Source organism: Nicotiana tomentosiformis, chromosome 2 (assembly GCF_000390325.3).
Source record: "Nicotiana tomentosiformis chromosome 2, ASM39032v3, whole genome shotgun sequence".
NCBI lineage: Eukaryota > Viridiplantae > Streptophyta > Magnoliopsida > Solanales > Solanaceae > Nicotiana > Nicotiana tomentosiformis.
Window position 1 is genome coordinate 37,643,330 of NC_090813.1, and position 144,179 is coordinate 37,787,508.

The 144,179-nt window shown below is 38.7% G+C and overlaps 8 protein-coding genes across 16 annotated transcripts; 3 read left to right on the plus strand and 5 right to left on the minus strand.

The window, feature by feature from the left end:
* Positions 1–4,856: 4,856 nt before the first annotated feature.
* On the plus strand, positions 4,857–8,064 carry LOC104094653 (delta(7)-sterol-C5(6)-desaturase). The gene is made up of 3 exons (XM_009600620.4): positions 4,857–5,387; positions 5,890–6,195; positions 7,544–8,064. Exons 1-3 carry the CDS (start codon positions 5,171–5,173, stop codon positions 7,834–7,836), a joined length of 816 nt encoding a protein of 271 aa, XP_009598915.1. The 5' UTR covers positions 4,857–5,170; the 3' UTR covers positions 7,837–8,064.
* A 1,052-nt stretch (positions 8,065–9,116) lies between these two features.
* Positions 9,117–18,583, plus strand: LOC104094654 (chloroplastic group IIA intron splicing facilitator CRS1, chloroplastic). 4 transcript variants are annotated; one of them, XM_009600623.4, is made up of 11 exons: positions 9,117–10,140; positions 10,510–10,990; positions 11,966–12,096; positions 13,870–14,208; positions 14,289–14,445; positions 14,967–15,223; positions 15,310–15,369; positions 15,543–15,842; positions 16,961–17,057; positions 17,125–17,494; positions 18,329–18,583. In XM_009600623.4, the coding sequence occupies exons 1-8, from the start codon at positions 9,211–9,213 to the stop codon at positions 15,600–15,602; spliced, it is 2,415 nt and encodes an 804-aa protein (XP_009598918.1). In that variant the 5' UTR covers positions 9,117–9,210; the 3' UTR covers positions 15,603–15,842; positions 16,961–17,057; positions 17,125–17,494; positions 18,329–18,583. The 4 variants fall into 4 exon arrangements, with proteins under 4 accessions (XP_009598918.1, XP_009598920.1, XP_009598917.1 ...); XM_009600625.4 differs by having other exon boundaries at positions 9,119–10,140; positions 14,934–15,223; positions 15,310–15,365; XM_009600622.4 differs by having other exon boundaries at positions 9,120–10,140; positions 14,934–15,223; positions 17,120–17,494.
* A 112-nt stretch (positions 18,584–18,695) lies between these two features.
* On the minus strand, positions 18,696–23,550 carry LOC104094655 (LEAF RUST 10 DISEASE-RESISTANCE LOCUS RECEPTOR-LIKE PROTEIN KINASE-like 2.1). Its single transcript, XM_009600626.4, has 3 exons — positions 21,771–23,550; positions 19,963–20,010; positions 18,696–19,875 (listed from the first exon to the last, which is right to left on the minus strand). The coding sequence occupies exons 1-3, from the start codon at positions 22,546–22,548 to the stop codon at positions 18,710–18,712; spliced, it is 1,992 nt and encodes a 663-aa protein (XP_009598921.3). The 5' UTR covers positions 22,549–23,550; the 3' UTR covers positions 18,696–18,709.
* A 146-nt stretch (positions 23,551–23,696) lies between these two features.
* On the minus strand, positions 23,697–31,233 carry LOC104094656 (uncharacterized). 2 transcript variants are annotated; one of them, XR_685963.4, is made up of 6 exons: positions 30,732–31,211; positions 29,737–29,773; positions 25,499–25,735; positions 25,368–25,415; positions 23,908–24,493; positions 23,697–23,798 (listed from the first exon to the last, which is right to left on the minus strand). XR_685963.4 is itself a non-coding variant. In XM_009600627.4 (5 exons), the coding sequence occupies exons 1-5, from the start codon at positions 31,025–31,027 to the stop codon at positions 24,092–24,094; spliced, it is 1,020 nt and encodes a 339-aa protein (XP_009598922.1). In that variant the 5' UTR covers positions 31,028–31,233; the 3' UTR covers positions 23,831–24,091. The 2 variants fall into 2 exon arrangements, 1 of the variants encoding a protein (XP_009598922.1); XM_009600627.4 differs by lacking the exon at positions 23,697–23,798 and having other exon boundaries at positions 23,831–24,493; positions 30,732–31,233.
* Positions 31,234–40,330: 9,097 nt separating this feature from the next.
* Positions 40,331–42,787, minus strand: LOC138891454 (LEAF RUST 10 DISEASE-RESISTANCE LOCUS RECEPTOR-LIKE PROTEIN KINASE-like 1.4). The gene is made up of 4 exons (XM_070193142.1): positions 42,054–42,787; positions 41,774–41,835; positions 40,784–40,887; positions 40,331–40,453 (listed from the first exon to the last, which is right to left on the minus strand). The coding sequence occupies exons 1-4, from the start codon at positions 42,785–42,787 to the stop codon at positions 40,331–40,333; spliced, it is 1,023 nt and encodes a 340-aa protein (XP_070049243.1).
* LOC104095412 (putative pentatricopeptide repeat-containing protein At4g17915) lies at positions 41,718–50,960 on the minus strand. 5 transcript variants are annotated; one of them, XM_070195168.1, is made up of 4 exons: positions 50,626–50,960; positions 48,561–50,266; positions 48,362–48,409; positions 41,718–42,427 (listed from the first exon to the last, which is right to left on the minus strand). In XM_070195168.1, exon 2 carries the CDS (start codon positions 50,238–50,240, stop codon positions 48,858–48,860), a length of 1,383 nt encoding a protein of 460 aa, XP_070051269.1. In that variant the 5' UTR covers positions 50,241–50,266; positions 50,626–50,960; the 3' UTR covers positions 41,718–42,427; positions 48,362–48,409; positions 48,561–48,857. The 5 variants fall into 5 exon arrangements, with proteins under 5 accessions (XP_070051269.1, XP_070051268.1, XP_070051267.1 ...); XM_070195167.1 differs by having other exon boundaries at positions 41,718–42,802; XM_070195166.1 differs by having other exon boundaries at positions 41,718–42,884.
* A 58,267-nt stretch (positions 50,961–109,227) lies between these two features.
* On the plus strand, positions 109,228–111,587 carry LOC104116783 (large ribosomal subunit protein uL5z-like). The gene is made up of 5 exons (XM_009627719.4): positions 109,228–109,366; positions 109,486–109,593; positions 109,681–109,723; positions 110,639–110,834; positions 111,144–111,587. The coding sequence occupies exons 1-5, from the start codon at positions 109,364–109,366 to the stop codon at positions 111,337–111,339; spliced, it is 546 nt and encodes a 181-aa protein (XP_009626014.1). The 5' UTR covers positions 109,228–109,363; the 3' UTR covers positions 111,340–111,587.
* Positions 111,588–125,889: 14,302 nt separating this feature from the next.
* Positions 125,890–130,727, minus strand: LOC104116784 (uncharacterized). Its single transcript, XM_009627720.4, has 9 exons — positions 130,268–130,727; positions 130,107–130,154; positions 129,919–129,988; positions 129,670–129,760; positions 129,528–129,589; positions 128,884–129,152; positions 128,753–128,786; positions 128,541–128,672; positions 125,890–126,447 (listed from the first exon to the last, which is right to left on the minus strand). Exons 1-9 carry the CDS (start codon positions 130,286–130,288, stop codon positions 126,260–126,262), a joined length of 915 nt encoding a protein of 304 aa, XP_009626015.1. The 5' UTR covers positions 130,289–130,727; the 3' UTR covers positions 125,890–126,259.
* Between the last annotated feature and the right edge of the window lie 13,452 nt (positions 130,728–144,179).

Genomic DNA, 144,179 nt, shown 5'->3' on the forward strand with positions numbered 1-144,179 from the left:
AGGAACTTCAAAACACAAAGAAATAGAAGAACGAGCTCACAATGAAAGACACAACAGGGAATAATGGTTTCAACAAGAATAACTCAACAAGGAAGAGATAATGTGTAGCAATGATTCCACAAAAGTACAATTCAACGATACGAGGGATAACATGAATCAATGATTCCAAATAAAGATAAGTCAATAATGATAAGGGATAACAAAACTTCATTTAGGGTTGAGCAATTACAGAAGAGATACAACAAATTCAATTAAGGATAAACAGATTATGTAAAAGATAATAATAACTTCAATCAAGGATAAACAATTACGGAAAGGATAGCATGGCAATAAAAGAGGCAACAACTTTAATTAAGGCATACAAGAGTTTAATCGACAATAAGGGTAAAACATGAAGCAATTAATTCCAAATAAGATACGCAAGGGTGAGTTTAGTAAATGGAGAATTTAACATGACAAAACAATTTCATATTTAATGAACATAAGAACCTAAGAGCCCTAAATGATCAAATTTCCACAAATAAGCCCGAGCACGTACTCGTCACCTCGCATACACGGCCTTCACATGACGCAATTAGCACAAATGACTCGAAAGGGGTAGTTCCCCCACACAAAACTTACCTCGAAGAAGCTAGACCGTTACTCTAAAATGACCTTCTCGAGTGAAACAATCTCTGGACGGCTTAAATCTAGCCAAAATAACTTCAAATCATAAATAAAACTCTTAGAAGATAATTCCGGTTAATAAAGCTTCGATCTTTAATTAAAACTAAAAAGTCAACCTGAAAGTCAATCCCCGGGCCCGCATCTCGAAACTCGACCAAAATTATAAAATCTGAACACCCATTCGATAACGAGTTCAACCATACTAAAATTATCAATTTGCAACATCAATTCCGTCCTTCAAATCATCATTTCATGTTTTTGAAAGATTTTACAAAATTTCATATTTGTTTCCTTTCAATTCACTGATCTAATGATATAAATAAGTATGAAATCATAAAATGTAATCATTTTCGGATAGAAAACACTTACCAAAATCAAACTCGTGAATAATCCTTCCAGAATCGCTCAAAATCGAGGCTTCAAACTCAAAAATGGACAAAAATGCCAAACCCTTGAATATATGTGATTCTGCCCAGGTTTTTTCGCATTTGCGAATAGAAACGCCGCATCTGCGGCCTCGCATTTACGAGAAAAGGTTTGCATCTACGAACCCAACTAGCCAGCCCAGTGGTCGCACCTGCACAAGAATAAGTCGCATCTTCGACTCCACGGAAGCGCACAAATAGCCGCAGAAGCGGACATCTTTGCATTTGCGATCAATGGGCAACAAAAGCGGCCATCGCATCTGTGACAAAAACTCCGCAAAAGAGAACCTTCCTCCCAGGCCTCAACATCCCAGAAGCGACAGAAGCGGCTCCGCGTCTATGATCAAACCTACGCAGAAGCAGATACACCACAACACTGCCCAACAGCCTTAACCAAAAATTTCCAAAACGATCCAAACCTCGTCCGAAACTCATCCGAGCCTCTCAGGACCCGTCCGAATATACCAACAAGTTCCATAACACAACGCGGACTAACTCGAGGCCTCAAATCACATCAAACAACGTCGAAACTACGAATCGCACCTCGTATCGAACTTATAAACTTTCAAATCTTCCAACTTTCAAAACTCGTACCGAAACATATCAAATCAACTTGGAATGACGTCAAATTTTGCATGCAATAACAGAGCTAATCCAACTCTCAGAATAGTAATCCGAGCCCGATATCAACAAAGTCAACTCCCAGTCAAACCTCTTAAACTTTCCAAAACTTCAACTTTCCAATTTTTGCTAAAATGCATCAAATTACCCTACGGACCTCCAAATCTAAATTCGGATACACACCTAAGTCCAAAATCACCATACAAAATTATTGAAATCATCAAAACGTCATTTCGAAGTCGTCTACACAAAAGTCAAAACTCCGATCAACTCCTACCGCTTAAGCTTTTAAAACAAGAATTCCTCTTCCAAATTGATCCCGAATCATCCGAAACCTGAACTCGACCGCACACACATACCATAATACACAATACAAATCTGCTCGAGACCTTAAGCCACCGAACGAGACACTAATTCTCAAAACGACCGGTCGGGTCGTTACATTTTTGGATGCAAACTCATCTATTTTAACTTAGAATTGTTGATCAAACAATGTATTCATATTTTATTTTTGTATATGGATAATGCTGGTTGGATATTTCAATGTTATTTTATAATTTATATAAGTTATGGTGTATAAATTTTTGTTGCATGGGAAATATTCCTCATTCTGGAACTATAAATATATATGAAATTACTAGGAAAAATCGCTGCAATAGACAATATAACCGTTGCAATAGACCTAGCAAACAATAACAACAACCCCTAATAACTATTGCAATAGACTATAGATAATTGTTGCAATAGATCACGAAACTGTTACAATATATTATAAAAACCGTCGCGATAGCCTTAAAATATCGTTGGCACAAATATATCAGAACTGTTTATAACCATCCCAACAGAACAAAAACTGTTCCACAGATTGATGTAACAGTTTCATAACCGTTACAATATCTATATATGGGGACGGTTTTGTAACCGTTCCAAATAACCGTTCTAATAGACCTATGGTAACACTGAATCCGAGAACGAGTCCTAAACCGTCCCAGTAGCTCTATAGGGTCGGTTAGTGTATTTACTGCAACAGTTTTAAAAGGATCGTCATAGGCCTTATTTCTAGCAGTGAGTAAAAATTAATTTAGGATCCAACAGATGTTGGAATGACTACTCTCCAACCTTAGTGAACCTTCTTTAATTACTCGGAACTGAATTCCAATAGATGCTAGCAATAGCATTACTTGGGTTGATTAGTCAGTGAGAGAACACCATCCTAGGAACGATGAAATTAAGGTTATAAAGCTATATTATTAATTTATACATTAAAAATTTAAAGATCCGTAGGGATTACGTCCTATATCTCGAAGTTTATATCCCACCCCATATTAAGTAAAACGACCCGCCTCACGTATCCGCCTTTTAAAACACTTTCATGATAACAACATGATATTCATTGGTGGTTTTGGGAGCGATTTGAATAAAAATTGGCAAGTTAATCAACAACAATATAATAATAATAATAATAATAATAATAATAATAATAATAATAATAATATCTATATATAGGTGACCGCCATTAATATATTTAATCATGTATTGGAAGTACCTTTTGCTCCTCAAAGTTTCTCAATATCAATTAATGCTTCCGATTAAACTCTTTATGTACATCAACAGGAGCGAAGTAAGTATAGAGTTTACGGGTTCAGCCAAACCCAGTAACTTTGATTGAAACCCTATATTTATCTTAAGATATTCATTGAATATATATAAATTATTAATTTAGAACTCAGTAACTTAAAAGAACTCAGTAACTTAAAAGAACTAAAATATCAAACCCATAAACTTCAAATCCTGATTTCGCTTGTGTAAGTCAACTTGTCCTAATGAGTGTACCTTGCACTTTCATTCTAATTAGTTAACAAGAGAGGAGTACGAAATTTATAAATATAATATATAACAAACTATATTCTACCTCATAACATTACATTACAATTTAAATTGTAACATCTTGATACTATCTACATAGAATGAATGTGCATTAATCACTTCACCAAACATTGCTCTTATATCTCTTTCAAAGTGAAGATTCTTTCAAGCCGTAAATATATGCATGAAAACTGAAAGAGGTAAAGGACCACGTATTCATTACTCAAAATATGGTGCACAAGAACCTATAGTCTATTTATCAAACTAAGTGTTTTATGTATATATTTTCTAAAATTAATGTTATATTATCTGTCATCCCTTATGCTTTAAAAATAAATGTTACACTTAGTTGAATGTTGAATTATTTACTTATATGAACATGGACCAATTCTAATTTAATATTTTTTTTATTGTTTTCTTTAGTGGTGCACCATGAAGCCGGATATGTTAACATTTAGGGGGGGGGGGGAGGTAGGACATTAATTCAAGACAGTGTTTGTCTCAATATTATCTCTTCAGAGATTGAGCTCCACATGTTCCCTAAGTTCAAAGGAAAAAATCTCTCATCTTCATTATTCCAATGGTTTCCCTCAAGTTAGATAGACGTAGCTATTAAATTGTACAAATCTATCGAACAGACAAAGAAGACATTAGTTAGTTATCAAATAATTTCAAGTTAGCTAAAATCAAAGCTAGTTGAGCTGGATGATTGATCAGTTACTACTGCTTTCGGAAAAATAATTTAACAGATTTTTAATATTATAGATTAAATTATGTAATCTTTTAAATACTGGACTGAACATTCATTTGTGGAAAGTACTTTCAGTATTTCTTGCAAAAAATATTTAATTTTGTTATTAAAAAAAAGAGAATATGTAAATGTGAAATATTAGTGGGGTGAGGGCAGAGAAGAGTAGAACCAAATTGACCTTATCCTAGCTTATCGCATTGCCATCTCTACCCATAGTCGTACAATATAGCCAAATCGGTTTACAATTTTATGCTAAAGAAATTAACTATGCAACCTGAAAAAAATTGATATACTACTTTCACTACGTCCTACCTTATTTCTCTTTTGTTTTCGGATTATATAGGAAGAAATACAATATCATAAAAAATTCTCTCTGAAAAAATTATTATTTAAAACTATGATATTTTATTACTCCATAGTAGCAGTGGCGGAGAGCCGGAGCCACATGTACCAAACCAAAGGGTGTCAACCCACCGTATTGCTCGATAATTGTATATACCGACACCCTTTAATTTTTTGGCAGAGTCTGTTTTTTTTTATATTTTGAGTTCATTTAATGAAAATAATTGTTCCGTAGTAGTATCCTTTGTCAAAGCTAGCTCATTATTCCACAGATGGGCAAGTCCAAAAGGGAATCTATTCCGTATTAAATATTGGTTCTGTATTAAATACTGGCACAGAAAAACACAATGTTTTTGTTGTCGCCCTACACAGCCACTTGTTTTCTCCATCTTCCTCCACTTTCTCAATCTCACTCCATACTGCATCTTCATCTCTTCCGGCGGATCATCGCCGTCGGAATCTGGTAAAACCCGACCCGAACCAACACCTTCCGTCGGAGATGGAGGATTACTTGAAACAGTTTGTGGAGGAGACATCGTTTTACAATCGGTTGGTTTTGGGTACATTCATGCCGGAATCATGGTGGGGACCACTTCCTCACATGCTTCAGGGATGGCTCCGTAACTACATTGGTGGTGTTCTGCTTTACTTTATCTCCGGTTTCCTCTGGTGCTTCTACATCTATCACTTGAAGCGCAATGTATATATTCCTAAAGGTAAAATTTTTTCTTTGCCCTGTTTATGTTTTTTGTTTTTGAATTTCTTTTACCTTAATTTGTGATGTGTCGTTTTTGCGTGCTACAGTATTGGAGAGTAGGCTACGCATGCATTCACACTTCATTGTGTATATGTAGATCAATTATTTATAACCTTGAAAAACAATGACGAATTTTCTGTTTTATCAAATTTTAAGGTAGTGATATTGCTTTTGATGACTATGAATCTGAACTAGATCGCATCGATAGCTATTTATGAGTTCCAGAGCAAATTCCTTAATTTTCTCAAGTTAGTATCAGTGGTTATAGAATTTTACAAGCCGATCTTATATTTGTTTTAGTTAATGGTCCTTTCAGTTCTAAATATGGATGTCAATTTTACGATGAATGTAACAACTCCATTTTTCTTATGCTTCGATAAAGATAACGTTGATTCTTACTTCATATTTTCTCCTGTGAGTGAAAAAGGAGAAGTTATGGACTCATTAACATTTTATTGCAGATGCCATCCCTTCTAACAAAGCAATGCTCTTGCAAATATCAGTAGCCATGAAAGCGATGCCATGGTACTGTGCCCTTCCATCACTTTCTGAGTACATGATTGAAAATGGATGGACAAAATGTTTTGCAAGAATAAGTGATGTTGGATGGCTTTCCTATGTTATCTATGCGGCTATTTATCTTGTAATAGTGGAGTTTGGGATCTACTGGATGCATAGGGAGTTGCATGACATAAAACCTCTGTACAAATATCTCCATGCTACACATCATATTTACAACAAGCAAAATACACTTTCCCCATTTGCTGGTAAGCTCTCAAGTCTAGTCATCTCATAATTGTGGCTTATTTGTGATAACAGCTTGTAGCTGGCGCAGCAGTTAGGTTTCTCTGTGATACTTCTTGATAATTTGTCGAACTAATGCTGTATTTCCTGTATGATGGCTATAATATTGGGAAGCTAGTCCCGAGGACAAACTAATGTGTAAATTTTTACATCCTAATCTTGTGTCATCACCTTTTTCTTTCTTGGTCGGAGGATTGACTGCAGTGGTTGGTTAGACTCGTTTTACCAAGACTACTATAAGTCTCTCACGAATAATACTTGAAATGAAATAAAGACGATGGGAACAAAGCAATTCATTGGAATTTCATCTCTTACCTTTTAAATGTTTCTCTGTGCGAAATCCAGATTACTTGAAAGAGCGAAGTAGTGTTTGGTCAAGAAAATGTTCTTATTTTCTCTTATCATTTTGTGGGAAACTAGAAATCATGATAGGATTGAGGAGAGAAAAATATTTAAGCAAATTTCTCAAAAGTTGGACATTTTGAAAAATGGCTAAAAGGTGTTTCCTACGTTTCCACCACAAAGAGAAAAATAATGTATGTTACAAACTATGCCATTGACCATTCGAATCACACCTACAACATGCAAACTGTATGTTCCAATCCACTCTTTTATCTCCTCTCTGCAGGACAGCCACTAATCCCATGCACAGCAGCATAGTTCCTCCCAATCTTCTCTTCCCTACCTTTTCATCAGAAAAAAATACCCTCCCTATCTCTCTCTTCTCACATGCACAGCCACTTGTGTACACCAAACTCGGCTCTTTTTCTTGTATAAATACACATAGTTCCATATACATCCACTTGTTTTTCTTTTTGCAAGTGAAGAAAGCTAGTATGCTTTTTATGCCTTTTGGTAAAAATGATAAAGAGAAATAGTTACTAAAAATGATAACCAAAAATCCAGCATTATGGAGAGCCTCTTTGTTCTTCCAAACAAGTTTTCCACAAGAACCTGAACAAGAACTATAGGATACTAAGAATTTCTGCAAAATGAAAATTGAAACTTTTGCTTTCGGCCATAGATTTTCTTCCTCCCGTCTAAATGAGTTTCAGAGTCTAAATACATAGCCCTGGAAGTAAAACATTACTAAGTTGTCGCTGCTTTGTCTTTTGTAACCATCTATTATCTCTGACATTCTGAACCTTTTATAAGCCTCAGTTCTTTGCAATGCATATCCATTCTAGGAAATTGGTTGCTAAATTGTGACAAATTGATCTCTGAATGTCATAGCTTCTTTTATGGTTTATCTGCCCATAGTCATAGTTCATTTCCGAGAGCTTCATAATAATCAACATGTTCTGCTATCAGGATTGGCATTCCACCCATTGGATGGAATACTGCAGGCAGTGCCACACGTTGTAGCTCTATTATTGGTGCCAATGCATTTCACTACACACATAGCACTCATTTTCCTGGAAGCCTTATGGACGGCTAATATTCATGACTGCATACATGGGAAGGTGTTTCCTGTAATGGGTGCTGGCTATCATACCATTCACCATACGACATACCGCCATAATTATGGTCATTACACAATATGGATGGATTGGATGTTTGGAACTCTTCGTGATCCAGTTGAAGAGGATGCAAAGAAAATGTAATGTACTTGATACCCAAGGATGTTCCTTGCTGTTCATTGTCCAAGTTGTTAGGCCACCAGTGGAATGTTAGAACTTGCCTCGTGTATTTCCATCATTGATGGATGTAAAGTTTTTTTGTAGTAGTTTGAGTTGTAGACTGAAAACAATTCTGTAGGCTGATTATGTGATCTCTATGTCTTTTCTTCCCTTATATTAATAAAATCAGCGGGGCAGAGACTTTCAATCTAATCTATGTCACAGTTTTTGATGGTCCATATGTTGGTTGTGAACTTGTGATAACTCATTGTGATTTCTACAAACACTACGTGGAGCACATAAGCTTATTGGAGAATAATTAATTTTTAGTTAAATGTTTGTGCTGTGAAGTTATATGTTTGTGCTATGATTATACAACGTGCACTGTTGATGTGATAGTTTGTCGCACATTTCGCTTGGTTGTCAAATAAACTGGCCCATTTTTCTCATTCTATTATTGATGTGTAATCAACAAGGATGCAAGACAGCAAGACAGGACTGACAGTTAATTGGAGTTGTTATGACCACGTAATTATTGAATTACAAAATTATAGAAATATACAATGTAGTAATTAACTAACGAAAGCCAAATGTTTCACATGAATATAACGTGTTACCATGCTATGTTGGGCAAATATCCAATTTGTTATATGAGTTAAAACTAAATTATATGTAAATAATATGCTGGTTTCTAGGTTCTGGTTGGTGACTCTGCTTGAATGTAACTTCATTTTTTTGCTTGAGAATTTACTGCAAAGAATATTTAGTATGTGGTTGAGACTTGATGAGAAGAATATATCATTCATTTGAGAAACCTCTTATAATCGTAATTTTGAGAGCATTAACAGCCAACTACGATAAGAAAGACAGAAGGATTCCTACAATTTTAACACAACTCTCTTAAAATTGCTTTAATTTGTGAGAAATGTTAGTAAACAATATATTGCATATATCAAACAAAAGTATAGTAATTCTGATTATTCAAATAAATGAAGCTTTTCGTCCAATTTTATATGACTGATATTTGATTACATTAATTTTAAAATATAAGTTGTATTGTGAATAATAGTGGACGTAGTGAAATATTAGGCCAAAAAGTTAATTATTCAAAGTATCAAAAATAGAAAAGTTAATAATTTAAATTCGCAAATATTGTAAGAACAATACTATAAAATGATATCAGTATTCTTACAAAATGTAAAGAAAGTGTGATACGTGTGGTGAGAAAATTTTACTTATGATTTTATTTGACATCATCTCTGTATAAAGTGAAATTCCTCGGTAAGGATTGCAGAGTACTTTGGAACTGAGAAAAAGGAAACTAACTGCAAGAGCTAGCAACTTCTTATCAACATATCCATGTCTGCTACTTCATTTCTAGTTCCCAATTCTAATACACTGACCCTCTGTCCCCATTCCAATTTTGTCATCAAACCCAAAACAGTTCTTCCTTTCAAATCATTCAATTTTAAAATTACCACCTTTTCCTTCAAACCCAATGATAATAATCATTCCAGCAAAAACTTGGAGCAATGCAATCTTGAATTTGAAAATCAAGATTATGGGTCAACATCAAACCCTATTTCACGTTCAAGTTCAGGAATTAAAGGCCCTACTGCTCCATGGATGAGGGGTCCTCTTCTTGTTGAACCCAATCAAGTTTTGGACTTATCCAAATCAAGAAAGAAGAAAGATGCCAACTTTGCTAAAACCCAAAATCCTAATGATGCACTTTCTGGTAAAGTTAGTGGAGGAAGAGGTAAAAAGGCAATGAAGAAGATTTATCAAAGCATTGATAAGCTCCAAGAAACGCAAAATTTGGAATTTACACATGTGGAAACTGATGCTAAGTTTGAATTTCAGTTCCCACCTGGTTCTTTAACTCATTGGAAAGATGTGAACTTTGATTTTAATGAACAAACTCCATATGTGAAAAAGGACAAAGTGGAAAGAGTGGAATTTGATATTTTATCAAGAGAGAATGAAGGAAGAGGGAATAGACGAAGTGGAGAGAAAATGCCATGGGAGAGTGAGGAAAGATTTGTGTATAGGAGAATGAAGAAGGAGAAAGTTTTAACAGCTGCTGAGTTGAAACTTGATGCAATGTTGCTTGAGAGATTGAGGGGTGAGGCTGTAAAGATTCAGAAGTGGGTGAAGGTTAAGAAAGCAGGAGTGACACGAGCTGTTGTTGACCAAATCCACTTGCTTTGGAAGAATAATGAACTTGCAATGCTCAAATTTGACCTGCCTTTATGTCGTAATATGGACAGAGCTCAAGAAATTATTGAGGTTGGTCTATAAACACTGTCTTATATACTGTTATATGTCCGTAAATAAGCTTTCTATAATTGATGCTTCATAGGGTGAAAAGAACTTGCACAGATACTTGTTATTTGTAATGACTTAATTTCAGCTTCAGCTCAAACTTCAAAAGGATGAGTAGGTATTTGATTGATCGAAATATTTCTTCTTTTGTATTCAACTTCTTATGAGTTGTTCTGTCACTGGGTCATAAGTGTGAATCCTCAAACCATTCCTCATAGTTGCTAATGAATACAAACATGGCTTCTAGAAGTTTTTGCTCAATAATGAAGAGGTTGCTTTGTTAATCTTCTGTCCTTTTTGATAGAATTGTGTGTGATTCTTTTTGTACTGCAGATGAAGACTGGAGGCTTTGTAGTTTGGAGGAAGAAAAATGCTCTGGTTGTTTATAGAGGATGTGATTATACTTTGAGACAGAAGGATGACCCCAAACGGCATCATGATTTTCTCCGTAGTCAACAAAACAATTCATCTACTTACACCTTTAAAAAGACAAGTGCTTTCTCGTCGTCGAACTCAAGTAGGAGCAGTGTAGATGTGATAAGTGGTGAAAGCTCAGAAGAGGATAGCCTAACAATAAATGAGTCACTCTATGAGAGGGAAGCTAATAGATTATTGGATGACTTAGGACCTCGTTATGTTGATTGGTGGTGGCCAAAGCCTTTACCTGTGGATGCAGATTTGCTTCCTGAAGTGGTTCCTGGATTTAAGCCACCATTTAGACTTTGCCCACCACGTTCAAGATCAAAGCTGACTGATGATGAACTTACACACTTAAGGAAGCTTGCTCGTTCTTTGCCAACTCATTTTGTCCTCGGTAAGTTTCTGGTTCTTGATGATGCATATCTTGTGCAGATGAATTGCTCCATGAATTTTATTCTTCATATGTTTGCTGCTTGTGTATGTCGTGGATTGCTATACTGTCTCTCTACTGATTTCTTGGACTCGAGTTATCTTTATCATTGACAATTTTCCTGTTTTATAATTGTAGTTTGCTTGTTGTATGGCGTTTGGTATGTGTGATGTTTATGCCATTATATGATTATATCAAGCGAGAAAAATTGCTAGTGGTGCATTAGCAATGGTATATGCTTCTTCCAGTTTGACTGTCTAGACATTTAAAAGTGGATATGTAATGTCTAAATTAATTTCGAAAGGCTTTCGATAACGAAACATGATATTTGACTCAGAATTTTGACGGTGTTTGTCAGTCACAGGTTTTAAATTTATTTTGTATGTGGTGCCTTTTTTTGTAAGGTACTCCTTTTATCGCTATAGAATAGTCACTTCTGCATGTGAGGGTCAAAAGAATCATTTGCCTAAGATTGTTGAAATATTGATTTTTAAATATTCTCAATGTAAGAGTTTGTGACTTGAGATTGTTTTAACGTAATTCCTAGTTTTATTTCTATTTCCTGAACTTGTGTTTTTTCCCCAAAATCTGGTCAAATTGACCCTAGGAAGCAAAATGATTAAATTTGCATGGAGATAATAGATAAATTTATCAAAAGAGTCTTCATTTTGAACCTCTTAAGGTTAAAGAGAAAGCAAGTCAGAAGTCACCTTTCCCCTCTTGTCTCTAGAACATTATACAAGTGCACTCTCAACTGTTGCTAGGTCTTTGCTACACATGGATAAGAAATCAACTAATTGTACTTATTTGGCATTTTGGATCGTGGATGATTTTTAAGTTTTGAGCACTTTGTTGCAATAGGTTATGCGCCTTGTGCAACACTTGCCTATGTTTGTCCTGTTTGAGATTGTAATTACTTTTCCATGACACGATATGAAGGGAGAAACAGAAAACTGCAAGGCTTGGCTGCAGCCATCATAAAATTGTGGGAGAAATGTCATATTGCAAAGATAGCTTTGAAGTGGGGAATTCCAAATACTAACAATGAGCTAATGGCAAATGAGCTGAAGGTAAGTTGTCGGAACAATTCGTACTTAACATCCTTATAGTTTCTCAGTCAATCGCAGTCAACTTCTGGACCAACAGATGAGTCTGTTCTATTAGTTCTTATATTAGCAAGCTTGTTTTATTGTTACATGACATCAGCTATGTTTCTAGGCATCTTAGTAGAGTAGAAAATGGGAGGAGAGGAGCTGTTAACTGCCCTCTGTTTCATGTAATTATCTTGTCTTGAGGATTAGTATTTTAGTAATAGTAGAACAACTAGTTACTCAAAAAAAAAAAAAAAAAATTGTTACTCATCTTCAGTTTGAACGACTATTTTGGTTCTCTATGAAATTTGGGATGGAAGTAGGGTAGCACAGGGTTTGGCGAGGCTTGAAGTTTTTCAATTTTAAAGTTGCTTACTTTCAATACCCATTTGCATCCTTCTATGTTCTCAATTCTTCTTATTCATACATAATGATCAAGTTTAGCTAGTGTACCAAGGGTGTGACATAGCGGCCAATAAACTGCGTGAAAGCATTGGAGACTAGGGTTCAAATCCCAGCGGAGGCAAAAGATGCTAGATGATTTCTTCCCATCTGCCATCTGCCTAACCCTTGGTGAACAGAGTTATCCGGTACTTGTGCTAGTGGGAGCTAATAGATACTCGAAGGATAGTCGAGGCACGCACAAGCTTGCCCGGACACCACTGTTATCAAAACATAAAAATAAAAATAATCAAATTTAGCTAGTATATATTTAATGGATTAAAATTTAGGTGGCACTTGTCAATGAAATTTTTTATGAACATGCAATTATTTTATTTCAAATTCGTGTTTGTTAAGTTTTACGAAGAAGTTTTTGTAAAATAATTTTTCCAAGAACAAATTTTTGAAATTGTGGTTTGAGAGTATATTTCAAAGAACTTGTTCGAGAAACAATTTTCTACTTACAAAACACTCACTTCAACAAAAGTCTTTTAAAAATACTACAACTATTAAAACACACCTCGAACTTTCTACTAGTATTTTAGAAAACTATTTTCAGATGTTGTCTGAACGATTCTCATTTTTAGGATTGACTTAGCTATCAAAATTGCAAAATACAGAGGAGGACTTAAGCAGCTAGGTAATAGATGATTTTGAAGCTTTGTTGGTGAATATGTCAGGGCACTGGTCCCAGAGTTGAGCTTACGAAGCTTGGTGGTGAATGTTTCAGCAAAAACACTTTCATTGTGATTAAGGGTGTTTGGAGTGTGGCATTGTAAACAATTTTTTGGTCTTGAAAACACTTCAGCAACTGGAAAAAGCGAACGTGGTCTAGGTGGTATTCAGTGGAACTGTGGTTCAGGCGACAGAGGTTGGTGTTGGAAGTTGGTAGTGATGAAAGCAACACTTGAATTTTTGGCTGGCGGTTTCTGGTGTTGGGTTTTGGTTTCTCTGGACTGATATGATGTCATCATTGGTATAACTTAAAACTCTTGGAAAATCTTTGAGGAGCCTGACTATTTTAATCAATTAAAAGAATTGATTCCAATGCAGACCTCTTTCCTGGAAGTCGTTACTTGAAAGTGCTCCATTATTACTGAATTGACTGAAGTTTTTTTTTTTAGTCTATGCATTGTTGACTATCTTTTCCTCTATTCTCGCCTCGTTTTCTAGCTACAAAATCTCCATAGTGCCATGGCGGCCTTCTTCTAAGCAGTGGTAGAAAAAAGAAAGAAAATGTTGGGCACATTGAGTATAGATCACCGGCTTTGTCTTTCAGATTCTGATAAAATGCTCAAATTTTTTATGTAGTATCTTACTGGAGGAGTTCTTTTATTGCGGAATAAGTTCTTTATAATCCTATACAGAGGTAAGGATTTTCTTCCTTCTCAAGTTGCAAGCCTTGTAGCTGAGAGGGAAGTGGAACTCAGAAGATGTCAGCTTGAGGAAGAAGCTGCACGATTCAAAGCAATTGAAACCCTTCCAATCACTACTGGAGAATCAATGAGCATTAGTAATGTTGGGACTTTATCAGAATTCCAGACAATTGCAGAACCTGGAAGGGAGAAATCTGAGACTGAAGTTCAATTAGTAGCAGAAAAAGAAAGATTAGAAAAAGAACTGAGAGATGAACAGCACAGCCTTTACATTGTAAGATATCAGCTATTCTTTTTTCCACTTTCAATGTTTTCAGCAGCAAATGAAAGATGCTTTCTTACTCAATCGTGCAGCTCAAGAAGAAGATTGAAAAATCATCTATAGCATTGGGAAAGTTAGATGCTGCATGGAGACCTGCCAAACCAGATGTCGATAAAGAAATTTTAACACAAGAAGAGAGACGATCTCTTAGGCAGATAGGATTGAAGATGGACAGGAGTTTAGTGCTTGGTGAGCAGACTTTTGCTATATTATCCTCTCTTATCATTTCGTGGTCAAACTATGAAAGCTGTAGCTGAGTTGCTATTGAAAATTCCATAGTCATCTACAGATAAATTGTCCATTATCTACCAGGATTCTGAAATTTCTGCTATGGTTACACATCTTAGATAGTTCCATAAAAAAAGAGTTAGCTATTATTTTTCATATTCCCTAGTTGGGCTTGCATAAAAAAATGCATTATCATTCATGTGCTCGACAAGAATGCCTCAACCCCCAAACTAGTTGGGACTACTATATGGATCCTCCATATCCATTCGTTTTTATTTGGGTCCATTTCATTACAATACTCAACAATAACGCCTTTATCTGATAACTTCTAATCGCTCAAAATTTTAGGATCTTTAATTATTGAGAATTGTTGCAATTCTGGTCCTCCTATGATAAAACTGTCTTGAACACTTGGTCAGCTCAAATCTACTTTTTCAATTTGACTTCAGGGAGACGCGGTGTTTTTGATGGTGTATTAGCAGGTCTCCATCAGCATTGGAAGCACAGAGAAGTTGTTAAGGTGATCACAATGCAGAAAATCTTTTCTCAGGTCATTCATACTGCAAATCTCCTGGAGGCAGAAAGTGGTGGAATTCTGGTTTCTGTAGACAAACTTAAAGAAGGCCATGCTATAATAATTTATCGGGGAAAGAACTACAGGCGCCCGGAATTGGTGCCGCAAAATCTTTTAAACAAAAGACTAGCTTTAAGTCGGTCCCTTGAAATGCAGAGACTTGGAGTGAGTCTTCTGTGTCTTATGGCTAGTTTATTTGGTCCTCAGTTCTTATAATTCCTGGATCTAAGATTTATTTTGTTCTTTGTCAGTCATTGAAGTTTTATGCAAATCAAACGGAGCAGGCAATCTCTGATCTTAAGTGCAAGTTGGTAATTTCTGTCTCACTGTTGAAGTTCCTCTTTGTCTACATACCAACTGATGGGCTTTGCCTTTCATGTCTTAACTTACCTCATGACTATTAGCTTTGGCTTTGAAATGGTATCTCAAGTGAATCCTATTCAGTTCTCTTAGCTGAAATTTGATGGATAATTGTCTTTTACAGGTAGAATATACAGTAAAGATTGGTCAAATGGGGGAAGATCTAAAAGGTAGTGGTGCATAACTACTCTTGATCTTGATCTTTATCTTGACATGGTCTACATGCATCAGCACGAAGAGAGTTCACCCATTGGCTAGCTGAGTATTATGGGGAAATAAGGACTATTGCTTTGAGCCCTTGATTAATGACCTTAAACTTGTTAAATTTTGAGATGCGTCTTGGGATTTCACTTTTGGGATAACTGTGCAACTTGTGGAAGCATTCAACTATGTGATTCTCCTTGATGAGACAGCAGAGTTTCAGGTATTTTATTCTCAGTTACCTATAAAGATATGCTGTCTGTTATCCAGAAATTTTAGCTGTTGTTTTACTTCAATTCTAGACGGTTTGCAGCACTCAAATTTATTGACTTGTTGACATTTCAAATCAATACCAAACTTTCTTGAAAGAAAATGATTTAGTCATGCATCATTGTTCCTTCCACTCATAAGCAAGACATACGGATTTGCCTGTGGCTGTCAATGACCCAATTCATTCTGGCTAAACCTTGCAATATATAGTTTGCATCCGATTGATTTTTTTCTTTCCTTTGTTTGGTTAAAGTAAGAGGTGAAGCTGCCTCATATTGTTTCAGATTAATTTTGGATTGGAAAATCCTGTCTGAAATATAGAGGTTTGAACTTCAAAATTATGTTCCAGTTAGGACAAGTTTACACTAAGCACCACCTGAGTTATTATGTTTTAGTAACTTTTCAGTTCTGTGAACTAGGTTGGAATAGGAGACAGTGAGAATGCAAAATCCAATCTAGACTTGAAGAGGTGTTGGTCTACTAAATTTTATGCCTTTGATGAGGTTAAGGTATCATTTTTGAGTTTTAGCAGTTAAGCGTCCAACATTTTTTACTCGGAGTCTGAGGTCAATACCATAAGTGGCTTTAGAATCCCAAAAATGAGCGGAAGATCCAAGTTTTAAAGCAGATATACTACATATCCTCGCACCATGCGTTAAATAATGCAAGTAAATGATAAGATGCCAAGTACTGCACCTTCTTAGCAAAGGGGAGAGTTGATATATCCTTCCACAGGAATGGCTTAGGAAGTTTTGATGCTCGCAGTGTGAGATTTCTGTAAAATACCACTGTAGGACCATTTTGGCCTGCAATGTTACAGGGTGTCGAAAGAATCTCCAGAGATTCAAGAATTCATTACTTTCTACTCCTTTACCCTTTTCCAGGTTAGGTGTGTCATTTAATAAATATATCCATCATTTCTCTTGCTGTCTTTTCCTGTTACTCTCATCGGTGCTTCAATTTGGATTTTATTGTTCTGAATGGTTTTTCATATTTGCATAACTGGGACGATCAAATTCATTGGAATTCTCAACCAATGTGTAGTTCACTTATCTGTGTCTTGTGTGACAGGATGATGGTGGACTTGCAGAAGAGCATTGGATTGACAGAGTAACATTGCTAACATTACAGCATGGTCAATCTTTTCTGCTACTTGTTGCATGATCTGGTAAGGTTTAAGATTGTTTTGCTTTACTTCCAGAACTCAGACCTCACTCCCATGACCTGTAGTACAGGAAAATATCTATTGAAGCACTAGGTAGGCCGACCTCTATACTCGAAAACAATAAAACAGCATTTGGAGGAGGGAGAAGATGAATGTAAGATAGAGATTTGTTCCATACAGCACGGATTCAGTAAAATTAATTGCTTTGCTGTTTCTTTAAGGACACTCTGCCGCCTCTCGCAGCAACTGCATGATATTGTGCCAATTCCATGTTTCAACTACTGCAGACATGTCTCTTATTTTCCTACTGAATGGCAGATTGAATTGTAAGGTCCTGTTCGTACCACACATTGACTTTTAAAGTTAGTTACTCAGCTTATTCAATAAGTGGCAAGCCCACACTGCAACAAAAGGTGGCTGCGATGCAAGATGAGATAAGTGTTGTTATTATTCTGTATTGCTGTAATAAACAATTAAACTTTCTGAAAAAACAAAACAGAAAGTTAGTAATACTTGTTTAACGAAATAGATTCTGGAAAACAAAAAACAGAATAGGAATAAATCGAGCCCACTGAATACACAGTGTGTCCTTAAGGAAATTATTCCCCTCAATACCCGAGGTGCTGGAATATATCCTCCCAGGATAGAACGATTTAACTCACCAGTGTATTGGTACCAAAACTCTGATGAACTGCGAACCACTCAATGGTCGTAAAACACACTGGAAAATATTGTGCAGAAGAAGAAGAAGAAGAAGCTCAGAAAATTTCGTTAGGAAAGATTCTGGGATTCAAACTATATTTATAGAGTTGCTGGCATTGTTTCTGAAAAGGTTTGCAACCTTTCAGAAACAACCATGGCTGTTGGAAAAGGGGTGTTTGAAATATTGCGGGAAAAAATATATTTAAAATAATCCGGGAAAGAAAACGGGGGGTCGCGGGTCTTATTCCGGATTGAATTTTTCGTTAATTATTTAATTAATTAATTAAATAATTGAAAGGAATTTTGTCCAAAAAGATTAATCAATCAATCGTTGACTGAATAATCCGAATCCGGATCCGAGCCGAGCGAGCGACGACGACGGCGCGAGGCTTGCCTTTTTTCTTAACTCTTTAAGAGTTAGAAGAAGAGCAATTATATATATACCTATCAAAAGCCTTTTCTTTCTTCGATATGGGACAATGTCCCTTTCCCAAGGGAAACTCAAATATTTCATTTTTCCTCCATTTTTCATACTCCTTCTTTAAGCTACACAAGCTTAAAATCCCAACAAGTGTTACGGGGAGGATTCATTGTTATTTGGTGATTATCAATCCAGGCCGTAGTGCACCTATGGATTTACCCTTCATTTTCCACAAGACAACGATATAGGTGTTAGTGTAATTTAGTGGGAAATGTGTGGTCAGGTTGTGGCTGCTCGACGGTACATATAATTTGGATACCAACCTTAGGCATCATTACCTTTTCACATGCATTGTATGACACTAGATTAACTATAGTGAAGTTTATGTCCTCTTTGTTTGGTGAAAGTTGGCAATAACTTTATCAATGCATTGAAGCTAGTTTTCTGATTCAGGGAACCAGATATCCCGCTTCCTTTCTCAATTACTTTAATTTGAGTAGAGTAAAATATAACAAGCTTGCATCAACCTTTTTTACTCGAAAGGGATATTTGGCTCCAGAACTGAAGCCTCCTTTCCATAGGCTGTTGTGGATGTGGATGTGGAGGCAAACGACTCTGGGATGGAATTTGTTGAAGAAAATAAGACAGGTTTTGGTGGAATTTGTAGGGAGTGAAGGCTTCCCTCCAGCATTTCTGCTGCCTTCTCAATTGCTGGTCGATCTGACGGCTTAATCTGAATGCACCACAAGCCAACTAACATCATCTTCCTTGCCATTTCTTCATCTGCTCCGTTCATAATACCTTCTAGACCTAGGTCCTTCCCCAGATCGAGATGTTCGTAGATCCAATCTGGAAAGTATACTTCACTAGTTTGGCTCACTTTAACATTGTTTCTCACTCCAACCATCTCAAGAACCAGCATTCCGTAGCTATAAACATCTGATTTATGAGAGACATTTCCAAACGCTCTAGAGCACACTTCTGGAGCAATATATCCAACCGTTCCCCTGGCACCCAACATTGATAGGATACTCTCCTTTCTCTCACACAATTTAGAAAGGCCAAAATCAGATATTTTAGGGCAGAAATCCTGGTCCAAAAGAATGTTATGAGGTTTTATGTCAAAGTGCACTATTCTTGTGTTACAACCTCGATGTAAATATTCCAAACCTCGAGCAATGCCAACTGCAATCCTGTACAATGTTGTCCATTCCAAGGGACAAGTTGTGCCAGATGGTCCATTGTTGAGGAATTTATCCAATGAACCATTGGACACATATTCATAGATTAAGGCTCTCTTATTCCTTTGGTAACAAAATCCCAAAAGCCCTACTATGTTAACATGGGAAGTTCTACTTATACTGGCAACTTCATTTATGTATTCTTCTCCGTCACCATTAGTTTCTGTCAGCACCTTTACAGCTACCGCTCGACCATCGGGTAGCTCTCCTTTGTATACTTGACCAAAGCCTCCCTGTCCTATTTTGTGGCTGAATGAATTTGTTATGTTCTTTAAATCCAAATAGTTGTACAACTTTGGAGCATGAGATCCGTAGCTTCTCATGAATTCTTCAATTTTATGATCTTCTGATTCGCTCTTCCAGCAAATCAGTGGCTTACAATTCGACCGTCGACTTCTGAGGTAATAGATCGCTGAAACTGATAGTAGGATCATCCCTATGATACTAACTGAGACACCTGCAAATAGTTAACGGTAATATGTCAAGTGTGTCAAGTGCAAATGCGGAAGAGCAAATTTAAGGGAATGACACTGGGATACTTTACCTATTGCAAGTTTGCTGGAAATGCTGAACGTTTTCGGCAGGAATTTCGCTAAAGGGTTCAAAAAAGAAAAAAGTTAAAAAAGATTGTAGTTAACCAATGACCTTACAAAAGTTTTAAACTATCTTGACCACTAAGTCATGCTTTTGGGTTGTGTCAAAGGGAATCAAAACATAATATATAGAGGTAAAAATTAAATTTTGTCTTATATATATAATGTAATTTTTCGGTGAATGGGATTCGGGTGAACCCTTCCGTCCCTAAATTCGCCCCTGGCAAGAGGTGGCAAAACTTGAGGAAGTTATGATTCGTTTCATAGCTGAAAATATCAATTCTTCGGAGAGAGAGATTTCCACTGAGCACAACTACAAAGGACTATCATGAATGAACAACTCAAAGGAACCGTGTCAGGGTTTCAAAATGGAGTAGAAGGTGAAAATTGTTAGATTAGTTAGTGTTTGCCGGGAGTATTTGAGAAGAGGTTGTTTTGTCTTCATTGGAAAACTAAAGAAAGGAAAAGTGTTTAAAAGCACTTTTTGTCTTATATAGTTTGAATATTTTGAAAAATGTTTTAGAGGGAAATTGGAATTTGACTATATTATTAATAGTCTAAGATTGGTGAAAGCCAAAATACAAAGCAATCAGGGGCGGACCCACATGGTGTCAGGGTTCAGTTGAGCCCGCTTCGTCGAAAAATTATACTGCGTATATTGATATATTACGTTTAACGGAGGAAAATTACTACTATAAAAAAAAACGTTTGAACCTGTTTTAACACAAATATGCTCCTAGTGGAGGTGGTTAAGTGGGTTCAAAGTGTGAGAGAGGTGCTAGGATCAAATCCAATTTGGGAATGTTCTTCCTTGAATTTCCAACATTTGGCATCGGCGCCGATTATCCTGAGACGCTTATGGAGAATCCGAAATTCTCGAAGATTAAAAAAATTGAATCTTATGATTGAAATGTATGTGAACTAGATTAGTTACTATAACTATAAGGATGTTAGACTAGAGAAGCACCAAACTCACGAAATTGTTTTGGTTGTCAAGATTTTAAAAGTTAAACAACTTTGGAATATTATTTTGAGGGCCAGGAGCCCAAGGAGGGAGTCAACCATAACGAAGCAGTCGCCGGTCAAAGCTATAGTTCCTAGGCAACATAAGGATAACTTACTTATGTATCAATGCTATTTAACCTTAAGGGATCGTTTGGTAAGTGGACAAGGTTATCCGGGGATTAATAATACCGGGACTATTTAGTGCTATATACTTCGTTTGATACATTCGATAAAAAATGGGATATACAATATATACCAAAATATGTGTTTGTTTTAAAACTGATAAATTTTTGTTTTCAATTTTAACTTTCAATATTTTAGTGGCTTAGAAAATCGTTCACTACACACATGTAAATTAGAATCAAGATGATAGCAGTGCATATTAGAATGACAAAGAGAAGCCTCAACGTACGGAAATCAAGTCCTAAAAAATGCATAATCTGATTAAGCCTCAAAAAGGTTGCAGTGAAAAGCGAAGAAGGATAACCTGGTCATTTCATAACTTTATCCCATAACTAATCCGTATTAGTTATCCCACTTTTGGAGATGGGATAATTTAATCTCAATTTGTGGTATAATTTTATACCGGGTTTAATTAATACTCCTACCTCAAAATAAACATGGGATAAATTTAATCCCAAATTCTATACCACTTTATCCCACCTTATCCCGTGAACCAAACGACCACTAAGCACTCAAAGTAATCCATAGATTCTAGTAAAATCATGAGGGAATAGTGGAGAAAAGAGATTACCGCCATCTTGGTTTCGTGCGTCGGTGCAGTTGAAAGCATGAGTAGCATTGGCACAATGGCAAGCAAAGGCTGCAGAATCTGGGTTGGATCCACATCTTCCACCTGACTTGTCGCACTGCTCGCATAGCGAATCAATATTTGCCGTCCAATTAACTGAAAAACCGCCAGAAATGGCTGTTTTTAGAACTTCAACAGTTGCTGTAGCGCTGGCTAATGCCACAGCACTCGTTTGATTGATCCTAGTTATTATTTCTTTCTCGCATCTCACTATAGAGAAGTCGAAGGATACGCCAATCATAGTGTATATACCAAATATATTGCTAGGGCAACTGAACATATTCGGACGCCGAGTAGGTATTTGCGGACCAGAGAAGGTGCAGCCATAATACAGAGTAATATTCTGGTCACTGGAAACATAGCTGAAAATGTTTAAATCCAAGGAGGCGTTCTCAGGGTTGTTCAAACAAATATTGCTCAGTAAATCATCTCTAGCCAAGGTTAGTATTCGAGTAGGAGTATCGATCCCTACCACTTTATATGACGTTGATTCAATAGCAATATTCGGGATGTTACTCTCGCAGTTGATCTCGAAACTTGGATGACCACAGTAATCTGGTCTACCACCTCCCCAGAAAGGGTAATTTATTTCGATGTCACCACAGAGAATTGGCTCACTACACTTGCTGAATCGCTCGTCATCTTGACAGAGCGATATGGGCATATGAAGAAGGCCTAGAATGATAAACTGGATAATAGTTGAGTGTAGATTTGACCACATCGTTTTAGAGGAGGCTCTGTTCAAATCTTTTTTCTTCTTTTCTGTCTTAAAACTTGCTATTCCACCTCGCCAAATGAAGACAGCGGATGTTCTGCTTCCACCTTGACTACGCTGCTTTCACTCGACTTTTTCCATATTAAGAGAACTGTTAGGAAGATTCCTCCGTAACCCCAAGTCAATGCATGCACCATTAAGTCTTGGCACCCAGAAAAAATGACTTGTTTTACTTTTCTGAACATGAAGTCAAATCGTGTTTTTTATGACGAGAACATTATTTTCCACGGCATAAAAGAAAATTTTCTCACTCATTTTCTGTATTCACTTGGATGTACGTTCTTAATCGTAGTAAACGCTGCGCTCGAGGCTGACAATGGTAATTGGTGATATAGGCAAGAATGGCCGCGAGTAAGTTGTTTTCTCCTATTTGATGAAGATTTAGATAACAACTCTACACTTTAAACAACCAAAACCATAACACGATTTTGCTGAAGGGAACATTTTTCTTGAAAATTAAATTATGCGACAAATTATAAGTACCAAATATATTCTCTCCAGCTTTCTTACTCTACGACTCATTCAAAAATTTAGATGGTCACCAAAAGAGATAAGATTAGCTTGTCCAAACTTCTAACAAATTTTCCACGCGCATTGAACCGTCGCCGGCTCCACCGCTCTCCTCCTATGATTGTGATTCATTAGACTATAGGCAATAATGAAGATAGAGGTGGAACAAAATGAACTACTTTCACACCTGTTCTTTTTCAACTTTTAAGGTAAACTTAGGCAAACATAATTACCAGGGGCAGGAGCTAAAATGCTTATAGTTGGAAACTTAATCAATGACCAATTTTTAAAGGATGTCCAGCAACACACTAAAAATATTCCAAGCTATGTTTCTATAGAATATATTTTCTTATTCTTTTATATCATAAACCTTTTTAATTATAATGTTAATACCATAGGAGAGTCCTCGGATATGACAGAAAAGTGGCATTGGTGGATAGTCAGGACCATGAGCAAATTCCGACCTCAATACAATACAGCTAAAGGAGAAAAGAAAGAAAAATAAGACGCGGCTAATTTTGAGACAATTCCAACGACAGTAGCTAAAAAGCCACAGCTAATATTTGAGAGAGTTCAGAGGAGACTTTGTGATGAAATTATGGAACGAGTATCCATAGCCAACAGTTACACACTGGTGATGATGCATCCAGGAGTTTCTGCCACTACAGTTGCACATCTTGCATAGCCTTTTGCAAATATACAAGTATGGAAGCTCATAAGAGTATAAAACTACAAGCTTTTCATGTCAAAATGTCACATTTGATTATACATGGGAAAAAGGGATGCATTACTTACCTTATTTTTCCGTCACCACTTCATCTCTTGATGACACAGATAACTCAACCATTTACAGCTACAATTACACTCACAGAGACTGCAGTTAGAGGCTCATCCCTTGTTGCATAAACAGGCACATGTTACCTTCTTGGGCGGGTTACTGATGATTAATTAAAGGTATTTTCCCTGTGTATTTAAGGAATTACCACACTAATCCCTTTCTTCTCCTGAACCTGTCAACACGATCTGTGCTCATCCGAGACTTCTCGGGTTTGTTTGACTTCTTAGTCTTTTCAAGTCGACTGTCCAAACTGTTCCTTGAAATTTCGGGAGGATCAGTTTTCAGGTCAAATGTGTCTGTGGCGCAACTTTCGGCAGGTTTACTCTGGTTGTCAGACTCTGTTGATGCTTTTTGGGAGCCAGTAGGGGCAGGCTTTGGTTTGCCAAGACCAATAACAAATTTCTTTAGATGTTTGATGTACTCCGGGTAAAGTTCAAGATTGCAATGCCCACCTCCATTTATCCACAAAGGTTCATATTTTTCCTTGCATAGCTCCCACAGCTGTTTTCCATGGGAGCAATCAACAACTTCATCCGCTGTTCCCTATACATGTAAATGTTAAAATCCCTTGAGTAAAAGGTTCAAAGTGATGGGAAGCTTGGGAAAACTACTAAAAGGTTATGTTCAAATGAAACCTATTGGAAAAGTTGATTTGATTCTATCCTTGATGCAAGTCACTCTAGGATCAGATTCTATCCTTGATGCAGAACGAAACCTTGTGGAAAAGTTGATTTGATATGCTGGGAATGCATTATTACCCTATAAAAGTCTTTCATTAGATTAGGTTTGCCAGAAAAATAGTTCCATCAACTGTAGGCTAGATTCATCAGCTGATCCTTTCGGTCAACAGAAATTAAGAACCTATTGGATTGTGAAAAGTACACCCTGGCAACTTATCGACATGATCAGTGTTAGCTGAAGTTGAAGTACATCCACCCCCCCCCCCCCCAAATATGATAAGTATTTGTTATTAATCCAAAACCAGGTTATTCACATTTCCAATAATCAACAGAAGAATTTATGTCACGCATGTAAAAGTTCTTCGGGACTTCCTATTGCAAACTCAGTTCACAGGGATCCAACAGGCAAGCTCCTACTAGATCAGATCCTGTGGTCCCGCTGCATGCCTTTTGCACTGAACATTTATACAACCTTATGACACTATGACTAATCAATTGAGAGTCTTCTATTCATTTAGAAATTATCTATTAATTCTTGAACGCACAAGACAGGCAGAACCTTTGGGCGCTATAAACGCGGAAAGGTCTACAGTAATTGTGTTAACCAGTAAAAGAATAGCTTCCCCACCACCTTCCCCAGACCAACCTCCACTGCAAGGTCTTTGTAAGTATATTGAATTTGAAAGAGATTCAAAATTAAATAGAGGGATTAAACATTTGAAAGAAGGAAAGCTTACATGAATGACCAGAACAGGACAATTCACGGCACTAATCTTGTCAACATTCTGAAATAAATTGGAATAACAAAATCAGATTTTATATGTGGAGATGGAAAAATAATTACTGATAACCATTGAGAGTATCTCACCTTGTAAATGTCAAACCAATATGTCCGCTTGACAGGGTACAAAACTCTTACACCGGACAATATTGGACTATGTAAGACAACAGCTCGTAAATTGGGTACTCGTGATGCAAGATCAACGGTTGGGCCACTGCCAACAGATTGACCATAGAGTATTAGCTGTTCATCTTTGACCCCATATTGCTCCTTTAGGCATTTATATACTGCATCAATGTCCGCGTACGTATTACATTCAGATGGCTGCTTCAGAGAAAGGATAATTTCATCATATATTTAAACAGTGATCAGCAAACAAGAGAATAGACTCATATGAAACCCACGCGATTTCCCTGTAAAGGCAATGAATTTCAAACTGAAACTTTCTTATATATCTGCGCAAGGTCTCATACAAATTTGTTAATGACATTAAGCCAAAAAATTACATAAAGAAAAAAAAACAAGTTTTAATGCCCAAAACAACATTTTAATGAAAGTTCCACATGCCCAAATCACCTAGATGGTTGACAGCATCTAGAAACAGAAATGGGGTAAAAAGCAAAGAATTTATTCAGGTTTGGAACCCATGAATAAATTTTAAGAATGTACAACCCAAATTGGTGAAACCTCAATGGCCTTAGCTCTTCCAGCATCATCTGAACTTTGGTAAGGCATAAGTCTTTCACCTTATCATTTAATATAGATGGTAAGCAATATTAATATCCTCTCAAAAAAAATACTTAATGGGCAACAAAAAGTTTACTGAAAGGTCTACCGAAATCTGGTAAGAAAATCAAGGCATCTGATACGTTTTGCAACATATCACACACGACAGAGGCACTAGTAAGCACAGAAGAAGATGCAAAAAACAGAAGAATATTTCACTCATATATGGGTAATGGATTTAATGAAGAGAGTTAGGCCTAAAAGATTTTCTAGAATCGGATTGTCATGGAAGTTTCACTAAATGATACATCACTGTCGTTGTACAAATGGGGTAAGAGAACTCTTCCCTGAGAATTTCAAAAAGTACGTTAAAGCGTTTAAGAGTTGATTGGTAGCCAATGTCAAACAGCTTCTGTAATAGAGCAGTTACTGGTCAGAGATTAATCATTAGAGGGAGGGTTAATGACTAAACACAAGTCCATTGCCAATACTACTCCTTACGCATTCCTTTCGAGGAACAAAGGAGGAGACTTTTACCCTTTTAAGACAACAAAACTAGCAGTTAAGCACAAAAAGTGCATTGCTGGGTCCAGATGATTTCACAGGCCCAACTACGTAAACTAGTTTGGTAAGAAGGTGCTTCAACTTGTGGTTGTTATGAAAAAGGAGAAACTGAGCTAAAGGTTAGGTAACATATGAGGTGGTGCTGAAAGAACTTGATGTGTTCTAAAATAACTGCTGAATAATCAGTGCACCTTAAATAATCAATGTTAGTATGTTCTTGCGAAGAAGGTACAGAACAGTCCTTGTATATTTGCAAGCGCAGAAAAGAAAACCATTGTCTTTATGGTTATTCCTACATCACCAAAGCCCCAAGCAATATCCATACTAAATAGACTTTCTGGTGCTGTCAAATAGATGAAAACCTATCTCTAATAATACAGTATAGGAAACCTCCAAACCTTTTTTTTGTGATAACCGTGGTTTCCGGATCAGTTTACCCTCACCTTGACTAGTTCCACAGAATACTTGCTACCTCCCACCAGTAACATAAGTAACCTCCAAACGTATGGTTAGGAAATGATTCTTCTGCATTATTAGCATCAGTTGGAGACTGATTTGCCTCGGAAATATTACCATATATCTTTGTCCAAGCTGCCAGTGTCAAATTACTGGGGCAAGTATAGAAGAGAAGTAATCTGTTCTCTGACGTAAGATTTGGCTTCAGAGAATCTTAGGAGTTCAAAGTTTAAGACCATGTAGCAACATGGGTGATAAATGGTGTCAAATGATTAATATGAGGCCTGGAGGGGAGGTGATATAAAATTGACATCATCCATGGGCTTTAGGCTCCCATGTCCAGAAAATGAAGGTAGCAGAGATGAGGATGTTGAGATGGATGTGCGGGCACACTATGTTAGATAGAATTAGGAATGAAATTATTCGGGACAAGGTGGGTGTGACCCCTATTGAGGACAAGATGCGAGAAGCAAGGCTTAGATGGTTTGGATATGTGATGAGGAGAAGCACAGACGTCCCGGTAAGGAGGTGTGTGGGGTTGACATTGGAGGGCCTTAGGAGAGGTAGAGGTAGGCCGAAAAAAGGTTGGGGTGAGGTGATTAGCCATGACATGGCGCAGCTACAGCTGACCGAGGACATGACCCTTGATAGGAAGGTGTGGAGGTCGATGCAACAACAACAACAACCCAATGGAATCCCACAAGTGGGATATGGGGAGGGTAGTGTGTAGGGAGACTTTACCCCTACCTATGAAGGTAGAGAGGTTGTTTCCAAAAGACCCTCGGCTCAAAAACATAAAAAAAAAATTGTAGCAATAGAGAAACAATAGCAACAACAATGTAACAAGGCAGTGTAAACAAATAATACAATGAATAATGACAGAGATCCAAGGAAATGAAACAACAAGAATAGTGCCAATCTCACTGCTAATACTGACAAGGTGTGGAGGTCGAGGATTAGGATAATATGTTAGGTAGTCTAGATTATTCATACCGGTAGTATTAGTACGTACTCTCGTATTTGGTTAATATTAGGTTTCTTTGACTACCTGTCGTTTTTTGCATTTCGATCATCTTACTATCTTGTTGTTATTTATGCTACTTTTACATGGCTTCTCGGTGTTGTCCGGTCTTGTTTTTCTTTTTTATTATTGTGGTGCTTATGCTTTCCTGAGCCGAGGGTCTATTGGAAACAACATCTCTACCTCCACAAGGTAGGGGTAAGGTCTGCGTACATACTACCCTCCCCAAAACCCACTATGTGGGATTATACTGGGTATGTTATTGTTGTTGTTGCATGGGCTTTAAGGCTACAATTTCATGTAAGGAATCTAGAGAAATTCTTTTGGCGGAATACATTGACAAAACTTGTCAATATATTCCATTTAGACCCTTGAACTAAGACATGTTTCAATTGAGCACTTGAACACATGATAAAGTGTTTGGACACTTTCGGGTCAAACGTAAAAGCTTATGTGCGTGTTCTCAACCGCCCAGTACGTGGAAAAGTTAACCACTTAAAATATGCCATGTCTTTTAATTATACACATCAGATATAAGCCCTAGCTATAATAAACAACAATAAGACAAGCAAGTTAAAAAAACCCAATTAATTAAAAACAAACTCCCACTCCGTTAAATAAAAGATCCGCTCCGTTAAAAACAAAATTTATCATGTGTTCAGGTGCTCAATTGGAACATGTTTTAGCTTGAGTGTCTCAATGAAATATACATGCAAATTTAAGGGGTTATCAACATATTCCACCAATTTTTTTACTTTATCTTTTGATAAATAAGAAATCAACAGAAAGTGTGAAACCGAAAAATTTAAGAAAGAAATCCTTCAATCTTTACATGAGAGTTGCGGAAGAATTTAGTAAATATGAAATGCCTACTTATAAATCAACACTAATATAACAATTACATAGCTTAGGGACGAGATTGAAGGCTGACTTCTACCATATCTTGGCAGCATTTAACTTTTAATCTTATTGAAATTTTAATAACCGAGTGGACCTTAAACCAAAGCTTTGATAGCCTACGCTTCCCCTTATTGTTAGTCTTCTCATCATACACCACTTCAAAATAGTTACTTCCCCCTTACTTAACATAGGCCGATTTACATCGTTTTTATAGCAAACTCAACAGTTGGAAGAACTTATCCCCTTGCTTGGTCTCCCTTGCACTAAGTGGAAGTCGAGGGGCTGCTCAGCAAGCAGAATGCAATTGAATGGGGAAATTTTGACTCAGGAAGACCTGGAAAGACGGAACTATGTTCGGCAGGTCCTTCTATTATCTCCTTCACACTACCCAATCCGAACTAAAAGTCCAAAAAGGTAAAAATTAAAGTTCTACTATCACACTCCCCCAATAACAAGTATCAATGCAAGTTCTAGAGCTGGTCGAAAAAGTGAGTTTTCATAACAGAAGTCAATATTCTTCCTGCTAATCATGTCATTAAACAAACAACAAACTGAAACAGGTGAAGGCAGTAAGTTTTTTCTCTTTGTCCCAGCTTTGTTTATGAACAATGAAAACAAGAAGCTGCCAATTATATGACCAGGGAAGAAGGTATCTAACCTTTCCACTTGACTGTCCGTATCCAGAGTAATCATACCTAAACAAGAAACCATATGAGAAAGTCAGGAGAGTCTGAGACATCAAATGACAATCCTACTATTTAATTTGACATTCAAGAGAAAAGAATTGAAGCACAAGAAATGATTTCTAAAATAAAACTAGAGAGAGAGAGAGAGATTCATCCATAAAATTTTGATGAACATAACATTTTACTGAGTATCTTCCTCAAAAAGATATCAGGAAGACCCGTGCTTATATTCCAGATTCTCTGCAAAGAGCATCAATACTGATTGAGACATTGAATACCCATGAAAATATGTTCCAGAGACGTGTTTGACCGTAGCATGCACGACAGATTAAAACAAACAATTTCCTCAAACTTTCTTCAATGCTGTTACATCTCAACAAAATTCACAATTGATGATGTTGTTTTACTTAGATTCCTTATTAGTACTCAATTAAATGTCTTGGCTCCAAAGGCGGAGGGAAAGTAGAACCTACGGATTTGGCCGAACCCGGTAGTTTCGGTCTGAACCACGTATTTGTCTTAAGAAATTTATTGAATAGGTACAAATTATTAATTTAGAACATAATAACTTAAAGATTTAGAATCCCCAGAAATCCTAGCTCCGCCCCTTGCTCGGCTCCAAAATTTAAGTATTTTTCTTTCATATTCATATAATTTCTAAGTTCATCCTTATTCAAGAAAAAAGTGATCCACAGTTGGAACAAAATCTCAGTTACTGCACAAGCTGTATTTCCAGTAGTAGGATTCCAGAAAATTAGAACTAAAAAAAGTTAAAACAGAAATAGAAATCCGAAAAGAGAGAGAGAGAGAGAGAGAGAGAGAGAGAGAGAGAGAGAGAGAGAGATAAACTTTAGCTTAAGATCAGATAACAAAAATAAAAGAGAAAACAAATTAGATAAAAATTTTGAAAAAAAAAAGGTACTTAATTAGCAGATATTATTCTGCTAAAAATGGAAGCTTTAATTACCCGATGATATTGACACGTAGACGGAGGCTCAATTCAACAAAGAGTTCAAACATCTGACCCAAGTCAGCCGCATTACCATGAGAGTACAACATAGTAGCGGATGCCTTTGGATGCTTCACATGAACGGCTACGATTTCATTTCCACGGCGAGTACGAAGTTTCAATACGTCTACCTCATCCCTCCTCGCTACCTCAGGTATGCTGAGATGGCCGTCGTCGGCGACCACCGTGTAGGACGGCGGATTTGGTGGGAAGAAGGCGAACTTAGCGGCGATAGAAGAAGTCACTCCCCCCATTTTAACTTAATGCTACTACACCAATCATAAAAGCAACTCACGTTTTCTTATCTTCTTCTTCAGGGCGGCGCGTGGAGGATAAGGGAGGCGCGTGGAAAGCTGAAAGTTGTTGGAGAGATGGGGGAGGGATATTATAGAACGTTGGAGTTTTCGGATTTATGTTTTTTTTAGTGTGTGTTTTTTGTGTGAGAAATGTCGACAAAATACTGACGGCTACTTTTTATAGTATGTAAGACCTTAAAGTCATTCATAGCTGTGGGTGCCAGAATATACTGTACTACATTCTGTCCGAAAAATGATAAATTGCATTTTTTTAAAAAGAGTTATTCAAACAAAAGCATAAATAGTTTACGATGACTGCGTGATTATTAACTTTGAATTTTTTTAGAGAGCTTTGAATTAGAATTTGCTTGCCACGAATTACCTACAACAGAAGAAGGTAACGAAGCTTTGATTATTTTGACCGTTGTACAAATACACGAAGCGGAAATAGTCCTATGTAACTTCAACAACTCCAAGATAAACCAATAAGAGGTGTGGTGGGATTTTACTCCTTAATTATAAGTTTTTAGTTTGAGTTTTTGGATTCTTTGAGGTGGAAAACTTTTTGACGTGAAACGATTTATTTCCTTAACAAATTTAAGCAATGCGAATCCAAATCAGTATGGCTACTAAATTTCAAACACCGATTGTTTAAAGAAAAAAAGAAATAGCTCAAGACAACCTAAAACATTGTAATAAGGTATACCAACCACTATGACGAGAATATAGTCATTTCCCAAACATTATATATTCCTCACGTTTTATATATACATACATTATAGTAGTGGTATTCATGAAAATCCGAAAAATCGAAAAAAATTAACTAAAAAAACCGATACTTTTTAAGTTTGGTTTGGTTTTGGTTTTAAATTTTAAAAACCGATCAAATTTGGTTTGGTTTTGGTTTTAATAAAAAAATAACCGAAAAAAATCGAACAAAAATAGCTATTTAAATTTATTATTACACCTATATATATGTATATTTTTATATAAAGTTTCTGAAATTTGGTACATATTAGTCATTTGTATTTTTAGTCCAGTTCTTTATTATTATAATAATTTAATTCTTTTCATTCTAGTTTGATTGATAGTTTTCTTTTGCATAGTACAATAATTAATTTCATGTTAAAGATAATCGATTTTTAATTGAGTACTTAAATTATTCATCACTATTTGAGTCAATTATCATCAATATATCTTGGTAAATGATAGATTTCTCAACGAGCAATTAGTTTGATAGTGTTACGTTGAAAATGTAGTCGTCGCAATATGCATTTGGTAGTTTATGTCTCATATTTAAGAAAAAACCGATAAATAACCAAAAAAACGAAAAACCGACAAAAAACGAATCGATAAAAAACCGATTTAATTGGTTTGGTTTGGTTCCAATATTTAAAAAATTAACTTACTTTGTTTGATTTTTTTTTAGGGAAAAATCGACTCAAACCGAACCATGACACCCTGTATCATAGACATGTTTGCAGCTGGCTAAAACGAGAAAGAAAGAGAAATGTTGATACTTGTTAGGAAAAAGCATTTTTTAAGGGAAAAAAAGGGGCTAAAATCTCGGTAGGAATATTCATTGAAGGTTGTTATTCTTGACAATGTCCGGACCAAAAGCATGAGATAGGTGCGGCAAGTTGGAAGATCCAGCCAAAGAGAAAATGTTGTACGATAAAGTCTTTTCTTCCTTTCTTTTGCTAGCAGAGGGAATGACAAAGGGCCAACGTATCTATGAAAAAGCATTATTATATTGGAGAGCATCAATTATCAAGATTGTCCGATTAGGTCAAACAGAAGAATGAGAGAGAGTTAATGGAACACGTCAATATAATCCCATCTGTACACTTTTTCAGATAATTTGACATTTTCTTTCTCATTTTTTGCGTGTACTTACTCTTCATCAAGTTAAAGTTAAAACAGTCAGTCAAATGAAAAAGCAGTACCTAAAATACCTTTTGTTTTTGTGCTGCTAACGTAATGTTTTGGGAGGGGTTTTAAAAAAAAAAAATTTAAAAAAAAAAAAGGTAAAGTTTTTTTTTTTTTTGAGCACTAACAGGATATATTACTTACTAAAAAGAGTTTAACATATTGCAAGCTGTAGTGTTACTTGTTCACTGGAGTGTCACGTACAATATTTTGATTTCCTAGAGTTCTAAGCATATTACGAACTATAGTAGGTAGTTGTTTTGAAGAGTTGCATTCCCGCTCCTGTCCGTAGTTAATTGTTGCATCACAAAAAATGGCGGTTCAGCAAACAGTTTTGTCCTTCCGAATTTATATTGCTTGTTTTCTTGGTTTTTGGCATCCTTAGCTAGTGCATCAGCTACTGCATTTTCTTGTCTGAAATTATGTCGAAGTAGAAGGTCCTTCTCCTGATTTATTAATGACGCAAGAGTAGATAAGATTAGCAAGAACAACATGCCCATTGTTTAGTACATTTATCACCTCCGTAATGTTTATTAGTATGGAGTTGAAAAGGAATCGGATGGAAGAGGTGGCTAAGTCTTTCCCTTAAAGAGACCCAAGAAACATACTTTTATTACGTAAAGAAGTAGTGCCCGATATGATTGAATCATCGAAATAAGTTAAAAGGTTAGCAAAATGCCAATCTTCTACGCAAAGAAACAACTACACCGCGCAACGTATCTAGCCATAGCAATTAGTCCTCTCGACAGCTCCGAATAATCAAGAGAATAATGTTTAGCTACTCACTATAATGAACGTGATGAAGAGAATGATACATAATTGAATTATAACTATTTCTTTATTTGGTAAGAATATAATCACCTATAATACTTGACCTGCTACTATTTTATAAAACTATAAGCGCTAAAGTAAAACAAACATGAGAATGTTGAATGTATCCAATTTTGATGTTTTAAGTTTAGAAGGGAATAAAAGATATGCACTCGATATTTATGTCAAATCAATTAACTTAACCTTAGTGGTTTATAAATTAACATAAAATAAGTACCACTTAACCATGACTAAATAATGTTATGTATAAAGATTTTGACGAGGGTACGGGAATATAGAAAGATTTGCAAAGAGATAGTTAAAGAGAGAGAGAGAAAGCAAGGGAAAGGGAAAGATTTAAAGAAGAATGATGGGAAAGTAATGGACCACCACAATCACTCCATGTTTCACAATAAATAATGCGCAGAGCAATCAGTCGCCTTCCATGCCTAAAGCCATAGAAACAAGTCACGATGAGCAACTACTATTATAAGAGACTTGTTTCCGTATTCTGCCAAAAATAACTTGGCATTTCCTTGGCGCTGGACCCTGCCTTTTCTATACTTTTTCCTATATTTTCTCAATAGCTGATGTCATTCTTCTATCTGATTCTTTTGCAATTCACCATTCACCACACCACTCATTAACCTTTAACTTTTAAATTCACTTGCAGAAAACAAAATATTGATATCTAAAGTAGATTTTCTATTGATTAGAGTTTCCAAGATAAGTTGGGATAGAACATACATATCATATATAAGAAATCAAATCAAGTTCTGAGCTGGAAACATACTAGGAGGGGTTCAATGTCAGTGTCTAAGCTTCAGCACACATATTTGGGATGAACACCACTCTCTCAAAAATCCCCAGTGACGACATGGTACACCAATTCTGGTTCTTTTGATGCATTCTTTATCCGTGTCAAACTAAAACAAAATCCTGCACAAACCAAAAGAATGACCTTCAGAATTTAAGTTCCATCAGCGGGCAACCGTTACCAATGAAGAAATTACTATATCCAGAATCTGGATTGACTAGGCATGCTGAACAGATGAAAAAAGAAAACACCACAGAGCTCAATTCCGATCGTAAAGGACTTCCTCTATGCATCAAACTAAATATAATGGGGCAAGTTTACATTGTTCTGTAATCCACAACACGAAACATATGATAGTAGTTGCTCATCGTGACTTGTTCATCGGAAACAAGATTAACTTCTTGTATGTCATCTAGGTTTCTGAATTTTAGGGAGCACTTCTTTAAGTTTCAAATGACTAACTTCTATTAATTGAGGTGGTTGTTCACATTATCTCTCAACTCTTGTGGATCAAGACTAATTAAGATCAGTATCCAGAAGTGTATAATAACGACTTATTCCCAACTTTTCAATTTATACAAACTTCAAATTTCAGCCTCCAGTTTATTGAGAGAAGAAAATCATAGCAAAGCAGGAGAAGAAAAAACAAGTAAATGGATATACTACGGAGTAGTTAATTATTAAAGGTCAGATATTTAATTTTTTTAAAAACCTACGTGTTTATGCCAAATAAAACTCAAGTCATCTATAAGGCAAATTTTCTATGACTATTGAAACTTGACCAAGTGCCTCTACAAATATGAAAGATCTCAGCAGGGTTATCACATATCTGCAGCTTAGGTAGAAAATGGAAGTGGTAAGGAAGACAAAGGGGCTTCTAAAGGAATAAAAATAATCAAGATCCGTGACTACAGAATTCATCCAGAAATTACCACTTGACTCATGAAATGCTGATATGCATTATCTTCATTTTCCACAACAGTAGAAAATTTCATACCAACTAGCCATTGAACAAGGTCTTGGAAGATGCACGTGCCTGGACAGATGTCAGTTGCACCATCACTTAAAATATCTCATCCAAATGATAGTTGTGAGAAGGCACGGGAGAAAATATGTTATTGATATATTGAATGAATGAATAATACTACACAAGAGGTCCTTATTTATAGCTATACTATACAAGGACATACTACTCCTCTACCAATGTGGGACAATACTACACTATATACATGCTGTAAATTAACACTCCCCCTCAAGCCGGTGCATACAAATCATATGTACCGAGCTTGTTACATATATAACTAATACGAGGACCAGTGAGAGACTTGGTGAAGATATCTGCAAGTTGATCATTTGACCTCACAAACTTTGTAGCAATCTCTCCTGAAAGTATCTTTTCTCTGACGAAGTGACAATCAATCTCAATGTGTTTAGTTCTCTCATGGAACACCGGATTTGATGCAATATGAAGGGCAGCTTGATTATCGCACACAAGTTCCATCCGACTGATTTCACCAAATTTCAACTCCTTGAGCAATTGTTTGGTCCAGACTAGCTCACATGTTGCCATAGCCATTGCTCGATATTCTGCTTCTGCACTAGACCGAGCAACTACATTCTGTTTCTTGCTCTTCCAGGACACCAAATTTCCTCCTACTAAAACACAATATCCAGACGTAGAACGTCTATCAGAAGGTGATCCTGCCCAATCAGCATCTGAGTATCCAATGATCTGCTCATGACCTCGATCCTCAAAGAGTAACCCTTTGCCTGGAGCCGATTTTATATATCGAATAATGCGGACAACTGCATCCCAATGACTATCACAGGGAGAATTCATAAACTGACTTACCCCACTCACAGGATAGGAAATGTCTGGTCTAGTCACTGTGAGATAATTTAATTTTCCAACCAGCCGCCTATAGTTTGCAGGATCGCTAAGCGGCTCCCCCTGTCCTGGCATAAGTTTAGAATTCGGATCCATCGGAGTGTCAACAGGTCTGCAACCTATCATCCCCGTCTCCTCAAGAATGTCTAAAGCATATTTTCTTTGAGAAATAATAATACCTGAGCTAGACTGGGCAACCTCAATACCCAGAAAGTACTTCAATCTGCCTAGATCCTTAGTTTGGAAGTGCTGGAAGAGATGCTGTTTCAGGTTGGTAATACCATCCTGATCATTGCCAGTAATAACAATATCATCAACATAGACTACCAGATAAATACAGAGACTTGAAGCAGAGTGCCGATAAAACACAGAGTGATCAGCTTCACTACGAATCATGCCAAACTCCTGGATAACCGTGCTGAACTTACCAAACCAGGCTCGAGGAGACTGCTTTAGACCATAAAGTGACCGACGCAAGCGACATACAAGGCCACGAGACTCCCCCTGAGCAACAAAACCAGGTGGTTGCTCCATATAAACCTCATCCTCAAGATCACCATGAAGAAAGGCATTTTTAATGTCCAGCTGATAGAGGGGCCAATGACGAACCGCAACCATGGATAGAAAAAGGCGGACTGAAGCCACTTTAGCCACGGGAGAGAAGGTATCACTGTAATCGAGCCCAAATATCTGAGTATATCCTTTAGCAACAAGACGGGCCTTAAATCGATCAATCTGTCCATCGAGACCAACTTTGACTGCATAAACCCAACGACAACCAACAGTAGATTTACCTGAGGGAAGAGGAACAAGCTCCCAAGTACCACTTGTATGTAAAGCAGACATCTCGTCACTCATAGCCTGGCGCCATCCTGGATGAGACAACGCTTCACCTGTAGACTTAGGGATGGAAACTGAGGACAAAGAAGATATAAAAGCATAATGGGGAGATGACAGACGATGATAGCTCAAACCGACATAATGAGGATTAGGGTTAAGTGTGGTCCTTATACCTTTCCGAAGTGCAATCGGTGTACTAGGAGCAGGGTCCGCAGCAGGAGCAGGGTCAGGTGCAGGACGAGAACCAGTTGGGCCTGATGGAGGACGCAAACGACGATGATAAGTCAAGAGTGGTGTTCCTGTGGCCGGGGAACTAGGGGAACAACACTAGACTCCTCAACGGTTGGTATGGATGAAAACTCTGTGATCGAAGGTGGAGGAGGAGCTATAGTAAACTCCTCAAAGGTCGGTATAGGTAAGACCTCAGATATATCATGGTGGTCAGCAGAGGTAAAGAAAGGTTTAGACTCAAAAAATGTGACGTCAGCTGACATAAGGTACCTACGAAGATCTGGAGAATAACAACGATATCCCTTCTGAACACGAGAATAACCAAGGAAGACACACTTGAGAGTACGGGGAGCTAACTTATCTTTCCCAGGGGCTAAGTTATGAACAAAACACGTGCTCCCAAAAACACGAGGTGGAAGAGAGTATAAGGGTGACTGGGGAAACAATACTGAATGCGGAATCTGATTCTTGATGGGAGATGAAGGCATCCGATTAATCAAATAACAAGCTGTGAGAACTGCATCGCCCCAAAAACGCAACGGAACACGAGATTCAATTAGAAGTGTGCGAGCAGTCTCAATAAGGTGCCTATTCTTTCTCTCAGCAACCCCATTTTGCTGAGGGGTATAAGGACAAGATGTCTGATGAATAATTCCCTGAGAAGTCATAAACTGCTGAAATTGAGAAAATAAATATTCTAAGGCATTATCACTGCGAAAAATGCGAATAGAAACACCAAATTGGTTTTTGATTTCAGCACAGAAACTCTGGAATATAGAAAATAACTCAGAACGATCTTTCATTAAGAAAAGCCAAGTACATCTTGAATAATCATCAATGAAACTGACAAAGTAACGAAATCCCAAGGATGAACTGACTCTACTAGGACCCCATATATCAGAATGAACTAAGGAGAAGACAGACTCTGCATGACTCTCAACACTACGCGAAAAGGAGGCTCGGGTATGTTTCCCAAGTTGACACGACTCACAATCTAATGTAGACAAACTAGATAAACTAGGCACCATCTTCTGAAGTTTGGATAAACTCGGATGTCCTAAACGTCTGTGGATTAGATCTGGAGAATCTGTAACTAGACATGTTGTGGAAGGACTGAGTGAGTTAAGGTAGTAAAGGCCTTCTGATTCACGTCCTGTACCAATTGTCTGTCCCGTACTGCGGTCCTGCATAATAAAAGAATCGTCAATAAAGTATATACCACAATGGAGGGCACGAGTCAAACGACTAACAGATGCAAGACTAAAAGGACAGCCAGGGACATAAAGAACGGAATCTAGGGTGATAGAAGACAAGGGATTAGCTTGTCCAACTCCTTTTGCCTTAGTTTGACATCCATTGGCTAAAGTAACAGTGGGAAGAGACTGTGAATATACAATATTTGACAAAAGTGATATATTACCAGAGATGTGATCAGAAGCGCCGGAGTCCATGACCCATGGGCCAAGAGTGCTAGACTGGGAAACACAAGCAAAAGGATTACCAGAAACAGAAGTATCAGTCTGAGCAACTGAGGCTACTTGTGGAGATATCTGCTTACTTGCTCGATACTGAAGGAGCTCATTATATTCTTCTTTAGATAAAGAAAATCCTTGGTTACCTGGAGTCTCGGTCTGAGCAATGTAAGCATTTTTGGGTGGACGACCGTGTAAGGAATAACACATTTCACGAGTGTGTCCAAGTTTGTGACAATAAGAACACTTGGGTCTAGATCTTCCAAAACGACCTCCTCCTCGTCTATGCTCCATAGTTTGAGATGCCCGAACATACATTGCCTGGGATGCAAGAACAGAGGAATCAAGTATCTGTGATGAACTTACTGGTGGACTTGGTGCTGCAGCAAGGCGGAGTAATCGAGAGAATAATTCATCAACTGTCGGGACAGACGGACTAGCCAAAATCTGGTCGCGTACTGAATCAAGATCATTAGGAAGTCCAGCGAGGGTAAGAACGAGAAACATCTTCTGTCGCTGCTCTTGTTGTTTTTCCACACTAGCCGAAACTGGCATCAACTTCTCAAATTCCTCCATGACTGCCTGTACTTGACCCAAGTAAGTAGACATATCCAATTCCTGCTTCTTTAAGTTTGTCATCCGTGATATCACATCATAGAAGCGAGATATGTCATTAGTGTATAAGGTGCGTGCCTTTGCCCAAACCAAATAACATGTCTGGAATGGACGAAACAAGGGCATCAACTTGGAATCAATAGATCGCCACAAGATGCTACATAACTGAGCATCGATTTTTGCCCAAAGTGCTATTGCCTTTTCATCTCCATCGCTAGACTGTTTGATTAGATGATCTTGAACACCTTGACCTCTACACCATAACTCGACAGATGAAGCCCAAGCTAAGTAGTTTGAACCTCCCATTAAAGATTCCGAGGTAATAATAGCACTAGAATTTCCAGAACTCATGTTTCTAGACCCAAAAGCATCAAATCCCAAAGACATTGTTGCAAATTATTACCAAATAGGAGAAAAAATCAACTGTAATCCACTGAAACAGTGTACGGAAACACAGAAACAGAAAACTGAAATACTGTAGCTGCCGGAATCTACTGTAGCTGTCGAAATAGTACTGTAGCTACCAGAAAAAAACTCAAAGTTGTCGGAATGAAATGAAAACAGTAGGGGTAGGATCGGAATTACCAGGCGACCCAACTGTTCTGAAGGAAGATTTTCAAAAAATGGCCGGAAGTGGTCGTACGCGCCGGCGCGTGAGCTCACGCGCGTGAGCTTCTGGTGGCGCGTGGAGGCGCGTGAGGCTGCTTCTGCCGGAGTTGTTCACTGGGGTTTGGTCGCCGGACAGTGACGACTCTTGTGGTAGTGTTGGATTTTGCACAACGCTGACAGAAATGAAGCAGATAGAAAACAACCTTAAAAAAATACTGATTTCTCTTTCCCGGAATCGCTGGAATTTATGCACAGCGATAAGTCTCTCACAATTGCTCTGATACCATGTGAGAAGGCACGGGAGAAAATATGTTATTGATATATTGAATGAATGAATAATACTACACAAGAGGTCCTTATTTATAGCTATACTATACAAGGACATACTACTCCTCTACCAATGTGGGACAATACTACACTATATACATGCTGTAAATTAACAATAGTTACATAAGAGAAGAGACATTGCAGACTCAAAACAATAACTAACAGTTGGGAAAAACCTGAATTGTCAACATTTCTTCTACAGCAAGCAGGCTGAAGGATATTGTCCAATGGTCAGAAAAGTAAAACCAGAGCTCATTTAATACATAAACTAGAATATGTGCTACACAGTCAGAGAGTAGACAGGTGAAGTACACAGGTGTATCTCTTTTCATTATCTTTATTCAATTGGACAAGCCTTTCTCAAGAGTGCACACCCCATTGATGCCATTTCGCTCCTCAACTAATTGATTTTTCCTTGTTGTCTGCAAATATAATTAAAGATGTGGCAATTATGAGTTCTTCAAATATAGCTTTCATATAGAAATTTTTTGCATACTTGTCAAAAGAACCCTAGATAAGCCAAGGATTTCTAAGAAAATTACACAAGTAACTTTAACTTTAGGAAATCCTCTTCTCGTTTTCATCCGCCAGGACTGCACAAATCAGGACCAAAGAAATTGACATGGCCTCCCAGTAGAATTTACAGAGGAATAACGTTTTAGCCAAGAAAAAAAGAAGATACGTGCTCTGAATTTCTTGAAGTGCGCCCCCAAGGAGTGAGATGGTGCTCAAATTCCACATATAGCTAAGTAGGTCAGAATTCATGAGAACAAGGAAGAGAAAAAGAGACATTGCAAGCTTAATGAGGTTGGTTATGTCCTCAGGAAATCAAATTTTGTTCTTGCAATGTGATATCTCATAGTAACAAACAACAGTTGAATTCAGGGCTCCAACGGTTAAAGATAGTGGTTTACTTCATGCTCAATAACGAACGGACTACTTTCCATGAAAAAAGACAAAATTACCTTCAAGATATAATCTTTGAATTAGTAAAATGTAATAGCTATAACTTAAAAAAGCGAATTACTGGAATGCATAGCAAGGTAAGCAATCAGGTATAGATGTACCAGACTACCAGCCACGTGTTTCATAAACTTCACCCCCTGGCAGCATAAAAGTTACAGCGCATATATACTAGAATGTTGGCAGCTCCATTCAATATTTACATTCCTTATGCGAACAGCAGTAGATAATCTCCCAGAGACCATATCGTAGTATACCAAGATAACTACATCAAAGCAAAAATAAGGAATTAAGTGTCCATCAAAGACGGGAGATTCTAACGGAACCATGACATTAATCACTAGTGTCAAAATAGTAATTGCTTCTTCATCTAGGCAATAAAATCGACCTACCTGAAAATGATAGTTCATCCACTGGAATATGGTGAGGAAGGGGAACCCGAGCCCTTTAGGAGCCCAACATCATCTACCACAATGTCAAGACCTCAGCCTTGTGTGCATTGACTCCCCATTCTGGATGCCTCTCAGAGTCTTCAGCACTTCTTGCATTGAAGGTCTCATATCCCTTTCTTGTTGCAGACATCGGAAAGCTGACTCAGCGACTAATGTAGTCATCCTCCTCACAGAGCTGTTTGTCATGAATCCAAGACTTGGATCAACTAATTCATGTACTGATTGAGTTTGGATTTTGTTGACAGCCATATTAGCCAAATTAATATCATGGTGGTGCCTGTTGGTATCCACAGCTTGTAATGATGAGATCAGCTCTATCAAGACCACCCCAAAACTATAGACATCACTCTTTTTGGTCAGCTGGTAACATTGGTAGTACTCAGAATCAACGTAGCCTGGTGTACCCTGTGGAGCAGTAGAGACATGTGTGACATTATTTGGGAACAATCTTGATAGCCCAAAATCAAAAACTTTCACATGGAAATCATTGTCTAATAGAATGTTGTTGGTTTTGACATCACGGTGTATTATAATTGAGGAGTGGAGATAAGCCTGAGCATCAGCAGTCTCAATGGCTATGTTCATTCGGACAGGCCAAGAGAGTAAACCAGATTTGGCCCGATTTCCATGCAGATGATCTGCCACTGTCACGTTTGATATGTACTCATAAACAAGCAGTAAATCTCGGCTTCGTTTTGATGTGCACCCGTATAATGTCACGAGGTGCTGGTGGCGGAGCTTAGTTAAAATCACAACTTCATTCATGAACTGCTCTACATGCTTGAAATTGTTCTCATACAAGCACAAAACTGTGGTGAGATGAATGGAGGTATGGCAAAATAATAGATCTGAAAAGCACAAACTATAAGGAAGAAGCACACTGTCAGAAGAAGACCTAGGGATACCTGAAAAAACATACCATGGAAATCTACAAACTAATCATAACAATTTTAGTAAATCACATTGCCTTACACTTTGTTCCTAGTTCACTTTTGTGTTAGCAAGTGTGAGAAGGCACGGGAGAAAATATGTTATTGATATTAGATGAACAATACAATACAAGAGGTCCTTATTTATAGCTATACTATACAAGGACATACTACTCTTCTACCAATGTGGGACAATACTACACTATATACATGCTGTAAACTAACACTCCCCCTCAAGCAGGTGCATACAAATCATATGTACCGAGCTTGTTACATATATAACCAATACGAGGACCAGTGAGAGACTTGGTGAAAATATCTGCAAGTTGATCATTCGACCTCACAAACTTTGTAGCAATCTCTCCTGAAAGTATCTTTTCTCTGACGAAGTGACAATCAATCTCAATGTGTTTAGTTCTCTCATGGAACACCGGATTTGATGCAATATGAAGGGCAGCTTGATTATCGCACACAAGTTCCATCCGACTGATTTCACCAAATTTCAACTCCTTGAGCAATTGTTTGGTCCAGACTAGCTCACATGTTGCCATAGCCATTGCTCGATATTCTGCTTCTGCACTAGACCGAGCAACTACATTCTGTTTCTTGCTCTTCCAGGACACCAAATTTCCTCCTACTAAAACACAATATCCAGACGTAGAACGTCTATCAGAAGGTGATCCTGCCCAATCAGCATCTGAGTATCCAATGATCTGCTCATGACCTCGATCCTCAAAGAGTAACCCTTGCCTGGAGCCGATTTTATATATCGAATAATGTGGACAACTGCATCCCAGTGACTATCACAGGGAGAATTCATAAACTGACTTACAACACTTACAGGATAAGAAATGTCGGGTCTAGTCACTGTGAGATAATTTAATTTTCCAACCAGCCGCCTATAGCTTGCAGGATCGCTAAGCGGCTCCCCCTGTCCTGGCATAAGTTTAGAATTCGGATCCATCGGAGTGTCAACAGGTCTGCAACCTATCATCCCCGTCTCCTCAAGAATGTCTAAAGCATATTTTCTTTGAGAAATAACAATACCTGAGCTAGACTGGGCAACCTCAATACCTAGAAAGTACTTCAATCTGCCTAGATCCTTAGTTTGGAAGTGCTGGAAGAGATGCTGCTTCAGATTGGTAATACCATCCTGATCATTGCCAGTAATAACAATATCATCAACATAGACTACCAGATAAATACAGAGACTTGAAGCAGAGTGCCGATAAAACACAGAGTGATCAGCTTCACTACGAATCATGCCAAACTCCTGGATAACCGTGCTGAACTTACCAAACCAGGCTCGAGGAGACTGCTTTAGACCATAAAGTGACCGACGCAAGCGACATACAAGGCCACGAGACTCCCCCTGAGCAACAAAACCAGGTGGTTGCTCCATATAAACCTCATCCTCAAGATCACCGTGAAGAAAGGCATTTTTAATGTCCAGCTGATAGAGGGGCCAATGACGAACCGCAGCCATGGATAGAAAAAGGCGGACTGAAGCCACTTTAGCCACGGGAGAGAAGGTATCACTGTAATCGAGCCCAAATATCTGAGTATATCCTTTGGCAACAAGACGGGCCTTAAGTCGATCAATCTGTCCATCGGGACCAACTTTGACTGCATAAACCCAACGACAACCAACAGTAGATTTACCTGAGGGAAGAGGAACAAGCTCCCAAGTACCACTTGTATGTAAAGCAGACATCTCGTCACTCATAGCCTGGCGCCATCCTGGATGAGACAACGCTTCACCTGTAGACTTAGGGATGGAAACTGAGGACAAAGAAGATATAAAAGCATAATGGGGAGATGACAGACGATGATAGCTCAAACCGACATAATGAGGATTAGGGTTAAGTGTGGTCCTTATACCTTTTCGAAGTGCAATCGGTGTACTAGGAGCAGGGTCCGCAGCAGGAGCAGGGTCAGGTGCAGGACGAGAACCAGTTGGGCCTGATGGAGGACGCAAACGACGATGATAAGTCAAGAGTGGTGTTCCTGTGGCCGGGGAACTAGGGGGAACAACACTAGACTCCTCAACGGTTGGTATGGATGAAAACTCTGTGGTCGAAGGTGGAGGAGGAGCTATAGTAAACTCCTCAAAGGTCGGTATAGGTAAGACCTCAGATATATCATGGTGGTCAGCAGAGGTAAAGAAAGGTTTAGACTCAAAAAATGTGACGTCAGCTGACATAAGGTACCTACGAAGATCTGGAGAATAACAACGATATCCCTTCTGAACACGAGAATAACCAAGGAAGACACACTTGAGAGTACGGGGAGCTAACTTATCTTTCCCAGGGGCTAAGTTATGAACAAAACACGTGCTCCCAAAAACACGAGGTGGAAGAGAGTATAAGGGTGACTGGGGAAACAATACTGAATGCGGAATCTGATTCTTGATGGGAGATGAAGGCATCCGATTAATCAAATAACAAGCTGTGAGAACTGCATCGCCCCAAAAACGCAACGGAACACGAGATTCAATTAGAAGTGTGCGAGCAGTCTCAATAAGGTGCCTATTCTTTCTCTCAGCAACCCCATTTTGCTGAGGGGTATAAGGACAAGATGTCTGATGAATAATTCCCTGAGAAGTCATAAACTGCTGAAATTGAGAAAATAAATATTCTAAGGCATTATCACTGCGAAAAATGCGAATAGAAACACCAAATTGGTTTTTGATTTCAGCACAGAAACTCTGGAATATAGAAAATAACTCAGAACGATCTTTCATTAAGAAAAGCCAAGTACATCTTGAATAATCATCAATGAAACTGACAAAGTAACGAAATCCCAAGGATGAACTGACTCTACTAGGACCCCATATATCAGAATGAACTAAGGAGAAGACAGACTCTGCATGACTCTCAACACTACGCGAAAAGGAGGCTCGGGTATGTTTCCCAAGTTGACACGACTCACAATCTAATGTAGACAAACTAGATAAACTAGGCACCATCTTCTGAAGTTTGGATAAACTCGGATGTCCTAAACGTCTGTGGATTAGATCTGGAGAATCTGTAACTAGACATGTTGTGGAAGGACTGAGTGAGTTAAGGTAGTAAAGGCCTTCTGATTCACGTCCTGTACCAATTGTCTGTCCCGTACTGCGGTCCTGCATAATAAAAGAATCGTCAATAAAGTATATACCACAATGGAGGGCACGAGTCAAACGACTAACAGATGCAAGACTAAAAGGACAGCCAGGGACATAAAGAACGGAATCTAGGGTGATAGAAGACAAGGGATTAGCTTGTCCAACTCCTTTTGCCTTAGTTTGACATCCATTGGCTAAAGTAACAGTGGGAAGAGACTGTGAATATACAATATTTGACAAAAGTGATATATTACCAGAGATGTGATCAGAAGCGCCGGAGTCCATGACCCATGGGCCAAGAGTGCTAGACTGGGAAACACAAGCAAAAGGATTACCAGAAACAGAAGTATCAGTCTGAGCAACTGAGGCTACTTGTGGAGATATCTGCTTACTTGCTCGATACTGAAGGAGCTCATTATATTCTTCTTTAGATAAAGAAAATCCTTGGTTACCTGGAGTCTCGGTCTGAGCAATGTAAGCATTTTTGGGTGGACGACCGTGTAAGGAATAACACATTTCACGAGTGTGTCCAAGTTTGTGACAATAAGAACACTTGGGTCTAGATCTTCCAAAACGACCTCCTCCTCGTCTATGCTCCATAGTTTGAGATGCCCGAACATACATTGCCTGGGATGCAAGAACAGAGGAATCAAGTATCTGTGATGAACTTACTGGTGGACTTGGTGCTGCAGCAAGGCGGAGTAATCGAGAGAATAATTCATCAACTGTCGGGACAGACGGACTAGCCAAAATCTGGTCGCGTACTGAATCAAGATCATTAGGAAGTCCAGCGAGGGTAAGAACGAGAAACATCTTCTGTCGCTGCTCTTGTTGTTTTTCCACACTAGCCGAAACTGGCATCAACTTCTCAAATTCCTCCATGACTGCCTGTACTTGACCCAAGTAAGTAGACATATCCAATTCCTGCTTCTTTAAGTTTGTCATCCGTGATATCACATCATAGAAGCGAGATATGTCATTAGTGTATAAGGTGCGTGCCTTTGCCCAAACCAAATAACATGTCTGGAATGGACGAAACAAGGGCATCAACTTGGAATCAATAGATCGCCACAAGATGCTACATAACTGAGCATCGATTTTTGCCCAAAGTGCTATTGCCTTTTCATCTCCATCGCTAGACTGTTTGATTAGATGATCTTGAACACCTTGACCTCTACACCATAACTCGACAGATGAAGCCCAAGCTAAGTAGTTTGAACCTCCCATTAAAGATTCCGAGGTAATAATAGCACTAGAATTTCCAGAACTCATGTTTCTAGACCCAAAAGCATCAAATCCCAAAGACATTGTTGCAAATTATTACCAAATAGGAGAAAGAATCAATTGTAATCCACTGAAACAGTGTACGGAAACACAGAAACAGAAAACTGAAATACTGTAGCTGCCGGAATCTACTGTAGCTGTCGGAATAGTACTGTAGCTGCCGGAAAAAAACTCAAAGTTGTCGGAATGAAATGAAAACAGTAGGGGTAGGATTGGAATTACCAGGCGACCCAACTGTTCTGAAGGAAGATTTTCAAAAAATGGCCGGAAGTGGTCGTACGCGCCGGCGCGTGAGCTCACGCGCGTGAGCTTCTGGTGGCGCGTGGAGGCGCGTGAGGAGGCTGCTGCCGGAGTTTTTCACTGGGGTTTGGTCGCCGGACAGTGACGACTCTTGTGGTAGTGTTGGATTTTGCACAACACTGACAGAAATGAAGCAGATAGAAAACAGCCTTAAAAAAGTACTGATTTCTCTTTCCCGGAATTGCTGGAATTTATGCACAACGATTTCTCTTTCCCGGAATCGCTGGAATTTATGCACAGCGATAAGTCTCTCACAATTGCTCTGATACCATGTGAGAAGGCACGGGAGAAAATATGTTATTGATATTAGATGAACAATACAATACAAGAGGTCCTTATTTATAGCTATACTATACAAGGACATACTACTCTTCTACCAATGTGGGACAATACTACACTATATACATGCTGTAAACTAACAGCAAGTAATTGCATAATGTGTTTTATTAGGTGTATCCATTGAATCAAATGCCTCTAGCATCTACTCATGCAATAGGATGAGATTAGAAAGAACCCTCTAAACATGGATAGACCACCTATCAACATGGCCATGCAATCTGTAGAACTAGAACAAGCAATGTTTTAGACCATGAACTAAAGATTCATCAACTGAAATTTTAAGGTCTCGCAAATCAATAATAGTAAACAGGAAAGACACTAACTTTTTTCACTCAGCAGCAATAAAAATAAACAGAAATGGTTAAGGAAAAACCCAAAAACCTTGATCTTCGTATATTTGCTGTAGAGCTTCACATAGAGCGTCTCTATCTGAAACCAAATTTCAAAAAATTAGAAAAAAAACAGTAAAACTGAAAAGAAAAAAAGTAGTCTTGATAACCCTAACTTAGTATAAGGGTTTATTAGTGAAATTGGACGGAGAAAATAGAACAACATCTCAAGTTGAATTTAGGAACAAAACCTGCGGTACTAAAGCCAACGTAGAAAAATTTGAGGGAATAGAATGGAGGTGTTTTTCAGTTCAGCTTCCCATACTGACAATTTCGAATCACAAATTCACAAGCTTTGGCGGGAGATATGGGAAATTCCAATTTGGAAGATGAATTCTTGGCTCTTGCCAGCACAAGATGCAGATGTTTAAACTTTAAAGCCACTTTAAATTCTAAGGTTTTTCAGCTTCCACAAATCATTATAATGCAGAACCTTAGCCAATCAAATAAAGTTAAAACTTCAGTGACAGAGTTGATCACATTCCTTATTAATAATGCAGTATCTTAGCCAATCGAATTTTAGACTGGACCTTCCTTGCTTCCTGCGAAAGTCCAGAACTACGAAGACCATCAACAACAAATCGTTTGTCTGATTTAAGAATTCTCATGCCACCTCTAATACACGATAGTAGTAACTTAGATGCAGCACGAAACCTCCCAGCTTTGCAAAGACCGTGCACTATGGTAGAGTAAGTAACAGAATCTTTCACATCCATTGACTCAAACATCTGCAAAGCATGATCAAAGTGACCAGCTTTACACAACCCGTTGATAAAAGAATTCCATGCGACCAAGTTAGAATCAAAACCCATCATACTCATACCGTTCAAATGTTGCAGGGCCTCTTTGAAATTGCCAGTCCTGCACAAGCCATCAATCAAGATAGCGTGGGTGTACTTGTCAGATTCCAAACCTTCTTTTTCTGCCTCGTATAACAACCTATAAGCATTATCCAGCTGACCTTCCTTACAATATAGATTAACAATGGTATTAAAAGACACAGTATCAAGGCTAAAGCCACTTGTAATAATATAGCCCAGGTACTCGCGGGCCTCAGTTATCCTCCCAGTTTTAAGTAACATACTTGCGACTGTACAGTAAGCAAAGGCATCATACGTATATCCTTTCCTTCTCATCTCCACAAAAATTTTAAGGCCTTCTTCAAATTGTTTACATCTGAAGCAACATTTCATTATTGTCGTATAAGTGATGGCATTCGGGATATGACCCCATTCGACCAATTCGGTGAGGAACTCTCTTGCAGCTTTTCCTCGTCTTGACTTGCACAACCCATGAATAAGAATGTTGTAAGTTACTAACTGAGGGATAAATCCATGACGCTTTAAGCTCCTAAATAACATTAGGGCATTCTCCGTATATCCATTCATACAAAGACCGTTAATTAGAATATTGAATGTTGCAGGATGAACAGAAATATCTTTTAAAAGAATATCTTGAAAAACCCTGTACGCTTCATCTGGCTTTCCCACTTTAAAGAAGCAATGCATTAATGTGTTGTAACTCCAAATATCAGGAAGAATACTCATCTCAAGCATTTCATCAAACAGATCGAGACATGGAGATAACAGGCAATATCTTGTAGCTCCAGCAATCAAAGAGTTATATGTAATAACATTAGGGTTAATTCCAGCCTCCTTCATCCTATGAAGAACGGAATAACCAGCATCTATGCCAACAAAGCGGCAATATGCAGCAATCAATGTGTTGTAAGTGACAACATCTGGTTGTACTCCAATTCTTATGCCATCAACTATAACAGCTTCAGCTTTCTCCAATTGTTTGGCTTTACAAAGAGATGCCACGCAAACATTCATTAACCTTGTTGATAATTTATCTTTGATGCTCCACATCTAATCCAACAGTTTAAACCTGATATCTGAAGCATTTTTCGAACAAAAGAAAGCATTTTTCGAGAAAAATTAAGAATTTTTTGAAGAATAGTAAGTATATTTTTGACCTAAAAAGTATCAGACAAATACTTCGCAGATATCGAACGCTTTTATAAAGTACAAAAGAATAGCATCTTCCTTTACAATAAGCATTCTTTCTATTCAAGCTGAAATGACACAGTGCAAATATGAAATCGCTGTTTGAAATCCGTTATTCTAAATTATTTATTCTGATGAGAACATATAAAATGCATAAAATGATCAATGCATATGAAAATACAAAATTCTAAACACAAAATCACCTATTGGCACGCAAGAATAACCCATAACTGGAAAGAATAAATACCTTAAATACAATGAACTCTGTTTCAATGGAGCAGAAAAAATGGGTCAAAAATAATCAATAGCCTTAACCAGGTGGCTATCGAGCAAGAAATGAGAAGAAATTTCAAACAACTCTCTTTGCAGTTTCTGAACATCAATTACTGCCGGTAGCAACACCACCTGAAAATTTCAAAAGACTTTCGACGAGTTTTAACAGAAAACATCCTAAAGTATGCCTAAAGGTCAATTACATCCTTAAAGTATCAAAAAGTGAACAAGTTTGGTCCACAGTTAGTATTTCCAGATTTGGGAATGAGCATGTCATCGACGGGAGGATGGGCGATGGCTATGTTGCTATGCGCATTATTTTTTTGCACCGTTAGTTTTACATGGAAATACTAACTTTGGATCAAATTTGTAAATATATTTTATAATTTAAGGGCTCGTTACTTGTTCATGGAAAGAGAAAATAATTAGGGGATATGTGAAGTTATTTAATTTATGTTTGGTGAGCTTTTATTTATAAGAATTAGTTATACCATAAAAAAACTAAATGATAAAAGTGTTATCCTCCAAAAATTTTGTTTCAAAGTTCCTAAAAGGTGAAGGTTAAAATTAAAAAAATAAAAAGTATTCACGTAATATAATTGAGGCAATCAAATTGTTGTTGTTTTTTGGACTCAAAGTATAAAAATAGGTGAAAAAATATTTGGTGATCATTTTATGTATAACGCATGAATTACATGCGCTAACGTGTCGTTAAGGTATAGCGCATGAAATACATGTGTTATACCTAATTTTCAAAAGGCGGTCAAAGTACAAATGTAGCGCATATATTAGATGTGTTATACTTGAAGTTGAAAAGACAGATAGGTATAGTGCATCAAATATATACGCTAAAACTGTATTAAAAAAGGTCAGTCTTCTTCTTCGGGACAGAAGCCAAAAAAGCCACCCCCCCCCCCCCTTTTTAAAATTAAACCTCCATTAGAGCCCACCCGTCCCCCAAAATCGTGTCCCCTTATTATTTTACGGAGCTAACACCAGATCCAAGGCGTTGTCGTGTAGTGGAGCTCTTTTATTGCTCGTTTCGGTGGTTAAATCTTCATTATTTCTCAATTCAAAAAAACTCTAAAAAAGGTATTCCGAATCACTTTTGTAGTTAACTCATGTATATAATTGACTAAGTAGTTATTTTTACTGTGTTATATGCTTATTGTGATTGTCTTTTGATATATTTATTTTTTTGTTTTTTACCCTAATTAGTTTATTTATGTGCAAAAAATTATGAAAATTGTATATTGTTATTTTGTTGAATAATTAGTGTTATATGTGACTTTAGTATTGTACATATAATAATATGTGACTTTATTGTTGTTTAATGCCCTTTAATGTTATGTTGTGCCTTTTCTTGTTATGCAATGTAGTTTAGCCTAGGAAAACTAATAATAAATTTTAATTTATGTTAGTTGATGTTGTTTATGGCCATTTAGAGTAGTGTAACTTTAGTGCTCTTTAGGATTCTTTAGTGTAAAATAAAAACTATGTACCCTCATTAACTAACCTGGTTAGAGTACTTAATTATGGATCAAATGTTAATCAATTATTAAGTATTTATTAAATGTATTATTAGATACAACAACAACAACAACAATAACAACAACCCAGTATAATCCCACTAGTGGAGTTTGGGGAGGGTAGTGTGTACGCAGACCTTACCCCTAGCATGAGATAGAGAGGCTGTTTCCAATAGACCCCCGGCATCCCTCCCTCCAAGATCTCCCCATCTTGCTCTTGGGGTGACTCGAACTCACAACCTCTTGGTTGGAAGTGGAGGTTGCTTACAATCAGAGCAACCCCTCTTGTCAAAAATGTATTATTAGATATCAATCAAATATTAGATATGAATCATAAAATAATTAGTTGACAGTACAAAAGAGACGTTGCTGGATTTTTGTGTAAAATATAAAAGTTAACAAACAAATAGTTACGAATGAAATAAATTGAATATTATTTAGTACTAAGCTTTTAGTATTTTTTTTTATATGAATAATTATTAAATATATCGTGATTAGTTAATAAAATTAAATATTTAATTTTCTATAACCCAAAAATATCTGGAAAAAAAAATTACAGTTCAAACAAAACTCTGTTGAAGTTTAGTCAAAAAATCTAAGAAACTAACATATAAATAATTATTTTATTTATCAACCTAAGTAATAATATAGAAAATTTATCGATTAAATATTAATATAAAAAATATCAATATATTTAAAGATGTTAAACGATTAACGAGAAAAATACATTAATTCATATTATTCAATTTAAAAACATCATCATGGATCTCTTCCATGTGCATCTTGGACCTGTTGTTCGAGAGCTACTGTTGCTCCAGGGTGTCCATAGGTCTTCACACATTTGGGATGGACACTTGTTGTCCCAGACCTTCCACCCCAGACGTGTAAACGATCTCTGGGAGTTCATTAGGGATCACCCACTTCATCCCCGTACAGTTACACGCCTTGAGCGGATGGAGTTTTACCGGATTATAGAGATCGGCCGGTTAAATTTCGGCTGGCTCTTGATCACGGATATGATAGAGCGGTGGCGACCTAAGACTCATACATTTCATCTACCTATCAGGGAGGCTACCATCTAGCTAGAGGACGTGGAGGTTCTATTCGGGTTGCCCATTCATGGTATGGATGTTAGCTGCCCGCAGGCTCTTAGGGATTATGCTAGAAAGGACTAGCTAGATATGTTGCATAGGCTCACCAGTTTCCAGGCTACGGAGTCGATTGCTATGAGTGGTGCTAGCCGATTACAGTTATCGCCAGTTATGCACCATCTAGTGGCACTACACGTGGAGATTGATTATGACTCCCTGGTAGAGGCTATCGAGCGGCATACGAGGTTGTGACTATTGATGATGTTTGGTGGTATTTTGTTCCCGAACACTTTGGGAAAACCAGTTAACTTGCGATTTCCGTATCAAGTAGAGAGGCTAGATGAGTTACCTACTTACAGGTGGGGTGGAGCTATTCTGGTCTACCTTTATAGAAAGTTGTGCCAATCGTCCATGGGCACCATGAGAGACGTCACCGTTTTATTCCACTGCTGCAAGTGATAACATTATCGATTCTTTTCATGATTATAACATATATAGTACAAAATAACTTAAATTTTACGTCCACATCTATATTAGGTTCGGGCCTGAGAGCGATTCATGCAGATCCAACCACCTCTCCCACCGATAGCTCCAGATGCACCTCCTCCATCGTTTCTACCACTTTCTAGGAGGTGGGAAGGACAACAAAAGACTATTAATTAGTATGTTATAAATAATATATTAACCAACATAACTTTTAATAATAATAACTTACAACTTGTTTACACATCCAACGTCTGCAACCTAGATTTCAATTTGACCAGCATAGATTCAAAATCGCATGTTTGCTACAGTAATACCTTGGTACGTCATTGCGTCCAGACATGTCGTAATGCTCGAACTTGAAAATTTTATGGAAAGTTATTTTATTCGTTTGGTTAAGCTGCAAATAATAATGCAAAATGTGCGGGGGGGGGGGGGGGGTGGTGGTGTTTATAGGCAGCTATGAGTGATTTTAGGTTACACAACGCATATTGTTGATGCGTTATGTTTCACGTGCAAAACGATTCTTTACGGTACAAGTCTGTGCAGTTTTTTCAGGTCGACGTGACAATACACATAACGCATATCATTGATGCGTTATGTTTTCGCGTGCTAATGATTCTTTACGGTACAAGTCGATACAGCTTTTTCAGGTCAACAACTTTTTCAGGTAGACATGACAATACACACAATGCATATTATTGATGCGTAATGGTTCGCGTGCTAATGATTATTTACGGTACAAGTTCGTGCAACTTTTTCAGGTCGATAGCTTTTTCAAGTCAACTTGACAATACACATAACACATATTATTGATGCGATATGTTTAACGTATAAGTTCGTGCAGTTTAGTTCTTTCTAAGTTGAACCAACATTCTAGTTTTCAAAAACACAATCTATCCTGTAACGACCCGACCGGTCATTTTGAGAATTAGAGCCCTGATCCCCTAATATCTGTTTTCCCTATATTTGTTTCTGCTTTTGGGACTTGTCGGAGTGATTGGTTATGGAATTCAGAGAGTTTTGGGACACTTAGTCCCTAGTTATGAGTTTAAGCCTTAGAGTTTGGACCGTAATTGGAACTATGTGAAGACGGATCCGGAATGGAATTCAGTCGACTCCGTTGAGTGATTTTGGGGTTAGGAGCGCGTCCGGAATATGTTTTGGGGGTCTGTAGTAGATTTAAGCTTGAATTGGCGGAAGTTAGTTTTTCGCCGATTTCGGCCGATAGTGAAAATTTTGATATCGAGCTCGGAATGGAATTCCAAAAGTGGTTGTAGATTCATAGTGTCATTTGTGACATGTGTGTAAATTTTGAGGTCATTCGGACTAGATTTAACGTGTTTCGGCATCGTTTGTAGAATTTGGAAAATTTTAAATTCTTAGGCTTGAATCTGTGCTTAATTCATGATTTTGGTGTTGTTCGACGTGGTTTGAAGGTTCGACTAAGTTCGTATGGTGTTTTAGGATTGGTTGGTATGTTTGGTTGAGGTCCCGAGGGCCTCGGTGTATTTCAGATGCTTAACGGGTGAAAGCTTGGACTTAGAGGAATTTTTTATTTTTGCTAGTTCTAGTGTTTTCGCATCTGCGGTGGGGAGTCCGCAGGTGCGTCCTCGCAGAAGCGAGGCTTGGATCGCAGGTGCGCTTTTAGGCCGGGGAGTCAGTGGTCGCAGATGCGACGAGTGAGCCGCAGGAGCGGAGCCACATCTGCGAAAGGGCAGTCGCAGATGCGAAGGTGAGAAGGACCCAAGGTTCCGCAGAAGCGGATGATTGAGCGAAGAAGCGCATCCGCAGGTGCGGACCCAGCCCGGATAAGTGACCTTCACACCTGCGATGATTTTTTCGTAGGTGCGTGACTGCAGATGCGTCCCCATGAGCACAAGTGCGGAAATCGCTGGGTTGAAGAGGCAGCTTCGAGGGTTCATCCCTCATTTTTCACCAATTCGATTTAGAGCTCGGTGGGAGACGATTTCTCGAGGGATTTTGAAGAAGAACTATTGGTTAACTAATTCTAACTCTATTTTGATCATAATACATTAATCTATTATTGTTTTCCTCGTCTAATTAAGGAAACTGAGGGTAGAAGTTTGGAAATGGGAGAAAAGGTTCCCCAATTGAAAATCTGAGATTTGAATGGGAATTTGACGTCGTATTTAGATGATTTTTGTTCGAGTGAACTCGTAAGTGAATGGGTGTTTATAATTTATAATTTTTAGCCGACTCCGAGACGTGGGCCCGGGGAGACTTTTTGGGCATTTTTTCTAATTTCACGCTTTAGCTTCGAATTAATTAGCTAAATTAGTTACTTGTAGCTATATTTACATTATGCAATTAATTTGAATAGATTCAGGCCATTTGGAGTCGGACACTCATGGCAAGAACGTGATATCGAGTTGATTTGAGCGGTTCGAGGTAAGTGGATTGCCTAACCTAATGTTGGGGACTTTCCCCTTAGGATATTTGATATTAATTGATGTGTGGGCGCCGTGTACGTGAGGTGACGAGTACATACACTGGCCATTATTGCAAAAATCCCGTTTTTCCTTTCTAAATCATAAACTGTTTTTCCTTATTAAATTGCACTAATACGTTTAATTGTTAAACTTAGACTAGAGAAGCATGCTTACGTGTTTTAACTGCCTATTTGACATTCTGTGCGCCATGCTTAGTTAAGTCCCTACTTTCTTTATCTGTGTTCAGTATAAATTGTATAACTCGATGCCATACTTGCCATTTCATCTTGCGTTGCGTATTTAAATTGGGACTACGGACGTATTCCGGGAGATCCCCCAGCATTGCATATTTATTTTGGGACTACGGACGTATTCCGGAAGATCCCCCAGCACTGCATATTTATTTTGGGACTACGGACGTATTTCGGGAGATCCCTCAGCACTGCATATTTACTTTGGGACTACGGACGTATTCCGGGAGATCCCCTTGTACTGCATATTCATTTGGAACTACAGGACGGTATCCCGGGACATTTTCCACTGTTTTTACCTTGTTCTGAGCCGAGGGCTCCCTTAACTGTTAAATTTTTCGAGAATTTCTTTAATTGTGTTACCATAAATTTTACTTATATCTTTTGCTATTTAATTTATTATATTTACTCCGGTAGGGCCTTGACTTGACCTCGTCACTACTCGACCGAGGTTAGGCTTGGCACTTACTAGGTACCATTGTGGTGTACTCATGCCCTTTCCTCCACAAGTTTTCGTGTGCAGATCCAGGTGCGAGCTATCACCCTCGGGGTTAGTGCGTGCTGCTGATTCTAGGAGACTTCAAGGTACTTTTGCTTGCGTCTGTAGATCCTCGTAGTTCCCTTCTACTCCCTCGCCTAGAGGCTTTCTTTATTATCTTCAGACTTTTGTATAGAGCTACATAGATTATAGCAGATTGTGACTTAGTGATATTCCGGGTCTTGGGAAATTATTTTGTATATGTCGAGTGGTATTACTCTTGGCTATTCACAATATGTTGTTTATCTTTAAAATGTTGTGTTTTTCTTTATATTTTTCATAATATTAGGCTTACCTAGTCGTAAAGACTAGGTGCCATCACGACACCTTACGGAGGGTTTATTTGGGTCGTGACAAGTTGGTATCAAAGCACTAGGTTCATAGGAGTCGCGAGTCACAAGCCAGTTTATTAGAGTCTCGCGGATCGGTGCAGAGACGTACTTATCTACGGTAGGCTATATAACTGTTAAGAACAATCATATTTCTTTGATTTCCTTATCGTGCAAGTTATTAACATAAAAAAAAACTAAGATTCTATTCTATTCTTTCTCACAGATGGTGTGGACCCGTAATGGGAGGACCGACGATCAGGCACCCGAGCCCCTGCCTGAGCCGCCAGAGGCCGGGGTCGGGGTAGAGGACGACTACGCGGTGCAGCCCGAGCACCTGCGAGAGCTGCGTCAGAGGAGCCCCCAGCAGCTCCAGCTGGAGGGAGAGCACCGGAGATCCCTATTGCTACTCCAGCCCTCCAGGGGACTTTAGCTCAGTTCATGAGCATGTTCAGCACTCTGGCTCAGGCTGGACTATTTCCGATAGCTCCCGCTACATCTCAGGCTGGGGGAGGGGCACAGACTCCCGTAGCCCGCACTCCTGAGCAGAGGGTCCAGGTTGATCAGGCCTCAGAGTATATTCCTATGCCCCTAGTGGCTCCGGTTCAGCATGAGATCAAGGTAGCTGCTTCTGAGGCAGAGTAACTCAGACTTGAGAGGTACAAGAAGTACCACCCACCTACCTTCAGCGGACTAGCTTCAGATGATGCTCTGGGTTTTCTTGAGGAGTGCCATCGTATTCTCCACACCATGGGCATTGTGGAGACGAGTGGGGTTTCTTTCACCACTTTCCAGTTGAGGGGAGCGACATATCAGTGGTGGCGTGCCTATGAGCTGAGTAGTCCGGACGAGGCAGCCTCACTCACTTGGACTCAGTTTTCAAAGATGTTCTTGCGTGAGTATATTCCTCAGAGCCTCAGGGATGCTTGGCGCGCAGAGTTTGAGAAACTACGTCAGGGCGCTATGACTGTGTCGGAGCATGCAGTCTGTTTCAGTAAGTTAGCTCGCCATGCACTAGCTCTGGTTGATACAGTCAGAGAGAGGGTTCGTCGCTTCATTGAGGGACTCCACCCCAGTATTCGGACCAGTATGGCCAGGGAGTTGGAGATGGACATCACTTATCAGCAAGCAATGAGCATTGCTAGGAGAGTAGAGGGAATGATCTCATGGGACAGAGAGGAGAGAGAGGCCAAGAGGTCTCGAGAGACTGGTCATTATTCAGGAGCTCGTGCGCCAGCAACACGCTATGGTAGGGGTTTTTGTGAGTCGCCCTGTTCATTCAGCTCTTCCAGTAGCCAGTGGTGTTCCAGCTCCTCCTAGACCTCGGGAGCCCTATTATACACCGCCAGTATCCAGTATGCCTCCTACTCGAGGTGCTATTACCGGCCAGTCCAGCATGCCAGGTCCGAGTCAGTCTCAGCCGTCGCGTCCTCCGATAGGTTATTTTGAGTGTGGTGACACTCGTTACATGGTTAGAGATTTCCCCAGAGCCAGGAGGGGTACACCTTCACAGTCTTATCAGCTTCCACGTGCTCCACCGGGTCCTCCGGCCATTCTTCCAGCACTAACTGCCACCCCACCTCCTTATCCAGCTTGAGGTGGAGGTCGGAGAGGCTGAGGTCGCCCTAGAGGGGGAGGCCAGTCCAGGTACTATGCCCTTACAGCCCGTTTAGAGGTCGTTTCTTCAGATTCAGTCATCACAGGTATCGTCCATGTCTGTCATAGGGATGCATCAATATTATCTGACCTAGACTCTACGTATTCATATGTGTCTTCTTATTTTGCTCCACGTTTGGGGATATCTTGGGATTCTTTGAGTTCCCCTGTTTATGTATCTACTCCTGTGGGAGATTCTCTTGTTGTGGACCGCGTATATCGGTCGTGTTTGATTGCTCTTAGTGGCTTTGAGACCAGAGCCGATTTGTTATTACTCAGTATGGTAGATTTTGATGTTATCTTGGGCATGGACTAGTTGTCGCCCCATTATGCTATTCTTGATTGTCACGCTAAGACCGTGACTCTGGATATGCCAGGTTTGCCGAGATTGGAGTGGAGAGGTACCTTAGAGTATACTCTCCGCAGGGTCATTTCATTTCTTAGGGCTCAGCGAATGGTTGAGAAGGGGTGTGATGCGTATTTGGCCTATGTGAGAGATGTCAGTATTGATACCCCTACAGTTGAGTCAGTTCCAGTAGTGAGGGACTTTCCAGATGTGTTTCCAGCTGATCTTCCTGGCATGCCGCCCGACAGAGATATTGATTTTGGCATTGATTTATTGCCGGACACTCAGCCCATTTCTATTCCTCCCTACCATATGGATCCTCCTGAGTTGAAGGAGCAGTTGTAGGAGTTGCTTGATAAGGGTTTCATCAGGCCCAGCTTATCACTTGGGGTGCTCCGGTCTTATTTGTGAAGAAGAAGGATGGTTCTATGCGTATGTGTATTGATTATCGGCAATTGAACAAGGTTACAGTGAAGAACATGTATCCTTTGCCTCACATCGATGATATATTTGATCATTTACAGAGTGCTAGAGTGTTTTCCAAGATTGACTTGCGTTCTGGCTATCATCAGTTGAAGATTCGGGAGCCGTACATCCCGAAGACTGCTTTCACGACTAGATATGGTCATTTTGAGTTTCTTGTCATGTCATTTGGGCTGACCAATGCCCCATCAGCCTTTATGCATTTGATGCATAGTGTGTTCTGGCCTTATCTTGATTCTTCTGTCATTGTGTCTATTGACGATATCCTAGGTATATTCCCGGTCTCGAGAAGATCATGAGCAGCACCTGAGGACCGTGCTTCAGACTTTGAGGGAGAAGAAATTGTATGCAAAATTTTTTAAGTGTGAATTCTGGCTTGATTCAGTGGCATTCTTGGGCCACATAGTGTCTTGTTATGGGATCAAGGTAGATCCGAAGAAGGTGGAGGCAGTGCAGAGTTGGCCCAAATCGTCATCAGCTACGGAGATCCGCAGTTTCCTTGGTTTGGCGGGGTATTACCGTCACTTTGTGGGGGGATTTTCATCCATTGCAGCACATATGACCAGGCTGACCCAGAAGGGTGTTCCATTCAGGTGGACCGAGGAGTGTGAGGAGAGCTTTCAGAAGCTCAAGACAGCTTTGACTACAGCCCCAGTATTAGTATTGCCTACGGGTTCGGGGTCCTACACTGTCTATTGTGATGCCTCGAGGATTGGCCTTGGAGCGGTATTGATGCAGGACGATAGGGTGATTGCCTATGCGTCTAGACAATTGATGGTGCATGAGAAGAATTATCCGGTTCCTGATCTCGAGTTAGGAGCTATTGTTCATGCCCTGAAGATCTTGTGTCATTATTTGTACGGTGTTCCCTGTGAGATTTACACTGATCACCAAAGTTTGCATTGCTTGTCCAGGCAGAAGGACCTTAATTTGCGTCAGCGGAGGTGGTTGGAGCTACTTAAAGACTATGATATCACTATATTATACCACCCGGGAAAGGCCAATGTAATGGCCGACGCCTTGAGTCGCCGGGTAGAGAGTTTGGGGAGTTTGGCATATCTTTCGGCAGCTGAGGGGCCCTTAGCCTTGGATGTTTAGGCCTTAGCCAACCAGTTCATGAGATTGGATATTTCAAAGCCTAGCCGGGTATTAGCTTGTGTGGTTGCTCGGTCTTCTCTTTATGACCGTATCAGGGAGCGCCAGTATGATGATTCTCATCTTCTAGTTCTTCAGGACAGGGTTCGGCGAGGTGATGCCAGAGATGTGACTATTGGTGATTATGGTGTGATGAGGATTCAGGGCCTGATCTGTGTGCCCAATGTAGATGGGCTTCGGGAGTTGATTCTCGATGAGGCCCACAGCGCGCGGTAATCCATTCATCCCGGTGCCGCGAAGATGTACCAGGATTTGAGACAACACTACTGGTGGAGGAGGATGAAGAAGGATATAGTTGGGTTTGTGGCCAAGTGTCTCAATTGTCAGCAGGTCAAATATGAGCACCAGAGGCCGGGTGGATTACTTCAGAGGTTAGAGATCCCAGAGTGGAAGTGGGAGCGATCACCATGGACTTTGTAGTTGGACTTCCACGGACTTTGAGAAGGTTCAATGCTATTTAGGTGATCGTGGATCGACTGGCCAAGTCAACTCATTTTATTCCAGTGTTGACCACTTATTCTTCTGAGTGGTTGGCTGAGATTTATATCAGAGAGATTGTCCTCCTTCATGGTATTTCAGTATCCATCATTTCAGACAGAGGTACATAGTTCACATCACGGTTTTGGAGAGCCGTACAACAGGAGTTGGGTACTAGGGTGGAGTTGAGCACAGCCTTTCACCCTCAGACGGACAGGCAATCCGAGCGCACGATTCAGATTCTTGAGGATATGCTCTGTGCCTGTGTGATAGAGTTCGGAGGGTCATGGGACCAATACTTGCCACTTGCAGAGTTCACTTACAACAACAATTACCAGTCCAACATTCAGATGGCACCGTATGAGGCTTTGTATGGTAAGCGGTGCCGGTCTCCAGTGGGATGGTTTGAGCCGGTCGAGGCCCGATTGTTGGGTACAGATTTGGTCCAGGATGCCCTGGATAAGGTAAAGGTGATTCAGGAGAGACTTTGCATAGCCCAGTCCAGGCAGAAGAGTTAAGCGGACCGGAAGGTTCGTGACTTGGCATTTATGGTTGGTGAACGGGTCTTGCTTCGGGTATCACCTATGAAGGGCGTCATGAGGTTAGGGAATAAGGGCAAGCTGAGCCCAAGGTTCATTGGTCCTTTTGAGATATTGTAGCGAGTTGGGGAGGTTGCTTATGAGCTTGCCTTGCCTCCCAGCCTAGCAGGATTTCACTAGGTATTCCAGGTGTCTATGCTCCGGAAGTATCACGGTGATCTGACTCATGTATTGGATTTCAGCTCAGTCCAGTTGGACAAAGATCTATCTTATGTTGAGGAGCCAGTAGCCATTTTGGGCAGGCAGGTTAGGAAGCTCAGGTCAAAGAATATTGCTTCATTAAAGGTCTAGGCGACTTGGGAGACCGAGCAGGATATGCGCAGCCAATACCCTAATCTTTTCACAGTTTCAGGTATGTCTTTATACTCGTTCAAGGACGAACGATTGTTTTAAGAGGGGGAGGATGTAACGACCCGGCCGGTCATTTTGAGAATTAGAGCCCTGATCCCCTAATATCTGCTTTCCCCATATTTATTTCTGCTTTTGGGACTTGCCAGAGTGATTGGTTATGGAATTCAGAGAGTTTTGGGACACTTAGTCCCTAGTTGTGAGTTTAAGCCTTAGAGTTTGGATCGTAGTCGGAACTATGTGAAGACGGATCTGGAATGGAATTACGTCGATTGTGTTAGCTCCATTGAGTGATTTTGGGGTTAGTAGCGCATCCGGAATGTGTTTTGGGGGTCTGTAGGCTTGAATTGGCGGAAGTTAGTTTTTCGACGATTTCGGCCGATAGTGGAAATTTTGATATCGAGCTCGGAATGGAATTTCGAAAGTGGATGTAGGTTCGTAGTTGTGATGACCCAAAATGTCATCTTTAAATTTAATAATTAATTTTGTATTCTAAGACCTCGAAAAGCACTATTTATCATTCCTCGACTTGCGTGCACAGTCCGTAAAATTTTTTGGAAAGTTTTCAGGTGAAAAATGAATTAAAATGTGAATTAGAGCTTTAAAACTCAACTGAGTTGACTTTGGTCAACATTTTGAGCAAATGGACTCGGATCAGTGTTTTGACAATTTTGGTAGGTCTGTATCGTGATTTGGGACTTAGGCGTATGCCCGGAATCAAATTCCGAGGTCCCTAGCCAGAGATATAGAATTTTGATGAAAAATTAAGTTCAAATAGTGACCGGATGTCAAATTATGTGCAAACGACCCCGGAATAGAATTTTGATGATTCCAACAGCTCTGTATAGTGATTTTGGACTTAGGAGCGTGATCGGAATTTTATTTGGATGTCCGTAGTGGAATTAGGCTTGAAATGCCGAAAGTTAAATTTTTGAGAAGTTTGACCGAGGGGTTGACTTTTTGATATCGGGGTCGAAATCCAATTTTGAAAATTTTCATAGCTCCGTTATATCATTTATGACTTGTGTGCAAAATTTGAAGTCATTCCGAATTGATTTGATGTGTTTCGACACAAGATATAGAATTTAAAAGTTCAAAGTTCATAGATTTTGATTTGAGGTGCGATTCGTCGTTTTGATGTTGTTTGATGTAGTTTGAAGCCTCAACTAAGTTCATATTGTATTTTGGGACATGTTGGTATATTTGGTTAAGGTCCCGAGGGCCTCAGGTGGATTTCGGAAGGTTAACAGAATAGATTTCGGACAAAAAGGAACTGCTGGAATATTTCTGCTGCAGAAGCTATTTTTGGACAGCAACCAGTGCAATCGCATAGCTGATTTTGGAAGCTTATAGCTCGAAATCTATAAGGAATCTGAAAATTTTCAAAACATGAAAGTTGTAGCCCTTTAATTCTAGTTTCCAGAATGATAAACCATTTATCATTCAGACATTTATACAAAATGTTATGATCAATTGACTGAACCTGATACTGCAGATTTTTTTGCTACAGCAGTGTGCATCGCCAGAAATTTCTGCTGCACAAGGCTCACTTTGGGAGCTTATATCTCGCAATCTATAAGGAGTTGGGAGATGAGAAAAACATGAAAGTTGTAGTACTTTGTATCTAGTTTGCAGAACTTTAAACCGTTTGGCAGTTGGAGTTGAGTACAAGAAGTTATGATTGATACACTATAGGCTGTCGAGGAAGAGTTTGATGTTTTCAACATAAGCATGTAATGATCCAAAAGTCCATTTTTAGTTCTAGAGATCAAAATTCAATTTCGAGACTTTCGACATTTTGATAATGAATTATAGGAGTGATCTGGAAAGTTTGGTCTAATTTCATCAAGTCGCGATTGAGTTTTAAGCGCGAAATATGTGTTAATTGTTTAACGAGCGAAATTGGTATCACATTGAGCAAATGAGCTCTGAATTGAGTTTCGATTGAACGAATGGGTTTGTAGTTTTATTTGTGACTCATAGGAATAAGAATCATCGAATTCCGAGTTCGTATGATGGAGTTAGAGCCTTTTTAGTAAAATAAAACTGTTGGTGTAAATAGTACTGGTGTGCACCTTTAGCGACCAGATGTGACACTTTTAGCGATGGGATTGGACTTTTAGCAACCGAAATAGTATTTTTGGGGCAGAAACTTAAGGACCAAAAATGGTCATTTCCTTCATTTCGTTTTGGAGTTTTGGAGCACGGTTCTTGGCGATTTTGAGGATTTCTTCAAGACTTCAACTTGGGTAAGTGTCCTATATCCAAATGTGATTATATTTCACAAATCCATGGTCATATTCATCATTTATTTCGGATTTAAATGGAAGAAATCAAGATTTTTGCAAAATCTTCCAAAACAAAAATTTAAGATTTGGAGGTCGAGTTGTTATCGGATTTTGGTAAAATTGGTATGGGTGGACTCGTAATTGAATGGGTTGTCGGATTTTATAAGTTTCGCCGGATTCCGAGATGTGGGCCCCACGGGCAAATTTTGAACTAATTTTGGATTTTAATGAAAATGTAATATTTTCTTATGAAAGTGATTACTATAATTTTTGTTGACTGTATCGAATTAATTATGACTAGATGCGAGTCGATCGGAGTCGGAAATTCGAGGAAAAAGCATAATACTTGGTTAAATTGGAGCAAGTCGAGGTAAGTGACTTGTCTAACCTTGTGTGGGGGAAATTTTCCCTAGGATTGGTATTGATGTGATTATTGAAATGTGTTGAAAGTCGTGTGCACGAGGTGACGAGTGTGTACACGGGCTAAATTGCGAAAGATTATATTTTTAAATTGTGTAGATCACTGTTGCACATTTATTAAATTATTTTATCTTGTTATATTCTTCATCATTGATCTGAGATATATACTTCAAATTTGTTTGATCTTTTCTTACTAATTGTTTTACCTGTTTAGTTGAAACTTGGTTTCTTTTATTCTGTGCATTATTTGAAGGTTGATTTTCTTTAAATTAAATATTATTAATATGAAGTATTTGACATTTTTAAACTTGATATTGAAGCAACGTAGTAAAGATTTTGAAATATTATTTTCCTAAATTATTTACTCCTGAATATTTTTATACTCATTGTGAGGGAGCCGTGAGCTCTTTATTGTGGAAGAATATTATTGTTGAATTATTTTGACATGAGCCGTGAGCTCTTTATTATGGCAAACTATTATTAATGATTTATTTTGGCATGAGCCGTGAGCTCTTTATTGTGGAAAAATATTGTTGTTGAATTATTTTGGCAAGTTAAATTATTTGAGCACTTGAGGTGCAAATTGTGACATATTGTGATATTGATACGCATGCGGTGGTATAAGGTCTGAGTGTTGAAACGCATGCGGTGAGATAAGGGTGGCTTGATACGCGTGGCTAGTAGGGGTGACTACTAGAAGTCATGCGGTGTGATAAGGGTGGCTAAAACGCGGGATGCTATTTCGGGAAAAAAATATTTTCTTTAAATAAATTGTGAAGGCTCCCGCGGTGATATAAGGAAATGAGATATTGTGAATTTATTTATAATTTGGGACTACGAGGTGGTACCTCGGGAATGCCCTTGTTGATATTGATTTATGGCCATAGTTACTTTCGATTAATTGTTGTGATTTTCATAAAGTTGAAGAAAATTCTGTTTTGATTCCACGAGATATTATTTGTAATTATTTGATGTCATTAAATGTGACATACTATTTGATTCATTTCCAATATCATTTTATTTTACTACATTGATAAACATTTTACCATGCGATTATTATATTCCAGTAGGGCCTCACCTGACCTCGTCACTACTCTACCGAGGTTAGGCTTGGCACTTACTGGGTACCACTGTGGTGTACTCATACTATGCTTCTGCACATCTTTTTGTGCAGATCCAGGTACATTTACCAGCCTAGACGTTAGTGAGTTACTTGAACACGGAGACTTCGAGGTATATCTGCCAGCGTCCGCAGACTCCGGAGTCCCCTTCTATCATTTTATGTTGCTTCCTTATATTTTATTTAGACCTTGACATATAGAGACATTGAGAATAAAATTCTTAGAAGCTTGTGACTTATTTCTACCGGGTTTTGGGAGTTAAATTGTTTGAATTGTAGTTTATTTATTTAAGATATTTATTATTATTCCGCATTGATAGGCTTATCTAGTCTTAGAGACTAGGTGCCATCACGACATCCTACGGAGGGAATTTGGGGTCGTGACAAGTTGGTATCAAAGCACAAGGTTCATAGGTGTTATGAGTCACAAGCAGGTTTAGTAGAGTCTTGCGGATCGGTACGGAGACGTCTGTACTTATCTTCGAGAGGCTATGGAACTGTTAGGAAATATTTACTTCTTTGACTCCTTATCGTGCGGCATTAATTTAGCTTGAAACATATATCTTATATTCCTTTGTATCCACTCGTGTATGACATTGCGCACTCGGTATCAGTTGTGCGTCGACGGTTGTAATGCCGTATATGGACTATGAGGGAGTCCACTACCAATGGGTGGATTGTGGGGTCATGTATTATATCAGTTTTGGGCCTAAAATGTATATATGTGGTACTGAAAGGTTCCCTAAAATTTACACATGTTTTAGGCCTGAGATTTCGTAGAGGATAAGGTTGGGACTTGCGGTATGTCCGCCTCCTTAATAATCCTATACTTCAATATCAAAGGAGTTATAGAAACAACTCTAAATTTTTAGAAGGTCTACTCAGCGTGGACGTCATTGTTGTGGATTTTGGGGTGCTTCGGAGTAAATGCACTTGTTGACGAGAGTCTGGACTATGTGGTTCATGACAAGATTTGTCTGTATGGAGCTCTACTTTTATGATCGTTGTGTATAAATAGAGGTAAAGGTTACCCCAAATAAGAATCAAAGAGTTTGTTAAGAAATTGGTCAGCTCAACAGTGTTGAGTCAGCATAACAAAAGAAGAAATTTGCCTTGGGAGAGATAATTCTCCACCAGTGTTCGTGGCAAGCCTATGAAGAGGGCAGACCAGCCAATGCAACACCGCCCACTTGGCTTAGTTCTCAGAAACGCTTTTGAAAGAGTTTGTTTTCTGGACTCTCCGTAATGCGTGGCGCATAGGGTTTGAACGGTTGCGTTATGTCACCATTGACGATGTCAGAATATGCCATCAAGTTTAATAAGTTAGCCCGTCATACTCCTACTTTGCTTCCTACAGCCAGAGGGCGAGTCCACAGACTCATTAAAGGACTTAATTATAATCGTACAATTTTGTACGACTCGGGAGCTACAAGCTGATACTTCATTTCTGCTAGTTGTACAAATTGCCAAGATATTAGAATGTGTTCGGGGTAAGGAAAAAGGAAACTGAGGAGACCAAGATGTCTCGAGGTTCTAGGGGATTCAGTGGATTCTACTCTACAAGTATAAATCATTATGGCGGGGGCTCAGGCAGTCGTCCAGCCCAGTCTGCACATCGGATTACTCGGGGTGCTCCAGTAAGTTCTTTTAATGTACCACCGACATGAGTTCCTACAATGGTTATTCCAGTTATCTGGCACATACTCAATATGAGCAGCCTAACCCGCAAAAGGGTTGTTATGTATATGGTGATACTAGGCACATCATGAGAAAATTATCCCAAACTTGGGAGAGACTTATTTCATCAAAGCACTCAGGCTACGTGCCCCATTGTAGTTACTACACCACCCACATGACCAGTTAGGGGTGGAGAAAATACGGGTAGAAGGCGTCCTAGAGGTGGAGACCCAGCCATTGATATATTTCTTTTATGGTATGGCGGAGGTCGCTACATCAGTTGGTGTCGTTACAGGTACGACCTTGATATTATATAAAGGAATAATTTCCTTAACTTGATTCGGTTTTGAGTATCAAGATGAGTCCTCCTATTGTGCTCCACTTATGAGTGAGCTTCATAATTATATAAACTACTTATGTGTTTACCCCTGTTGGGAGATTTTATGGAGATAACTACGCTTATCATTTCGTGTTGGTCACTAATAAGAGCTGTGAGGCTAAATGTGGCTTTCTGTTACTCATTTCGGTAAATTTTGATGTAAATTCCGAATAATTAATTGCAAATTATGAATTATATGCCCTACCGGTATGGGGTTCATTATGTGTTGTGATTGGGTGTAACCAAAATTATTTAAAAGGAGAAAATAGAAATTTTCAATTGGCACGATGTGCATATTACTTGTGATTCAGAATTGAGGAAGAGATCCTCACATTTTTATATAAATTGATATGTTTAAACCGGGCTACGAGCTGCGGTGGAAGTTATATAAGGACGAGATCCTTATGAGAAAAATTCTTGTGTTTAAGTTCTCCCTTGTGAAATTAAATTTGTACTATAGTACTAATAGAGAGTCATGCCTGTTAGGCTTATTTGAAAATTCTTATATGAAATTCTCTGTGCATAGTTGCCAATTTTGTATTGTAATTATTGAGTTTTAACCTATGAGGTAGGTTCCCGCCTAGGTGGCATTAAATGTGACTCGTTAATTCGGGTAAATAATTATGAGGTCTTCATGCCTCGCATCTAGTTATCAGTATTGTGAAGGTTTGCAACGATATTTTTGTTAACATGAGGTTAAATGATGATTCTGTAATTGATTATGAACAACTATTAAGACCAAATTGATCCAAGAGGGTGCCCCATTTACAGGGTCAGACGAGTGTGAGTTAAGCTTTCAGAAGCTTAAGATCACTTTGACTCCGACACAAGCGTTGGTATTACTTACATATTCAAGGTCTTATACTGTGTATTGTGACGCGTCGCGTATTGGTCTCGGCGCGATGTTGATGCAAGACGGTAGGGTGATTGCCTACGCGTCCAGACAGTTAAAGGTACATGAAAAAAATAAATAAATAAATAAATAAATTTTTGGTCCACGGCCTTGAGTTAGCAGTTATTGTTTGTGTCTTGAAGAATTTGGCGGCATTATTTGTACTGTGTCCATTGTGAGGTCTACACCGATCACCGAAGTCTACAACATCTGTTTAAACAGAAGGATCTTAATTTGCGGCAGCGGAGATGGTTGGAGTTGCTTAAGGATTATGATATCACCATTCTCTATCATCCCGGGAAGGCCAATGTAGTGGCCGATGCCTTGAGTCATAAGGTAGAGAGTTTGGGCAGCTTAACATATTTACCGGTAGCAGAGAGGCCTTTGGCCTTGGATATTCAGGCCTTGGCCAACCAGTTTGTCAGATTGGATGTTTTTGAGCTCAGTCGAGTTTTGGCTTGTGTGGTTTCTCAGTCTTCTCTTTATGATCGTATCAGGGAGCGTCAGTATGATGACCCCCATTTGCTTGTCCTTAAGGATACAGTTCAGCACGGTGATGCCAAAAAAGTCGCAATTGGAGATGACGGTGTATTACGGATGCAGGGCGGGCTATGTGTGCCTAATGTAGATGATTTTTGTGAATTGATTCTCCAAGAGGCTCACAGTTCGCGGTACTCCATACATACGGGTGCTGCGAAGATGTAGCAGGACTTGAGGCAACATTATTGGTGGAGGAAGATGAATAAAGACATAGGGGAGTATGTAGCTCGGTGTCTAAATTGTCAACAAGTGAAATATGAGCATCAACGACTAAGTGGATTGCTTCAGAAGTTAGAGATTCCAGAATAGAAATGGGAGAGGATCACTATGGATTTCGTTGTTGGGCTCCCACGGACTCAGAGGAAGTTCAATGCAGCTTGGGTGATTGTGGATAGATTGACCAAGTCAGCTCATTGCAATCCTATGATGACTGCCTACTCTTCCGAGTAGTTGGCTTGAATCTATATTCGCGAGATTGTCAGATTTCACGGCATACAGATATCTATCATCTCTGATCAGGGTACGCAGTTTACATCACGATTCTGGAGGGCAGTACAACGTGAGTTGGGTACTCGGGTAGTGTTGAGTACAACATTTCACCCTCAGACAGACGGGCAGTTCGAACGAACTATTCAGATACCGGAGGATATGCTTCGTGCGTGTGTGATAGATTTTGGGGGTGTTTGGGATCAATTCTTACCACTTGCTGAGTTTGCTTACAACAACAATTACCAGTCAAGCATTCAGATGGTTCCGTATTAGGCCTTGTATGGTAGGCGGTGCCGGTCCCCAGTGGGTTGGTTCGAACCGGGCGAGGCTAGGCTAGGCTATTGGGTACATACTTGGTTCAGGATACCTTGAAAAAGATTAAGTTGATTCAGGATTGACTTCGTACAGCCCAATCTAGACAAAAGAGTTATGCGAATCGGAAGGTTCGTGATGTTGCATTCATGGTTGGTGAGCAATTTGAGCCCTAGGTATATTGGGCCTTTTGAGATTCTTGAGAGAGTTGGAGAGGTGGCTTACAAACTTGCACTACCACCTACTCTCTTTGCCGGTCATCCGGTATTCCATGTTTCCATGCTTCAAAAATATCACGGCGATCCGTCTCATGTGTTAGACTTCAGTTCGGTTCAGTTGGACAAGAATCTATCTTATGTTGAGGAACCAATGGCTATTTTGGATAGGCATGTTCGAAAGCTGAGGTCAAAGAACATTACTTCCGTGAAGGTTCAGTGGAGGGCTCATCCGATCGAGGAGGCGACTTGGGAGACCGAGCATGATATGCGCAGCTGTTATCCACACTTATTCACCATCTTAAGTACTTTTTCTAACTCCGTTTGAGGATGAACGTTTGTTTTAGAGGTGGAGAATGTGATGACCCAAAATGTCATCTTTAAATTTAATAATTAATTCTGTATTCTAAGACCTCGAAAAGTACTATTTATCATTCCTCGACTTGCGTGCACAGTCCGTAAAATTTTTCGGAAAGTTTTCAGGTGAAAAATGAATTAAAATGTGAATTAGAGCTTTAAAACTCAACTGAGTTGACTTTGGTTAACATTTTGAGCAAACGGACTCGGATCAGTATTTTGACAATTTTGGTAGGTCTGTATCATGATTTGGGACTTAGGTGTATGCCCGGAATCAAATTTCGAGGTCCCTAGCCAGAGATATAGAATTTTGATGAAAAATTAAAAGTTTAAGTTCAAATAGTGACCGAATGTCAAATTATGTGCAAACGACCCCGGAATAGAATTTTGATGATTCCAATAGCTTCGTATAGTGATTTTGGACTTAGGAGCGTGATCAGAATTTTATTTGGATGTCCGTAGTGGAATTAGGCTTGAAATGCCGAAAGTTGAATTTTTGGGAAGTTTGACCGAGGGGTTGACTTTTTGATATCGGGGTCGAAATCCAATTTTGAAAATTTTCATAGCTCCGTTATATCATTTATGACTTGTGTGCAAAATTTGAAGTCATTCCGAATTGATTTGATGTGTTTCGACACAAGATATAGAATTTGAAAGTTCAAAGTTCATAGATTTTGATTTGAGGTGCGATTCGTCGTTTTGATGTTGTTTGATGTAGTTTGAAGCCTCAACTAAGTTCATATTGTATTTTGGGACATGTTGGTATATTTGGTTAAGGTCCCGAGGGCCTCAGGTGGATTTCGGAAGGTTAACGGAATAGATTTCGGACAAAAAGGAACTGCTGGAATATTTCTGCTGCAGAAGCTATTTTTGGACAGCAACCGGTGCAATCGCAGAGCTGATTTTGGAAGCTTATAGCTCGAAATCTATAAGGAATCTGAAAATTTTTAAAACATGAAAGTTGTAGCCCTTTAATTCTAGTTTCTAGAATGATAAACCATTTATCATTCAGACATTTATACAAAATGTTATGATCAATTGACTGAAGCTGGTACTGCAGATTTTTTTGCTACAGCAGTGTGCATCGCCAAAAATTTCTGCTGCACAGGGCTGATTTTGGGAGCTTATATCTCGCAACCTATAAGGAGTTGGGCGATGAGAAAAACATGAAAGTTGTAGTACTTTGTATCTAGTTTGCAGAACTTTAAACCGTTTGGCAGTTGGAGTTGAGTACAAGAAGTTATGATTGATACACTACAAGCTGTCGAGGAAGAGTTTGATGTTTTCAACATAAGCATGTAATGATCCAAAAGTCCATTTTTAGTTCTAAAGATCGAAATTCGATTTAGAGACTTTCGACATTTTGATAATGAATTATAGGAGTGATCTAGAAAGTTTGGTCTAATTTCATCAAGTCGCGATTGAGTTTTAAGCGTGAAATATGAGTTAATTATTTAACGAGCGAAATTGGTATCACATTGAGCAAATGAGCTCTGAATTGAGTTTCGATTGAACGAATGGGTTTGTAGTTTTATTTGTGACTCATAGGAATAAGAATCGTCGAATTCCGAGTTCGTATGATGGAGTTAGAACCTTTTTAGTGAAATAAAACTGTTGGTGTAAATAGTCCTGGTGTGCACCTTTAGCGACCAGATGTGACACTTTTAGCGACGGGATTGGACTTTTAGCGACCGAAATAGTATTTTTGGGGCAGAAACTTAAGGACCAAAAATGGTCATTTCCTTCATTTCGTTTTGGAGTTTTGGAGCACGGTTCTTGGGCGATTTTGAGGATTTCTTCAAGACTTCAACTTGGGTAAGTGTCCTATATCCAAATGTGATTATATTTCACAAATCCATGGTCATATTCATCATTTATTTCGGATTTAAATGGAAGAAATCAAGATTTTTGCAAAATCTTCCAAAACAAAAATTTAAGATTTGGAGGTCGAGTTGTTATCGGATTTTGGTAAAATTGGTATGAGTGGACTCGTAATTGAATGGGTTGTCGGATTTTATAAGTTTCGCCGGATTCCGAGATGTGGGCCCCACGGACAAATTTTGAACTAATTTTGGATTTTAATGAAAATGTAATATTTTCTTATGAAAGTGATTACTATAATTTTTGTTGACTGTATCAAATTAATTATGACTAGATGCGAGTCGATCGGAGTCGGAAATTCGAGGAAAAAGCATAATACTTGGTTAAATTGGAGCAAGTCGAGGTAAGTGACTTGTCTAACCTTGTGTGGGAGAAATTTCCCCTAGGATTGGTATTGATGTGATTATTAAAATATGTTGAAAGTCGTGTGCACGAGGTGACGAGTGTGTACACGGGTTAAATTGCGAAAGATTATATTTTTAAATTGTGTAGATCACTGTTGCGCATTTATTAAATTATTTTATCTTGTTATATTCTTCATCATTGATGTGAGATATATACTTCAAATTTGTTTGATCTTTTCTTACTAATTGTTTTACCTGTTTAGTTGAAACTTGGTTTCTTTTATTCTGTGCATTATTTGAAGGTTGATTTTCTTTAAATTAAATATTATTAATATGAAGTATTTGACATTTTTAAACTTGATATTGAAGCAACGTAGTAAAGATTTTGAAATATTATTTTCCTAAATTATTTACTCCTGAATATTTTTATACTCATTGTGAGGGAGCCGTGAGCTCTTTATTGTGGAAGAATATTATTGTTGAATTATTTTGACATGAGCCGTGAGCTCTTTATTATGGCAAACTATTATTAATGATTTATTTTGGCATGAGCCGTGAGCTCTTTATTGTGGAAAAATATTGTTGTTGAATTATTTTGGCAAGTTAAATTATTTGAGCACTTGAGGTGCAAATTGTGACATATTGTGATATTGATACGCATGCGGTGGTATAAGGTCTGAGTGTTGAAACGCATGCGGTGAGATAAGGGTGGCTTGATACGCGTGGCTAGTAGGGGTGACTACTAGAAGTCATGCGGTGTGATAAGGGTGGCTAAAACGCGGGATGCTATTTCGGAAAAAAATATTTTCTTTAAATAAATTGTGAAGGCTCCCGCGGTGATATAAGGAAATGAGATATTGTGAATTTATTTATAATTTGGGACTACGAGGTGGTACCTCGGGAATGCCCTTGTTGATATTGATTTATGGCCATAGTTACTTTCGATTAATTGTTGTGATTTTCATAAAGTTGAAGAAAATTCTGTTTTGATTCCACGAGATATTATTTGTAATTATTTGATGTCATTAAATGTGACATACTATTTGATTCATTTCCAATATCATTTTATTTTACTACATTGATAAACATTTTACCATGCGATTATTATATTCCAGTAGGGCCTCACCTGACCTCGTCACTACTCTACCGAGGTTAGGCTTGGCACTTACTGGGTACCACTGTGGTGTAATCATACTATGCTTCTGCACATCTTTTTGTGCAGATCCAGGTACATTTACCAGCCTAGACGTGAGTGAGTTACCTGCACACGGAGACTTCGAGGTATATCTGCCAGCGTCCGCAGACTCCGGAGTCCTCTTCTATCATTTTATGTTGCTTCCTTATATTTTATTTAGACCTTGACATATAGAGACATTGAAAATAAAATTCTTAGAAGCTTATGACTTATTTCTACCGAGTTTTGGGAGTTAAATTATTTGAATTGTAGTTTATTTATTTAAGATATTTATTATTATTCCGCATTGATAGGCTTACCTAGTCTTAGAGACTAGGTGCCATCACGACATCCTACGGAGGGAATGTGGGGTCGTGACAGTAGTGTCATTTGTGACTTGTGTGTAAAATTTGAGGTCATTCGGACTAGATTTAACGTGTTTCGTCATCGTTTGTAAAATTTGGAAAATTTTAAATTCTTAGGCTTGAATCTGTGCTTAATTCGTGATTTTGGTATTGTTCGACGTGGTTTGAAGGCTCGACTAAGTTCGTATGGTGTTTTAGGATTGGTTGGTATGTTTGGTTCAGGTCCCCGGGGGCCTCGGGTGTCTTTCGGATGCTTAACGGGTGAAAGTTTGAACTTAGAGGAATTTTTGATTTTTGCTGGTTCTGGTGTTTTCACACCTGCGGTGGGGAGTCCGCAGGTGCGGCCTCGCAGAAACGAGGCTTGGATCGCATGTGCGCTTTTAGGCTGGAGAGTCAGTGGTCGCAGATGCGACGAGTGAGCCGCAGGAGCGGAGCCGCATCTGCGGAAGGGCAGTCGTAGATGCGGAGGTGAGAAGGACCCAAGATTCCGCAGAAGCACATCCGCAGGCGCGGACTCAAGCGCAGGTGCAGACCCAAACCGGATAAGTGACCTTCGCACCTGCGATGATTTTTCCGCAGGTGCGTGACCGCAGATGCGTCCCCATGAGCGCAGGTGCGGAAATCGCTGGGTTGAAGAGGCAGTTTCGAGGGTTCATCCCTCATTTTTCACCAATTCAATTTAGAGCTCGGTGGGAGACGATTTCTCGAGGGATTTTGAAGAAGAACTATTAGGTAACTAATTCTAACTCTATTTTGATCATAATACATTAATATATTATTGTTTTTCTCGTCTAATTAAGGAAATTGTGGGTAGAAGTTTGGAAATGGGGGAAAAGGTTCCCCAATTGAAAATTTGAGATTTGAATGGGAATTTGACGTCGGATTTAGATGATTTTTATTCGAGTGAACTCGTGAGTGAATGGCTGTTTATAATTTGTAATTTTTGCCCGACTATGAGACGTGGACCCGGGGAGAATTTTTGGACGTTTTTTCTAATTTCACGCTTTAGCTTCGAATTAATTAGCTAAATTAGTTACTTGTAGCTATATTTACATTATGAAATTAATTTGAATAGATTTAGGCCATTTGGAGTCGTACACTCGTGGCAAGAACGTGATATCGAGTTGATTTGAGCGGTTCGAGGTAAGTGGATGCCTAACCTTGTGTTGGGGACTTTCCCCTTAGGATGTTTGATATTAATTGATGTGTGGGAGCCGTGTACGTGAGGTGACGAGTACGTACACTGGCCATTATTGCAAAAATCCCGTTTTTCCTTTCTAAATAATAAACTGTTTTTCCTTATTAAATTGCACTAATACATTTAATTATTAAACTTAGACTAGAGAAGCATGCTTACGTGTTTTAACTGCCTATTTGACATTATGTGCGCCATGCTTAGTTAAGTCCCTACTTTCTTTATCTGTGTTCAGTATAAATTGTATAACTCGATGCCATACCTGCCATTTCATCTTGCGTTGCGTATTTAAATTGGGACTACGGACGTATTCCGGGAGATCTCCCAGCACTGCATATTTATTTTGGGACTACAGACGTATTCCGGGAGATCCCCCTGCACTGCATATTTATTTTGGGACTATGGACGTATTTCGGGAGATCCCCCAGCACTGCATATTTACTTTGGGACTACGGACGTATTCCGGGAGATCCCCATGTACTGCATATTCATTTGGAACTACGGACAGTATCTCGGGAGATTTTCCACTATTTTTACCTTGTTCTGAGCTGAGGGCTCCCTTAACTGTTAAATTTTTCGAGAATTTCTTTAACTGTGTTACCGTAAATTTTACTTATATCTTTTGCTGTTTAATTTATTATATTTACTCCGGTAGGGCCTTGACTTGACCTCGTCACTACTCGACCGAGATTAGGCTTGGCACTTACTGGGTACCATTGTGGTGTACTCATGCCCTTTCCTCCACAAGTTTTCGTGTGCAAATCTAGGTGCGAGATATCAGCCTCAAGGTTAGTGCATGCTGCTGATTCTAGGAGACTTCAAGGTACTTCTGCTTGCGTCCGCAAATCCTCGGAGTTCCCTTCTACTCCCTCGCCTAGAGACTTTCTTTATTATCTTCAGACTTTTGTATAGAGCTACATAGATTATAGCAGCTTGTGACTTAGTGATATTCCGGGTCTTGGGAAATTATTTTATATATATCGAGTGGTACTACTCTTGGCTATTCACAACACGCTGTTTAGCTTTAAAATGTTGTGTTTTCTTTATCTTTTTCGTAATATTAGGCTTACCTAGTCATAAAGACTAGGTGCTATCACGACACCTTATGGAGGGTTAATTTGGATCGTGACATATCCCTACCGTGAAAGTAATATACTAGGTTGCTATACTGATTTGGTGTATGACAAGTGGTATGGTTCTCTACGTACCTTGGAAAATAAGCCTATCAATATACATACTGATCTCAAAGTTGCAGGGCACATTATTGAGGGGGAAGCGCATTCTACAAAGCCTGAATGTCACGACCCAATTTCACCTATAGGTCGTGATGGCGCCCAACACTACAGCTAGGCAAGCCAACTAATAAGATAAACATATATCGATAAAATTTAAATCCAAGAAAAATAATAAGACACCAAATTCTTCTAATGTGTGTGCCAAAACTTGATGTCACAAGTGTATGAGCATCTAGTAGATTATACAAAACTCCAAATACTGTCTGAAATAAAAATAGATAGAATAAAAAATACAAGAAAAGGGAGTGGTAGCTGTAGGACGGCTCAGAAAGACAACTCACCACTACGCCCCTGGATAACGAGGATGTGCGATGATAGGTCCTCCACTAGTATCTGTCTCAGATCCTGCACAAAAAGTGCAGCAAGTGTAGCATGAGTACGTAAACAACGTGTACCCAGTAAGTATCAAGCCTAATCTCGAAGTGGTAGAGACGAGATAGCCGACTTCGACCCTCACTAAGGTCAACAATAATAAATGGAATAAATTATAATTATTCAAATCAGTATGATTCACAGAGTTAACAATAATTTTATTCAATTAGCAGAAATAATAAAAATCTTTCAAATGCAACAATTTCCAATCTATTAATTAAATCCTTCAATTTCAATAAAATTTCCAATTTATCAAATAGCTTTACAAGTTGCAATTTAATTTCAATAAATTTCAAATTTATCAAATAGCTTTACAAGCGGCAATAAATTGTCCCAGTATCGTGTAATTATTATTATTATTAAGCATGATTTCTACCGAGTTTGTACGACCCAATCCAGAGTGTCGTGTACACCGCCGAGGGACGTGCGGCACGATCCATAGATGCATCTATCCTGCGGAGGCGTTCGGCCCGCTCCACAAGAAAGGATGACATTTTCTTATGTACCTCCGGAATGAGAGTATATTTATTATAAGATAAATTCAGGAGGAAGAACATTTTGTCTTAACAATTAATTAATTTAAACAGAAAATTTAAGCATATGAGATTTTCATCATTTAACATTTTTTATCCAACAATTCACTATATATATATATATATATTAATTAAACAAAAAATATAATTTACACAAGTAATTCATGCTTTGAGTCCTAACCTACCCGGACTTTAGCATTAATAGTATCTACACACGGGCTCTCGTCACCTCGTGCGTACGTAGCCCCCACAATTAGCAACAATTATTTAATTTAATCACCTATGGGGTAATTTCCCTGTCACAAGATTAGACAAGAGACTTACCTCAATTTGCTCCAATTTAATCCACTAGAAGGCCCTTTCCTCGATTATCCAACTTTGATTGGCTCGAATCTAACCAAAAATAATTCGATACAATCACTAAAATTTATAGGAATCAATTCTATACGAAAATATTACATTTTCATTAAAAATCCTAAAATTAATTAAAAAATCATCTGTAGGGCCCACATCTCGGATTCCAGCCCAATTATTTGATTTAATAACCTATGGGGTAATTTCTCCGTCACAAGATTCGACAAGAGAGTTACCTCAATTTGCTCCAATTTAATCCACTAGAAGGTCTTTTCCTCGATTATCCAACTTTGATTGGCTCGAATCTAACCAAAAATAATTCGATACAATCACTAAAATTTATAGGAATCAATTCTATAAGAAAATACTACATTTTCATTAAAAATCACGAAATTAATTAAAAAATCGTCCGTAGGGCCCACATCTCGGATTCTGGCAAAAGTTATGAAATCCGACAACCCATTCAATTACGAGTCCAACCATACCAGTTTCACTCAAATCCGACTCCGAATCGATACCGAAATCTCAAATTTTCGTTTCTATGAGATTTCAAAAAATTTCCCAAATTTCAATCTCAAAATACTAATTAAATGGTGAAAACAATGATATATTCATGTATATTGACCAAATCCGAGTTAGAATCACTTACCCCAATGTCTTTTCCTTGAAAATCTATCAAAAATCGCCTCTGCTCAAGCTCCAATTTGTTAAAAATGGCGAATGAGACGAATGCTCTCTTTTATAATTCTGCCCATGCAGCCCTCGATCATGACCTCGATCCTCGGCCTCGATCGTGGTTCGATCATGGTCTCGATCATGGCCTTGATCCTCGACCTCGATCATGGACCCCGATCCTCGACCTCGATCGTGGTTCGATCATGGCCTCGATCATGGCCTCAATCACGGGCCTCGATCTTGGGCTCGATCTTGGCCCAGAATTTCCAGCATAAAGGTATGAAATTGTAGCAATTGTTTTAAGTCCAACTTTTGATCCGTTAACCATCCAAAACTCACCTGAGGCCCTCGGGACCTCAACCAAATATACCAGCAAGTCCTAAAATATCATACAAACTTATTTGAAACCTCAAATCACATAAAACGATGCTAAAATCACGAATTATGCTCCAATTCAAGCTTAATTAAACTTAAAATTTCCAACTTCTACATTCGATGTCGAAACCTATCAAATCAACTAATCAAGTGCGATTGACCTCAAATTTTGCACACAAGTCATAAATGACATAACAGAGCTATGAAAATTTTCGGAACTGGATTCTGTCCCCGATATCAAAAGGTCAACTCCCCGGTCAAACTTCCAAACTTAAATTATTGTTTTAGCCATTTTCAAGCCAAATTTCACTACGGACTTCTAAATAAAATTCTGATTATGCACCTAAGTCCAAAATCACTATACAGAGCTGTTAGAATCATCAAAATTCTATTCTGGGGTCTTTGCACATAATTCAATATCCGGTCACTATTTGAACTTAAACTTTTAATTTTTTATCAAAATTCCATATCTCGGGCTAGGGACCTCGGAATTTGATTCCGGGCATACGTCCAAGTCCCAAATCACGATACGGACCCACCAAAACTATCAAAACACTGATCTAGGTCCGTTTGCTAAAAATGTTGACCAAAGTCAACTTAGTTGATTTTTAAAGCTCTAATTCACATTTTAATCCCTTTTTCACATAAAAACTTTTCGAAAAATTTGATAGACTGCGCACCAAGTCGAGGAATGATAAATAGTGCTTTTCTAGGTCTTAGAACACAAAATTAATTATTAAATTTAAAGATGACATTTTGGGTCATCATATTCTCCACCTCTAAAACAAACGTTCGTCCTCGAACGGGTTTAGAATTATCCCCGAAGTGCTGAATAAGCATGGTTGGCCCCTCCACTGGACTTTAACTGCAGAAATCCTCTTGAACCTCAACTGGCGAACCTGTTTATCAACAATGGCAATTGGCTCCTCTTCATAACCCAAGCTATTATCTATCTGAACTGTGCTGAAGTCTAACACATGTGATAGGTCGGCATGATATTTTCGAAGCATAGATACATAAAAAAACGGATGAACTCCCGATAGGCTGGGAGGCAATGCAAGCTCATAAGCAACCTCCCCAACTCGTCTCAACACCTCAAATGGGCCTATAAACCTTGGGCTCAATTTCCCTTTTTTTCCAAATCTCATGATGCCCTTCATCGGCGAAACCTTCAAAAGAACTTTTTCACCTACCATAAATGATAAATCATGCGCTTTCTAATCCGCGTAACTCTTCTGCTGGACTGCGTTGTACGGAGTCGCTCCTGAATCAACTTTACCTTTTTCCAAGGCATCCTTCACCAAATCAGTACCATATAACTTAGCCTCACCATGCTCAAACCACCCGATGGGCGAATGACATCGACGACTATATAAGCCTCAAATGGAGCCATCTCGATGCTAGATTGGTAACTGTTATTATAAACAAACTTGGCTAAAGGCAAGAAACGATCACACTGACCTCCAAAGTCAATCACGCATGCCCTGAGTATATCCTCCAAAATCTGAATTGTTCGCTCTGACTGCCCATCGGTCTGCGAATGAAAGGCTGTGCTGAGCCGTACCCGGGTCCCTAATTCACTCTGTACTGCTCTCCAGAAATGTGAAGTAAACTGAGGGCCTCTATCTGATATTATAGAAATTGGCACACCGTGCAACCGAACTATCTCGTGAATATACATCTGGGCCAACCTCTCTGAAGTATACGTAGTCAGAACAGGAATAAATTGTGCAGACTTGGTCAACCTGTCAACAATGACCCAAACTGCATGAAACTTCCGCAAGGTCCGCAACAACCTAACTACAAAGTCCATAGTGATGCATTCTCATTTTCACTCTGGTATAGTCATCTGCTAAAATAGGCCACCTGGCCTCTGGTGCTCATATTTAACTTGCTGACAATTTAGACACCTAGCCACATACTCAACTATGTCCTTTTTTGTTACAACCCATGTTTTCGTACGTACGAGTACGTCGTAAGTCAATTGATGTAAGCTCAGAAATAAAATCATATTTGAAAAATTTACAAAGTAAGTTAATCATGTTACCTCGGAGGTTACAAATATTAAAGATCATGAACAACAAGTACAAAGATGGTTAGAAGGTTCAAAAGCTAAATGAATTGAAAAACATAATGTTTCATCAAAAATTGACAAATTGGGAATGTTATAGCATGTACTTTTGGAGTGAGACCAGGGTGTTTAACATGATAAGGAGGTTATGTTATGAGTTATGTTAGTCGTATGATAGTCGTGTGTTATGTTTTGAAGTCAAGCGAGTAGTGGAACAAAAGTCGATGAAAGTCATCACAAGTTATGTTCATAAGTTTTACTGAAACTTTGGGTCAAATGTAACTGCCATTTTCTCCCAATATACGTAGAGTTATGGGGTGTTCTACCCATCAAATTAAAGCTCTATGAGTCTATTTTCCAACGCATTTAAACCGTTTGTCAATATGATATTGTAGTAGAGAGATATGGGTGATTTTGCGAGACTGCGCAGACTGTCACCTACTTGCTTAAATGAGAATCCAAAATTGAGCCTGTTCGGGTCATCCAAAAATGGGCTAGTTCGGGTCGTTCAAAGAGGACTTTTTAAAGGCTTATACCCTTCATATATTAGGCTGATAATAGGAAAAAATAACCAGACTTAATCTCTGCAAAAATCCTCCCACAAATTTCCCACAAACCCCAATTGATTTTCTCTCCCTTACAAGTTCTAATTGGAGGTAAAGCCTAGAGTTTGAAGAACCAAGATAGGACTCGAGTTATCCAAAAAATAAGGTAAGTTTACTGCTCTCTTTCATCCATTTTTTATGCTGTAGATGCATAGTAAGTCATTCTATATTTGTAAGAACTCACGGGACGGTGATCGGAAGCCGTGAGTTTGAGTTATTCACTTGTAGCGGACTATTTTGTGGACTGTTTTGTGGTGCTGTTGGGCTGTGTGTTTTACTATTGTTTTGTGGAGTTTTGGAGGAGGAAGGGTGTGGATAAACACCACATAAATGCAGGATGTTGGGCTGGTCATTCGTCGTAACATTTTTGGGTTGTTGACACTACTACGGTAGTCTTTTGTGTATGAAGAGATTGGGGTGTGTTGGGCTGTTTTGTAGTATTGTGTGGTTTACATAAGGTTGGAAAATAATGTATATATGTTGTTATTGTTATTTTTGGTGTTGTTGGTGTTATCTTGAATTTGGAGGAAGTAAGGATTATAGGGGAGATGTTGTCCGTTTTAATACAAAATAAGCTTGTCGTTTGTTGTGCGTTAGTTGTACCTTTCATAACTTAATGATAGTATTATTATTGTTGTTGTAGATTAAGGTGAGAATAGGTGTGTTCAAGTTGGTGATTGGAAAGATTGTGATAAGGTATGTTAAGGCTAAACCTTTCTTCATTTTGGCATGAACTCATAACTACATGAGTTTGATAACGAGGCATAAAGAGAAGTTTGTATTCCTGAATTTATTCACATTATCCTAGTCTCAGAAGTTACAGTATTCCCCCTTATCGGGACTTCATATTCAGTTTAGTATTGTCTTCTTTCAGCCAAGAGAGCAGAGAGTATATATACATATATATACAGTATTACAGTATTTTCACCACCATCGAGCTATAATCGGTGGGCAGGCCCCTATTGGGCAACCTATGATCAGATGGTAAGTTATATACCGAGCCTACTGTGGCCGAGCGCCTATGAGCGAGCCTAGAATGGCCGAGATACAGAGCCTAGTATGGCCGAGCGCCTATGAGTGAGCCCAGAATGGCCGAGATACAGAGCCTAGTATGGCCGAGCGCCTATGAGCGAGCCTACTATGGTAGGGCAGTTACATATACCGAGCCTTATATGGCTGGACAACTATTTTACATACTATATGGAGAGAGTTGAGTCAGTATCAATAGGTAAGCATATCTTCATATTATTTTTGACTCCCAGTTACATTCAGTTATTATATCATCATTTCAGTTTCAGCTTTCAGTTATTCTGTTGCCTTACATACTCAGTACATTATTTGTACTGACGTTCCTTTGTTGGGGATGCTGCATTTCATGCAAGAAGGTCCTGATAGATAGCTGGATAGACCTTCCCAGTAGACAGAGCCAAATATCAGCTTGATTGGTAAGCTCCACTTCCCCGGAGTTACCAGGTCTAGACCTTGGAGTCCGTTTTATATATACAGGTTTGATGGGTAGGTCGAGGCCCTGTCCCAACCATGATACAGTTCAACTATCTCTAGAGGCTTGTAGACAAGTCCTGTATAGTTTGTATATAAGTAGATGTTCATGGCGGCCTCGTTAGCCTGCACATTTATATATAGATATAGATATATTTAAATATATATGAGTTTTTGGGTATGTTTACCCCTCAGATGAGGGAGATGATATTTTCAGATGATTCAGAATATGGCTTCATCGGCCTAGGTTGAGGGTTACCCCTCTAGAGTTCACAGTTAAAGAGTGGTATGCTCGAGTCGAGTATGGTATCGGGTGCCGGCCACGCCTCTTCAGGTTTGGGGCGTGACATTTTTCATTCGTCTCCACCAATAATGCTGCCTCAAATTACGATACATCTTCGTATTACCTGGATGAATAGAATACCGAGAACTGTATACTTCCTTAGGATCTTTTTCCTCAGTCCATCCACATTAAAAACACATAGACGATCCTGGAGTCGCAGAACACCATCCGCTTCAATATTAACTTCCTTGGCACCACTCTGTAGTACTGTTTCTCGAATAACCATTAAGTGTGGATCATCATACTGGTGAGCCTTGATCTGCTCAAATAGTGAAGACTGAGCTACAACACATGCAAGAACTCGGCTGGGCTCTGAAATATCCAGTCGCATAAGTCTGTTGGCCAAGAACTGAATATCTGAAGCCAATGGCCTCTCATCTGCTAAAATGAAAGCTAAACTACCCATACTCTCTACCTTTCTACTCAAGGCGTCTGCAACCACATTTGCTTTGCCCGGATGATACAGGATAGTAATATCATAATCTTTTAGTAACTCAAGCCATCTGCGTTGTCTCACATTTAGGTCCCTTTGCTTGAACAAATACTGCAAACTGCGATGATCAGTGTAAACTTCACAAGACACTCCATAAAGATAATGCCTCCAAATCTTAAGAGCGTGAACAATCACAACTAACTCCAAATCATGTACTAGATAATTCTTCTCGTGGGACTTTAACTGGCGTGAAGCATATGTAATAACTCGCCCTTCCTGCATCAGTACACAACCCAAGGCAACACGTGAAGTGTCACAATACACTGTATAAATTCTCGAACCAGAAGGCAACACTAACACTGGTGTTGTAGTCAATGTTGTCTTGAGCTTCTGAAAGCTCACCTCACAATCATCGGACCATAGGAATGGAGCACCCTTATGGGTTAATTTGGTCAAAGGTGCTGCAATAAATGAAAAATCCTCCACGAACCGACGATAATAACCTGCTAAACCGAGAAAACTCCTGATCTCAGTAGCTGAAGTGGGACGATGCCAATTTTGAACTGCCTTAATCTATTTGGGATCAACTTTAATACCTTCGCCCGATACAATATGTCCCAAAAATGATGCAAACTCTAGCCAGAACTCACATTTGGAGAACTTAGCATATAGCTTTTGTTCCTGCAACGTCTGAAGCACCATGCTCATATGCTACACGTGCTCCTCCTTACTGCGCGAGTAAATCAAAATGTCATCAAAAAAGACAATGACAAACGAATCAATATATAGCCTGAATACCCTGTTCCTCATATCCATAAACGATGTCGGGGCGTTAGTTAAATCGAAGGACATCACCAGAAACTCATAATGACCATATCTAGTCCGAAAAGCATTCTTTGGAACATCCGAATCCCGAATCTTCAACTGATGGTACCCCGACCTCAAGTCGATCTTAGAGAACGCCCTAGCACCCTGCAACTGGTCAAATAGATCGTCAATACGCGACAACTGGTACTTATTCTTAATAGTGACTTTGTTCAATTGGCGGTAATCAATACACATCTGCATTGTTCCATCCTTCTTCTTCATAAATAATACCGGTGCACCCCAATGCGATACACTCGGTCTGATGAACCCTTTGGCTAGTAACTCTTCAAGCTGTTCTTTCAATTCTTTCAATTATTTCGGAGCCATGCGATACGGTGGGATAGATATAGGATGGGTATCTGAAGCTAAGTCAATACAAAAATCAATATCACATTCAAGTAGCATACTTGGAAGATCTGAAGGAAATACATAGGAGAACTCTCGAACTATAGGCACTGAAGCAATAGCCAGAGTCTCTACAGTAGAATCCCGAACATAGGCTAGATAAGTTAAACAACCCTTCTCTACCATGTGTTGAGCCTTTATAAAAGAAATAACTCGATTAAATGAACTAACAGACAAACCCTTCCACTCCAACTTAGGCAATGCTGGAATAGCCAAGGTAACAGTCTTGGCATGACAATCTAGAATAGCATGATATGGATAAAATCAGTCCATGCCCAGAATAATTTCAAAATCGGTCATCTCAAGCAATAGGAGATATGCTCTAGTTTCATAATCACATAATGTAATAATGCAGGACCGGTAGATACGGTTCACAACAACAGAATCGCCCACAAAAGTGGACACATAAATAGGAGTACTCAAGGACTCACGAGAAACACCCTGGAATGGAGCAAATAGAGATGACACATATGAATACGTAGATCCTGGATCAAATAATACTGAGGAATCATTGCCGCAAACAGAAATAATACTCGTAATCACCGCATCTGAGGCCTCTGCATCTGGTCTGGCCGGAAAAGCATAGAACCGAGCTGGAGCGCCAACTGGCTGGCCTCCGCCTGGCTGACCTCCACCTCTAGGAAGACCCCTACCCACCTGTCCTCCACCTCTTGGTGGTCGGACTACTGGTGGAGTAACTGGTCCGGTAATCATAGGCTGTTGACCCTGCTGTACTGGTCTACCCCGCAGTCTGGGGCAGAATCTTCGTATGTGACTGGGATCCCCATACTCGCAACAACTTTTCGGTGCAATAAGCTGCTGACTAGAAGTCTGGCCCCGGTGACCTGAATACCCACTAGAAGAACCCTGAATAGTTGGTGGGTGATAAGAACTCTCTGGTATAGCACCAAGATAAGGTCACACTGGAGCACCTCGAGAAGGCGGTGGTGTTGGATAAGAGGGCCTGCTGGACTGCCCTCTCACGAACTAACCTCTACCTCCAGACGGAGCACCTCTAAACTCTACAGAATACCTAAACCGCTTATCTCTAGTAACCTGCTCTCGGCTACGCTGACGTACACCCTCAATCCTCCGGGCTATCTTTACGACTATCTCATAAGAAGTACCCATCTCAACCTCTCGAGCCATAGTGGCCTGAATGCCAGTGTGTAAACCAGCTACAAACCTCTGTACTCTCTCCGCCTCAGCAGGGAGTATCATAAGTGCATGGTGAGATAATTCATAGAACATTGCCTCATAATCGATCACTGACACCTGACCCTGCAGGAGCTGCTCAAACTGAAACCTCAACTCTTCCCTCTGAGAGGGTGGAATATACCTGTCCAGGAAGATATAGGTGAACATGTCCCAAGTTATGGGTGGGGAATCTGCTGGTCTGCCAAGAACATAAGACTGCCACCATCTACGGGCTCTGCCCTCTAGCTGAAAAGTAGCAAAGTCTACCCCATCAGACTCCAATATCCTCATGTTGTACAGTCTATCCTTGCACCGATCAATGAAATCCTGGGGATCCTCATGTCGCTCACCCCCAAAGATAGGAGTATGTAGCTAGTCCATCTGTCCAATAGTTTCTACGGATCATCGGCTACAGCTGGTCTAGGCTCAGGTGTAGCTTCTGGCTGGGCTCCACCCATGGGTAGTGCACCCTGGGTCTGATATACAACAGTTGCCTGTCCATGAACATGTGCGGTCGGAGTCTGTGCTCCCCCGCCCGCCTGAGATGTGGCCTGAGTCATATTGTCCATGAACCGCAGCATACGACCCATGACATCCTGAAATCGCGGTGCAAATGTGAAATCCACCGGAGCTGGCTCTGCCACAGACACCTCACCCTGCTCCTCAATAATGGGATTCTCTGCTGGAACCACTGGCGGCATAACTGGAACAGTCCTAGGACGTCCTCGCCCTCTACCACGGGCTGGAGCCCTCCCTCTGCCTCGGCCTCTAGCAATTAGGAGAGTAGCTATTCCCTGGTCTAGAACCTCATTAGAGCGTGTTCTCACCATCTGAGAGATAATAAGAGAAGGATATTTAGAACTACATCAATTGCACGATGGAATATGAAGAAAGGTAATTTCCTAACACACTATAGTCTCTCGAAGATAAGTACAGACGTCTCTGTACCGATCCGCAAGACTCTATTACGTCTGCTCATAACTTGTGAGACCTACGCGAACCTAGTGCTCTGAAACTATGTGGTCATGGACCAATTTCATCTATAGGTCGTGATGGCGCCCAACACTACATCTAGGCAAGCCAACTAATAAATTAAACATATATCGATAAAATTTAAATCCAAGAAAAATAATAAGATACCAAATTCTACCAATGTGTGTGCCAAGACCTGGCGTCATAAGTGTATGAGCATCTAGTAGATTATACAAAATTTCAAATACTGTCTTAAATAAAAATAGACAGAATTAAAAATACAAGAAGAGGCACTGGTAGCTGCAGGACGGCTTAGAAAGACAGCTCACCACTACGCCCCTAGATAACGAGGATGTGCGATGATAGGTCCTCCACTAGTATCTGTCTCAGATCCTGCACAAAAAGTACAGCAAGTGTAGCATGAGTACGTAAACAACGTGTACCCAGTAAATATCAAGCCTAATCTCGAAGTGGTAGAGACGAGATGGCTGACTTTGACACTCACTAAGGGTCAACAATAATAAATGGAATAAATTATAATTATTCAAATCAGCATGATTCACACAGTTAACAATAATTTTATTCAATTAGCAGAAATAATAAAAATTCTTCAAATGCAACAATTTCCAATATATTAATTAAATCCTTCAATTTCAATAAAATTTTCAATTTATCAAATAGCTTTACAAGTTGCAATTCAATTTCAATAAATTTTCAATTTATCAAATAGCTTTACAAGCTGCAATAAACTGTCCAAGTGTCGTGTAATTATTATTATTATTAAGTACGATTTCTACCGAGGTCGTACGACCCGATCCAAAGTGTCGTGTACATTGCTGAGGGACGTGCGGCACGATCCATAAATGCATCTATCCTGCTGAGGCGTTCGGCCCGCTCCACAAGAAAGGAGGACATTTTCTTATGTACATCCGGAATGAGAGTATATTTATTATAAGATAAATTCAGGAGAAAGAACATTTTGTCTTAACAATTAATTAATTTAAACAGAAAATTTAAGCATATGAGATTTTCATCATTTAACATTTTTTATCCAACAATTCACGAAATATATATATATATATATATATATATATATATATATATATATTAATTAAATAAAAAATATAATTTACACAAGTAATTCATGCTTTGAGTCCTAAACTATCCGGACTTTAGCACTAATAGTATCTACGCACGGACTCTCGTTACCTCGTGCGTACGTAGCCCCCACAATTAGCAACAATTATTTTATTTAATCACCTATGGGGTAATTTCCCCCTCACGAGATTAGACAAGAGACTTGCCTCAATTTGCTCCAATTTAATCCACTAGAAGACCCTTTCCTCGATTATCCAAATTTGATTGGCTCGAATCTAACCAAAAATAATTCGATACGATCACTAAAATTTATAGGAATCAATTCTATAAGAAATACTACATTTTCATTAAAAATCCCAAAATTAATTAAAAATTCGTCTGTGGGGCCCACATCTCGGATTCCCGTGAAAGTTAAGAAATTCAATAACCCATTCAATTACGAGTCCAACCATACCAGTTTCACTCAAATCCGACTCCGGATTAATACCGAAATCTCAAAATTTCGTTTCTATGAGATTTCTAAAAAATTTCAAATTTCAATCTCAAAACACTAATTAAATGGTGAAAACAATGATATATTCGTGTATATTGACCAAATCCGAGTTAGAATCACTTACCCCAATGTCTTTTCCTTGAAAATCTTTCAAAAACCGCCTCTGCTCAAGCTCCAATTTGTTAAAAATAGCGAATGGGACGAATGCCCTCTTTTATAATTCTACCGAGGCAGCCCTCGATCGTGGTTCGATCAGGGCCTCAATCATGGACTCGATCCTCGGCCTCGATCGTGGCTTCGATCATGGCCCCGATCCTCAGCCTCGATCGTGGTTTGATCATGTCCTCGATATTGGGCTTGATCTTGGCCCAGAATTTTCAGCAGAAAGGAAACAAATTGGAGCAACTGTTTTAAGTCCAACTTTTGATCCGTTAACCATCCGAAACTCACCCGAGGCCCTCGGGACCTTAACCAAATATACCAACAAGTTCTAAAACATCATACGAACTTATTTGAAACCTCAAATCACATAAAACAACGCTAAAACCACGAATTATGCTCCAATTCAAGCTTAATGAAACTTAAAATTTCCAACTTCTACATTCGATATCGAAACCTATCAAATCAAGTCCGATTGACCTTAAATTTTTCACACAAGTCATAAATGATATAACGGAGCTATAAAAATTTTCGAAAATGGATTCCGACCCCGATATCAAAAAGTCAACTCCTCGGTCAAACTTCCAAACTTAAATTCTTGTTTTAGCCATTTCAAACCAAATTTCACTACGGATTTCGAAATAAAATTTCGATTACGCTCCTAAGTCCAAAATCATCATGCAGAGCTGTTGGAATCATCAAAATTCTATTCCGGGGGTCGTTTACACATAATTCGACATCAGGTCACTATTTGAACTTAAACTTTTAATTTTTCATCAAAATTCCATATCTCGTGCTAGGGACCTCAGAATTTGATTTCGGGCATACGCTCAGGTCCCAAATCACGATAAGGACCCACCGGAACTATTAAAACACTAATCCAAGTCCATTTGCTAAAAATATTGACCAAAGTCAACTTAGTTGAGTTTTAAAGCTCTAATTCACATTTTAATCCATTTTCACATAAAAAAAATTCAAAAAAAATTACGGATTGCTCACGCAAGTCGAGGAATGATAAATAGTGCTTTTAGAGGCCTTAGAATACAGAATTAATTATTAAATTTAAAGATGATATTTTGGGTCATCACACTAAAGGTATGCGAATTTGGGGTGAAAACTACAATGGGTTCTCCTTTACTCAAAAAGTAGTGATTATGAAGTACTATGTGTCACACCCCTTTTTTTACCCTCACTAAGACTCTAACCCCTTTTTAATAAATAAAACTAGTTTTTGAAGCTCAAAAGGGTTAGTTTTCAGGATCCTCCTAGATAATGGGATTTAGTTTTAAGTTTTCAGGACCCTCATGAATAATGAGATTTAGTCATTTTTGAGTTTTCAGGACTCTCCTAGATAATGGGATTTAATATTTTTGAGTTTTCACGACCCTCATGGATAATGAGATTTAGTTTTAAATTTTCAGGACCCTCATGGATAACGAGATTTAGTTTTATATTTTTAGGACCCTCCTGGATAATGGGTTTTAGTTTTCAAGTTTTCAGGACCCTCCTAGATAATGAGATTTAGTTTTTAGTTTCGAGGACCCTCCTGGATAATGGGATTTAGTTTCAAGTTTTCAGGACCCTCTTGGATAATGGGATTTAGTTTTAAAATTTTCAGGACCCTCCTGGATAATGGGATTCAACTAACAATCACAAATGTTCCTGATACAAACTAAGACAGAAAAATTTCTTTATTTTGTCTGTTTTGTTGTGATTATAGGAACCCACCTAGAGAATGAGGGAATTTATTTCAAGTTTCAAGTCAGTAGCAGGCATCCACCTAGAGAACGAGGGAATTCATTTCAGAATTTATTTCAAGTTTCAGAATTAGTAGCAGACGCCCACCTGGAGAACGAGGGAATTTATTTAAGAGTTATTTCAAGTTTCAAGTCAGTAGTGGGCACCCACCTAGAGAAGGAGGGAATTCATTTCAAGTTTCAAGTCAGTAGCAGGCGCCCACATGGAGAACGAGGGAATTCATTTCAGAGTTAAATTCAAATCAACAACAGGAGCCCGCCTGAAGAATATGGTCAATTCAAGTTAGAAGTAGCAGAAGCCCGCCTCAAGAATGCGAGTCAACAATTCGAGATGCACAACAAGACTGTAGAAGATTCAAGACAAAACAGTAGATAAGATTTTGTAGTTTTTCTTGTAATTTTTATTTTATTTGATGTTTTATTTTGATGTAATGACAGGAACCGCGGAACGAAACCTCGATGGCACTTCACTCGACTCTCCACCTCGGTATCCTTCTCCACTTTCCTATTTATGAACTACACGTGACCTCCCTTATAACTCGGGATATGTAGGATGTCCAAAATCATGACTCAGTTACATTCTCTTTTCTTTTAGTTCTTTTCTCTTTAAATAAGGGTCGGGTCAAAAACTTGTCTTGTCTTTTCTTTGTCTAAAAACACTTCTTGTTTCTTGCCAAAAAGGGGCAGCTGTAGATATGTAATTTTTTACCCTCCCTAAAATGTTAGTGCTTAGATATTTCTTTTAGGTCTAATTTGCTATTTTTACTAGTTTTGACATTTTATGCTTTATTTTCTCTTAAAAATAAAAAGTACAAAAATATTTTTCCTTTATTTTAGCTACTTATATCTCGTCTAGCTATGTAGTTTATCTTACTTTTCATAAAATGGAAAAAGACAAAATCAAAAAAAAATGAAGAAAAATGGAACGTTGCATCTCATTTTTTGGATTCTTATCCCAACTAACTTGGCCCCACACATGCACGCAAGCACATAGCTAAAGAATTTTTCTGATTTTATTTTGATTATGGGGGATAACACTTTTGAGGGGTTGGGAGGATTTTTGAGAAGAAAGAGAGGGAGTGGGTACAATAAAAAAAGGAAACGGACGAGAGAGGAAAAGTTTGATGTTTTTGGTTGCTGATTGAGGTTTTGATCGAGGTTGCGGTTCGTGTTCTTTCCTGTTTTTGTTCCTTCTCGTCCGGATTCCAAGGAGCAAAACTTTGTATCTGTTGATTCCTTATTTAGAAGAATATTGGTTTAATAGGTTCAATTCTTCCCTCTTTCCTCTTTTTTTTTTTTGCGAGTTTGAAATATAGTAAGAGCCATTAAAATTAAACTTGTTTAAGTTTCACGGGTTAAGGGGTATGAATTTCCTTAGTTAAACCCGGTTTATGAAATTTGATTTGTGTTAAGTTCAATCGGTTTCTCATTCTGCATTTATTTGGAGTCATCCGGAGATATTTGAGTTTCTATATTTTCATAATTGATTGATTCATGAAGTATGTTTATGTTGAATATTTAATTAGGAGTATAATGGACCTATATTAAAATGATAGAGTATTTAGTGATAGGGTCACATATATGATCTCATTTTATATAATTTGAATCAAATTGTTTAGTCTCCGGGAGAGTTATCTTTTACTGCATGTTCACTTTATTTATTATTATTATTATTATTATTATTATTATTATTATTATTATTATTATTATTATTATTATTATTTTCAATCTTTTTCATTCTTAGAAGTTCTAATAAAAAAGGACGTAACATGTGCATATGGAGGAATTGTTGGTTGTTCTGACTTATGTGTGTTAATATGTTTTTCTTTCAATAAAAAAATGAAAATGATTTGCTTGTCTCATTTTTTCAGTGGGTGTAAGTGCCATTATTCGTTTAGATCTAACCAGGTGTGATCCATTCTGACATGATTAATTAAAGGATTTTGGTTGATTGAAGATTTCTTGGTCCAGGGATAATATTTACTAACTGGCGTAGGGCTCATAAATTCAAGTGTTTCTTTATATGCATTTAGATCGTTGAATTGGTAAATACTGAAACTGTGATGGGAATTTCGGATACTTATGAAGTGTGTAAGGCTGCGCACACTGTTGAATGCCTAAATTATTCTTGTGTGAGTTGATTTGTTCATATACCTTAGCCTAGTATCTAAGATTCATGTGAAATCCTTATGAATTTGGGACTGCTATTCATGCATATTCCGCCATTATTTGATCAATTACCTTTGGTCTTTATGTTAAAGAGATTCTTTAAATGATGTGCATTTGAAAGTTCTGTTTTAGGGATCCTAATTAGGAAGATCATTAGTGACAGTTATAAGAGTAAGATGATGTGATTTTAAATGGCTCTTATTATATTTCAATTCACTTTTACTTTATTTGCCCTTCTGTTTGTTATTATTCGTTTGGTTTATTAGATATGTCAGATGCCGTATTTGTTTGGAGCGCCATGTTTGTGATGAACTTGCTTGAAAATGTCTGTTAGATCGAGGGAGTGGGGAAGGCCAAAGCCCATTAGTAATTAATTTGCCTCCATGTTTTAGGAATTGGGCTTGGTCAAATAGCTGAAATAAGAAGTTAAAAGAATATGAGTATGATTTAGAATTTTTCCTTTTATTTAGTTTTTTTATTTTATTTTATTTGTTATATTATTCGCTAATAGTATGCTTAGGCCGACCACATTTAGGTAGGCAAACTTTTAGGGCGTTTTTTGTTTTAGTTTCCTTTGAGGCGAGAGGTTGTCCCTTTAGTCAATTATATTATCCGGGGAATGACCCGAAGAACTTGTAAATATTTTGGAAGCCGTGACGAGCATCGTGGAGAAAACATAGTGTAGGTTAGTTTAGGTCTTTTCTTGTCTTTTCTTTTCTTTTTCTTTTATTAGGTAGGGACAACCTCAGACTTCTTTTGTGTTTATTTATTTTTTGTGTGTTTTTACCTCAATTTGAATATTTTTTAAAGCCAACTAGATCGAGTATACAACCGTACTAGTTACGGGACTCGGAGAATGCCTAACACCTTCTCCCCGAGTCAAATGAACCCCCTTGCTCGGAATTTCTGGTGCAGACTATATTTTAGAGTTTAAATGTGTTTTTAAGAGGAAAAAAATCATTTTTAATGGTGACTTGACACACCGAAACCAAATGTTAAGTGACGACTCTGAAAATCATTTGAAACACAATCTTTTGTCACTTTCAATTTGAAAACCCTTTTGAGTATTTATTAAAAAGGGGTTAGTGAGGGTAAAAAAAGGGTGTGACACTATGCCATTGGCATGGGCTAGTTGTACCACAAGCACTGTCTGCAACATTCTAAACAAATACACAAAAAGATAAACCAAAAGTGATTCGACATTTGATGAAGGAGCTTTTAGAGATGGAAAAGGCACTAGCCGTTCATCATGTGCTGGATAATCTTAACTACATATAAGGAACGAAGGATCAGTATTGGAATTTATTAGAGAATGAAAAATTGCATAGAGACATTGATTATCTTATATTTTCAACAGTTGTAGAGTGGTAGGGACTACTAAAGTTTCTACCACAGACATTGGACGTAGGAGTCCCATATTATTGTAGAAATAAAGCAAGTGATCTTATTGATGATAGAGATGAAATACGAGAAGTGTGTGTCAACTAGGGCCTAGATTATGATACACTCGGTCCGGACAGATGCGTACAAGATATTGACGAAGAAGATGAAGACAATGACAATGAAACAGTGCAAGTTAATGACGATAATGGCGAATAAAAATCGTTATTTATTTCTTGAAGTTATTTTTAATTATTGTATTGAATCAATTGTCAATTAGATTTAGGACTATTGGAAACTTAATTTTATTTCATAAATATTGCAAACAACACCATTACAGACATTTAGTACAACAAAATTACTGCAACAATCACTAAGTTTATCCTTGAAAATTGGGCACATTGGATGAACTACCACCGGGAGCTGAATTACCACCGCTTCAAAACCAATTAAAGGTCATTTATGGTGATTGTGTCCTGTTTGGGAGCATATACCACATTTACGCACATAAATGGTATCACCAATATCCATTTGGTTCCGTATTCACGTTCTTTTTTGTACTTGCCGACGATGCACATAATCCTTGTTACACAACATTTTAAATGGTTCCAACGGCCAATAATGCTCAGACCCACTGGTTGGAAGTGGCCACTATAGATGTTTACGTATGCAACAACACTACATTCTTTATCAACGTGCCTCGTCGCCGCAAACCAGCATGTTGAAAGTATTTCATGGCTAGTGATAGATTGACCATTTCCCACATGAACACAATCTTCTAGATTCATTGATGGTGGGTATTATCACTGCAGTTTTGATGTAGATCAGTGCGAACTTCAAAAATAGTTCGCTCGTTACAATACTGTAAATATGTATGCCACTGTGCTCGCTTTATATATTTCTCAAATTGTTTCATCGGATGTAGCATAAATTAAATACCTCTTTCCAACAGGGACGATGCACTTCTGGATATTTCAACAAACCTCTCCGCCATCTAAGGCTGTCCAACGGGACGGGTCGTCCCGTCCCGTCCCGTCCCGTCCCACTTAATTCTAAACGGGATGGACCCATGTTAAACGAGACACGAGATGGGACGGGATAGCCATTTTGTCCCGTTTATCCCGTCCCGTTTCGTCCCATCCCATCCCGTCTATCCCCCATTCTATTTTTTTGTGTGCATTATATACAAAAAAACTTATAATTCTGCTTTTCAAGGTTTTCCTAAGACCACTGTTAGAAATAATATTTTTAAATTTCAAACTGAATGTCTTCAGTATATTCGTTGTGTATTATTTCACTTAGATTGTAAAGTGTCTATCACATCTGATATAGGTCGTAGTCCTAATGGTTGTGATTATTTAACTGTTACATGACATTGGGTTGATCATCACTGGAATATGCAAAAATGTATTGCAACTAATGTTCTACAAATTATTGATTTTTGTGGACTCATTGATAAAGTTTTAACTATCACCTTAGATAATGCTTCTGCTAAGTGCTAACACAACTGCAACAACTAGCTTAATAAAATGATTACAAAATTAATCTAACTTATGCACCGGCCATTAATGAAATAATTGCAAAATTTAAAAAGTATTTTTTTTCTATTCCCCAAGTTTATTTAATTTCTACTATACTTAACCCATCTTTAAAATTAAGAGGTGCAAATGGACTTGTTCATAAAATTTATGAAAATTTAGCGATTCAAGAAAATGAACAACCATCTCTCTAAGACTGCCAAGCTAACATATATTCTTATGTTAGATCAATGTTTGATAAATATAAATCTATGAAAACAGCAGATGGTGAAACTAGGGAAGAAGAAGAAGAATACAATGAGATACTTAGCACTGGGAGCTATGACGGCATGGAACTCATGGAACATCAATCAACATTGCCAATTCCAGAACAATGACCAAGAGAAATTATAGATAAGTTACAACGAAGTTATATAGGAGCTTACAAATATTAGTATGATAATGTGTAGTTGGCTACTAAGAGGCCTAGTTCAAACAAAACCCTTCCTAGAAGGTGACTGCGTAGATTAGGTACTCTTCAAAAGAATTATATTTGTATGTGAGATTTGAAAGTTCTATTAATAAAATAAAAGGCTCTAAGCGTTGATTTTTTTCTATATGAATTGTCTTACACTCTTATTTAGTTACTTAATGGCTTGAAATTATATTAAATAAATTATAACTCTATTATAAATTTACAATTACTAGAATATTTCATTACAAGTCTCTTGTTTTAATATTTTATAATTATTTACTTAGTTTTCTAATTTTCGTTTAATTTTTAAGTTTATTAAATAAGTCAAAAAATTAGTTATTGCAAACTTTAAAATCTTAGTCATTGTCGAAAGAATAGCGGTTGCAAAATTCAATGCTTAAATAATTTTTTTTTAAAACGGCACTTAAGGCCCGCGAACCCGTCCCATCCCGTTTGTTAGCGGGACGGGATAGGCCTACCGTCTGTCCTGTCCCGTTTGTTAGCGGGACGGGATGGGCCTACCGTTTTATCTCGTTTGTCCCGTCCCGTTTCGTCCCGTCCCGCCACCGTCCCGGTTAAATGTCATCCTGTCCCGTCCCGTTAATTTTGTCCCGTCCCGTTGGACAGCCATACCGCCATTTGCTTGAATGACATATGCACCATGATAGTGACAGGCAATCAACGGGCAGTCTTCAACAACCCGTTGAAAGACTTTGACACGTTTGTAGTCAAAATTACCCATCTTCTACCACCATCCTTATGCAAAGTCCACTTATCAAGATCATGTTGCATCAACCATCGATAAGCTCATGGGTATTCATGCCTAATCAATTCCATTCGCCTCCTGAATTTACACTCTTAATGATCTGTTGTAGCCATCCACATTAAATCATGTAAGATCTTCTTCGGATGAGCCCGCTGGATGTTGGCCTTCAAGTGCCTAACACAGTAACTGCAGTAGGCATACGGTTCATTCCATGCATCCAAAAGTCTGTACAAAACTTAAAATCCCACCATGCCGAGCACATTTAGACAAATACTTGAATGATGTCTGACAACGTGCTCCTTCAAGTGGTTCAAAAACCATGTCCAAACCTCTTGACTTTCATTGGCACAAATAGCAAATGCGAGGGGAAATATGCTTCCATTAGCATCTACTACAATGACAATCAACATCTTAATATCATACTTTTCATAGACATGAGTGTCGGCTATGGAGATTACCGGTCGACAATGCACAAAACCATCAATGGTTGGTTTAAATGCCTAGAACACATATCTGAATATGAATTCTCGTATTTCCGGACTCCGCTCAAGCTTGCATTCAATAATAATCCCCCGGTTAAAGTATTGCAAAACAGCCATGTACATGAGTAAAGCGGAAAATGACTTATCGTAATTATCATAAACAATCTCAAATGCACGTTTATGCCCGAGAAATGCCTTTCTTTTGGTAATGGTATAACCATAAGCCTAGTGGACAGATGCTAAATCTTGCAACTTATGGACGATTCAATGTGTGAAATCAATATAAGAGAAATCAAGTCAACATTCAAATTAAAATTATTCCCATTGAATGTGTCCATATCACAAGTATGGCTGCCAATGTCTTTTTTCACAATCCACATATTTGTTTTCAACTTTCTCGCACGCATCATCCATCTACAACGTTGAAACCATTTACGAAAAATAACCTTATATACTTGCGGAGATGACTCGTGAACCTTAATCTCACGACACTCTTTTATGCTGTAAATTCGCATCGCCCTGCTAAGGCGCGCTTTATCAGCAAAAAGCATATTCTTTGATAGCACCGTTGGTCTAGATTCATCCCACATTGTTGTCTGAATGTCATCAAGATCCCTTGTGAGGGCATCCACACATGGCATACTTGGCAACTAATCAATGTAGGAAATCTCTCTTGAATGAAAGAGCACATGAGACTCGTACACTCTTGGTCTAACGGGAGGTGGAGTCTGCATATATGGAGCATGCTCATTGGTGACATCATGCTCCCTCATCAAATCAGGGTGCTCATTTTCATGTCTGGCCGGTACCCCATTTGGAATATATGAATGCTAGTACGAATATGATACATAAAAAATCATACTAAGAAAAGGAAAATTAAAAATTACCACCCGGCGTGTGAATTATGTAAACTTAGGGAGAAATTATGTCATCCCCCCTCATTCGCCCATGGAGATAACTTTAGATCTAGCCAGACTCTTTCAAACGGAACCTGTTCGGATAAAACTACTCCAAAAACACCAACGAATGATTGAGGGTTATCCCTATTTTACGGAACCTCAATATTGAGGACGCCTTCACACTTAACGTACATTTCCAGCATATCACAAGAAGTTCCTAGTGTTCATCCAGAGTCCTCAAGAAATCTTTCATAGTTTCATCGTCTTCGATGTTAAACTCACATAACAAGCAACCCCTTGCGGAGTAAGCGAATATGGATATCTTCCGGTCACATTAATATTAATCGAACGTTTGCTCACACTCATTCTTTTATATATCAATGATACCAATTTATCGTACTCTAATATGCGTGTCAACTTAACAATACATTGTGGAGAACAAATATAGTGTACTAAGTTATTCTCTAATACCCCCTCCCCCCCCCCCCCCCCCAAAAAATATAATGCAACCCTAATTTTTTGCTTTTCAAACATTATGGCACGGGCAGCTCCAAGGCTTTGGGCAGTGAGGCTATTTCCTTAGGCCCCCCAAATTTGGAGGCCCCAAATTTATTTTAATTTTTTTTTTATTATTACTATGTACTAATAATTTATATAAGTAATTAGTATAAAGAAAAGTGTTACAATATTTTTTTTGTCACTTGATTGAGGTTTTGTACTAATAAATTTATAAATTATGATAAATTTCCCCCTCATTAATTAGTATATTTGCTTCACTCTTCAATTTTAATTTTTTTATTTTTATATAGGAATTAAATTATATATATCAACAATATAATGAATTTTACAATATACTCTGAAATTGTATGAACACAAAACCATTCATGCACCAATTTTTTTAGTGTAATTCGACATATAATATTAGGTTATTTACAATTTATTTTTGATATTCACTAAAAGTGCTACTTACTATAATAAAGTACAATTATCGTTTAAATTGATAAGAAGGAGTAAATATCTTTGACACCGTCAATGCTCAAAACTTAAGCTATTACTTTATGTACGCTTATTTCTTTTTCTTGTTTGTGATGATAGCTAGATCAAAATTTTCGCTTTGATTTTTGGACCTCAATATCCGATAGTCCACCACTTTATTTTTTGTGCTATTCTTCCTTTTTTAGTTTTTGAAATTCGTCTTTTTTTTCTTAAATGATTATATTTGTTATTTAAAAAGTAAATTTTATTGTTAGTGTAAATATTTTATAAAATAAATTTAAGAGCCTCTCAATATGGTTTCGCTTTAGGCCACGAGATCCGTTGAGCCGCCCCTGCATTATGGCAAAATGCAGAAAAAGTTAAGTAAACAAATATTTCGGAATGAGTAAGGAAAATAAAAAGGACGCATAAGACCGAATTTTTCATAATGTCCTTAAATAAGTAAAAAATATGTGCGAGGGGTACAATAATTAGAGATGTAATGACCCGGCCGGTCGTTTTGAGAATTTAAATTCCGTCCGGCGGCATAAGGCTTGAGCAGCTTCGTATTATGTGCCTTGACTTGCGTGCGTGGTTGAATTCAATTACCGGGTGATTCAAAGTGATTTGGGACACTTAGTCCCTAAAACAGAAGCTTAAGTCTTAGGATTTGATCGTAGTCGAAACTGTGTGAAGACGACTCCAGAATGGAATTTCGTCGGTTTCGTTAGCTCTATTAGGTGATTTTGGACTTAAGGGCATGTCCGGATTGTGTTTTGGAGGTCTGTAACTCATTTAGGCTTGAAATGGTGGAAGCCGAATTTTTGGAGATTTTGACCGATAGTGGACTTTTTGATATCGGGGTCGGAATGAGATTCCGGAAGTTAGAGTAGGTTCGAAATATTGAATACGATTTGTGTGCAAAATTTGAGATCATTCAGACGTGGTTTGATAGTTTTCGACATCGGTTGTAGGAATTTGAAGTTTCAAGTTCTGTAAGTTTGAATTGGAGGGTGATTCATGATTTTTAGCGTTAGTTGATGTGACTTGAGAGCTCGACTAAGTTGGTATGGTATTTTAGGATTGGTTGGTATGTTTGGTTGTGGTCCCGGGGGCCTCGGGTGAGTTTCGAGTACTTAACAGATCAAAAGTTGGATTTGAGTTGCTGCTGAAGTCTTCATGCATCTATCTTTTTCACACTTGCGGTGGAGAGATCGCAGATGCGTGATCGCACATGTGGGGAGGCAAGCGCAAAAGCAAAAAAATGGAGGAGTGCCAGGGGTTGTAGGTGCGAGGTGAATTCCGCATTTGCTATGCCCGCAAATGCGTTAGGGTCATCGCAGGTGCGCAAGGTCAGGAGAAGCGGAAGGGATTTCCGCATGCGCGCACGCACAGGTGCGGCCGTTTCATCGCAGGTGTGAAGGCAGAGGGGGTAAGTGATTTGCGCATATACGCACTTTTTGGCCGCACAAGCGCACCCGCAGGTGCGAGTCCAGGCTCCGCAGGTGTGAAAATACCTGGGCAGTGATTAAAACCGAAGGGCTTTGCGATTTTTGTCCTTTTTTGGACTTTGCAACTCGGTTTAGGGCAATTTTTGAGAGCAGTTTCGAGAGATTTCTTGAGGTAAGTCCCTTGTGCTTATTTTTGATCAATAATCATGCTTTCCCATGTATTTTCCCACCTAGTTAGTGTGTATTTAAGGTGGAAATTGCAAGTTGGAGGCTAGGGATTTGGGGAGTTGGATTGTGGATTTGGAGAACCATTTGGTGTCGGATTTTAGTAAATTTGATATGGTTAAATTCATAAGTTAATAGACTTTCAAATTTTATAACTTTTATCCGATTCCGAGACGTGGGCCCGTATCGACTTTTTAGGGCGAATTTCGGATTTTTTGTTAAAGTATTGATTTAATTAATTAGATGAGTCTATTATGATTGTAATTATGATATGTAATTGATTTTGGCCAGATTTGGGCCATTCAGAGCCGGATATTCGTGGAAAGGGCATTCTTACAGATTGATTGAGCTTGACTCGAGGTAAGTATCTTGTCTAACCTTGTGTGGGGGAACTACCCCTTAGGATTTGAGTCATCTATGTTGATTGTAGTCTGTGTACACGAGGTGACGATTGCGCGCTCGAACTTATTTGTGAAAAGTTGGCCTTTTAGGGTTCTTATGTCCTTATATTCACCATGTATGATGTTGTTTTTGATACGTTTGAATTTCTATTTGCTAGTTTCACCTGTACATGCATTGATTAGAGATAATTGCTTTAGGATTCACTCTTACTGTCTATTTGACCCTTATTCGACTTAACCAAAGATTTTACCTCTTCTATCATCGTGCTATATTTTTCATAACTGCTTATCTTTAATTAAAATTATTATTTTCTCATCCTATAATTGTATAGTCGTAATTGGAGTTATGATTATCTTCCGCTGCTTATCCTTACTTGAATCGTTGAATATTCCTCGTAATTGCTCAGCCTCAAAAGGAGTTCAGATAACCTATATCTTAGTTGACTTGCCATTATTTGGAACTATTTGACTCGTGTTGGCTTCTTATTATTAACTTGAATATTGTGGAATCGTTGCTATATTTTTGTTTTGTTTTCCCTTGTTAAGTTGTTCTCCTTGTGCCTAGCATTCTTTATTGTGGTTATTCATTATGAATGAGTTCTACCGCTCTTGTGATTTAAATTCTTGAGTTGATCTGCTCGTCGTACTTTGCATTTCTGTCATTGTTGCTTTTGTACTCGTTGTGGTGATGTACGAGGTTTCTGTCGTGTTATAGTTGTTTTATCTTTTGTTTGCACTTTATATTTAAATTGGGACTACGGACGTATTTCGGGAGATCCCCTAGCACTGCATATTTATTTTGGGACTACAGACGTATTCCGGGAGATCCCCCAATACTGCATATTTAAATTGGGACTACAGACGTATTCCGGGAGATCCCCCTGTCTTGCATATTTACTTTGGGACTACAGACGTATTTCGGGAGATCCCTCAGCATTGTATATTTATTTTGGGACTACGAACATATTTCGGGAGATCCCTCAGCATTGCATATTTATTTTGGGACTACGGACGTATTCCGGGAGATCCCTCCCCTTTCCCTCCCCCCTTACTGCATAATTAATTCGGGACTACGGGACGGTATCCCGGTAGATTTTCCCTGTGGTTATATCTGTGTTCGGAGCTGCTAATCTTCCATGCTTAGGTGTCACAGGGTGACTTATACTCTAAGGATATTACTTGAAAAGTTTATATTTGAAAAGTATTTATCTTGAAGGAACTATGTTTGAAGATATTTATTTGAAAGGGTTATACTTGAAAAGTATTTATCTTGAAAGAACTATGTTTGAAGGCTAATTATTTGAAAAATTTATATTTGAAAGAATTTATCTTGAAAGAACTATTTTTAAAAGATATTTATTTGAAGGAAGTATATTTTAAAAATAACTAAAGATCTCAATTTAAAAGCTTACGGGTGAAAGTTTACACTTGAAGGATTTGACTAATTTATTGGGGTTGATGGCTGAGACCTGATGTGAAAACTATTGCAGCTGCTGAGTTACTACTTGCCTTTATTGTATTGTGATTTTTGGATTTGGGTTGTGTTTTCGTTCATTCTTCTGTGTCTTGTTCTGGTGTTCCGCTGTTACTTACTGTTTTTCCTTTCTTATTGCAGTTGCTATGTCGTTAGCCATATCGCGGGGTCCTTAGATAGATGTCATATTCTGTCATCCCTATACTAATGCATGTTCAGTTTATTAGACCAGTGGGTGTCTTGACTAGTCCTCGTTACTACTTCACCGAGGTTAATCTTGATACTTACTGGGCACCGCTGTGGTGTGCTCATGCTACTCTTCTGCATAATTTATTTTTTATGTGCAGATCCAGGTATTTGTTCGTTAGCTAGCTGTATGGACTGTCGCTGCGGAGACTCAAGATAAACCTGTCGCTGCGTTCGCAGGTTTCAGAGTCACCCTCAAGTTTTCGTTTTGCACTGTTTATTCTTATTTCTGAACAGTTGTATTTAGAAATTTTCTAACAAACACTATGTAGAGCTTATGATAGTTTATGCATTATACCCATCAATTATTATGGGTTAATCAATTAACAGGATAAATGTGCCATTAAGATATAGCGCATGTAATTCATGCGTTATACATAAAATGGTCACGAGATGTCTTTAGACCTATTTTTGTTCTTTGAGTAAGAAAAATAACACTTTCGTTCCGGACTCTGGATTGAGACGGGATACTAATTTCAATGTGAATGATGATGGGAGGCAAAATGTCACATAGGTAAAATGTGTAACAGATTTTTTGGGACAATTTTCGAACAATTTTATAAATCTCTTTACTATACGTAAGGGAGGGAAAAAAGGGAAAAAACAGTAAGGGAGAAGATGGTGAATGGAGTCCTGGCTACTAATAGTCAATCAATTGAGCTAGTAAAAATGTGAGACTGAAAGAAATAGTATATGAATTACGTTGAAAAAAAAAATTAAAAATTACAATTATGTTTGGGCATATATTTTACTTAAAAAGTATTATAAATTTATGGGAAAAAATATTATTTACGTGAAAACGTGATAAACTTTTTCTACTTAAAATTCATCTATAATTTTTATTTTATTTTTTTAGTTTTTGTAAATTTATCAAACTTCAGTCCAATACATAACCAAACAATATTTTGACAATTGTTTTTTTTGGTGGGCAAACGTTCATTTGAGGAATGTAATTTCATATTTTACATATTTTTTGTTATGAAATATAGCTCAAAGTAACAATAGAGAATAAGGAAAACAAGCTAAGAGATATAGAGAGAAAGAGATGATACTTTATTTCTTTTCAATTGTGTGTTCTTTCCATCTATTACAATGCCTTTATATAGGCATGAAAAATGAAGAAATATGGCATTAAGCATTTGAGAGGAAGATCATGGAGGAAGATAGACATCCACCATAATTTCTTATAACAGTTCCCCTTGGATGTCCATAGATAATGTGCCTCGTTAAAACCTTACTAGAAAAAAATTCCAGTGAAGGAAAAAGAGTACACATGCTTAGAAATACGTTTTTTGGTTGCCTAATTAAAAACCTTGCAAGGAAAATTCAGTGGGACAAAACCTTATAAGGGAAAAAGAGTACACCGCGTATTAACCCCCCGACGAGAGTATCAATTCACATACTTGAGCCTTCACATCCCAATCTTGTATACTAGTTTTTTGAAGGTTGACGTCGGTAGAGATTTGGTGAATAAATCAGCCATATTATCACTTGAACAGATCTGCTCGCATTAATATCACCATTCTTTTGAAGATCATGTGTAAAAAATAACTTTGGTGAAATATGCTTTATCCTATCTCCTTTTATGAATCCTCATTTAAATTGGGCTATGCATGTTGCAATGTCTTCATACAAAATTGTGGGTAATTTATCATATTTCAAACCACACTTGTCTCGAATAAGGTGTATTATAGACCTCAACCATACACATTCTCAACTTGCTTTAGGAATAGTAATTATCTCAGTATGATTAGATGAATTAGCCACGATTGATTGCTTAGTCGATCGCCAAGATATTGCAGTGCCTCCACATGTAAACACATAGCAGTTTGAGATCGAGCCTTGTGTAGGTCAGATAAATACCCAGCATCGGCATAACCAACAAGATCGGGACTACAATCATTACCATAAAATAAGCCCATATCGGTAGTCCCTTTTAGATACCGCAATATGTGTTTAATTCCATTCTAATATCTCTTTGTAGGAACAAAGCTATATCTTGCTAAGACATTAACTGAAAAAGTTATGTCATGCCTTGTAGTGTTAGCAAGATACATTAGTGCACCAATTGCACTAAGATATGGTACTTCAGGAATAAGAAATTCTTCGTTCTTTTTTTGAAGTCGGAACGGGTCCTTATTCACATCAAGTGATCAAACAATCATCAGAGTACTTAATGAATGTACTTCATCTATGTAAAATCGTTTTAATACCTTTTCTATGTAGGCAGATTGATGAATAAAAGTTCTATTTGCCAAATGTTCAATTTGCAAACCAAGACATAATTTTGTCTTTCGGAAATATCTTATCTCAAATTCCTTATTTAAATAATCATTTGCCTCTTGGAGTTCTGTAGGGGTTCCAATAAGATTTATGCCATCAACATATACAGCAAGTACAACAAACTCCGATGTTATTTTTTTTACAAAAATATACGGACAAATGACATCATTTATATAACCTTCATTTAATAAATACTCGTTAAGACGATTATACCACATTCTTCCTGATTGCTTTAGACCATACAAAGATCTTTGCAATTTTATTGAAAACATTTCATGGGACTTTGAATTATGTACGTCGAGCATTTTAAATCCCTCGGGAATTTTCATGTATATCTCATTATCAAGTGAATCGTAAAGGTAGACTGTAACCACATCCATTAAATGCATGTCAAGCTATTCATGGACAATAATACTAATGAGATAACGGAATGTTATAGCATCCATAACATGAGAATACGTCTCTTCATAATCGACACCAGGCCTTTGTGAAAATCCTTGTGCAACAAGGCGTGCCTTATATCTTTGTAACTTATTTTTCTCATTTCTTTTTAAGTATAAAGACCCATTTATCGCCAACAGGTTTAACACCCTTAGGTGTTTGGACTACAAACCCAAAAACTTCACATTTCGCAAGTGAATCCAACTCAGATTGGATTGGTTCTTGCCATTTTGGCCAATCACGTCTTTGTCGACATTATCCAATGGATTGAGATTCAAGATACTCATTATCTTGCATAATGCTAGATGCAATATTGTATACAAAGACATAATCCACAACTATATTCAATCGATTCAAATCTATCTCAATATCGATTGAGTTTATTGATAGTTCCTTATTTTCTTGAGTATTAGTGTCATTGATTTCCTCGTGAATCTCAGGATTGGTTAAATCATGGGTTTCTCTATGAGACTCATTCGCAGTGTCATCTTGATAATTTATTTTCCTTTTTCTATAATTTCGATCTTTAGAACCCAATGGCCTGCCACGCTTTAGGCGTACTTTTGACTCATTAGCTATGATACTAGAAGATTGTCCAGCAGAGACATCAATACAAATTGGAACATTTTCTGCAGGGATATATGATTTCGTTATCCTTTTCAGATCCGTAAATGCGTCTAGTATTTGATTTACTATTTTCTGCAAATGAATAATCTTTTGCACCTCTTTTCACATATAGAGGCACGTGGATCAAGATGAGACAATGATGGATTTTCATGAAATTTCTCGTTTGATTTCACCAATTTATCCCCCTAATTTTGGAAACAATGCTTCATCGAATCGACTATCTGCAAATCGAGCAGTAAATAAATCTCCCGTTAATATTTCGAGGTAGCAAATAATGGAGGGCGATTCAAACCCAACATATATTCCTAGCCTTCTTTGGAGTCCCATCTTGGTGCGATATGACTGTGCTACAGGCACATATACTGCGTACCCAAAAATTCTTAAATGGGATATATTAGGTTCATGACCCAAAACTAATTGCAACGAGGAATATTTATGATAATTTATCGGTCTAAGACGAACTAGCGTTGCAGCATGCAAAATGGCATGACCCCAAACACAAGTGGGTAATCTCGTTTTCATGAGTAACAATCTTGCTATCAATTTTAGACGTTTAATCAAAGACTCTGCAAGACCATTTTGAGTGTGAACATGAGCTACATGATGTTTAATTTTTATCCCAGTTGATAAGCAATAATCATTAAATGCTTGGGATAAAAACTCAGCATCATTATTAAGTCGAATAGACTTAATTGAATTATCGGGAAACTGTGCCCGTAATCGAATTATTTGTGCCATTAATTTTGCAAATGCAGGTTGCGAGATGACAATAGACACACATGAGACAATCTAGAAGATGCATTTATTAAGACCATAAAATATCTAAACGACCCACTAGGTGGGTGAATAGGTTCATAAATATCCCCTTTTATACGTTCCAAGAACGCAGAGGACTCAATCCCAACCTTTGTTGGTGATGGTCTAATAATTAACTTGCCTTGATAACAAGAAGTGCAAGAAAATTCATTATTTAAAAGAAATTTTAAATTCTTTAATGGATGTCCATTTGAGTTTTCTATAATTCGTCTCATCATAATTGATCCAGGATGTCCCAATCGACCATGGCAAAGTACAAAAGTATTGGAATCAATAACCTTTTGGTTTAGGATAGAATGTACCCCAATTGCACTAATTCTTATCCAATAGAAGCCACAAGATAAATATGGGAATTTCTCAATAACTCTTTTCTCGCGAGAGACGTTCTTGGTAATGATGAGATATTCAAGATTATTCTCATCTATTGTCTCAATATGAAATCCATTTCGACGGATATCTTTAAAACTCAACAAGTTCCTCTTGGACTTGAAGGAGAACATTGCATTCTCAATGATAAGTATTGTTCCATTAAGCAGAGTTATAGTAGCTCTTCCAGAGCCTTCAATTAGATTACTACTATCAGAAATTATAGTAACATGTGCCTTACACATACTTAAATGAGAGAAATATTTCTTCACTTTGAATATTGTATGTGTTGTACATGAATTAATTAAGCAAATATTTTTACAATTGAACTTTGATCCAAGTTTGCTTTGAGAGATATCTATATTTGCTTAGTCTTCTCAAAGATATTCTTGAGACGGTAGAGTCTCGTGCTGATAACGTGTTATGAAATATAGTTCAAAGTAACGATATAGAAAAATGAAAAATAAGCTAAGAGATATAGAGAGAAAGAGAGGAAATTTTATTTCTTCTTCAACTGTGTATTCTTTCCATCTATTACAATTCTTTTATATAAGTATGAAAAATAAAGAAATATATAATTGAATATGTCATTAAGCATTTGAGAGTAAGATAATAGAATAACATAGACATCCATTATAATTTCTTATAACATGTTTTATTTATTTATGTTTTTTCCAACATATTCTGAAAATGGCCACGACCCGACACATGCTGCGGCCCATATCGTACCATTTATAAAGTTAGATACGATTAGGGTTTTTTACCGCCATCTCAGTACCCAACAACTCTCCCTGCTACTGCTGCTGTAACATCTTCCAGCGGAAGCGCCATGGTATCTATCTCTCAGCCACTTCCGTTTCATGAGTATTAATGTTTAATCATATGTATATATGTGCCAAAAAAATATGTATATATGTGACTTTTAAATTAATAGCATTTTTGGTTTTGCAGGCTTCAGAGAAGAAATTGAGCAACCCCATGAGAGAAATTAAGGTCCAGAAGCTCGTCCTCAACATATCCGTCGGTGAGAGCGGAGATCGTCTCACCAGAGCAGCTAAGGTGTGACCCCTTTTTCGTAATTTCCCTCTTCTTTTTTTTCATTATATTGAAACTAAAATTGGGTCTACTTCCGTTTTGATGCTTAAGGTCTTGGAGCAGCTCAGCGGCCAATCCCCTGTTTTCTCCAAGGGTAAAGCTCTTGAATATTTATCTAATTGGCACATTTTTATTAAGTACATTGTCGGTTCTTGGAAATTTTAGCTCTACGCGAAGAACATGTTGCTGGTCCGCGAATTTGTTTTAATTTAGCATTAATTTTTAATTAGTTTTAGTTTAAATGTTGAACAGAAAGAAACGGATGCAAAAATTCATGTAGCCGAACCCAAATAGTTTTTGCATTGTGGCATAGTTGGTTGATTGACTAATGGCAGTTTAGATGTCGGGTAATGGGGAGTAATCTATGTTTAATTCGACCTATATGCATGTAGACAAGCCCCTTTTTTTCTGCAGTTAGACTAGACCTTGAATAACTACTACTCCCTCCGTTCCAATTTATGTTAACCTGTTTGATTGGGCACGGAGTTTAAGAAAAAATGAAACTTTTGAAATTTGTGATCCTAAACAAGTCAAAAATGGGTCTATAGTATTTGTGTGGTTATAAAAGCTTCTCGTTAAGGGTAGAATTGGAAGTTTAAGCTAAAGTGTTTTCAAATTTAGAAAGGGGTCAATTCTTTTTGGAACGGATCAAAAAGGAAATAGGTTCACATAAACTGGAACGGAGGGAGTAACTTATTTGGTTGATTTTTTTGTAATTATACTTGATATGTTTCTTTTAGCTACAAGGCATGCGAATAATTTTTGGTAGATGTTGGTGCCAGTGTTACTCACAATTTTATATTGTGACGTATTATGGATAACTAACTAGTGTCCTGCTATTGTTCATACAATGATACGGGTAAAATAGCTGGTGAATGGAATTTCCAGTGATTTGTTTTGTTACTTTTTTACCGACTCTTTAACTGAGGTTGTATTTATCTCAGATTTCCCCTGCTTTATCAAGAAAACTATTTAATCTCTCACGTGCTTGCTTGGTTCTCATTAACAGCAAGGTATACTGTGCGGTCTTTCGGAATCAGGCGTAATGAAAAGATAGCTTGCTATGTAACTGTCAGAGGGGAGAAAGCTATGCAGCTACTTGAGAGTGGATTGAAAGTTAAGGAATATGAGTTGTTGAGAAGGAACTTCAGTGAGACCGGCTGCTTTGGGTTTGGTATTCAGGAGCACATTGATCTTGGAATTAAGTAAGGATCATCTTGTAGTATCTCTCTATAGCTTTCACGATTTACATATTTAGCTGCTGTTGCTTATGAGGTGGTCTGTAGCTGGTCTTCCTTTTCAGTGTAAAACAAGAATATTGTTTTAACTCTTTTTGTCTGAACTGCATAAAAATGGAACTAGACTATTAAGAAACAATTCTTCTCATATTGCTCTCTTGTTTCTTCCGTATGGTTGCTGTGGTCTTACTATATTAACCTTGAAGCTTATGCATCTGCTACTTCATATCTATAAAATGTCTTTCCGCTCCTTGAGTTTTGTCATCTGTTTTACAGATATGATCCTTCAACTGGTATTTATGGCATGGACTTCTATGTTGTATTGGAGCGTCCTGGATACCGTGTTGCCCGTCGCCGCAGGTGCAAGTCTCGAGTTGGGATTCAGCACAGAGTCACAAAGGAGGATGCCATGAAGTGGTTCCAGGTCAAATATGAAGGAGTTATCCTTAACAAGTCCTCAAACATTCAGTGATAAGCTTATAAAGCCAACTTCTGGATCAGTCTGTCTCCTCTCAAGTTTATGTTTATGTATTTTGTAGACCTGCATCTATATCACTCGTAGAGGAAAGTTTTGGAGAGTTTCTAGTAGTGGCGTATGAGGATGTTTTAGTTCTCATTTTGGCTATCAGATCAATTCCATCTTTTTTGGTCATTTTCTTTTGTTCCAATTAAATCAGAATCATTCAACTCCACAATCTAGTACAATAGACGCTTTGAATACCTGATTTGTTTGCTATTGTGGTAACAAATTAATCCACTGTTTAAGCGTTGTTTTTTGGGCGTGCAATACAACCAAATATATATCAATGCTGTTATTGTTACCCTGAACCGAGCCTTTTACTATTCCGGGTCTGTTTTTTTTTTATGTGCTGTACTAATGAAGCAGTTTGTTGAGGGCGGCATTGGGAACACAGCTTGATATAGTTAGATCTCTCAATCAGTATATGCCTGTTTGTGCAATCAGTTTAATGCAATATTTGCAGCCTGTGAATCCGTAGGTTGCATAGATATCAATTAAGGTAACTGGTACTAGTAAATATTTTCAAATCAGACTGCAGGAATTGACTTACCCGACAAGTTCCTGCACGGCTCTGTCTCAACGTAAAAGCTTGATATGGATGCATGATTGCATTCTCAAGTCTTAGAAATGTTATGGACCTAAAATGGGCGGCTTAAATATATCAGGTTAAAAGTAAACAAAAGATGCTCAGCGGAATCGGACGAGTTAAATTTTTTTACCGAATTAAGGGCTTCATCTGTGCCGCCTCATTTGAGGAAATCATAATCAATAAAACTTTCTTGCTGTGAAGAGATAAAAGGCAGTTTTCACTGTAACATGTATGCCTTAGTACAAGAAGTTAATGTTGATTATATAAATACTAACTGAAAATGTAAGGCCGTTTTCACGGGGGCTTTTTTTTAAGGGGGTGGGGCACAACTCACAAGTCATAGTGTATATACATGTAATTGAATCTTATACTCTCATGGACTAAAGGATCCAAGGCGAATTTCACTACGCTGTTGAGCATCACTTAAATTAACTATAAAAATGCCCACATATTATATATCTAAAAGAAGGGCTGGGTCCTAGTTCCAACTTTAAATTACTAAAACTCCCGAAAGAAACTTGAAGTCGTTCTTTGGGTGCTACTTTTGTTTTTGAAAATAAAGCCCAAAAAAACATATGAAACTCTTAAGAGAGGGATCGGGGGCGATGATGAAAGAAAGCCGAAGTTCATACTATCTGAAAGGTATTTACATGATAAAGAATAAATTGGTGCAAATTTTCACGGAACACCCGAGTATAAAACCACGATATTCCTCAATCCATAGAAACGTAATAATTCAAATGTATCCTATTTGCCACTCTGCTCAATGGACTCCACAAAATCCTCTCCTGGATTGGAGGAAGACTTCTCCATGGCTATCATTTGGTATTTTCATTTTTAGGGTGTGTTTAGTACGAAGAAACACATTTTCGAAAAATATTTTTTAATTTTTCCATGTTTGGTTGACTTAAATATTTTAGAAAACATTTTCCTCATTGTATACGGTCGAAACCGATTTCGGCCTTCGTACGACTGGTCGAGATGAGAACATAATGGACCAAAGAGAGTCTTCATAATATCGAGATGAGATCCGAAAAAGGTACAAATGAGCTTCGAGTTTCAGGGACAGATCAAATATCGAGCTCGAATCCAAATCGAATTATGATGAGAAGCGATAGAATCGAGCTTAAGAGCCAGAGGCCAATCAATACCGAGCCCAAGTCAATACCGGACCCCGAGTTAATATCGAGCTCGAGCCCACATCGAGCTTTAAGCCTGGAAACCGACCGATACTAAGTCCGATCAAGATCGAGCCAAGAGACAAGAGTTGTTACAGCCGCACTAAGAAAGGGAATCTCGGCGGAAATTAGGAAAAAACTGATTTATCATGGGTTCCCACTGTGTATTTTATTATATCCAAAGCAGGATCCTTCCACTATAAGAGGGATGGTTATTATTCCTGCAAGAGGGAATCGAGTCATTAATACACTGTAACTCAAATATCGTTGATACATTCCCACATTAAGAGATTATCCTTTTGAGCTTCATACATAATTCCATTTTGCTTGTTCATAAATTATCTTCCTTTCAACTCGGTTTGCATCTTTTCTTTATAGTCAATATTCGATATTTCTACTTACTCTTACGATTTGTGTCAAGTTATACCACATACCCTTAGAACTACGTACAAATTCAACTCATCCTTTTTTCTTGTAAATAGTTTGGCGCCCACCGTGGGGCTAAGGATAACAGTGGTTATTCGATACGAATCTCTGCAAAACACGCCATTTTACGCTTGTTTTTGGAAGTGTCTTTCATTTCAGATTAGAAACTACGAACTCTCAATTAATGGCTCTATATATCGACAACGAAGCCGGCCTTCAAGATGAAAACACCAACTTGATGACCGAGGAGGAAAGGTCGCTCGTCAATACCGTTGGAGCTCAGATCGAAGTACCAGTAGACGTTAATTCGCATATGGCCATCAATACAAACCAACGTTTCGACCCTGAAAATAGTATTCACGGTGGAACTCGATCTACAACTCGAAATACCCAGAATGTTGAGGAAAACAGAATCAGCTTGCGTACGATTTTCGAAATGTTGCAAGCTCAACAGGTAGTGATAGCTCAGTTGCAGAGTCAAACCTGGGTACCAAGCAAGCCAGAGCCCAGTCTATCCCGAGAAATCACCCACAGAACGGAGCCAACAATAATAAGATCAAATGAACAAGAATCAGGGACTAATCCCGAAATTGCTAAGATACTCGAGGAACTCACAAAACAGCAAGCGATAAAAAAGTGGAAACATATAACTCCAGGGTCGATCAGATCCCGGGGGCACCACCAGTGTTGAAAGGGTTGGATTCCAAAAAGTTCGTGCAAAAACCTTTTCTACCAAGTGCACCTCCGAAACCGATCCCCAAAAAATTTTTGCATGCCCGAGATTCCTAAATATAATGAAACAACCGACCCCAACGAGCACGTCACCTCTTACACATATGCCATAAAGGGTAAAGATTTAGAAGACGATGAAATCGAATCTGTGCTGTTGAAAAAATTTGGAGAGACCCTTTCGAAGGGAGCAATGATTTGGTATCACAACCTACTACCAAACTCCATCGACTCATTCGCCATGTTAGCAGATTCTTTCGTAAAGGCACACGTAGGGGCCATAAAAGTCGCAATGAGGAAATCAGACATTTTCAAGGTAAAACAAAGGGATAATGAAATACTGAGGGAGTTCGTGTCCCGATTTCAAATGGAACGCATGGAATTGCCACCGATCACAGATGATTGGGCCGTTCATGCTTTCACCCAAGGGTTGAACGAGCGGAGTTCGATAGCATCGCGTCAGCTGAAACAAACGAGTATCCGACTGTAACTTGGGCAGATGTGCACAATCGATATCAATCGAAGATCAGGGTCGAGGACGACCAATTAAGAGCCCCTTCCGGTTCAATACATCCAAACATGTCGGTAGTTAAAAATCAGAGGGACGTCGAAAGGGATCCAAGGTCGAACAAAGACCGATATCAACAATGGTTCAGGACGCAATTCCGCCTGGCACAATCAAAGAAGTGACCAAGGACAGAATTCTCGGGGACTTATGAGCAAAAGTGATTTTGACAAGTATGCCGATCCCACAGAAGCACCTCAGTTATCGGAATATAACTTTAGCATCGATGCATCGGGCATTGTGTCGCCAATCGGAAGGATCAAAGATATTAGGTGGCCCAGACCCATACAACCCGATCCTTCCCAAAAAAACCCAAATTTGATGTGCAAGTATCATGGCACGCATAGTCACTACAAGACCGAAGATTGCAGTCAATTAAGGGAGGAGGTAGCCCGTCTATTCAATGAGGGCCACCATCGAGAATTCCTCAGCGACCGAGCCAAGAATCATTTCAGAGAAAGGGATACCAACAGAAAAAATGAACAGAAGGAACCTCAACATGTCATTCATATGATCGTCGGTGGGGTCGACACTCCACATGGACCCATATTCAAACGCACTAAGGTATCAATCACTAGGGAAAAACGAGCCCGAAATTATGTGCCCCAAGGCACTTTATCGTTCAACAAAGAAGAAGCAGAAGGCATTTCTCAACCCCACAATGACGCTATGGTAATTTCTATCTTAGTAAATAAAGTTCAAGTAAAGTTTGTTTTAGTGGATCCAGGTAGCTCGGCGAATATCATCCGATCGAGGTCGTGGAGCAGCTCGGCCTACAAAATCAAATTGTTCCCGCAGCTCGGATCTTAAACGGCTTCAATATGGCCAGTGAAACAACTAAAGGGGAGATTACTCTACCGGTGAACATGGCCGGAACCATTCAAGATACCAAGTTCCACGTAATCGAGGGTGACATAAGGTACAATGCCTTGCTCGAAAGGAATTGGATCCACAATATGTGGGTAGTCCCTTCGACTCTCCACCAAATGATGAAATTCCCAACATCGGACGATGTAAAAATAGTATACGGGGAGCAGCATGCTGCAAAGGATATGCTTGCGGTCGATGATGTAACACCGATATCAACACTATCAACCCCGGAAAGGTCGAGCATCGATGGTAAACAGGAAGTCAAATAGCAATCACAGCCACCAGCCTCGACCGAATAGAAGAAGCATGAGATAGAATAAGAAGAGGAGGATTTTTTGACCCCTCAAACTTTTATTGTTCCCGAAGATTCTGATGCCACCAAATCAACGGTCGAAGAGGTAGAACAAGTTATATTGATCGAGTACCTGCCCGAGCAAAAGGTATACCTGGGAATGAGATTAACCCTCGAACTCAGGAAAAAGCTTATTCAATTTCTTATTTATAACATAAATTGTTTTTCTTGGTCCCATTTAAACATGAGAGGGATCCCACCGTAGATAACGACGCATCGGCTAAGCCTGAACCCTAGGTTTAAACTGGTGAAGTAAAAGAGAAGGCCCCAGTCAGAGGTAAAGCACACATTCATAAAGGACGAGGTAACTAAACTTCTCAAAATAGGGTCCATTCGGGAGGTGAAATATCTCGAATGGTTTGCCAATGTAGTTATAGTCCCTAAAAAAGGGAACAAACTTAGAATGTGTGTAGATTACAAGGATTTAAACAAGGCATGCCCCAAAGATTCTTTTCCACTGCATAATATCGATCGCATGATCTATGCCACGACCGGCCACAAGATCCTTACTTTTCTCGATGCCTATTCCGGGTACAATCAAATCCAAATGAACCCGGAGGATCGAGAAAAGACTTCATTTATCACCAAGTATGGAACATATTATTATAATGTAATGCCCTTCGGGCTAAAAAATGTGGGAACTACTTACCAATGCCTAGTAAATAAAATGTTCGAAGAACAAATAGGTAAATCAATGGAAGTTTATATTGATGACATGCTAGTTAAGTCCCTGCGCGCAGAGGACCATTTGGTTCATTTACAGGAAATGTTTGAGATTTTAAGGAAATACAACATGAAGCTCAACCCCAAGAAATGTGCTTTCGGGGTTGGTTCGGACAAGTTCCTTGGCTTCATGATATCGAATCGGGGATCGAGATCAACCCCCATAAAATCAAGGCCATCGAAGACATCACCGTCGTAGATAGTGTAAAAGCCGTACAGAAGCTAACCGGACGGATACCTGCCTTAGGTCGATTCATTTTGAAATCGTCGGATCGAAGCCACCGATTTTTCTCTCTACTCAAAAAGAAGTATGATTTCACTTGGACCCCGGAATGCTAACATGCATTAGAGGAATTGGAGCGATACCTATCTAGCCCACCGCTGCTTCACACTCCGAAGGCAGATGAGAAACTTTACTTGTACTTGGCAGTATCAGAAATACCGGTAAGTGGTGTCCTAGTTCGAGAAGAGCAAGGTACGCAATTTTTCGTTTATTATGTAAGTCGAACCTTAGAGGAAGCAGAAACTAGATATCCACACTTAGAGAAATTGGCACTTGCACTGATAAGCGCCTGTAGAAAGTTATGACCATACTTTCAATGTCACCCCATATGCGTATTAACCACTTACCCACATCGTAATATTTTGCATAAGCCCGAACTATCGGGCCGATTGGCCAAATAGGTCGTTGAACTTAGTGGGTACGATATCGAATATCAACCCCGGACGGACATCAAGTCTCAAATTTTAGCGGACTTCGTGGCCGATTTCACGCCAACCCTCGTACCCGAAGTTGAAAGGGAACTCTTATTAAAATCGGGTACATCCTCAGGGTATGGACCCTCTTCACAGACGGTGTTTCGAATGTAAAGGGGTCCGGGCTAGGCATCATGTTGAAGCCGCCCACGGGTAGCACTATTAGGCAATCTATTAAAACTTCTAGGTTGACTAACAACGAGGCCGAGTACGAGGCCTTGATTGCAGGTCTCGAGATAGCTAAAAGCTTGGGAGCAGAAGTCATTGAAGCCAAGTGTGACTCTTTACTGGTGGTAAACCAGGTAAACAAAACCTTCGAAGTTCGAGAGGATAGAATGCAAAGGTATTTGGACAAACTACAGGTAACTTTGCACCATTTCAAAGAATGGACTTTACAACATGTACCTCGAGAACAAAATAGTGAGGCCGATACACTTGCAAACTTGAGGTCATTGGTCGAGGAAGACGAGATCAGCTCGAGGACTGTCGTTCAGCTATAGAAATCCGTGATCGAGGAAGGTCATCCCGAGATAAACTCTACAAGCTTAACTTGGGATTGGAGGAATAGATATATTGAATACTTGAAGAATGGAAAGCTCCCATCGGACCCTAAAGAGTCGAGAACCCTACAAACCAAAGTTGCTCGATTCACAATTGGCTGAAGATGGAACATTATACAAAAGGACATTCGATGGACCATTGGCAGTATGCTTAGGACCAAGAGACACTGATTATGTTTTACGAAAGGTCTATGAAGGCACTTGTGGGAACCACTACGATGCCGAATCACTGATTCATAAAATCATTAGAGCAGGATACTACCGGGATAGCATGGAAAAGGACACTAAGGAGTTTGTTCAAAAATATGATAAATGTCAAAGGTTTGCACCGATGATCCATCGGCCCGGAGAACAACTTCATTCAGTCCTATCCCCATGGCCATTCATGAAATGGGGAGTGGATAACGTCGACCCTCTGCCATCGGTCCCAGGTAAAGCTAAGTTCATTTTATTTATGACTGACTATTTTTCCAAATGGGTTGAAGCACATGCGTTCGAGAAAGAGAGAGAAAGAGGTTGTAGACTTCATCTGGGATCACATCGTATGTCGATTTGGGATACCCGCCGAAATAGTATGTGACAATGGAAAATAATTTATCGGTAGCAAAGTGACGGAATTCCTCGAAAACCATAAAATAAAAAGGATATTAACAACGTCGTATCACCCTAGTGGGAATGGACAGGCCGAATCGACGAACAAGACTATCATTCAAAACATAAAGAAAAGGTTGAATGACGCTAAGGCGAAATGGAGAGAAATTCTACCCGAAGTCCTTTTGGGCATATCGAATAACATCAAAGTCCAGTACGGGGGCAACCCATGTTCTCATTAGTATATGGCCCCGAAGCCTTGATTCCAGTCAAAGTCAGGGAACCCAATGCCAGGCTTCGACATACAGTAGAAGAGTCAAATCACGAGACTATGAATACTATCCTCGAATTATTGGATGAAAAACGAGAAGCCGCTCTCGTCCGATTGGCCGCCCAAAAGCAGCGGATCGAAAGATACTATAATCGAAGAACCAATCTTCGCTATTTTAAAATCGGGGACTTAGTGCTAAGGAAATTCACCCTCAGCACCTGAAATCCAAATGAAGGAAAACTGGGTCCAAACTCAGAAGGACCGTATCAGGTACTCAAAATCGTCGGTAAATAATCCTACAAGCTCGGTGTTATAAACGGCAAACAACTACCAAGCAATTGGAACGTGTCGCACCTAAAACGATTCTACTGCTAAGGTACGACCCTCACATGTTCGTTTATATTTCGAAACTAACCCTTGTAGGAGTTCGACAAGGAACATGGACGAATTATTCAACACAAATCCTTAGGCCTGAGAGCACGCGTTGCACTCTTTTCCCCTTAGACCGATTTTATCCCAAATGGGGTTTTCAGCAAGGTTTTTTTAATGAGGCAACCATTGATCGTGCTAACTTAGAACAATTTAACAGTATCCGAGGACTCATTACAATCAACCTCGAATACTGGGGGGCATTACCATCGAATAAATCAAGTTCGATACAAGAAAGTTACTTCATGTCAAACAGGGTCTCGATAGGGAAAAGTGTAAGTGCCAAATGGTCAAAACGAACCATGCCCGCATAGTTTTACTCGAACCTTGGCACAAAACACGAACACATGTATAATGACTTATATAGAGAAACTTCTTCTTTACCGATATCTCATATTTTGGAAAGTTCGTTCTACTTCATGATTCAAACAGGTTTAAGGGCCGATCATGACTGAAGGAGTTTGAAAAACTTACCCCATAAATCGGGGACTGACAACTAAAATACCGAAGAAATCAATATCCATAAAGCCTACATGCTAATCATACTTCGAGTTCGAGCAAACACTCACTCGACTATTAAGCCTAAAGGCTACATTACTACTATAAAGCCCACGGGCTATATTACTTTGAGTTCGAGCTAACACTCACTCGACCACTAAGCCTACAGGCTACTATTACTTCGAGTTCGAGCAAACACTCACTCGACCACTAAGCTTACGGGCTATATTACTTCGGGTTCGAGCAAACACTCACTCGACCACTAAGCCTACAGACTACATTACTTCGAGTTCGAGCAAACACTCACTTGACCACTAAGCCTACGGGCTACTATTACTTCGAGTTCGAGCAATCACTCACTCGACCACTAAGCCTAAGGCTACTCTTACCTCGAGTTCGAGCAAACACTCACTCGACTACTAAGCCTAAGGGCTATTCTTACCTCAAGTTAGAGCAAACACTCACTCGACTACTAAGCCTACGGGCTACATTACTTTGAGTTCGAGCAAATACTCACTCGACCACTAAGCCCACGTGCTACTCTTACCTCAAGTTCGAGCAAACACTCACTCGACCACTAAGCCTACGGGCTACTATTACTTCAAGTTCGATCAATCACTTACTCGATTACTAAGCCTAAGGGCTACTCTTACCTCGAGTTCGAGCAAACACTCACTCGACTACTAAGCCTAAGGGATACTCTTGCCTTGCGTTCGAGCAAACACTCACTCGACTACTAAGCCTACATGCTACATTACTTCGAGTTCGAGCAATCACTCACTCGACTACTAAGCCTAAGGGCTACCTTACTTCGAGTCTGAACAATCACTCAACCATAAGGCCTAAGGGATACACGTACTTCGAGTACAGGCAAGCACTCACTCGGTTACAAAGACCACAAGGTCCGAATTCGATCAAATTGCCCAAAGCCTCGAACCTATGAAAACTTTCACAAGGCATGAATGAAACAAAATCTTCACAAGGCAAAAAATAAAATAGAGGCAAAAAATATATACACAAAAAGTGTTTACAACGCCTGAACAGGACCCTACACAAAAATCCAAAATGGAAAAATCCCTAAGTTTCCTGGTTATCTCCGGGGGTGGTATCTTCTCCATCGGGCTCCTCCCCACTGTCGGACCCACTCTTGCTCTCATCATCATCATCATCATCGGAAGCCAAGGCTCCAACATTGACTTTAAGCTATTTAGCCCTTTTTATCTCTTCTGTAAGATCAAAACCTCGAGCATGGATCTTCTCAAGGGTTTCACTCCGAGATTAGCATCGGGCGAGTTCAACAATCCAATGTGCTCGAGTTTGAGCGGTCTAGGTTGCCTCTCTCGCTTGAATCTGAGCGGCATCAACATTGGCCCGATAGACGGCCACGAATGCATCCGTATCGGCCTTTGCTTTTTCTGCTTTAGCTTTGGCCTTAGCAAGTTCGGAAGCCAACCGAGCCTCGAGCTCCTCTATTTTCCTTTCTTGAACCGAGCTCCTCTCCTTTATGCCTTGAAGTAGACTTTCGGCTGATAATGACTGGGCTCTAGCAGTTTATTTTTCTGCAGCAAGGTGGTCCATGCCATCTTTCCACCCCAAGGTCTTCGCCCTTATCGTATCAACCTCCTCACGAAGCAGCCCGATCACCTCAAGCTTCTGCTACAACTGTGAGATAGAAATATTAGTCATCATTCCAGAATCGAGCCCGTGAGTTTTTAAGATTATCATTACCTGCTCAGTCAGGTCGGTCTGGTCTTGATGAGCCTTGGCTAACTCGGCTCGGAGCTCCCTGATTTCCTCTTCCTTTTGCCCGCAGAGGAGTTTAAGGGCGTTTCTCTCTTCATTGACCCTTCGGATGTTGGCCTCGTACCGACTCAGCTCAGCTCGAGATCGAGAACATGCTTCTCGATGAACCACTGAGGCCTACGAAGAAAGAAGAAAAGAAGTTAGAAAAGAAAACAAACATAAAGGTGGTACCAACGAAGGGAGTTAGAGCTTACCCGATTCAGAGCTTGTTGCACTTCATAAAAAAGGCCCGACGCCTCACTAGGGCCAGCAACATCCTCGACACCAGTAAACAAATCACGAAAGGGGTCCTCCCTTTCGTGAGACCGGCCTACCTCGAGTGTCCCCAAAGCTTGGGCTTTTCGAATCGCCCATTCGAAAAAAGTGGGGAGAGTAGGCGAGTCTCCAATTACTATTTCCCCAAGTGAGTCGCTTGGGGCATTCTCTTCGGTTCTGAGATGTTCAGGGCCGGCCCCTTCAGATATATCTACCATTTGTTGACTTCAGCGGGAGGCATCCTTGATCTCCAGCAACTCGGGGACTTTGCCCGAACCCTTCTCCGATATCCCCTCAGTTCGAGGCAGAGGCGCATAAACCACCATCAATACAGCTGCCTTTGGGGCATCGATGGTTTTCTTCACTCGGGCCACCAGTACAGACCTATTGTCTTCTTCCTTTTCCTCGTCTTCATCCCTTAGATGCCGAACTGATTCTTCGGTCAAAGGGATGGTATTCTTCCTCGGCTTACGAGCTACCCTTGTCTTTGGTTGTGGATCCTCGGAAGTAGATACCCGTTTTCTCTTATGGGCCTTCGCCGGTTTCGGGACCCGGGTCGGCGTCTCTTCCTCACCAGACGGGGGCCTCAAAACCGCATATTTTCCCAAGCCTACACACAAGAAAATTGGTTATGTATATGGAAAACATTTCATTTGAACTATCAAAGACATGAGAAAAAAGCTTACCATGATTTTTGGCCTCCCATCGACCCTTTGAAAAATCACGCCACGAGCGCTCGACGTATGTAGAGGTCGAAGCCAGGTCCCGTACCCAGCTCTTAAAGTTAGGAATTGCGCCGGGCATCCAAGGAACCGATATCGGTGACAAAGAAACGAAGGGGCAAAACAATAGGAGATAATAGCAGAATTATACTCACGCTTCATGTTCCATTCCTCGGGAAATGACATATTTTCGGTCGGAATTAGGTCCGAAGTCTTCACTCGAACGAACCTTCCCATCCAGCCTCGATCCTTGTTCTCGTCTATGCCCGAGAACAACACCTTGGTAGCCTAACGCTGGAGTTTTATTAACCCACCTCGAAAGAGGCGGGGGCTGTACAATCTAATAAGGTGATCGAGGGTGAAAGGCATTCCCTCGATTTTGTTCACAAAAAAGCGAAACAGAATAATGATCCGCCAAAAGGAAGGATGGATTTGGCCTAGGGTTATTTGGTATTGACAGTAAAAATCGATGACAACAGGGTCGAGGGGGCCTAGCGTGAAAGGGTAGGTATACACACTTAAAAATCCTTTCACATGAGTAGTAATATCTTTCTTGGAAGCCGGGATTACCACTTCTTTGTTCTCCTAGCTGCAATCTTTCCTTATCTGTTCGAGATGCCCCTCGGTTATCGAGCACATATACCTCGATACTGTCTCGCATCGACCAGGAACTGACGAGCCTTTGTCGATCTTAAAATCGGAGGTAAGAACACATGCCCCGGGAACACACTCCTCAGGTCGTGACTCCACCGGTGTTTTGTCGGCAGCAGACTGTGAAAAAGAAGCATTTTCTTTTTGAGGAATAATTTTAGATGTTTTCGCCATTCTGGTTTTAAAGATCGAAAATAGAAAGAGATGACAAAGGTTTTTTTTAAAAAAAAAGATTTTGCAGTGAAAATCACAGAAGAAAGATTTTGCAGTGAAAATCACAGAAGAAAGATTTTGCAGTGAAAATCACAGATTTATAGATGAACTCAGAATATGCGAGAAAGAACTTGGAAAATTTGGAGATCGAAGATGTAAAAGTGATAAATGGTGAAAATGGGGGCTATTTATAGATTGAGCAATGGCGGTGCAATATCAGCAGTGGCCGACAATTGTGTGACACGCATTAAATGCCTTGGTAAACTGAACCGATGGGACAGCTATCACGTACGTCGTGGTCGGGTTCGATGCAAATGTCAGTGTATATCTAATCGTGCCGTTGTAAAATCATGTCGTTTCTCGCCGCATCCTTCCCGAGAAATGAGGGGACTATCTGTAAACAGTCGGAACCGATTTCGGCCTTCGTACGACTGGTCGAGATGAGAACATAATGGACCGAAGAAAGTCTTCATAATATCGAGATGAGATCCGAAGAAGGTACAAATGAGTTTCGAGTTTCAGGGATAGATCAAATACCGAGCTCGAAGTCATTATCGAGCTCGAATCCAAATCGAATTATGAGGAGAAGCGATGGAATCGAGCTTAAGAGCCAGAGGTCAGTCAATAACGAGCCCAAGTCAATACCGCACCCCGAGTTAATATCGAGCTCGAGCCCACATCGAGCTCTAAGCCTGAAAATCGACCGATACCAAGTCCGATCAAGATCGAGCTAAGAGACAAGAGTTGTTACAACCGTACTAAGAAAGGGAATCTCGGCGGAAATTAGGGAAAAACTGATTTATCATGGGTTCCCACTATGTATTTTTTTTATATCCAAAGTAGGATCCCTCCACTATAAGAGGGATGATTATTATTCCTGCAAGAGGGAATCAAGTCATTAATACACTGTAACTCAAATATCGTTGATACATTCCCACATTAAGAGATTATCCTTTTGAGCTTCATACATAATTCCATTTTGCTTGTTCATAAGTCATCTTCCTTTCAACTCGGTTTGTATCTTTTCTTTATAGTCAATATTCGATACTTCTACTTACTCTTACGATTTGTGTCAAGCTATACCACATACCCTTAGAACTACGTACAAATTCAACTCATCCGTTTTTCGGGTAAACACTCATCAATTCATTTTCCTCCAATGGGAGAAAAATATTTTCCCTGTCAAAAGGAGGGAAAATATTTTCCAAAACTCTTTTCAACCTTCTCCACCTTATTCCTCATGCCCACCAACCCACCCTCACCCACCCCACCCCCAAACCACCCCAACCCCCGAACTAAGTATTTTCTTTTCAACAAACTAAGTATTTTCTTTTCCTTAAATAGAAAAAATATTTTTGTTCCAACAAAGCGAGTACTTTCTTTTCATGATGAGAAAATATTTTCTTTCATTTCAACAAAAAAGTACTTTCTTTTCATGCCGTAGAAAAAGTATTTTCTCATTTTAACAAAATGAGTATTTTCTTTTCATGATGTAGAAAAAATATTTTTTTCTTTCATTCAACAAAATGAGTAATTTCCTTTCATGTGGTAGAAAAGATAATTTCTCTTTCAACAAAATAAAGTATTTTCTTTTTAGTTATCAAGCTCAAATTTTAACGTTGGTCTTGTGTGAAAAAGTAAAGTAGCACATTAGTTCCTTTGGTTTTGTATGAATTTTGAAAAAAATAATTAAATTCAAACCCGAAAAAATAAGTGATAAAATCACTCATTTTCCAGAAAAATATTTTCTAGTAAAACATTTTTCATGGAAAACATTTTCCTTCGTACCAAACACACCCTTAGTCTCTTCTCTTTCTCTAATCATCTTGTCTAACTTTTCTTGCATCATGCCGCATGTGTTGTGCTTGAAATGGCTGGATGGATATCTATCAGAATTTCAACTTTCAGTTCTTCAGAAGAAAACGGAACACTCAGCCTACTACTGCAACACAAGGGGCAATGCATCCCTTAAGTTGAAACTTCTGCTTCTTGGATACCTTAGAGCTTGACAAGTGAAACAGAACTCTGATTTGAAGGAGGGATGTTAGGGAACAACAATCATTTATGCAATTCGGAAGTGGGTCTTACATTATCATCTCTCAACATTAATGAGCCTGTGAAGATCACCAGGGATATAGGGAACCTTCTTTTTGCTCATAAAGCTTGTGAATTGTCATCATGATGTTAATTAGGTAATCTTGATTTCCTTTATAGCTTGTATTAGGTGGCAGGCACGCTTTACAAGCTATGGTTGAAAACAGATGTATCACCTTTCTTCACAATTAAACACCATTCAAATAAGATTGAAGAAACAGAGAAGGTGCGTAAAGGCGAGAACTTTTGATTGTTTACACATGCTAGTTAGAACCAGGACGAATGTACAAGTTGATTTCAACAATTTGGAAAAGCTCTTTGTGGTAGTGTGAGAGTGAAATGGCTGCAGAGGGATAATATTCAAGTTGATGATGAAACATAGGTTGGACATCCTGTTGTAGAAACCACTTGGCCTCAAGACACAAAATCTCCTGCACAATGGGCTTTACTAATCAACCAATTGAAATACAGGAGCGGTCTCCATCTGGAATACCTTATAAGAACATGGATTTGATTTAAAACCTATAGTTCTACTGAAATCATGTAGAACAATTACACAGCATGAAGTTCTAAGTTAGAAAAACGTGAGAAACGGGGTTAGAAACCGTGCTTAATAACACGAGACACCCTCTCGAAGAAAACTGGACACATATTTGGGCCGAACATGATTGTATCCCTCATCCACTCAGGGGCCACTCTCTCACAGGTCCCCAGTGACAGCATGCGGTACACCAATTCTAGTTCTTCAGATGCATTCTTTATCAACGTCAAACTAAAAGAAAGTCCTGCACAAACCAAAAGGATGACTTTCAGAATGTAAGTTCCAAAAGCGCACAGCTGTTATTAATGAAGAATATATCTGAAATTTGGAGTGATTAAGTTCACTCAAAAAAAACACAGAAGAAACAGGAAAGCACCACAGAGCTCAAAAACAACGATATCACACTTCTTCAACGCATACAGTAATGAGACAATTATACTGTCTTGTAATCCACAATACAAACATAGGGCAGCTCTTCCTTGTCAGTATGTGTGAACTAAAAAGAGGCAAAGACCATAAAGCACATTACATGAAAACCTCAAGAAGCTCCTGAAACATAGTAGTCTGGCTAGATGATCAAATGGACTTGCAGGTAATTCACACCCAGAGACCCCATTATTCTATCTTAATCCCTATTAGCACTCTGCATGTGTGAGAATATCACACCACATCATTATTAAAGAAGAACAAAGGGAAAATTGGATAATTCAAAATTCTGATTCATCTAATGAAGTTCAACATTAAATAGCTAGCTTATAAGGGGACTAAGTGCTACCATTCTAATTTAGTGATTTCTAAAGATTAAAAACATCCAGTCCAGCCCGCTTTAGATCAGCTAAGTTCATTCAGTGGAAAATCTGATTGATTTTCAAAGCCATATTTAAACTAAAATAATCTGATGGTCGAATTGTATTTGACCAAAGATAATTAACTCGAAGATGTAATTACAATTGAGTGCACTATGGTAGCAAATCTAAAGTGAGACTTAAGTGACAATCATTTAGCTCAAAATTTACACCATTAAACGTATAGAAGTTCACCACTCAAACAATCCCTGCTAGGTCATTATACAGCAGCAGTCAGTAAAATCACAAAAATGAAATTTAGGTGGCATTTGGTTCAAATTTTTGAAACAGGGTTTTTGCAACAACAACAAAAAAAACGGTCAACCAAACGCCAAGAAAAAACTTTTCAGTTATCGCAGATAGAAATGAAACTAAAGATGTAAAAATCAAATAATTTCTTATAAACCATCTAGGTTTCTGATTATTAGGGAGCACCATTTCATGTTTCGCTGACTAGCTTCTATTTCCAGACCCCGCTTATGGGAATATACTGGGTATGTTGTTTTGTTGACTAGCTTCTATTAATTGAGGCTGTTGTTCACATTATCTCTTGACTCCCCTTCACAAGACAAATTAATATTAACAATGCATCTTAGGACCCGTTTGACCATAGATTTTGCCAAAATAAATTTGGGTTTTATTTGGCAAACACATGTTTGGCCATAGATTTTGCCTACATTTTGGCAAAATCCCAAAACCAGCTCAATAGCTAGTTTTGGGCCAAAATATCATTATTACATTTTTTAAAAATTACCCCAAACTTTTGTACTTTATAAAAGAGCCCACCATTTATTATTTTATAACAAGGTTGCTTCGTCTTCTCGGTCACCTGATGTATCATGTAGTTCATTATAAAAATGATAATTTTGTATCAAATTTATTTATGTCCAGGACTATGGTTTACAATAATATAATGAATGTTATTGATAATGGTACTGTTGGATATTTGTGATAGGTTTTAGAACTTGTGGGTATAAGTCATGTTTCATGTTTTTCCAAAATAAATTTGAGAAATATGTTTTAAAAACTGATGTCCAAACACATTTTCATCTTCAAACCAAACTTCACCCAAATCAAATTTTTCAGAACAAATTTGGGAATCTATGGCCAAACACTAGCTTAACGACTTATTCCCAAATTTTTAATTTATACAAGCTTTAAAATTTAGTTTTCAATTTAATTGAAAGAAGAAAAAACATAGCAAAGCAGGAAAAATAAAATAAAATAAAATGGATATACTGCCAACTAGTTATTTATTAGGTCAAATTTATAATTTAGAAAAGAAGCAACAATTTTAGGCCAAATAAAATCAAATAAGGCAAATTTTCGAAAACTATTGAAACTTGAATAATGCCTCTGCAAATTCCAAAGATTTCGGCAAGGATTATAACATATCTACAAATTAGGCAGTAGAAAATGGAATTGAAAAGGAGGAAAGGGGACAGAAAAAAAGAAGCAAGATCCAGGACTTCAGAGTTCCTCCAGAAATTACCACTTGACTCATGAAGCGCTGAGATGCATAATTCTTCATTTTCCGTCACAGTAGAAAATTTCATACCGAGTAGCCACTGAAAAACGTCTTGGAAGATGCACTTGGTTGGAGAGATGTCAGCTGCACCATCACCTAAAATATCACATCCAAATAGTAGTTACATAAGAGGAGATACTACAGACTTAAAACAACAATTAACAGTTGGGACAAACCTGAAATGTCAGCATTTCTTCTACAGCAAGCAGGCTGAAAAATATTGTCAGATGGTCAGCACAGTAAAATCCCAACTCAGCTCTACTGCATAAACTAGCATATGTGATAGAAATTGGAGAGTAGCACTGACCTCAGTGTACCTATATGAACTCGTACTAGGTTGTGCAAGTCCAGTTGGAAGTTCTTCCCTGGGAGACAGTGAAACAGCGTCTTGTATGCTAGGCAAAGACTGCCTACGACGTTTCTTGTTTGCTATGGTTGAGCCATCCAATGCATCTGGAAGAGAATCTCCAACAGTAATAATTTGTCTGCTTTCTCCTTTATCAGTGCTAGCATGGAAACCAGATCCCTCTCGGTCATGTTGTTGAAGTCTCTGAATTTCATCACTAAGTTCTTTAACTGCAGCATTAGCAATAACTATATAATTATATGGATTTCAAAATTGGACATTTATTCAACAGAGCGGCTGAATACAACTATTATCTCCAAAAGTTCAAACAGACAGCAAAACCAGCATAAGAAACACTAAAATCTCTACAGAAACGCAATACATAGCTGCCTTTACACAGAAATAAGTGAAGCTTTGACTAATGCATGATGACTTTGCTCGAGTATCCCACATTGGATGAGGGAATCAGCTATAGCCATTCTTCACTTTATATGTTCTTGGTAATTCTCACCTCAAGAACTAGCTTTGGACTACGGACATAATAAGAATTCTACCATGAATCGAACTTCCATAGCTAATTAAAAAGTTCCCAAATTTATCCTTACTCTTCAGGTTGTCTTCCATCAAAAGCTTTTGGTATTGAATCTTCTCGTCATCTTTGGCAACCCTGCATACAGGTTAAGTACACATTTATATTCTTTTCAATATTCTTATTCAATTAAGCAAGCCTTTCCCAAGAGTGGACACCTCATTGATGCCATTTCACTCCTCAACGCGTTGACTTGTTCGCGTAGTCTGTCATTTTCACTTCTCACGAATTCAATCAGTTGTTCGGCAGCTGGAAGAAACAAAGCTGCATGTCAAGCCTTCAACCAAGTTTCAGCCTCAATGTAATTAAAGATGGGGCAGCTATGAGTTCTCCAAGTAATAAATTTTATCCATAATTTCTTTAATTATTGGATACATATCAAGGTAAGCAGTCAAGTATCAACATACCAGCCACGTAATTCACAAATTTCAGCTCTTGTTCCATATTCAGGTTCTCCATATCCGTGTCTTTTTCTTTCTACCAAAAAATTAATGAAAAATCATACTCTTAGTAAACAGGAAAAGACAGCATAGTTCAAAAACAAATGTAAAAATAAAATTCGAAAAAAATGAACACGGCAAAAATCTGCAAATACCTTGAGCTTAGTGTACTTGCTGTAGAGCTTGCTATAAAGGGCCTCCATCTAAAACCAAAAAGGTAAAAATCAGAAAAGCCGTAGAAATGATAACCCTAACATTAAGAATTGAAGATTTTAGGGTGAAAATAAACATGTAAAGCTGAATTCAGGAATAAAACCTTGGCCGAAGAAGCTGACATCGGAAAACTAGGACTGGAAGAGATGTGTTGTTCAAAATTCAAATCAAATGGCGATTTCGAGCGACAAGTTTTGGCGGGAGATATGCGAAATTCCAAAATTGGAGGATTGGGTTCTTTATACTGAATGAATTTTGAAGCGACTTTCCGTCTGGGTCTCGGGTCGGGTTAAAGCTAATTTATGGCGTACTAAACGCTGCGGGGTTGACTAATAAAATGGACATCCAATCTCTTGGATACAATTAGGGATCTAGGAGGAGAGTACCCGAACCGGTATCGGTCCCGCTCCGTACCGGTCCAATTTGGGGATAGCGATAGCCGATAGGGGATTTAGGAAAAGGAAACGGGGATTAGGAGGGTACCGAAAATAGTACCGGTAGAACTGTGTGCCCTTAATGCTCTTTTTCTTTTAAAGGCATCCGTTCTTGTATTGGGAACAGCCAAAAATGTCTATTTTTGCCTCCCTAGCCCCCTAACACTCTTATCCCCTAATTTATATTTTAAATCTCTAAGTTTGTTCAAATACATTTTGGCTCTATTTTAAAATTATAAATAACCTCATTTTATTCTTTCAATTTTCACACAAAACTCCCCTATCTCTCTATCTCTCTCATTGCAATTAATGTTCTAGCATTATTATTAACTTTCGAATTTATTTTTATTATACTTGTGTTGCTATTTGTTATTATTTTAATTATTTATCATTAAAAATAGCTCCTAAACTGGTAAAAAAACGTGTAATTGATTGACTAATAGTAATGTTAAAAGAGAAGTCCTTGTTTTGAAACAAATCCTAACCATCCCGGGTTTATTCATTACATATAAGAAACATATAGTCATGATTTTCAAGGTTTTCCTAAAAGAATTGTTAGAAATAATGTTTGCGATGATGAAAGAAATGAAGACTTGTTGAAATGCTTGAGTAAAGCGGAGAGAAGAAACTTTGGCCTTATAAACAATAATTGAAGAAGACGATGATGCCTATAGTAAAATACTATCAACTGAAGATAGCGAGGACACATAAGAACGAGTGCTATCAATTTCAATCGAAGAACCAATAAAAGTTATTAAAAAATTCGTAAATCATTCAAAAGAAATATGTAGTTTTAATTTTATAAGTATTGAAATAGAAGTATTTATTTTTTTTCATCCACTAAAGTTTGTTTGTATTTAAATATAATATTTAAAACAAATTAATTTAAAAATACCCCTAAGTACCCTTATTGCCTCCTTAAGTACCCCCTTAGGACTGGTACCCCTAAAAATATCCTTATCACGTACCCTTAATCCCCACAGTACCCTTAAGGAATCCTCCTCTTATCAGTATCACCCAGAAGCCAATCCCCTTAAGAACCCAGTACCCTCCCTTTAGACAATCCTATATACAAATGACCAGATGTGAATTGCAAATAAAATTCACTGAAAATTGAAAAATGAATGATAATTGAGAAATAAACTTGACTAATAAAATATCACATCAAAATATAAACCTGAATTGTTAAACAACTTTAAAATATTAAAATATTTTGAAAGTTCTATGCTTTGCATCAAATATTGTCAAAAGCAATACAAAATCGAACTGTATGATAGAAAAAATAGGGTAGAATGCTCCAAAAATTTTAAAAGGTGTTACGGGACGAGGATAATAATTTCGAGATCGATTTTGGTGATTGTATTTATCTCATGTTTAGTTATATGTACTAGCTAGTCTCACAATAAATTTTGCACTAAAATGATGAGATTAGCTATCCCATATAAATGGTAAGGCAGCTAATCCCATGAGCTATCCCACCCTATGGGATATCCTTATTTATCACACCATTGCACCAAACAACCCATAAATTATTTGCAATGGGTGTTTATACCAACCCCAAAATACATTGCACATATCTTCATAAACAATTAATTTATTAACGCTTATGGTGTTTATCAAATATATTATAAGCTACATTGTATAAAATAATTTGGCCAACTTATAAGCTTACTCAAACACACCTTACTCATTATCGTTTGGACTCTGTTTGACCCAAAAATTTAGATCTGGGTTCAACCAATTAAATTTAAATAAAATAGAGTCAATCTTAGCTAATATTAATATCCAAAAGACAAGGTTATCAATTTTATGGCAGATAGTATGTATATTTGATTGAATGGCAATAAATGTGAGCAATAATAATAGTATTCAATGATCCAAAAAAGGTTAAAGATAGCATTAAATAATAATAAGTAGCAATGAATGGCATTTAAGTAAATAAAAACGTGTGAGTCACCCGAAAAGGGGTAAAATTTATAGATATTCTTTCTGCCAATGATGAATTATTGATGAGCCTTTCAACACTCAAGTTGTTCTTGGATCAAACGGAAAAGTTAGACAAGAATCTTAGTAAAAATGTTCTTTTCGTGTGCTTGTAAGATGACAAGATTTTCTCTATAAAGTCAATGTATTTTCTTACAAGTGAACATATCATGTCCCCTATCATTATGTCTCTTTATATTTATAGGGAACATATTCCTAAAAAATCTAATAGTACAGGTGCAGAGAATATCCACTAGAATATTTTTTGTCTTATCTTAAAACTAGACGTTATAACTCTGTCTAAAATGCTCAACCTAGACTTTGATCTACGACGACTTCACGACTTTGATCTTCGCTGACTCTTCGACCACACCCTTCATCGCCTCAAGGACACTTCGACCTGGGGTAGATCTTTATTGAAATCTTACTGATAACACGTGGCGGCCGATGAAGGTTATTATGATGCTGACGTGGCCTGCCTATATCAAATGTATTTTTTGGCCCATACCGTTAGTCTCTCCGCTTGTTGAGGTCGTCCTCGCGGGCGAGTTCTATGAGCGGAAAATGTCGTTTGTGGTCGAGCTTATCGAGCAGACTATACCAGTCATGGTCATTGTAACAATCAGACAACGTGGCTCTCTATGGGACGTTTGTTTCAAATTCCTTGAATTTCCCGAGTAATTTGTTGGAGCCATCTGGTCTAAGATAAAGAGTGATGTCATAACGTCATGCGTCATGATGACGACGTTTCCCGACATATTGCGTCGATTCATGTGTGACCGTTGATTGGTTCTGCCGTTTCGATCTTCGTGCTAATCATGGCCTACCGACTCGATTCTGGTGCCCCCAAACCTTATAAATAGGGGGTGATTTGCTGATTTTGAAACTTTTCCTATATTCCTTCTATTTCATAAGCAAAGCTTCTCCTTCTCCTTTGTAGAACCTTTTCACTTCTCTGTTGCTTTCTCTGCTTCTTTATCTCTTTCCACAACAATGTCGGATCTCCCATCAGATATCCACATGGAAGATCATTCTATTCATCTAGATGTCGTTTTCCCTGATCAGGGGAAGATGTCGGAGTTTCCGTTGAGGAGGAAACCATCCCTACTGTAGAGGAGATCGTACCTCGATACCCTGATGCTAAAACCGACTTCTATAAAGCGTTGAAAGTGGTGACAAAGAGGTTCAAATCTACGATGACAGTTGAGCGATTAGCCGAATTCAAGGTTAGGTTCGGCCTCCCTGATCACGTGGAGTTGGTCCCTGTGGGTGACGACAAAGTGCAGCTTCATCATCCCGGATTCTGCGCCGTTTATGTATATCCATTCATAATCAACTATTTATTCCCTTTGCCATCGTTGATAGAAGAGTTGTGCCATTATTACAACGTATGCCCAGCTCAGCTTGTCCCTTACATCTTTAAGGTAGTCAAAATGTTGACAAAATTTGCTGAATTGGCTGACATCGATATAATAGTACACCACCTGATCCATCTCTTCGCCGCTCATTTCTATCGAGGGTCGTTGCTGAATTTTCACCACTGTGGGGGGAAATGTTTGGTGGTGAGGAAGGACGATAAGACTAGTCGGTATTTCTGGCTTGACTATTTCTTTGTCAGGATCGTGGCCGTAGTGTCCGCCGCCATTGGCTTCCCTGAGGCTTGGAACCCCATTTGTAAGTGCTCGTATTCATTTTTTTTGTTGATGTGGGTTGGTTAATAAACTCTCCATTTTCTGCAGCTACTATTAGACCTCTCTAGATAGTGACCCATATTGTCGACTGGGTCAGGCAGATCCTTCCTTATACGGCGGGGATATATGACTGGTCGAGTTTCTCTCAGAAATTCAAACAGTCTCTTCCCTTGGCGGGTAATCCCTTCTCTACTTTCGGCGTCGTGGTTTCTTACGTATATGTCTATTCCCTTTTACTGATTTCTTCCTTTACAATTTTTCTCTAGGTTCGGTCAGAGGGTCTTCTAGGAGGTCGAGGGCCCCCAAACCCTTTTTCTAGAAGAAGAGGGCCACTACGCCTTCATTCTCCTCCCCCGCCTCGACCATTAACACTCCTGCCTTCATCCCAACTCTAGTCATCATCGCTTCTACCCCATCTCTTTTCCGACCATTGCGACTTCTGCCCCATCTCTATTTTTACTTATTAACAAGGACGATGAACATTTACCCAGCGACGGAGTCCCTCTAGCCATTGGTGCTGTGGAAGGGGATTTTACGCTGCGTGAGATAGCAATAATTTTTGTGAACAATGATGTTGAACCGAGTCTTGAGGCCCCGAGGCCGGTGGAAGCTGATGTAGGCGCGTCTCTGTATTTCGATAGGAGGGTGACCGAGGAGGCGGCTGCTGGTGGCCATGAACTTTCGAGGCATGAGGAGGGTGTAACCTCTCGAATAGTCGTGGACGCTTCTTTGCCTACTGATGATAGGGGAAAGTGTGTTGCTGAAGAGGGCGACGACCCGGGTTTCGATGTCGATTTGGACGACCTGAGAATGATCGACGAGGGGATCACCCAGCTCGATGTGAGGTTGGAGGGGGGTTCAAGGACTATCACTATCCCGATGGATCGTGACTTATTGATGAACACTGAGGAGGTAGTCCCTGCTCTCGACCCTCTTTGTTCCGATGTTGAGGGTAAGACCCTCAAGGAAATAAATGACATCGCCATGTCAAAGAGCATTGATGGCCTTGCTCTCAGGGTAAGTATTGTTGTATGAACCTTTCCTAACTCTTTAGAACACTCTTAAGTTCTGTCACGACCCAAAATCCTTGAAAGGTCATGATGGCGCCAGACACCACTGTCAGGCAAGCCAACACCAATAATTAGTAAATTCTCATTTTAATATTTCTGAAATCGTAAATTTCCTTCAATTAAATAAAAAATGATGAACTTCACAGAATAAATAATAATGTTTTTTGCAAATTTCAATACTGAATAATCCCATAATCATCCTAGAACCCGGTGTCACAACTCACAAGAGCATGAGCATTTACTTGGGAACAAAATAAAATACAATAATTGTCTGGAATACAAATTTGGATAGAAAAGAAAATACAAATACTTTGAAGGAGACTCTGTTGGTTGTAGAGCGTCGTATAGAATGCAACTCACCTAAGTCCCCGCCATAATTGCGCCTCTGCGCCCACAAGGCCGCTAAACATATGTGTACATGTACAAAAATATGCAACAAATGTAGCATGAGTACGTAAATCAACGCGTACCCAGTAAGTATCCCGCCTAACCTCGAAGAATTAGTGACGAGGGGTCGACTCAGACACTTACTATAGGCAATAATTAATATAACAATGATATGATAAATTATGGATTTTATGAGGCAACGGTAAACACAATAACATGAGGCAGGTAAATAATTCTCTTGTTAATAAGAGATTTCCAAATTTATTTTCATCTTTTAACAATTTATATCCCCGGCCAATGAGGCCATATCAATTATCAATAGTTCTAAAACAATCAATTAAGTCATGCACAAATCAGCCGAGGTCGTACGACCCGATTCAACATAATATTAAACTGTGCATTGCCGGAGGGTCGAACGACGCGAACCATAAATGCATCTATTTAATCTACCGAGGCGTTCGGCCCATTCCACAAAAGATAAACACATTCAGACAACCAAATCAAGTATTTATTTAGGTTTGATGTTCAAAGAAATATCAATTCTCATTAACGGTCAAGTGACCCGTCCGAAATCCAAGTAGGTGAAGTTTAACCTTTTGAAATTCCTTTATCAAGTTCCAATATGTTTTAAACGGTTAAATTAACAAGTAGGATGCAAGCATAGCAAGTATAACGTGATTTGGGTCCTAGACTACCCGGACATAAGCATAATTGTAGCTACGCATGGACTCTCGTCACCTCGTACGTACGTAGCCCCTACAAATAGAAGCACATATTGAATTATTTTACCTATGGGGTAAATTACCTCTTACAAGGTTATAAAGGAGACTTACCTTGCTCCGAAGTTCCATAACTGGCTCCCAAGCCCTTCCGACGACTCAAACCGATGCCCAACGCTCCAAAACTAGTCAATAATTATGCAAACCTATTAATATATACTCAAACACTCATTATAATCCTATTTACAACAATTCCCAACTCCGCTTGAAAAGTCGATAAAATTGCCCTCGGGCCCATGTGCCCGAATTCCGAAAATTTTCGAAGATAAACTTTGCCCATGACACCACAGACTCAAATATATAATTTATTCTCAATTCCATGTCCAAAATTTGTGGTCAAAATCCAACTATACAAGATTCTAGGTTTTTCCACCAAAGCCCCAATTTCTACTAATTTCCATGTTCAAATTCATATAAACCTATGTATTTAACTAAAAATTGTGAAGAAAGCACTTACCCCATTATTATTGATGAAGATGGCATTCCAATGTGCTCCAAAATCAGCTCCAATGGGCGAAATGAAATGAGATAGAGCCAAACCCTCGTTTTAAAGAAGACACTGCCGAGCCCCGACTTCCGCACATGCGGTCACTTGATCGCTTCTGCGGTTCCGCAGGTACGGCCCAACTACCGCTTTTGTGGTCTTCCACCATACCCCTCAACTCCGCATATGCGGCCACTATCCGCTTTTGCGGCTCCACGCGCGTAGGTGCGGTCCTGCTTCTGCGGATCTCGACCGCATCTGCGGTCCACACCTCCCCCAGCAAAATTACTTCTGCGAGTCCTTTTTCCGCACCTGCGGGCATGCACCTGCGACCCTCTTCACGCAGGTGTTATTACACCATATGCCCAGCTTCTTTAGTGGTTCCTCAAATTCCATTTTCGATCCATTAAACACCTGGAATCCACTCGAGGCTCCCGGGACCCCCATCCAATCACACCAACCAGTCCAATAATATAACACACACTTATTCGAGGTCTTAAATCACATCCAACAATATCTAATCATGAATCGCGCCCCAATTCGAGCTTAATGAACTTTAAAACTTCAAACTTCTATATTCGATGCCGAAGCCTATCAAATCACGTCCGATTGACCTCAAATTTTGCACACAAGTCACATTCAACCTTACGGACATACTCCAACTTTCGAAATCGGAATCCGACCCCGATATCAAAAAGTCCACTCTCGGTCAAACTTTTCAAAATCCTTCAAATTTCTAACTTTCGCCAAACGACTCCAAAATGACCTACAGACCTCCAAATCCATTTTCGTATGCTCTCCCAATACCAAAATTACCATACAGAGCTATTCTCAGACTCAGAATTCCAAACGGACATCGATAATAATAAAATGCACTTCAACCCAAATTTATGGAATTTTTCCAAAATGCTAATTTTCACAATATGTGCCGAAACGCTCCCGGGCATCCAAACCCCGATCTGAACATATGTCCAAGTCCGAAATTATCATATGAACCTGCTGGAATCTTCAAATCTCGATTTCGAGGCCGTTTACTCTAAAATCCAATCTTAGTCAATTCTTGCAACTTAAAGCTTTCGAAATGAGAATTTTCTTTGCAATTCAACTCCGAACTTCCTAAAATTCAATCTCGTCCACGCGTACAAGTTATAATACCTGAAGTGAAGCTGCTTATGGCCTCAAACCACCGAACGACGCACTAGAGCTCAAAATGACCTATCGGGTCGTTACAAGCTCTAACCTTTTTTGGTTTGCAGATGGTGATTCCGGAAATTGAGAGTGCTCGGAGAGAGAAAAGACGCAAAGAGATATTTGTGAAGTTGAAGAGGAAATACACCGAGTACCGCATCAAGTATCGGGATCTGCAAAGTTGGCTTCAAGAGGGTGGCGACGTACGGGCCCTAAGAGATTTGAAGAAAAGGGACGAGGAGCTGGTGTAGTCCATAGATAAATGCAGCGTCCTTGAAGGGACATTGAGAAGTAGAGAGGAGGAGCTTGAGGTTAGTAGTGGCGCGGAGGCCCAGTGTGGTGATCTTCAAGACCAAGTGGTTGAGTTGCGAGGACAACTTGAAGAGTGCTGGTTTTAGGCGGAATCCCTTAGCGGCGAGATCGCCGAGAAATAGGAGGAACTTTAGAAGGCGGAGTCCTCTCATTTGGATGCTCGGAGGAAGACATAGATCCTCGAGGTGGCGAATAAGACTCTTCGGTCGAGCGTGAAAATGAAAAATCAACGGCGCTATCTAAGGAGGATCAACTCGAGGAGAGGATCGGGGAGTTGGAAAAGGAGAGCTTTGATCCTCATGACTGAGTGACTGCTTTGGAGGCTGAGAGGGATCAACTACTTGCACAGTCATCTTCTTCCAACGCTTTTGATTTCCCAGTGTACCTCGGGAGTTGTGCAAAGAATAGATCTACATCGAGGCCTGACTAGATATGTTTTAGGACTTGCACACAACCGACTCTATTTCTGAGGCTGCCTTTGTGGATGCCCGGGTTAAGGCTCGCGAAGCTCGAGTCGCTTGTGTTTATGATCTCGCTACGCCTTGACCTGACGAAGAAGATGGGGAAGAGGGTGTAGACCGGCTTGAGGAAGATGCCTGGTATAATACCGTTTATCCTCAGGGCGAGGGTGGTCATAATGGTGGGAACCGAGATGATAAGGGTGTAGAGGGTCGTGATAGTGAGGGCCAGTAGTTTTCCCTTTAGACTTTTCGTGTATTTTTGCCAGCGTCTTCAAGAGACCTTATAATGAACTCTTTATTCATATATGAATATTTAAGTTGTTTTCTACGCCTTCTTCAATACCTGACACTTGTTTCTGTACTTGTATACTTTGCTTTGGTTGTTTGCTAGTTATGATTTCTGCTCTTTTTATTGTTGTTGTCTTCTAGTTGGTCGCGGCTTTGGGGTCGAATAGTTATGGGTAAGGGTGCTTATTGGGCGGATCGGGCTGATAATTATGCTTAACGGTTCGGCTTATTAGTTATCGGATTATAAATATAATAATACTCTAGCCATCCAATAAGACAACATGCGTATTCGTATCGGATTAACGATTATCGGACGGTTTATCAACTAAACCAAATAGAATTTTTTTGAATAATCCTACTCTTGATGTGTACGTTGTAAAAATTGTAGGGTTTCATACTAATGTCTGTCCAAGCCCCGTGAAGTTTCATAATGAATTCAGATTAATTTCGAGCTTTAAAATACAATCTAATTAAACCCAAGCTACATAAGATTCGTTGAGTAGAACCAAGTTATTGGAGTGCTTGGGGATAATTATTTTACCAAATAATTAAAGTAATTATTATGTCATGTTTAGTTATTGAAATAATTTTCATTAAGTATTTGGAACCATGAATTCTTATTATTTATATAAGGGAACAAAGGAAATAGGGAACACGAGATCACGTGGCAGTTGGCTAGCTTTGGAAATTTGTATGAGAAAGCAAGGACAAGAGAGTAAGAATAAAATAATGGAATGAGTGTTGAGGTTATAAAGAAGCTCAAGAATTGGACAACAAACAAAAAAAAAGAATATACTACTACTAAGCTACAGGGATTGAAGCGAAGAAGGATGCTTCGCATCCCTGTAGCGTCCGAAATAAGTTGCAGAAATAGCAAGGCCACCATAGCGCCCAAGTGGGCGTCCGCAAGACTCAACCTTTTTAAAGGCAATTTTCGGGAAGAGAGTATTATTTTTATTTCGGACCAAGTCTCGAAGGTTTAGTGAGGAGGGAGAGCTCTCTACCATTGGTGCCACATTGAGGTGAGTAATTAATAAGTATTTTTTTTAGATTTGGTTCATCAATACTATCTTCTAATACTCCAACTACATAGAATTCTTAGATTCTTGAAGAATCTCTCAAGTGTATTTTAAGGACAGAAGTCTTGAAATTCTAAGATAAGGAGGTAATCCCTTCACTCCAATCTTATACATTATACTCCATGGACTTAGTAGAGTATATTTATGAAGAGAGATTTGTATTTAAGGATCTATTCATGAAATCTTAGAAAACTAGTTTTGAAATTAACAAGCTTGTTGATAGAGAAGATGAATAGTATTGGGTTTATTTGAATGATATCATTTGAGCTTCTAATGGAACGTCTAGATTCCATAACATTTTTAATGGATGAATTAGAGTTAAAACTCAAGGATTGGCCTTCAAATGGTGAAATAAGGATTTTTTATGAAACTTATGAAATTGGACCTAAGTGGTAGACACTAAGTTGATTTGGTTCGTGTTTTTGCGACACGTTATTGATATATGTGAGCTCGTATATGTAGATTATGGATTGTTGATGTCGTTGAGATTTTGGGTAAGATTTGAAAAGAGACTTGAGGTAAGTTGATTAAAACTTACTCTACTTGAGGGATTTTCTCTAAAAATATATTCTGACTTGATACATGAGATTGTTCGTAAATGTGTATCTGTACTCGTGGAGACAAGCGAGAAGGGATATCACTATGTGTTTTTAAGCCGTGTTGCATATGAAGTAGTGTTATGTTGTTTTGAAAAAATCTTATTTTCAAAAAATTGTTAGCAAATGGCACTTGAGGCAAACGTTATAAGTTTATTAAAAACTCATGTTGATGATAAAGGGATTAAACATTTGAGTTCTATCATTACCTTTATTTTATAAAATGAGAAACTTAATATTTCTAAAATCTTTATATTTTGAAGTAGCACTTGCTAAACCTTTAAGGATTGAAATCTTATTTTTTTATGCTTCATATAAAATGAGAAAGGATACTCATTTGATTTGTTCAAACGATTTGGATTGACTATGAACGTCATGATTTGATAAAATAGATACTTTGAGGCTACTTGGCTATGAATTTATTTTTGGAGTATCAAATATTTTGGGAGTTACTTGTGCTCACCAAGATTAGCTTCGAATATATCATGTTCGTCGTCATTAAACTACACGTGCTGGTGTAGGCGTAGATGACTACTTTGTGGTATAGACTACGATAGAACATCCTCCTTGAGAGGGTGTTATTTCTGCTATTACTAGCATGACTGAGTTGATTTGTACGGCATTTGCGATAAGATGACATGAGCAAGTAGGGTATATGATATTGGCTGCTAGGTACATAACCTAGTTAACCTTCTTGTGTCGGTGATGGTATAGTACTCCCGGTGAAAGGTAAACGATAATTTTGTTATGTATTGGCATAAGGAGCCGAAAGTGATTTCAATGACTTAATAAATTTGAAACAGTTTTATCAGTTGATATTAGTATTTAAAAAGGAAGTTTGTATCATGTTTTACATTTTAGTAGTTCTTTTTATTTAAAATAATAGAGTATGAACTAGTGTAAGGGATTATCTCTTTATATAAAGTATTGGTTGCATATGTTTTGTAAAGACTTATCCCAGGAATTCGAGTTAGAGAGAGTCTATGACACTTATTGAGTACCGTGGTGGTGTACTCAGCCCTCAGGGGCCCCTCTCCAGGGTCTCACTTTCTTTACATGTTTTCAGGATGAGATGTGGCATGCGATGGGCCGATGAGGCTAGGATGACTCTCTTTCAAAGGTATATAGTGAGGCACCATTTCTATTTCGTGGTAGCTGTCATGTTGATCTTACTTTCTCCTGGTTAGGATTTGCCCCAAGTATTTATTTTATCCTTGTGTCATTCCTTAAACAGTTGTCGTTACTTTTGATTGTAATTGAGAGTTGTTCATATTGCATGCATGAAAGAAATGTTGCCATCTTTATGTATTTTCAATTATTGAAAATGGTGGATTTAAAGATTATGTTTCATGTATGATCTTAATTATTTAAAATAATTGCGTTTTCTAAAAAGCTTCCGCATGCAACTATTAGGAATATAGATGGGTATTCTTGTACGGGTTAGTCCACTCGGGTTAGGTAGTATGCCGGGTGCCGGTCACGTAGTTTTGGGTCGTGACAATACTTCTGGGAGTATTTCTGGCCACAGTCTCTTGGCGTCTTCGAGCTTTTTCTTCATGATGTTTAATATGGACTTATTGGAGGATTCTATCTGCCCATCACCCGCTTGGTAATACGGGGTTGAAAGTATCCTCTTAATATGCCATTTCTCAAAGAATTCAGCGATTTTCTTTCCCTTGAACTAGGGTCCGTTGTCGCAGTTGATCTCTTTGGGTGGGCTGAATCGACAGATGATGTTTCTCCATATGAAGGTGATTACCTCTTGTTTGCATATTTGGGCGAATGCTCCTGCTTCCACCCATTTAGAGAAATAGTAAGTTAAAACCAAAAGAAATCGTACATTACCTCGCCCTGCTGGGAGGGGGCCCTCGATGTCCATTCCTCACTTGATGAACGACCACAAAGAGGTAACTGAGTGGAGATGTTCGCCTGCTTGGTAAATTATTGGGGTGTATTTCTGACATTGCTCGCATTTATTCACAAATTTTATGGCATCTTTTTTCATGGTGGGTCAATAATATCCTGCCTATATGAGACACCTAACGAGTGCTCGATCACCGAAATGGGTGCCGCAATGGCTTTCATGGACTTCTTCGAGGACGCGCTGGGTTTGGTTCGGACCCAAACATTTTTCCAAAGGGCCGCCGAATGTTCTTTTGTTTAAGTCGTTGGGGAGGAGGTTGTATCTGGTTGCACGCATTCTTAGTTTTTTGGCTTCCTTTTTGTTGTTTGGGAGTGTGCCGTCCTACAAGTAAGGGATGGTACGATTGCGCCAATCCCAAGTTAAACTTATAGATCTTACCTCAATTTTGTCTAGCGACGTATTGAGGAGGTGGACTACACTTTTATCCCCGGTCGTTATGCTTTTGGTGGCTGCGGCCAATTTGGCGAGGCCGTCCGCTTCAACATTCTGAGCGTGCGGGATCTGGTCGAGCTGACATTCATCAAACTTGGGCAGCAACTTATAGATCTCGGTCTGATATTTTTTGCAACCTTTATTATTTGATTTGGAAAGTCCCTGTGACTTGGTTGACTACAAGCTGCGAATAACAACGAAGCTTCAACCACTTCGCCCCATACTTGAGTGCTAGTCTCAATCTTGCAATTACGGTCTCATACTCGGCCTCATTGTTAGTCATATCTGGGTATCTTATGGACTGGTGAATTACTTCTCTAGTAGGGACCTCGAGCAAAGTCTAGAACTATCGAATAGTAGGTCCAAATCCTCTTAGGCCATAGGCATGGGGGAGGGGGGATAGTGCACGCATAGGACAAGGTTTAGAATCGAATTAGAGCGCTTTAGGTAAACAACTTTAACATAGTAATCGGGTAGCATGAGATGATTGTATGTGCCTACTAAATAATATGAGTAACCTCATGATAGCATCAACGATAAGGATAGAGTTTGGAATCTTCAAGAAGGCCATTTACAAGATCTCAAGCTAAATAATTACATACTAAGATTGCTGGACTTCAATGGCAAATAAAGAAACTTTTAATTGTAGAGGAAGAACTCAAACCCAAAGGAAATGAATTATCCAAGTTTTACAATTATTTGGTGGCCCAAATTGAAGTCCAAGAGAAAGAAGACCGGGTTCCAAAATCAGCCCTTGAAGTCCACTAAAAGGGCATTCATAAGAGCTTAAAAGAGGTCCAAAAGGGGGTATTTCAAAAGGAGCCCAATTGGAGTCCAAACCAATGGCCCAAACTAGTAGTTTTAAGGCAAAATTTTCCCCAAAGGGATTTGGCCGTCCACATTCTTA

What these genes read in the sequence shown, in the direction of transcription:
- LOC104094653 (XM_009600620.4), top strand. Translation starts at nt 5,171, where the DNA reads ATGGAGGATTACTTGAAACAGTTTGTGGAGGAGACATCGTTTTACAAT. An exon ending in CAATGTATATATTCCTAAAG is followed by an intron (nt 5,388 to 5,889) that starts GTAAAATTTTTT and finishes ATTTTATTGCAG; the next exon opens with ATGCCATCCCTTCTAACAAA. An exon ending in TACACTTTCCCCATTTGCTG is followed by an intron (nt 6,196 to 7,543) that starts GTAAGCTCTCAA and finishes TTCTGCTATCAG; the next exon opens with GATTGGCATTCCACCCATTG.
- LOC138891454 (XM_070193142.1), bottom strand. Translation starts at nt 42,787, where the DNA reads ATGAATGAAGTTGTGATTTTAACTAAGCTCCGCCACCAGCACCTCGTG. An exon ending in TCAATGCACACAAGGCTGAG is followed by an intron (nt 41,836 to 42,053) that starts GTCTTGACATTG and finishes GCTTTGATGTAG; the next exon opens with TTATCTTGGTATACTACGAT. An exon ending in AAGAAATGTTGACAATTCAG is followed by an intron (nt 40,454 to 40,783) that starts GTTTTTCCCAAC and finishes CATTTCTGTCAG; the next exon opens with CGTTGTGCAAAATCCAACAC.
- LOC104094654 (XM_009600622.4), top strand. Translation starts at nt 9,211, where the DNA reads ATGTCTGCTACTTCATTTCTAGTTCCCAATTCTAATACACTGACCCTC. An exon ending in GCCAACTCATTTTGTCCTCG is followed by an intron (nt 10,991 to 11,965) that starts GTAAGTTTCTGG and finishes CACGATATGAAG; the next exon opens with GGAGAAACAGAAAACTGCAA. An exon ending in TAATGGCAAATGAGCTGAAG is followed by an intron (nt 12,097 to 13,869) that starts GTAAGTTGTCGG and finishes TTTTTTATGTAG; the next exon opens with TATCTTACTGGAGGAGTTCT.
- LOC104094656 (XM_009600627.4), bottom strand. Translation starts at nt 31,027, where the DNA reads ATGGGGGGAGTGACTTCTTCTATCGCCGCTAAGTTCGCCTTCTTCCCA. An exon ending in CTACGTGTCAATATCATCGG is followed by an intron (nt 29,774 to 30,731) that starts GTAATTAAAGCT and finishes TTTCTTGTTTAG; the next exon opens with GTATGATTACTCTGGATACG. An exon ending in ATTGGTTTGACATTTACAAG is followed by an intron (nt 25,416 to 25,498) that starts GTGAGATACTCT and finishes AATTTATTTCAG; the next exon opens with AATGTTGACAAGATTAGTGC.
- LOC104116784 (XM_009627720.4), bottom strand. Translation starts at nt 130,288, where the DNA reads ATGTCAGCTTCTTCGGCCAAG. An exon ending in GTTCATATAGGTACACTGAG is followed by an intron (nt 128,787 to 128,883) that starts GTCAGTGCTACT and finishes AATATTTTTCAG; the next exon opens with CCTGCTTGCTGTAGAAGAAA. An exon ending in AAGAAATGCTGACATTTCAG is followed by an intron (nt 128,673 to 128,752) that starts GTTTGTCCCAAC and finishes GTGATATTTTAG; the next exon opens with GTGATGGTGCAGCTGACATC.
- LOC104095412 (XM_070195168.1), bottom strand. Translation starts at nt 50,240, where the DNA reads ATGTGGAGCATCAAAGATAAATTATCAACAAGGTTAATGAATGTTTGC.
- LOC104094655 (XM_009600626.4), bottom strand. Translation starts at nt 22,548, where the DNA reads ATGTGGTCAAATCTACACTCAACTATTATCCAGTTTATCATTCTAGGC. An exon ending in CGCACGAAACCAAGATGGCG is followed by an intron (nt 20,011 to 21,770) that starts GTAATCTCTTTT and finishes TGAACCCTTTAG; the next exon opens with CGAAATTCCTGCCGAAAACG. An exon ending in TTCCAGCAAACTTGCAATAG is followed by an intron (nt 19,876 to 19,962) that starts GTAAAGTATCCC and finishes AACTATTTGCAG; the next exon opens with GTGTCTCAGTTAGTATCATA.
- LOC104116783 (XM_009627719.4), top strand. An exon ending in GTCTCACCAGAGCAGCTAAG is followed by an intron (nt 109,594 to 109,680) that starts GTGTGACCCCTT and finishes TTGATGCTTAAG; the next exon opens with GTCTTGGAGCAGCTCAGCGG. An exon ending in ATCCCCTGTTTTCTCCAAGG is followed by an intron (nt 109,724 to 110,638) that starts GTAAAGCTCTTG and finishes TCTCATTAACAG; the next exon opens with CAAGGTATACTGTGCGGTCT.